Source organism: Daucus carota, chromosome 2, assembly GCF_001625215.2.
Source record: "Daucus carota subsp. sativus chromosome 2, DH1 v3.0, whole genome shotgun sequence".
Lineage (NCBI taxonomy): Eukaryota > Viridiplantae > Streptophyta > Magnoliopsida > Apiales > Apiaceae > Daucus > Daucus carota.
Genome location: NC_030382.2, coordinates 46,030,218 through 46,170,641, shown reverse-complemented (window position 1 = coordinate 46,170,641; position 140,424 = coordinate 46,030,218). Strand labels below are relative to the sequence as shown.

General features: G+C 34.2%; 18 protein-coding genes, 2 long non-coding RNA genes and 1 other non-coding gene across 36 annotated transcripts in view; 10 read left to right on the top strand and 11 right to left on the bottom strand.

Moving 5' to 3' along the window:
• LOC108209821 (uncharacterized) overlaps window positions 1-3,642 on the top strand; it is a 10,746-nt gene extending 7,104 nt beyond the window's left edge. The window contains exons 7-10 of the mRNA XM_017380954.2: window positions 824-931; window positions 2,148-2,297; window positions 2,829-2,996; window positions 3,212-3,642. Of these exons, the coding sequence (XP_017236443.1) occupies window positions 824-931; window positions 2,148-2,297; window positions 2,829-2,996; window positions 3,212-3,445 (660 nt within the window). The 3' untranslated portion in view covers window positions 3,446-3,642. The remainder of the gene's footprint in view (window positions 1-823; window positions 932-2,147; window positions 2,298-2,828; window positions 2,997-3,211) is intronic.
• Window positions 3,643-4,627: 985 nt separating this feature from the next.
• Window positions 4,628-5,599, bottom strand: LOC108208910 (uncharacterized). Its single transcript, XM_017379522.2, has one exon. It carries the CDS (start codon window positions 5,461-5,463, stop codon window positions 4,873-4,875), a length of 591 nt encoding a protein of 196 aa, XP_017235011.1. The 5' UTR covers window positions 5,464-5,599; the 3' UTR covers window positions 4,628-4,872.
• A 1,873-nt stretch (window positions 5,600-7,472) lies between these two features.
• On the bottom strand, window positions 7,473-13,309 carry LOC108208909 (protein LATE ELONGATED HYPOCOTYL). 9 transcript variants are annotated; one of them, XM_017379512.2, is made up of 8 exons: window positions 13,121-13,309; window positions 12,959-13,034; window positions 12,672-12,787; window positions 12,341-12,452; window positions 11,971-12,032; window positions 9,701-9,928; window positions 8,173-9,540; window positions 7,473-8,082 (listed from the first exon to the last, which is right to left on the bottom strand). In XM_017379512.2, exons 3-8 carry the CDS (start codon window positions 12,717-12,719, stop codon window positions 7,684-7,686), a joined length of 2,217 nt encoding a protein of 738 aa, XP_017235001.1. In that variant the 5' UTR covers window positions 12,720-12,787; window positions 12,959-13,034; window positions 13,121-13,309; the 3' UTR covers window positions 7,473-7,683. The 9 variants fall into 9 exon arrangements, with proteins under 9 accessions (XP_017235001.1, XP_017235005.1, XP_063943886.1 ...); XM_017379516.1 differs by having other exon boundaries at window positions 12,903-13,034; window positions 13,121-13,299; XM_064087816.1 differs by having other exon boundaries at window positions 12,903-13,034; window positions 13,117-13,275.
• A 2,279-nt stretch (window positions 13,310-15,588) lies between these two features.
• On the bottom strand, window positions 15,589-23,898 carry LOC108209806 (28 kDa ribonucleoprotein, chloroplastic). 2 transcript variants are annotated; one of them, XM_017380926.2, is made up of 5 exons: window positions 23,364-23,897; window positions 23,143-23,244; window positions 22,736-23,041; window positions 22,549-22,651; window positions 15,589-16,268 (listed from the first exon to the last, which is right to left on the bottom strand). In XM_017380926.2, the coding sequence occupies exons 1-4, from the start codon at window positions 23,775-23,777 to the stop codon at window positions 22,589-22,591; spliced, it is 885 nt and encodes a 294-aa protein (XP_017236415.1). In that variant the 5' UTR covers window positions 23,778-23,897; the 3' UTR covers window positions 15,589-16,268; window positions 22,549-22,588. The 2 variants fall into 2 exon arrangements, with proteins under 2 accessions (XP_017236415.1, XP_017236416.1); XM_017380927.2 differs by having other exon boundaries at window positions 16,124-16,262; window positions 23,364-23,898.
• A 2,824-nt stretch (window positions 23,899-26,722) lies between these two features.
• Window positions 26,723-31,298, top strand: LOC108210061 (GRF1-interacting factor 2). Of its 2 annotated transcripts, XM_017381309.2 has the most exons (5): window positions 26,723-26,819; window positions 27,022-27,114; window positions 29,638-29,714; window positions 30,502-30,586; window positions 30,677-31,298. In XM_017381309.2, the coding sequence occupies exons 2-5, from the start codon at window positions 27,031-27,033 to the stop codon at window positions 31,118-31,120; spliced, it is 690 nt and encodes a 229-aa protein (XP_017236798.1). In that variant the 5' UTR covers window positions 26,723-26,819; window positions 27,022-27,030; the 3' UTR covers window positions 31,121-31,298. The 2 variants fall into 2 exon arrangements, with proteins under 2 accessions (XP_017236798.1, XP_063943885.1); XM_064087815.1 differs by lacking the exon at window positions 26,723-26,819 and having other exon boundaries at window positions 26,826-27,114.
• A 2,564-nt stretch (window positions 31,299-33,862) lies between these two features.
• LOC108206908 (transcription factor MYC2) lies at window positions 33,863-35,666 on the bottom strand. The gene has a single exon (XM_017377338.2). It carries the CDS (start codon window positions 35,553-35,555, stop codon window positions 34,149-34,151), a length of 1,407 nt encoding a protein of 468 aa, XP_017232827.2. The 5' UTR covers window positions 35,556-35,666; the 3' UTR covers window positions 33,863-34,148.
• A 3,328-nt stretch (window positions 35,667-38,994) lies between these two features.
• On the bottom strand, window positions 38,995-40,648 carry LOC108207649 (transcription factor MYC2). Its single transcript, XM_017378082.2, has one exon. It carries the CDS (start codon window positions 40,598-40,600, stop codon window positions 39,170-39,172), a length of 1,431 nt encoding a protein of 476 aa, XP_017233571.1. The 5' UTR covers window positions 40,601-40,648; the 3' UTR covers window positions 38,995-39,169.
• A 16,379-nt stretch (window positions 40,649-57,027) lies between these two features.
• Window positions 57,028-58,614, bottom strand: LOC108206306 (ubiquitin-ribosomal protein eL40 fusion protein). Its single transcript, XM_017376559.2, has 5 exons — window positions 58,437-58,614; window positions 58,262-58,348; window positions 58,042-58,144; window positions 57,346-57,412; window positions 57,028-57,243 (listed from the first exon to the last, which is right to left on the bottom strand). Exons 1-5 carry the CDS (start codon window positions 58,537-58,539, stop codon window positions 57,217-57,219), a joined length of 387 nt encoding a protein of 128 aa, XP_017232048.1. The 5' UTR covers window positions 58,540-58,614; the 3' UTR covers window positions 57,028-57,216.
• Window positions 58,615-59,892: 1,278 nt separating this feature from the next.
• LOC108206115 (cytochrome b5) lies at window positions 59,893-61,474 on the bottom strand. Of its 2 annotated transcripts, none has more exons than XM_017376306.2 (4): window positions 61,303-61,474; window positions 61,068-61,179; window positions 60,416-60,482; window positions 59,893-60,283 (listed from the first exon to the last, which is right to left on the bottom strand). In XM_017376306.2, the coding sequence occupies exons 2-4, from the start codon at window positions 61,158-61,160 to the stop codon at window positions 60,030-60,032; spliced, it is 414 nt and encodes a 137-aa protein (XP_017231795.1). In that variant the 5' UTR covers window positions 61,161-61,179; window positions 61,303-61,474; the 3' UTR covers window positions 59,893-60,029. The 2 variants fall into 2 exon arrangements, with proteins under 2 accessions (XP_017231795.1, XP_017231796.1); XM_017376307.2 differs by having other exon boundaries at window positions 61,068-61,184; window positions 61,303-61,441.
• A 2,503-nt stretch (window positions 61,475-63,977) lies between these two features.
• Window positions 63,978-66,707, bottom strand: LOC108206987 (protein TILLER ANGLE CONTROL 1). The gene is made up of 5 exons (XM_017377444.2): window positions 66,367-66,707; window positions 66,201-66,237; window positions 65,365-66,062; window positions 65,039-65,164; window positions 63,978-64,207 (listed from the first exon to the last, which is right to left on the bottom strand). The coding sequence occupies exons 1-4, from the start codon at window positions 66,370-66,372 to the stop codon at window positions 65,048-65,050; spliced, it is 858 nt and encodes a 285-aa protein (XP_017232933.1). The 5' UTR covers window positions 66,373-66,707; the 3' UTR covers window positions 63,978-64,207; window positions 65,039-65,047.
• Window positions 66,708-74,513: 7,806 nt separating this feature from the next.
• LOC108208487 (uncharacterized) lies at window positions 74,514-76,517 on the bottom strand. Of its 2 annotated transcripts, XR_010288486.1 has the most exons (3): window positions 75,875-76,517; window positions 74,825-75,340; window positions 74,514-74,748 (listed from the first exon to the last, which is right to left on the bottom strand). It is a non-coding gene; the product is annotated as an uncharacterized LOC108208487 (long non-coding RNA). The 2 variants fall into 2 exon arrangements; XR_001804314.2 differs by lacking the exon at window positions 75,875-76,517 and having other exon boundaries at window positions 74,825-75,837.
• A 7,836-nt stretch (window positions 76,518-84,353) lies between these two features.
• Window positions 84,354-86,283, top strand: LOC108205580 (AAA-ATPase At2g46620). The gene has a single exon (XM_017375529.2). The coding sequence runs from the start codon at window positions 84,646-84,648 to the stop codon at window positions 86,065-86,067; it is 1,422 nt and encodes a 473-aa protein (XP_017231018.1). The 5' UTR covers window positions 84,354-84,645; the 3' UTR covers window positions 86,068-86,283.
• Window positions 86,284-89,564: 3,281 nt separating this feature from the next.
• On the top strand, window positions 89,565-93,400 carry LOC108209660 (serine/arginine-rich splicing factor RS31). The gene is made up of 6 exons (XM_017380693.2): window positions 89,565-89,689; window positions 89,807-89,940; window positions 92,011-92,123; window positions 92,263-92,492; window positions 92,605-92,952; window positions 93,122-93,400. The coding sequence occupies exons 2-6, from the start codon at window positions 89,832-89,834 to the stop codon at window positions 93,141-93,143; spliced, it is 822 nt and encodes a 273-aa protein (XP_017236182.1). The 5' UTR covers window positions 89,565-89,689; window positions 89,807-89,831; the 3' UTR covers window positions 93,144-93,400.
• Window positions 93,401-94,200: 800 nt separating this feature from the next.
• Window positions 94,201-94,274, top strand: TRNAV-AAC (transfer RNA valine (anticodon AAC)). The gene has a single exon. It is a non-coding gene; the product is annotated as a tRNA-Val (tRNA).
• On the top strand, window positions 94,274-101,037 carry LOC108209637 (bifunctional fucokinase/fucose pyrophosphorylase). 3 transcript variants are annotated; one of them, XM_017380646.2, is made up of 7 exons: window positions 94,274-94,697; window positions 95,399-95,672; window positions 96,273-96,637; window positions 97,163-97,289; window positions 97,550-98,560; window positions 99,600-100,330; window positions 100,445-101,037. In XM_017380646.2, exons 1-7 carry the CDS (start codon window positions 94,368-94,370, stop codon window positions 100,841-100,843), a joined length of 3,237 nt encoding a protein of 1,078 aa, XP_017236135.1. In that variant the 5' UTR covers window positions 94,274-94,367; the 3' UTR covers window positions 100,844-101,037. The 3 variants fall into 3 exon arrangements, with proteins under 3 accessions (XP_017236135.1, XP_017236136.2, XP_063943884.1); XM_017380647.2 differs by lacking the exons at window positions 94,274-94,697; window positions 95,399-95,672 and adding an exon at window positions 95,752-95,851; XM_064087814.1 differs by lacking the exons at window positions 94,274-94,697; window positions 95,399-95,672 and adding an exon at window positions 95,889-96,034.
• A 2,644-nt stretch (window positions 101,038-103,681) lies between these two features.
• Window positions 103,682-107,546, top strand: LOC108208018 (uncharacterized). Its single transcript, XM_017378485.2, has 5 exons — window positions 103,682-103,763; window positions 105,114-105,165; window positions 106,305-106,424; window positions 106,548-106,638; window positions 107,131-107,546. Exons 3-5 carry the CDS (start codon window positions 106,311-106,313, stop codon window positions 107,259-107,261), a joined length of 336 nt encoding a protein of 111 aa, XP_017233974.1. The 5' UTR covers window positions 103,682-103,763; window positions 105,114-105,165; window positions 106,305-106,310; the 3' UTR covers window positions 107,262-107,546.
• A 1,919-nt stretch (window positions 107,547-109,465) lies between these two features.
• LOC108206905 (sm-like protein LSM8) lies at window positions 109,466-112,175 on the top strand. The gene is made up of 6 exons (XM_017377335.2): window positions 109,466-109,690; window positions 110,362-110,436; window positions 110,703-110,743; window positions 110,820-110,894; window positions 111,812-111,864; window positions 111,967-112,175. The coding sequence occupies exons 2-6, from the start codon at window positions 110,400-110,402 to the stop codon at window positions 112,055-112,057; spliced, it is 297 nt and encodes a 98-aa protein (XP_017232824.1). The 5' UTR covers window positions 109,466-109,690; window positions 110,362-110,399; the 3' UTR covers window positions 112,058-112,175.
• A 3,512-nt stretch (window positions 112,176-115,687) lies between these two features.
• LOC108206564 (dof zinc finger protein DOF4.6) lies at window positions 115,688-117,339 on the bottom strand. The gene is made up of 2 exons (XM_017376903.2): window positions 117,124-117,339; window positions 115,688-116,767 (listed from the first exon to the last, which is right to left on the bottom strand). Exons 1-2 carry the CDS (start codon window positions 117,148-117,150, stop codon window positions 116,006-116,008), a joined length of 789 nt encoding a protein of 262 aa, XP_017232392.1. The 5' UTR covers window positions 117,151-117,339; the 3' UTR covers window positions 115,688-116,005.
• A 6,105-nt stretch (window positions 117,340-123,444) lies between these two features.
• On the top strand, window positions 123,445-128,353 carry LOC108210067 (pyridoxine/pyridoxamine 5'-phosphate oxidase 2). 2 transcript variants are annotated; one of them, XM_017381317.2, is made up of 7 exons: window positions 123,445-123,595; window positions 123,721-123,770; window positions 123,866-123,923; window positions 127,187-127,219; window positions 127,321-127,416; window positions 127,722-127,889; window positions 127,974-128,353. In XM_017381317.2, exons 1-7 carry the CDS (start codon window positions 123,503-123,505, stop codon window positions 128,073-128,075), a joined length of 600 nt encoding a protein of 199 aa, XP_017236806.1. In that variant the 5' UTR covers window positions 123,445-123,502; the 3' UTR covers window positions 128,076-128,353. The 2 variants fall into 2 exon arrangements, with proteins under 2 accessions (XP_017236806.1, XP_063943883.1); XM_064087813.1 differs by having other exon boundaries at window positions 127,701-127,889.
• A 5,058-nt stretch (window positions 128,354-133,411) lies between these two features.
• On the bottom strand, window positions 133,412-134,950 carry LOC135150768 (uncharacterized). The gene is made up of 2 exons (XR_010289019.1): window positions 133,833-134,950; window positions 133,412-133,555 (listed from the first exon to the last, which is right to left on the bottom strand). It is a non-coding gene; the product is annotated as an uncharacterized LOC135150768 (long non-coding RNA).
• Window positions 134,951-135,268: 318 nt separating this feature from the next.
• Window positions 135,269-137,271, top strand: LOC108209791 (aspartyl protease family protein 2). Its single transcript, XM_017380900.2, has one exon. It carries the CDS (start codon window positions 135,559-135,561, stop codon window positions 137,026-137,028), a length of 1,470 nt encoding a protein of 489 aa, XP_017236389.1. The 5' UTR covers window positions 135,269-135,558; the 3' UTR covers window positions 137,029-137,271.
• The last annotated feature ends 3,153 nt before the right edge of the window (window positions 137,272-140,424 follow it).

Here is a 140,424-nt window from a genome sequence, read left to right as displayed (position 1 = left end):
CAGTTGTCCTCTTCATTCTTTAACTTTGGCTCAGATTTGTATTATATGTTTTAAGGAAAAATAAGAAGCTGTGTTGCTGAACTGGAACAAGCCAGTTCAAATAATAATTTCTGAGACATTGTACAAGATGGTCAACATTGTAATATGCTATTAAAGTAATATTTGCAGCCATCACAGAAGAATTTAACCTTCTCTTGGACAAGCTTGCATATTTCCTGAAACTGTGGAATGATCAAATGCAAGATTGCCCTTTCCAAATAGAATATCAAAATTCTAAATTGCTACGCTTAGAGTTTAGATATTTTAAAATAATTTCTTCCTTCTATTATTTTCCCTCTGTTTTTCCAAATGTTAAACTAATTATTTTATTCACAAAAAGAAATTTTTTAAAATAATAATTCTGACTATGTGGTCAGAGTTCTGACAAGTGTGTGCCAAAAAGTCAAATGTCAATTAATTAAAAACAGAGGGAGTACGTAGCATAAATAAACAATAATATGGGTTTTGGGGGGGGGGGGGGGGGGGGGGGGGGGGGGACGTCTAGTGCTTATTTAACCATGTACCTCTCTACTCTTGACTTAATATACGTCTGTTGCAATCATGAATTCCTGCGGGTAAATTAATTATGCTTCTTGAGATCATAAGGAATGTAATAGTTTTTATACGATGAGGTTAAAATTATAAGATAAGTATGGCTGGTAGGAAATGAATTTAAGCATCTTGCTGTACTATTTGGCTTGGAAAGTATTTGTCTGGTTTCACTTATGAGCTCTCTCATGCTCTTCAAAAGTTTTGAATTTGATAACAGGTGCTCATTTTTTAGGAAGCAAGCATGGCCATACCATTATTCTCACCTGTTATTGTTCCGATGGCACAAAATTTTGGACCTTTTCTGTCTCAGATTGCTTCATCTTCCACGTTCCGTCTTGGGGTGAGATTTTTTACTTCTAAAATAGTACCTAAATATTTCTTTGGGGGTAATGATGCACTCTTCTTTTTACTGCTTATTGCATGTCTTATGTTATATAAAAGAGCAGAATTGCCTGAGCATGATCATAAGCCTTTGTCTTTCTGGTCAGATATTAGTCTTTATTAATATTAATATTGAGACTTGAAATAAGGAATAATATAAATAGTCCTTTCTCATTCGGTATCTGCCCTTTTTGAGGATGCAACAGTTGACCTTTTGCGATTAGTTTAATTGAAAAGAAGATGCAGCAGTTGACCTTTTACTCCTAGTTTAATTAATGTGCTTGAACTCCATCATTGCATATTCCAGGGGAATTGGGGAACTCATATCTCGCCCTGTTTGGCAATTAGCGGTTAGCAGTTGTTAGCAGATTGAATTAGCTGTTTTTACTACCTGATTGAAGTATCTATTTTGATTAGCTGATCAAATCAGCTGTTTTGTAATTGAAAAAGCTCTTCAACTAGCTTTTCTAAAATTAGCTTTTTGAGTCCAAACCGCTATTTTAATTCGCCAAGTTCCATGCACTCATATTAGATGATTCACATGGTCTAACCTTTAATATGGCCCAAACCTCTAATTTCTTCTCAAACCTTTGACTTCCAAACAGGGCCATGATAATATATATTGCCCAAACCTCTAATTTTTTCTCAAACCTTTGACTTCCAAACAGGGCCATAATAATAGTAGATGATTCACATGGTCAAACCTCTAACTTCTAAAGAGGGCCATAATGTGTTGACTGTTCTCTGGTAACACCCCAAAGGCCCATCTAATGCATAGTGGTCATTCAACTACCCACCATAGGCTGAAATTTGCAAGCTAGTTTGGTACATCAAGTTGTAGTCTTCTGCTTGTTAAGGCCTCCACTTTACCAACCTAATCAATTTGGGATGTTACTTCATGTATCTGAAACCCCGAAGCAGCGTGGAAGTGGCAATGATGTTAACATATCTATCTTGGGTTTTTTTTTGAGCCAACTGCTTGAGCTATGTGGAGTAAAAAAGAAACAACTATTTTAGTAGGATATAGCATTAGGCTGGATCCACAGATATTATTCCCTGTTGGTTATAGTAACCTATTTTTAGCCAATCCTCTTGCATCATATTTGTTAATTTAAGTGGTAATCGGTCGGTCAAGAGGAACTTGTGGACACTAAATTGACAAGTGAATTGTGCAGGCAGAGATGACTCTAAAGCAACTCCAGAATCTTAGCCCTCCGATTGTGAAGCAAGCTCTTCCTCTATTTGAGCAACTTCCTTCGTTGTACATGGAGTTGGTCAATGGGAGGGACAATTTTATCCCAAAACCAGAAGAAACTCAAAGACTGGTACACTAAATCTCTATTTAAGACAAAGTTATGCTCCAGGTTACTTCATGTATTGCATGATTTTACAGTACATATCAACCCATAATTCTTACATGTTGTGCACGAGGTCTATGGTTGCTATCTTTTTAAAATGACTTCATCAGAATTATCTTTTCCAAGGTATTATTACAAAAGAAACAAATAAAATTATAAAAACAAAGTATAGAAGCGTACCATTGCACGTACTATAAATAGTGATGAGCACAAGATTTTCAAAGAGATGGCTTGTGCTATTCTCTCAAGGACCAAAGCATTGTCACTAGACCCACAAATGAAGTTGAACCGGCTTCTGCTACACGATATAGGATCGGTGGTAACAGCCTTCTTTCGATGCAAGGCAGAGCAAGAGAAGCTAGAATTTGGGTAGTAGTCTTTATAACTGTTATAAGTAACAGTTAGACCTCTGTAACCTGTTCTTGGTACATGCTTCTAACCTCACATAGTTTATTACTAAATTAATTTCTTCAAATTTATTTGTGTGTCAATTTTCAGATAAAATCATATTACGGCATATCCAGAAATCTTTTAATACGATTCAAGGATGATACAATCGATGAAACACCAGCCTTAGCACAGGTTCTCGGCTCAGGTTCAATCAGCTCAATGCTTGATATGTCAATTCGATTATTACCTGGGGATCACGTCCTTCCTTTACAGCAGGTTTGTGCTAACGACACTTAGAATGAACAAACTATTGGTTTTTATATACCTAATTATTATGTTTATATTTCATTGATTAGTATTACTGTATAATCTATTTATCATATCCACTTTTTTATGTTGTTGATGGCAGCCAATGAGTAATAAATTACTTTAGAATTTTAGCATTTCGAAATAACTTGGCAATGCAACTCAAGTTACTTAACTTGTTACAGGCTCTTCCAGATGTTCCCCCAACAATGGTAGATGCAGTAAACAGAGGAGGAGAATTCTTGGCAAATTTGACTGCAGGAACACCGTGGGAGCCAGCTACTAAAGATGTAGCGAACGCACTTGGTGTAGAGTCAACTATACTTCGTGCAGGAATTTCAAAGGATCTGGATATGCTTGTAGATGTGATCATATCTTGGATCAACTTCAATATGGGTAAAAAACAATTAAGTGACTGAGATACTGGATATCATGAGTTCAAATAAAGCAGTTGAATGTATATATCTCTGACAGTTTACAGTTCTCTACTCTTATACGTACAAAAGTGTATACTGGAAGTCTTCTACTAACTATCAATTAGAAAGAAGAATTAGATATTTGTAACATTTGTTTGGACAGTTAATAGTAAAATTTGCTCTATATTATTGTCTTGATAGATCTTTCGATTTTTCCTTTATCACATTTGTAAAGGTGGATATACGTTGTAAATAGTACTCTAATATTTTAGTATCGTATTTCAAACTGATTTATTCGCTCTGATTGGTTTTCTGTTCCGGAAATCAACTTAGGTTGCATAGATGCCTGTGTGATTTATTAGACTCGGGATTTACCTTTACATACGAACTATACGTTTTGTTATATGTTCTAGTTACTTTTTTCTTCGTTTTGTTATTTGTTCTAGTTACTTTTTTCTTTTTGGTGTTTTACATATTCTTATATTTTACTTTTCTTATCTTTTGTGGTGCTTCACTGCTTTTTCAAGGGCTAACAATGACCTCATAGTATCCGAGGATCCTAACTAGGTAGGAGTATGATTTACCCTTACAGGGATTACCATTTTTTTTTATGCAAGGACATGGTGTCGGTGTTATCTGGACTCGGCTGAAAGCGGATACATGTCCGAGTATTGGATTCGACAATATTTTGAAATTTTTACATGTATTTGTCTAAGATAAATGCCGGAGCGTTCATATTCATGTACGAGTGTGAAGTGTCTGACATGGATACTCAAGACAAAATGAAGAGTACGGGTAACGTAGCATGGTACTCTCTCCGTCCCACAATATATGTCTCTTTTGGAAGAAATTTTTGTCTCATAATACTTGTCCATTTTTAGTTTTCAATGCAAATATATTGATATTATTCCAAAATTACCCTTCTTAAAAGTTGTATAACAATTAAAAATGGTTGAATAAGAGTCTACATTCATATATTTATTAGGGGTACAAATGAGAAATTTTTATCTAATTAATATTTTCTTAATATGCGTACTTTTTTCAAAAGAGACATGTATTATGAGACGGAGGGAGTACTGATTAGTGCTGGTAATAATCTACACCTGACTTGTACCAGGTAAAATATTGAAATTCTGAACAACCAAGATACAGGAGAGCGAGATATTGTCATTGAAGAAACAAAACTGACAGTACAGTCTACAGATTGATCGTAGCTGCTTAGAACATAAAATATATAAATAAATGTAATTATTAACACACTAATTTACTTGTAGTTGCAGAAAATAGAAAAAGAATGAATAGTGACCTTGATCCAATTGATCTACCACCCTTTCAACAGGCAACAAAAGAGGAACCAGTAGGACTAGAAACCACATATGAATCAAACAAGTAAACAAATCTTATGTGTGCTTATTGGATCAAACATATAGCTACCTTCCTCCTCCAGATGGGTAGGGAAGGGAGGAGAAGGATGATGATTTTTTGTTCTTCCCTCCAGAACTAATGCTGTCATACTTGTAGGTCTGAGGAAGGGTGAGGTTGGACGAGGAGCGGAGGGACAGGATCTTATCGAATTCAGATCGGAGCTTGTAGAAGAGGTGCAGCCAGCTACCCTTGTTGTGGGAGCCGAGGAAGGATGTTTCTTCGTCGTTCATCTCAAGATCCTGCGCGAAGGCTGGCTTTCTTGACAGGATCCAGGACCAGCTCAAATCCCACCATTTCCTGATGGAGCTCCCTGCATGCTCCAACCCCTTGGAGGATCTAGACTTCATGGTATTGAACGATCCCCCAGGGATCGACGAAGATATGGAATCCTGCAGCTTGTTGAGGGATATTGCAGAAAGCCTCCTCCGGATCCCTTTTGGTCCTTGATCAATACTATCATTGGTACCATCAGGCCCTGCACCGACAGCAGCACTACTGATCTTTTTATTGCCATTAGTCGAGACCGGGAGCTGGTTTCGGGTGGCTAGAGATGAAGGCAGGAAAGTAGTCCCAGCCTTCTGCAACATAGAGCTCATAATTCTTGTATTGTTACTTTTTCCCTTGTTAATGTTTCTTAAAATTCTGCAGAGCAAGTGCTAGAACAGAGCAAAATGAAGACAAGAATGAACCAAATTTGAGGCCTAAGAGAGGGAGAGAGGTGAGATGTAGAATTTTGATAGCTGTGAAAGAAAGTGACAGAGAATTGAGACAGGAAAGTAGAGTGTATCCGTCTATGCGGTTGGTCAAATAAATTGGAGTTGTGTTAAAGAATATAAGCACCATTACAGCTTGGCCTTAGCTGCTTAGCTGTTCCATTTTAACAGGTTGGCCAATGGATGCCTAGCTGTACATTTGTATGCTGTGCTTGCTTCCTTTGAGACTGTCGGCTGGGCTGTAGTTTATTTTGGAAATATTGTCGGTTCTTACAATTAAAAACAAAAACGAAAACAATTTCAGGCTGTAAGTTTGGGGCGGCTTTATGACATAGGTAACGGTTTTCTACCAAAGTTCGGAGCTTACAAAAGACCGAGACGGTTCTTGGACCCGGTCTTAATCTTCTTTTGGGTTTTTCTTTCTTGTTAAATCTACTTTAAAATTACCTGACAAAAAAAATTCTTACTTTAAAATTACTTTATCGAGGTACTACTTTAAATGAAATTATCCTGTGCATGAAGATATAGTATATTTTATTTACCATATATGATTTTCGAAATACACAAACAAAGCGAAAAAAAATTTGCGCTCTAGCTGCAAGCCTGCAACTGCAAGTATGTTGAATCTTGAAATTATGAGTTCGATATGACAATTGACAAGTATTTATGAGGAAAATTTTGTTTTTATATATACCTCCAAGGAGCCCAACTCTATACATATATATATTAAAAAAATATTTATTATCTATTTGAAATATGGATGAACTTTTTTTTATTTTTAGTATTGTGACAAGTTTTCTTAGTATTTGTTTTATTCTTTTCATATTAGTATTTTTAGTATTATGAGCACTTTAGTAAATTTTTTTAATTCTTTTTCATATTAATTTTTCTTAACATGTACAACCCCAATTTTGGAAGTAAACCCCCCACTAAATAATAATTAATAATCAATTAATTATTATTAGATAATATATCAGTAATTCTTCCTCCCTATATTTTTAGACTTTGATAAAATTAATCACTTAACATAGATATCAGAGTTTGCTCAACCTGTAACACTAGCTTAAGTCATATTTTGTTATTATATATCAGAGTTTGCTCAACCTGTAACACTAGCTTCAAGTCATATTTTGTTACTATATATATCTTCATTTCATATTTGAACGATGTAAGTTTTAGTTTTTTGATCAAAAGTAAAATTATCTAATAAGATACATCCATTAATAAAAAAATGAATTAAACAAATACTCCCTCTGTCCCTCTCATTTCCCTCTCATTTCCCTCTCATTTCTTTACATTACTATAAATAGTAAATTTTTCTCATCATTACACCCACTATCTTCCCCTACTATCTCATATTTAACACTAAAAACTACTATTACACCCACTACTTTCCTCAACTATCTCAAATCTATTATTAAATATTGATAGGTCACACCACTTTACCCATTTTTCATCTAACTTTACTCATTTTTCATACATTGTCTTGGTCTCCGTGTCCCCCTCCAATGTAAACAATTGAGGAGAACGGAGGGAGTATATTTAACTAATTGCTCACTTATTTTAATTTTAACGGGTCTTTAATCTCATAATGCACTGTTGTTATTTGCAGTTTGAAGATGCAATACAGGAGTTTCTCTTCCAAACAAGAAGTCGGATGCTTAAAAGTATAGGAATTTCTCTTCCACACAAGAAGTTGTTTGGTTGAGACGAGGAAATTATCAACATTTGAAAAGCTGAAATTAATCACTCGCCCTCAAATTTTTAGGGTACATTTTCTGCATCACAATCAATAACTTTCTGTGGGAACATGTACTCGTTGCGTACCAAGCAAGTCCCAAAATAACCAAAGATAATGTCAATTTTCCGCCAGAGACTTATGGACGAACAAGTAACCACAACAAAGGAACACTTCATTTCCTTTACAAGTTCTTAGATTTTCTCAAAAGTCTCCAGGTGCTTTTCCGAAGAGAGCACGTAATATACATTTAAAAATATTTAGAAGATACCTACACAACAGAGTCTCATGAGTAATATAACTATGATATTTAAACCATTATGACAAAGTCTCTTAAAATCATTAAATGCTTGTGTAGCCAACTACTAAAGGGAAGCACCTCCTTCCAATCGCATTTTTTTAGGAGCTTTACCTTCTTCTAGATTGATGGTAGATGCTGCTGCTACCCTACTTTCCTTGGCCTCCACTGAACACCGTTTGTAAGGTTTAAACCCTGTTCGGCGGGCTTTGAACTTCAAACATCCAAGTCCCGTGCTCAGAGTTCCCTCTCCCTCATTGCTTCCACCTGTCAAGGAAACATTATGCTCCACAAATTCATTACTCCCACATGCTTTGCTGTTGATATCAATTTGTAATCTTTCATTTTCTTCCTTGTATAAGTGTTGTTTATCCTCCCCAATACTGTACTTTTGATGACAATAAGGAGATGCAAAGCTTTGTGGCAATACTTCTCGAGAGAATAATGCTTGAAAGGCCAGTCGCCCCTGAAACAAGAGTGACAGGAATTTCAAAAAACGAATAAAAAAACAAAATTGAATTTTCAATGACAATAAACGTAAATAATGTTCTGTTACCCCTTCCGAGACTTCCTTCCAGGATTCATTCAGATTGCTACAAATCCTACCACGACGATTAGTAGAGTCACTAATTTGGAGACTTAAATCAGGTTCATTTGCTTCTTCCTTGTCATGCTTCTCCAAAGCATCTGTCTCTACTTCACTACTAGAGGCAGTATTAGAGCCACATGAAGATCGGTCCACCAGCTTTTGATCCTTCGTTTTGCTTAAATCTTGAGCTTTGGTGACTGCCTCAGCTTGCTCAGGGTCAACATTACTCAACTTAATATTCAGCTTTTCACTTTCACCTTCTGCAGACTCAGATGATGACAGAGGTGGAGACTTTACAGCTGTTTGATGATCTAGCAAAGTTTCAGAACACTTTGGCTCTAGCTGTTGATCCTTCAAGGAAAGATCAGCTGGGTTTTCTCCGCTTTTATCATTGCTTACTCTAGCTTCATTATTCTCCATTGTTGTTGTAATTGTGGGGGCAGCACTGCAGGTAGCGTTAAAGGAAGTGCACAATGGAAGTAGGCCTTGGGATGCCCACCAAGCAGTAGCGGCTGACACAGTAGCAGCAGCAAGGGCTTCCATACTAGGCCCTGTATTCTCCATCTTGCCCACGTGAGGATCTGCAGAAGGGTCAACATTAGCAACAGGCCAAAATCTAGCTGCAAAGCTTGCTGCAGCATGGGCAGCTGGGTTTTCTAGTAGAGCAGATGCGACCAGACTAGTAAAAGTAGCGGGGATCGGGAGCAATGAGTGACAATCACTTTGAGGATTTTGTACTGGGGTAAAAGGAGAATGGAATGGAGGAAAATGATGAACTGAAGATCGTGAAGCATTATTCTCATGTTCAGTTGTTAAGGCCGGGGCTACGTTGCCATATAAACTGGCACCAGTTTGAGCAATTTCAAGGCTTCCATTCACAATGTGCACAGGTACATGTCTAGGGTAATGTGCAGCAGCTTGCATATCATATGATGACAAGATACCATAATTCACAGGAGGCTTCAGTTCATTTACTTTTTGTGTTTGCAACAATTTATCATGTGTAGGATGATAGTTTCCTAATTTCGCAGTCTCAGAAGGGGGAAGATCTCCAACCAACTGCTTGGTATCATGTTCTTTGTCATTTCGGCCACCACTCGCTTTAAGGGTAAGATAAGATTCATGTGATGCATCTTGGTTAACTACCTCTTTAAAATTGGGAACAAACTCCTTAAAATTGCAATGATTAGTCGATGTTGTCTTTGAAACGGTACTTTTATTTTCTGAACACAAAGGGCCAGAAAGAGCTTCCTGGGAGAAAGAAAATGCTTCAGCACAATCAACTCCGTTTTGATTTTTCTTTACGATTTCAAGCTGCTGATTAGCACTTTGTTTCTAAGGTGAAAAAGAAACACAAGTTAGATAAACTGGACACAACAAATAGTGACAACCATAGATCATATTTGACTTTGAAGAATGCATTACATAGAAATCAGTATAACTTAAGACACAAAAAAGCACTTGTAAAAGCTTTCATGCATAAAGAAATGTGCACCTCAAGAGTTTGTTTTTTTTCCAAGTCCAGTACATGTGCAGCAGAAGATTGAGAAAAATCTGATATCAAATGGTTCCCATCTTTTGTTCCAGCTTGTAAGCTCAAAGATCCAACACTGGTTTTTCGAGGGTAAGGATTGCTTGGTTTTCTTTTAGGACGTGGAGGAGGTATTTCAATGTCAATAGCCTGTCCAGTCGAAGGTCCTCTAACAAGAGCCTCCTTCTCCAGCTAAACCAAAAGAAACAGAAAAAGTAACAATGTTAGTTCAACATATCAAATTAATTAAACTTTTGAGGTGCACACTGAACCTACACCATAATACAGACATCATGACCAATGCATAGATTTTTTTAATACTAAATAGTGTTGTTGAAAATGCTAATATAGATTGAGGGTAACATACAACTAATTTTTGGGATTAACAAAGTACAAGAGATGTCATTCATATATCAACTTAAAATAGCAGTACAATTGGAAAGTAGATCAATCATCCTTCACTCCCCAGTAGCAAGGCATATCATTACTTTTCAACCCCCCACAAAAAAAAACCTTTGTATTACCAATTCCCTTGATGATCCCATTAGACATCTTAAAAAAAGAATATTATCTCTTTAAGAACCATAGTCTTTGGGGACAATATGCCAAAAGTCTGAAAAAAGAACAATGAATTGTATCTAATACAACGACCATCCTAAAGAGAGGGATGTAGCTCACCCAGATTTATAACGTGCTAGAACAAAAGCACTTATCATCTTTATCTTGTTTGTCAGATATAGTTCCCAAAACATAGCATTATTGCCTTCAATTCAAATTTTCTTAGTCCAAGTTAATCATATAGCCTTTGGTTTGAACATTGAGTTTTCTTTCTCTAGGTTAAGCAGAGTTGAACCATACAAACCAAACTGAACGAACAAATCCAATGTATCCCATTCATAAGTAGAGACCTCACTTCCAGAAATTGCAAACCATACTCCTATTCTCAGAAGTTGCGCTTTCAAGAGAACTCCAGTCTTTCGATAAAAATTATGGAAGTTTTTAATTTGAACTTTTTAAAAATTACAAATATTCTGGAAAAAAATAAATTAGACAGGGAGTTGACACCTGAGCTTTTTAAAAATTAGGTTACCTGGTCGAATAAAATTAAGATCAGGAAGAGGTTTATTTCTCAATCTATTGGATTTGTTGGTATTATAGGTGGGCTTCATCTAAAAAGAATGGAATAGGCCTTTGAACCAGGACTTTTTAGTATATACTGCTAAAATAAGTTAAAAAATCTTGTCGGAAGCTAATATGTAGTATTCATTCACAGATTATATATGAATTCGGTTGTTTGCTGGGCCAGGTTAAATAATCAACATATAAACTTTTAAGGGAAATAAAAATGTTACATTATACATATTTAATAAATAAAGATCCTACTTACTATTTAAAGATTTTTTAGGTAAAATATGTAGTTTTTTCAAGGAAAAGATAAAATTAGTAACATAGGATCCCATGAAACATGTATAACGTATTACTACTTTTTCTAAATAGAAATGTTTTATATTTAATGATCGAATCATCATTATTCTTTAAATGTAAATTTTTTTAGAGGAAATCGCCAATTAATTTTTTAACATATATATTTAAATCCATAAGGTAGTGGATAACAAGATATACACTTTGGTTAGCATATCCTATAAGAGGAGGTAGAAGAATCGCCATTGAGGAATACTGCTAAATTTCTACAATCAGTTCCTGGAAATTAAACTATTAACGGATAGGACATCTCGCCCCATTCATTATGCTTGTGATTCATTATCGTTCTTTTTTCTTCTAAAAATTCCAATGCCTTTGACGTTGTGTTTTTCTTGATTTACTTTTGTCAATTTATCCAGACAACTAACTCTTTATTAAAGGACAATAGTATAATAATGTGAGATGGCAACAGTTCAGATTGTAAGACAGTAACTTAGCAAAAACAAAAAACAAACCGTAAGACTGTAAGAGGGAAATTATTGGTACAAAGGTTAAATTGAAAATTATCAACTTGTACAAGCATACTGACAGTCCTATTTACAGGCATATGCCAGAACTTAATATACAGGCATATGTTAAAACTAGTACATAATAAGTATATGTCTATACAGGGCAACATGCAGCAGGCAAAACTGAAATAGAAGCTAAAATAACTAGAGAAAGATACCAATGTCGGCATGTGGAAAGAGGGGTAAAAACTGTGAAGACATAATCTATTAAGACAAGAATAAGATGAGAAGGTACCGATTGACCTTTGTAAAGAATTTCTGTGCATGACTTCTGATCTGCACCGCAGTCTTGGTTCCTATATGTTCTGTGCACCACAAGACAATAAAGAAAAGAAAAAAGAAGATCTAGAATAGGTCTCCTATTCAGGGGGAATTTTTTTGGTAAGACAGAAATAAATATCTGATTTGTTCAGTTCAGCTGAAAACACAGAAGTATATATTTCAGATACGTTTAGGAAACAATCAGATCTTTAAGTTTCTGAATTACTGATTATCCTGAATTGGGAGTTGACCTAGTGTAGTTTTAATTGATATGATACCTTCAATTATGATAGTGGAAAACAGAGGATAAGAGGAAACAAATAACAAGTAAAAGAGGTACTAAGGGTGATACCTTCTATACGCTGCCAGGCACGACCATAAAGCTTTAAAGCTTCGAGAAACCTATTGTGTTCATCCTCAGTCCATCGCTCGCGTTGCTTGGTAATTGTGTAAGGCTTCCTTGTCTAGACATGTAACAAGGTAGTGATAGTAAATTTAGAAGTGGTAGAGCAAGTGTATAGGAATCCCAAGCATTGCAGCCTAGTGGATACTCCTCTTCTCTTTATAACAAGAGGTCCGGGTTCAGGTTCGACTATCAGACGATACATATATGTGCCAGTATTATTATTGTAATTGACCAAACCAAAATAAAAACACAATACATATAGAGTTATCAAAGCGACCTTAGTATGCAAGAGGTGTTCTTCTCCGGAAGAGTAATTAGGGTCCATGTAGGGCGACAACGAGGGCGAAAAAAGCAATCCGAAACCGAAAGTAGTAGCCTTCTCTCATTTACTAACTAATCACAGAGAAAGGCAAAAAAAACAAGAACAAGTAACTAAAACTTAGCAACAAGTCCAAAACACAACAAAGGCTTAATCGCTATTCGATCCTCGTTATTTAATCAAAATTACACTATAACACAGAAGGGGATGCATATGAATTGTGGAAATAAATTGCGGAAATAAACCAGAAATCCATCTGGTTCGAACTAGCTATTCCAGAATTCATCCATCATATCCCCGTAGTCTTCGAATCACCAAAACCTACACACATAAACACGATTGGATCAAATCAAAAACACATATACATATACATACAGATATACTTACAGAGAGATGAGCGAACCTACGTGGACAGAGAGTTGGTGGATCTGGTAGTGATATGTGATCCGAAAAATCGAAGGACTAGAGATAGAATGATTTTAATAAGAGTGAAGAGAAGGAAGAAGAAGATGAAGACATAGGTGGAAGAAAAGGAGTGCTCATTTCTCAGCCACTATAATTTGTGAGACTGTTTCTCGAATATTTTTAATTAAATTTGTTGCGAAATGCAGGAGATAATAATATGAGGCTACAATGGAGCAAGATGGAACGAGGTGCTGTGGTGCTGACAAGTGTCGGTATTGTAGTGGTGGTGAGTTAAAAGAACCCACCCCTGCTTGCACTTTTCCTTTTCTTTTAACACCACACTTATCCACCACTAGTATTTTATTACACGTAGAGTATATACTTACATGTTTAGTTGGACCAGCTTTCAGCAAATCTCGTCCACAAACTCGCTTATGCAACCGGTGACCGGTTGGTCCCTGTGGCGTTACCGGATGCGGGGCCCTTTTTGATTTCGTTTTATATTTTGTTCTTTCTTCTCTTATCTTGGTATTATGGCTTTTTTTTAGGTGATTATTATATAGGAATAAATGGTATTAAATAGATTTAGGGTGTATTTGATTCAGATATTAAAAAAAATTATTCATGAAATCTGAGAATATTCAATTGGAATTGTCTAAAATCTATTAAAATCTTGAGATATTTAATTGAGATATTAAATTATTCTATAAAATCTGGTGGTATTCAATTAGAATTTCAAATTATGCTTAAATATCCGATGACATTCAATTGAGATTGTTTAAAATTTATTAAACTCTGATAAGGGTCAATTATCTAGATGGTCACTGAAGTGGGCTTAATGTATCAAATTGGTCACTGAACTCAAAACGGTATCAAGATGGTCACTTTAGTGGCCATAAATATCAAACAGGTACCTTGAAATATAAGTTCAAGTAGTAAAAATATTATTTATAAAGTTTTACACATTATTTTTGAATGTTACCAAAACCAAGTAAAAGGTTATGACTTCTAATATTTATGATAATATATTTAGATTTTATCAAGTTAATTTATTATTTATTTTTAATTAAAACAAAGAAAGTAACTATATAATAAAATATAAATAATAAATAAACTTGATAAAATATAAATATATTATCATAAATATTAGAAGTCATAACTTTTTACTTGGTTTTGGTAACATTCAAAAATAATGTGTAAAACTTTATAAATAATATTTTATACTACTTTAACTCATATTTCAAGGTACTTATTTGATATTTATTGTGATTTTAGTGACCATCTTGATATCATTTTGAGTTCAGTGACCAACTTGATAATTAACCCACTCTGATAATATTTGATGGATTTTTTTGAATTTTAAAAAATGATTGATTTTGTGGAATTGCTTAATGTATCTTAAGTTTCTTGAAATCTCACCAAAATTTATGAGATTTTGAATCATTGTACTTAAATTCCAAAAAATCTATATCAACTCTGGAACATTTTATCAAGAATCCGCACAAAATCAAAATCACATTAAATCCATATAAATCCATAAATTTAAAACAATTCATTGAAATCCAAAGGGTTAATTATCAAGTTGGTCACTGAAGTGGGCTTAATGTATCAAGTTGGTCACTGAACTCAAAACGGTATCAAGATGGTCACTGAAGTGGTCATAAATATCAAACAAGTACCTTGAAATATGAGTTCAAGCACTAAAAATATTATTTATAAAGTTTTACACATTATTTTTGAATGTTACCAAAACCAAGTAAAAGGTTATGACTTCTAATATTTATGACAAAAAATTTAGATTTTATCAAGTTTATTTATTATTTATATTTTATTATATAGTTATTTCTTTGTTTTAATTAAAAATAAATAATAAATAAATTTGATAAAATCTAAATTTTATGTCATAAATATTAGAAATCATAACATTTTACTTGGTTTTGGTAACATTTAAAAATAATATGTAAAACTTTATAAATAATATTTTTAGTGCTTGAACTCATATTTCAAGGTACTTGTTTGATATTTATGACCACTTCAGTGACCATCTTGATACCGTTTTGAGTTCAGTGACCAACTTGATACATTAAGCCCACTTCAGTGACCAACTTGATAATTAACCCGAAATCCAAATCAAATCGAATACATCCCTCGACAGTATTCAGCAAAAATACAGACAGTAACAACTCCTTTGGTGGGAAAGATTTGCAATGAAATAAAATTCATTTAAGAAGAATTTAAATGGTTGATATTTTGACGAGGCTAACTAATTAATAATATAACTAAAGAATGTTTAGAATTAGATAAAATATGATAAACTTTAGCCAAATGCAAATTTATTTGTCAGAAATTTTTATCTATAATTAATCCTCACAATCGAAAGTTTAATAAATAATTAAAACGACATTTAGTAACAGTATTCACTATAATATAAAAATTTATTTGATTTTATTGTTTACCATATAAGAAAATATTTATTCGTAAAATACCTTTGAGCCACAGTAAGTATGTTGTTTCAACGGTATAATAAATCAAAAGTTTAATCAGTAATTGAGCTGCAATTTGAACCATCTCAAGCAGACTCCACAAACAGTACTCAGTCAACTGGTACCAAGTAATCCGTGTGTCCTCGCCTGTTAGTCTTATCAAAGACTTTTCTATGCTCACTTTCCTATCGCTCTCACACTCGAGGGTCTGGAACTTCCTTCAGGCTTCAAGGCGGCTTTGATCTATGTTAAGAAGACATTGTTACTGCTGATACGAGTCCTTAGGGTGCTGCTCAATGCTAAACTAAAGTTTATCCTGACAATGTGTCCACTGTCCAGTACTAAAAAAGCAAAAATCTTGGGGAAAAATAAAATAATATCTAGGCTTGAGGTGCACATACAACCTATCTGAGTAGCAAACACAATACTAATATTTAGGCTTGAAGGTGCACGCATGACCAACATGAGTCGGTCATTTGTTGTCAATCAACCTAGGCCGGTCCTTGCTTGAATATGCTGACTTACTTGAGTGCAAAGCCACTTTGCATTACCATTTTCCCCCAGTCCATGCATTCTTCTAGAGCACCCCACTTCAAGGAATTTTTTACTTATCTCATACTGATCTTGTGCCCAGGGTGCACTGCCTCCTATATGCATTCACCTGATACTATGAAAATGGATTCCAATCATATGATTAGCGCAATTTAATTAATCAACATGGCTCCTTAGAGCAAGTCCAGTGCATAGGTATAATTGGTGCCTTGGCTAAAACATAATATTATATTTCTACAATGATTAACTCAGTCCATAGATACGATTAGGTGGTGATGCAAATTCAAAGAAATCTGGAAAAGTACATGAAAGAAGGAAGAAGGTTCCAGAAGCTTATCAAGTGGATATCCAGATTCATTTCATCTTTAACTGTATAGAGTCTAGAAGAGTTAAAAGGTCCCTGGAATTAATTAAAATTTAAATATTATCCAGCTAGAATCTTGCTAAAGGACCTATAATTATAATATTTCTAATCGGATTTTTTTGAGGCAGATTTGAATTATTTAAGTTATATATACATATATTACTTTTTTCTTGGGTGTGAGACCTAAGCAATATAATGTAAAGCCTAGCTTATCCTCTGTAAATCATAACCAGTTCAATACAGAGAAGGGCAGAAGTATGAAACATGCACTGGGTGTTCATTTTGAGGCCGGCTTATGGATTTTAAACGAGATCAGTGTTGGTTTAAAAGCCTTAATATATTAAATCAGCGGATTAAAGATATTGGTGAAAGAGCTAAGTATATTTCAATGAGCAAGGTTATGCTTTTGCCAAAATGAAATTAGTTAATCTTGTGGAATGGTGTCAGAAGTGGACATAAGGCTCTTCAGTGCCCCACTAGAAATTATTTACATATAGGAGTGGAGAAAGAAGAGCAAAAAGAATAATAAAGTGGCTTGACATGAAAATGGTCTTGGAGCATGGTTTTTCAAGATCGGAGAAGGACAATTATATTTCAAACACTTGTATATTGTAAAAACTAGTTACTTAAGCTAGTTATCGATAGTGGAAGCTCTACGAATATGATTTTAGTCTTGGTCGTGGAGCAGCGATTAATATTTTCTACAATTCCACACTCCAGCACTATCATATTGCGTGAATCGCTAATATATCTATACATCTATTCCAGTAAGTAAACATTGCCTACTTCCAAGAACTTGTGGTCGTAATGAAGATTCTATTCAATGTGATGTTGTACCCATGAATGTAACATACATAATTACATGGATGGCCAAAGTGGTTTGATTATGATAGATATCATTGTGGCAAGAGACCACCTATCAATTTTTTTGAAAAGGTAATAGTATCACACTTTATGCTAAAAGTTCTAAGAATTGAAGATTAAGAAATTTAAGGGGATCAATTAAAAAACTGCAAAGAAGTTGATCAACTCAAATTCTTCGGTTGATTATCCAAGTCACCCTTATAAGCAAGCTGAGAGAGTCCTACGGTTGCTAAGAAAGAAGCAGTTTCAGAGCAATGAAACTAGAGTTATTTAATGTATGGTAATTAAGTCTGTAAATCAAAATGAAGATTCAACAGCCAAAAAGTTACCAAAGGAAGATCTTACTATATTTCACAAATGCAATGACCCTTCAAAATCTGTTGCTACATTCTCGTCCCTCCTTCAGCTTGGTCTGTATGGGGTAAACGGAGCGAAATCCGGAAAGGAAAATAAGGAGAAAATAAAGGAATGACCCTGATTATTTTTCTTGTTTGTTTGATTGGAAAAGGAATAAAAAAATGTAGTGATTAATTTATTCTTCTTTACAACCTTAATCATTATATATACGATCAGTGTTGTGAAAAGCGCATTAAGCGGGCGATTAAGCGCCCGCTTAAGCGGAAGCGGGATAAAAACGCTCCGATTAGAGCTAAATCGGATTATTAAACGTTTTGGGAGATTAAGCGGGTCAAAACCCGCTTAAGCGGTTTTTGACCGATTAAGCAGCTATACTAAAAACATAGAATATATTTACAAGGACAGCGTGTGAGTATGGAGGAGTCGTCGTTGGAGCCGGAGATGAGGTAAGCGAGACAGGGAAGGGGGAGGGGTTGGATTCGATGAAGACGGAGGAAGAAGAGAGAGATGGGGTGGAGAGATAGAAAGAGAGAGGGAGGGGAAGAAGAGGAGGAGAGAGATGCGGCAATCAAGAGGATGGATAGAGAGAGAAGAGGGGCGAGAGCTAAGGGGAAGATCCATTTGTTTTCTTGTGTGTGGGTGGCGTAGGTGCTTATAGAAGCTGCGGAGCTTATTCATCCCACTACTCAGTAATCCCCCTCAGCTAACTCTCTGTGTATATAGGTGTAAGTATAGGTAGTTGAAGATGAGAGAACATTCGTTTTATTATTACTTATTAATCTTTATTACAAGGCAGTACAGTGGTAGTATATGTCAGTAAATTTTATAACATACAAATGTATTTTTAATGAAAAATCAATATTTGATATAAATATTTATTTATTTATAGTCCGACTAATTGTCCGCTAGAAGGTAATCTCACCGCCTAGGTCCGATTTGTGCTTTTCACAACACTGTATACGATATATACAGGGGCGTAACCAGGATATTAATTTAGGGGGGTCGAAAAATAGTTTTATAGAAAAATATATAATAAATGAAACTTTAATCATAAATTCAGTTATAATCAATTTGTTTGTATTTCTATTTTATTTATTATATTTGTACATTCTATTTAGTTTCAACTTGTTTTGCTATTTATCACAAAAAAAAAAAAAAAAACTTGTTTTGCTAAATATTAAAAGATAAATATAATATTTCATAAATGTATCTACTTTTTTTATATCATATAAATATAATGGGGTCAAAAAAAAAATAGTGGAGTCAAAAGTAGAAACTTTAAAATCTATATAATACATATATGAAGATATTTAGGGGTTCAGTGGGTGCAACCGACCCCCACCCATTAACGTAGCTACTCCCCTGGATATATATACACGCAATATATATATATATATATATATATGTACACACACATTATATATATATATATAGAGAGAGTAAACGACAAAGTGGTGGCTGAAGTTTGTCAAATTTTACAGAATGGTGGCTGGACTTTGAAAACTACGGAATGATGGCCGGAGTTCACCTCCGCCTTTTAAAAAGGTGGCGGCCATGAAGCTCCGTTAATTTCCTCCGTTAACTCCATTAAAATTATTTAAAAGAAAGGGTATTGAAGGAAAATCACCCCAAAACCCTCCAAAAATTGTGTCTCCTCTCTCCTTCTCCCTTGTATTACCTTCTCTCTAGCATCACCGTTACACAGCTGCAATCTTTCGTAAGCGTCAAAATCAAAACTTGCCAAACACCCACCCAAAATCACAAACATCCAGTAATCTCAGCTCAGTTTCAAGCATACCCACTAACCCAATTTCAAAAATTCCTCCCCGCAAATCACCTCAAACCAGCTCCGAGCATTTCGCCGGGTGGTTCGCGAGTGAGGTCTATTTCTTTGAGCATATCTCCTCCAGGAAGTTTAAGTCCTAAACACTTTTCAACAACCAAATCACCTGAATTGACTCCGCTTCAAATGTAGGATCCGAGTGATTTATCATCACAAGCTTCTGAATTATCATCCGTAGACAGGGTGACTAGCATTTTACATCGACGAACTAGCATTTTACATCCACGACACCTTGGTTTTAGAGCTACATCTTGACCAGCTTCTTCGTCGCTCGAAAGATAAATTAGTGAAAGTCAGGCTTCATCACCAACAACATCTCATGTATCTTCACCGGCATCATATGAGTGGGGGATTCTTGAGTGAGGATGTTTCGAAAGTAGAGAGTTTTGGATTTGGGGATAATCAGTTGATTTGGGGATAATCTGAGAGTTTTTACCTAAAACCCGCATTTACCCTTCTTTTTTTTAGATATTTTTTTTAAGTTAACGGGGGAAATTAACGGAGCTTAACAGCCGCCACCTTTTTAAAAGGCGGAAGTGAACTCGAGCCACAATTCCGTAGTTTTCAAAGTCCAGCCACCATTCTGTAAAATTTGACAAACTTCAGCCACCACTTTGTTATTTACTCTTTATATATATCATTATATATATAGAGAGAGAGGGTTACTCCAGTGAGAACTTCTTAAAATGAGAACCATGAGAACTTCCTTAATTTATCATATTTTGACAAATCTAAACATCAAACTAGTGGGTACCCAATATAAAAAATGTATATAAAACTAGTCTCTTCCTAGCTAGTCAAAAAAAAAATTTCAAAAAAAAAGTCCACTGCCACGTCATCAGTGATTTTTTTATTTTTTATTTATTTATTTATTTTTGGCTAGCTAGGTGGAGACCTTAATGATATACATTTTTTGTGAAGGTGCCACTGGCGGGGCCCTTCAAATGAATGAGATTTTGATAAATTAAAAAAGTTCTCACGGTTCTCATTTTAAGAAAGTTCTCATTTGAGCAATTGCCTATATATATATATATATAGAGAGAGAGAGAGAGAGAGAAAAGTTCTATGAAGACCGTTGTTTCATCGAAGAAACAGTGGTCTTCATAGAACATGTTATATAAAAATCACTAGAATTTCATTAAAAATCATAAAAATTAAGTAAAACATGTTTTGTAACTTGCAAAACATGTTTTGCAACTTGCGTTACAAAACATGTTTTGCAGAACAATACGTTTTGCTTGCTTGCAAAACTTACGTAATTTTTAAGATATTTGATGAAATATTGGTCTTTCTATTATACATTTTACAAGATAATATATTTTGTAATGTTTTCATCGCAGAACATACATAGTCTCCAATAAAATAGTGGTCTCCATAGAACTTAACACACACACACACTCTCTCTACACATAAATATACATATATACAAACACACACACAGTGTTGAGATGGCAATATCACCATCTTTGGGTGATAATGCGTCTTACGGGAGCGGGAGCGGGAGCGGGAGCGGGAGCGGGAGCGGGAGCGGGAGCGGGAGGGGGAGCGGGAGGGGGAGGGGGGGATGATATAAATTTGAGAGTGATACCAAGTAGAAGGCAGGAGCGAACACTGAAACTTCATATGTACGTCATATTATATTATAATTCATATTTTCAAACAAAAATTTTTTAATTCATATTTGGTCTGCATTATATGGAGTAAGGGCGATAACTAATGCCACCAAACAATAAAAAAAACTGCATTCATTCCATCAAATGAAGCAATAGTACTGTATTCCACTAGCTAGAAATGTGCACCTCATTAGAAAATTATAATTTAACATACAAACATGAACTATGTCATTTGTATATTATGTCTTCCAGCTAGTGAACTTGAACAAGTAACTTAAATACAAAGTAAAGTTAATCCAATTCATGTAATGAACAAGAAGGTAAATTAATAAATAAATCTTGCAGGAGCCTTCATAATTCACATTAAAAGAGGTGTACAGCTGCATTCAATGGAGAATCTGTTTCTCCACTCCAAGCAGTTTGCTTTTCAAGTGTTCTTAGTCCCAGTATTTCACGTTAACTTGTATTTTCTCAGGTTCTAAAAGCAATAATATGGAGTTGTATTTCTCCTCAGACCACTATCAAACTCATACCAGCTGCGGCTCCCTTTAGTCTTATTTTACAGAAGGCAAAGATCCATTAATTTTTTTGGGATATTTTCAATGGCAACATTCTATTATTGGCTTTTCGCATGTGGTACCATTTCATATTTTTGACTTACTCATGGTTAACCTAAATTTTTGACTTTGTTACTCTTGTACTCTTGCAGTTGGCCAGAGACAGAAATTGGTTAACTATCATTATATACTTTAGAGTTTAAAACAAAGATTGGGATATCCTTTTGACATTCTTTATCTCTTGAAGCAACAAACAATTTAACATATTCATCTTCTCATGTCTTATCTTCATTCTCTTCTCTCTAATCGTGCCTTTTTTCGCTATGTTCATCTCTTCATTTGTAATCAAGAGTATTCTCAATAATACCATCTAGAAAACCCACGCAAATGGAAAATGGTATCACTGGAAAAATCCAAAATTACAAAGGTACCACTAGTAATTTCCTTTTTTGCTATTTAAGATCCTTCATTTTAAATTCCTATAGTACATTTAATTATGGTTGACTGCAAATTTTCTTACTAACGTACAAGTTCAAGGTTCTGCATGGTAGCACTCGTGGTAAATGTGTTATTGTCCAGTGTGATACTTGTGAAATGCAATAGTACAAACAACACATGAATACAGACAAATAACGAACTTTGAGTTTTGGGAAGTTTTTAATGACAGGATAGTTTAAGTTTTATATACGATTATATTCAGACAATTGTAAATAAATAAATAAGACTACGGGATTAGAGAGAATAAGTATAATACAAAATTAAAGTTGCATAGTAGTTGGTGTCATGCACATATATACCTTTGCTTTCCTAGTGTTTGTCCATGAAAATGTTTTAACATCAAGCTTCCAAGCCTGATTTATGTTTTACTTCCCTAAGTACTATATTCCTCCCACGGAAGTCCTGCCACAGAGATGAGTGAAAAAAAGTTAGTATTGAAAGAGAGAGTGAGAGGTTAACATTACAGGTGAGGTGAAGTCACTGAACTGTTTTATTCAAAGCCATAGCAGCCTCAAGTTCATCAGGTGAGGAAAATGATACAAAACCATAAACACGGCTTTTTCCAGATTTACGATCTCGCATCACTCTTGCACTAACCACGGTACCAAACTGGCAAAAAAGATTTCTCAATTCCTCCGGCTTAACAGACCATGTGAGATTCCCAGCATATAATTTATAAGGGCTTTCAAAAACCATGTCTGTTTTAGGCGTCGAGTTCAATGCATCAACATTCCTCCTTCCCGTCTCTACATCAACTGCAAACATAACGCGAAGTTCACGTCCACCGACATCCTGCAAAATGAGGGAGTGGAAGGAGGCTAATCAATTAAAACAATCATACAAAGTAGAGTAAGAGGGATACCGAACGTAAATAAAAATGTTAGAGGACATACAGAGCCGTCTAGAGTGGAAATTGCATATTTCGCTTCATGAATTGAGCTCATAGTAACATAACCACAGCCACGGCTTAGGCCAGTTTGGGGATCCCTTGTGACCTTCAAATTGAATACATATATGATTAAAATAGGTTAAGTTTATCGATTACGAGGCGCGAAAGAGGGCAAAGCAAGCAAGCAATTAAACAAAAGTAAGTAAATATAATTAGGGGGAGTACCTCAACAGATTGAACCGTGCCGAAAGGATTAAAGAGTTGATGAAGGTTCGAAATATCGAAAGCAGATGGAAGATTACAAACATATAATTGGCAAGGTACTGGTTGTCTGCTTTGCTGCTTATGCTCCACCTCAGCCTCAAACTCGGTATCCGACTCAGTCTCAGACTCGGTGTCGTGTTGAAAACGTTGAGCGTCCATAACGAGGGCTAGTGCAAGCGGGGACTCGGTAGCCTTACTGCTACTCTTGTTGTGGTGGTGGAGATTGGGGCTATAAATTCCATTGGGTTTATAATAGTGAACAGCACGAGGCGCGAGATAACGGTTGCTGCTGATTGTGAAAATTGAAGGGGGTTGTTTATTGAGAATTAGTGGATAACAAGGAGGAGAAAAGCAATAAGATTGTGTTGCAGCCATTATTACCCTCGGTTTGTCGCTCACTGGCCACGCTCAAAACCTAAACTACTGTATCTTCTTCTTTCTTGCTTACAGTCCGTTGCAGGGCTGCCCATGGTAAAAACCGACCCACTCCACCCGGACCCTTGTTTAACTTTAGACCGACTAACTCGGATCTATCAAACCCGAAATATGATTTGGTTATTTTGGTTATGCTTGACCAGTGTCGTAAAAAATGAAAATCGGATTTAATCGGTGAAGTCACGAAATAAGGATTAATTAGGGATTAATATTAATTGGGAATTAATTGAATTGATCGGAGATTAATCGGATTGATCGGTGATTAATCGGAGATTTAATTAGTTCGGCGAGTTACGGAACATGAATTAATCGTGATTAATCAGCGACTTTTAGAACAGAGTGTTTGACTAAAACTGAAATAACTTGTTTAAGTTATGGTTTAAGTTATTTTGAGTTTAATTAAATTGGGGCCTTCTGAGCGAGGAACTTGTTAAAATGATAATCTAGGAACTCTTTTTAAAAACACGTGGGTGGTAGCGGTTGCACTTGGGAGTTATGTTCTGTATTATGATAGAGTTACTATTATGTGTTCTGTACATGATTATACCCCAAACACAAATATATTTTAGAATAGAATTAATATATATATATATGTTCTGTAAACAAAATATTATAATATGTGTCCTGTAAATTAGTTACTGCCATATTCACACATATAAATAATATTTATAAAAATTCTACTTTTTTTTATGTTTTGATATTATTATAATTCTTGTAATATTTTTTATATTTTTAAAATATATTTTTATGAGTTTGAAGTTGTGTTCTATAATTTTGATAGGAATATTTTACATATATTCGGTATTTTATCTGTAAAATTTTATGGCATATATTGTATTTTCAGTTAAAAAATTCTATGCATGTCCTGTATTTTTTATATTCTTAAATATATATTATTAGATGCATGTTCTGTAAATTTGTCAAATATTCATCATTTTATGTAACATGTTTCATAAATTTTAATATACTTGGTTTTATTACGTTAATATATTTTTATTTGTGTAAATATTATTATTTTTTTAATTTTTCTCACATGTTCTGTATTTTAGATGTTATATATTTAAGTTTTTATTGTGTGTTCTGTGATTTATAATATATTTTATATTTTATGTATTGTAAGCTTTTTATATAAAGAACATAATGTTCTGTACTTTAGGTGTTATATGAAATTATTGTAAGTTTTTTATATACAGAACATATTGTTCTCTAATGTAAACATTAATTTTTATAAAAACAGATCACAAAAAGTATAATTTCAAAATAAGAGATGAAAAATATTAATAATTATGAATAGAAAATCAAAATTTGAAAATAAGTTTAGGCACGTGGCTAGGTATTTTAGGTTTACAGGTACATGAGGAGAGCGGTTGCATATTGTATGGCTGAGATGCAAAGTTACCTAGTTACCCGGACGAGGGAGTTCCTCGTTGAACTATCCCCTAATTAAATTTTTACACAAATGATACAAAAAAATGCTTGCAACTTATAAAGTCAAAAAATCGATTTTTAATCCCGCCAAACACCACCATATTTTATACATTTGCTTTTGAAGCATTCGAGTGAATGTGTTTTGAAAATAAGGGGGTGTATTGGATTGAGGTTTTAAAGTCATTTTTTCATTCATGAGATCTGAAGATATTTGATTGAGATTGTTTGAAATCCATTAAAATCTTGAGATATTCAATTGTGATTTTAAATTATATTACAAAATAAGGTTGTATTCAATTAGGATTTTAAATCATGCTTTAAAATCCGATGATATTCAATTGTGATTGTTTAAAATCCATTAAAATCTGATGGTATTCAAATATTGATGGATTTTTTTGGATTTCATAGAATGATGGATTTTGTAAGTTTTTTTTGAAATCCCACTAAAATCTTTTGGAGCATTGTGCTTAAATCTTATCAACTCTGCGACATTTTATCAAGAATCCGCACAAAATTAAAATCACATACACTAAAAACAATCCATTAAAATCTCAATCGAATATACTCCCGTAAGATTTGCATCTGTAACCAGATATCGCGGTGCAATTTTGTCGGTTTAAAATTTTATAAAATCTTCATATATTTGCATATTGCATAGACGGAAGAAAAATAATTATTTCTTTTTATAAAAAAATGAATTATCAGGACGCAAAGTCTAGGGATGGCAGAAAAAACCGATCCGAATGGATACCCGACCGTTTCGACCCGAATGGATCTTACCGAACCCGATATTTTGGATTTGGATTTGGATTTGGATTTGATTTTTAGACCCGAACGAGTTTGGATTTGGATTTGGATACTAGGTATTCCGTATCGAAACCCGACCCGAAATCCGAATCCGATCCAAACCCGATCCAAATCCGAAACCCGAAAAAAAATCCAAATATATGTATATGTATATGTATTACTAATATACTTTTTTCAATTTTAAATCTACTAAATTGTGTTTATATATATTTAGGTAGAGTGTGAATGTGTATATTCTTGGGTTATATTGACTTTTTTTGTTTAACTAATGAGTTACTTTAAAATTTCATACTCCATATAGTGATGATTTGTGTTTAGAAATTATTACATACGGTTCAAGATTTTATTAATGTGTAATGCTTTATTATTAAAGTAGTTTAGTTTTAAATATAATGAAATTTAAGGGTGAAAAAATCGAAAATAATATTTTTACAATACTATATAAATTTCGGAATTCAGGTTTTGGATAAACCCGAATAAACCCGAACCCGATCCGAAACCCGTGGATTTGGATTTGGATTTGATATGTGAAACCCGATTGGATTTGGATTTGGATTTGGATTTTAAAAATAATTTGGATTTGGATTTGGATATCTCAAATATCCGAACCGATCCAACCCGTTGCCATCCCTAACGCAAACCATCAATTGGTTGCGGGCCAGAGTCCAATAAATAAGCAACCCTAAGTTGAATTTTATTGTTTGCCGGTACGACGACGCAGCAGCTGCACTATTACAATATCCTCAAGTTAGTTCACACCTTAACAGCTTGAAAATAGATAGTGGGTTTTGGTTGGTCTTGTCCTAACATCAAGAACCTCTCCCACCTCCATACTACAACTATAATAATCTCCTCTTTTTGTAAAATAAATATATAAATAATTACTGATTCTCTTATCTTCTTGAATTGAAAAGGCCCCAATTTTCATCACTCTCTCTTTGTAAATTAGGGCAAAAATATGCAGCAACAGCAGCAGCAACAACCACCGCCGATGATGCCTTCATTTCCCCAATCAAATATTACTACTGAACAGATCCAGAAGGTTGTATTCTTCACTTTGCTCCTTTGATTTCTTGTTGTGTCAATATATACATGAATTTATTAATCTTAGATTTTAGTCCTTTGTTTGATTATGCGAACTGGTACATAGCTAACGTGTTAGATATAGCTTGTTATTTAGTATAGTACTTGTAATAGAATTGTTATTATGCACATGTTTAGTAACCAGAGAAGGAAGCACTTGGGTTCTAGGTGCCTTTGAGACTTGCTTTTGCTGCACATACCTGCAGATTGCTTATTGTTAGACTGTTAGTCTAGATCTTTGTTGTTTTCTCGATGAGCCAGTTCCTTATACTTTATACTTTGTCGGATAGCGGGGACCCGATAGTTTACCGAGTGAAAACATCTTGGTGTAATTTAGGAATATTTTAACATTAACCGACTGTTGTGGACTTTTTTCTTTTCAATAAAGGATTGATCCTCGTGCTGTATTCGTCAGGTCAGTGGGTCACAGTGATACACTGGTAAAGCTTGATAGTTGATCAAAATAATGAAATAGTTAACGAAGGCAACATAGAAATTTGATACAAGAAGTTAAAGGTCAGGAGAATAATGAAAGCGGGAACAATTTAATAAAATGAAAGGATTGCAAATTATATATGAAAAGGTTTGTGAATGAAATAAGGAGTTTATAGGGATGGGCATTAATACCTAGATAGACGATGTTAAGCTCTAGTTTAAATTTATATGAATAAGATGAAAATGACGGAATGGAGATTATAAATTAAAGTTGTGTTTCACTTGGATGGTATGGAAATTTATGCATAAAACTTGTGCTTCAACTGGACAGAGTGAAAATTATGAGTGAAAGTTGTGTTTCACTTGATGGAACAGAATGAGGTGAGTATAAATGGTATTGAAACCAATTATTCGAGAGGTATTGACAAGTATTTATGTCATCCTCTATTAAACTCTTTGAGTTTAAAGTATGACTCGTTCATTCTTAAAATGCATGGAATCAACTGCTTCTACCATTTTAGTTTGATAATATTTTTTTGTTAGAACTATGCATCTGTTTATCATATTCGACTTTCACCCCCCACATTATTCTCTTACACCTTTTTTGTTCTTACTAAAATTTGATCCCATCCTCCTCTCATTGCAATCCTTTCAAGTAAACATAACATAAGTCATAAGAGCAAGTCCAACAATGTCTTACTAGATGGCTTATAAGTTAAAAATATAATAGAATATAGTGTCCTAGTGATATTAGACATGATTTATGTATTTTATCTCCAACAATATGCCTCATAATTGTGCCTTATGATTAATATAATGTTTTATTTGAATTATAATTGGAGGAAAGGGAAGAGATGAGAGAAAAGATACGTGTAAGGAGGGAGGTAAAGAAATTATTTATTGATAGAAGTGAAATAAGGCATGCCTAGTGATGCCTTAAGAATGAGACACTTGGTGGATGTCCTAGTGTTTTAAGGCACCACTAGGACATTGTTGGAGCATTCATTTGTATAAGATGCCTTAAATTCCAGTTTAGGACATTTTTTTAGGGCACTCTTGGACATGCTCTAAGGATTAGAGATTTAGCGGTAATACTAATCTCTTCAGACCTTTCCATCCAACCAGACAGGCAGACAGAGTATTACGCTAATTTCGAGGAAGATCAAAGCACTCTGTGGTCTTTACTATATTTGCGAGGACCAGGCTTATGAAACCCCTTTTCTGTTTGTCTAATCAGCCCATCTTTGTTATACAAAAATCACTGATTCCTTAAAATTGGTACTTAATGAATCCTGTGGATCATGGACACATTTGACTATTTGAGGGAGATTAAACAAACATAACCCTAATGCATGTAGGTAAGTAGTACTCCCTCAGTTCCACCACTTTTACCATCTAATCTAACGAAGGACTGGCTTTCATCTCTTTTCAATCAAGTTGACCTTTTAGGTTCAATATTTAAACAGTTTCAACTTTCAAGTCAATCCCCATGACAATGGACTAATTTTTCCAGTCTGACTATATATATTTTCAAAATAAATAGTAAAATGTTAAAAATAATGCACCCCGTGCATTATATTGATATATTACTTTAATGCCCTATTGAGAAGCAAAAAACACAGTCTTCCCAGGGCACTTCTGACTGTCAAACTTCTTTACTCACAAACAGGGCCACTTGTGATAGAAGAGCAGATATTATGTATAATCTATGCACAAGTATGCTCTGAATTCTGAAATGCGAGTAGATGAATTGCTTTGTAGAGAGCACATAAGAAAATTATGTATAGCCATATGTTGACCTGCAAAAATGCATTCACTAGTCTAGGCATTAATTTTTTTTTATGCTCTTGTTTATCTCCCTATCACAATGTGCCAACTACATGTTAGTGTATTGGTATTTCATTTTCCTTTGTAATATGTGCTTGGTCACAATTGATGGAGCAGCGGTATGTTTACGATTTACCTTTCGTCTATTTGAACTGAAAGCACTATTATTGAGCTGTAGCAAAATTTACTGATATGCAACTTTTTTTTATGCATCATGCAGTACCTTGACGACAATAAGAAATTAATTTTGGCAATTATGGACAATCAGAATCTCGGAAAACTTGTTGACTGTGCTCAGTAAGCTGCATATTTTCTCTTCACTGTATCCCCCCACCCCACCCCGCGTGCATTCTTTGTGTTGGTTAAGCTTGTTATTACAAGGGTCATTTATATATGTTCCATACTTCCATGATCCATCTAACTCTGATTCACGACATAGCAATAATAAAGTAAAATATATTGATTTATTTTATCAATTGCTTACTGGATCAATCTGTGGCTTGTAACAAGCTTATTGAATACTGATATCACTCAAATATTTAGGTCTGTAAACAAGGAACACCCACTGTAAATCCAACTCTAAATTCTAATAGATACAAGTCTGTGACTGTGAGTAGTAAATACATAGTACTGTATGTTGTTTATCTTTATTTTGAATTTTAATAAAAACGAGAGTTTTTGGGATGCATTACTGTTGGGTGTTGTTTTGTTAGAGCTCTGAGTGAGGAGAAACTTGAACTTAGGTTTCCTCATTTGTTGTTTTAGTTGAACTTTTCTCGTTTTTGTTCTTTGAATTCGAACTGGTTGCTTCGGTATGAGTGGCTGTCGTAATTTTGCTTTGTTTACGCCTGTTAATGCGGCTTCTATTTTGAAGATTGACATATGATGTTCTAACTTAATTTTCGTATGTATCTGCTATTGCTGGGCTCGTGACTCGTCATGTCGAACGAGTATAGATTGTCATTTTTAGTTGGGAATTCTTAAACATATATTGTTATGGTTTATTGAACCTTGTACATGACTTGAATTTCAGTGTTTGATTGCATTTAATTCCTATGCTCATAAATATTTTGATCTGATATAGTTACCAGGCTCTGCTCCAAAAAAATCTGATGTATTTAGCTGCAATTGCCGATGCGCAGCCACAAGGACCAATGATTCCATCTCAGGTTAATATGAAGGATGAACACATTGCATTTGTTAATAGCTGTTAATAGCTGTTGTAGAGTTTATGCTGACTTGTCTATTGGCATGTGCAGATGGCTCCACATCCTATGATGCAGCCAGGAGGGTTTTACATGCAACAACCTCAAGCAGCAGCTGCAGTGCCGCAGCAACAGCAGCAGCCTGTTTTGACTCCAAAGGGACCTTTACAGTTTAATACCCCACATTCGATGCAGGATTTGCAGCAGCAGAAGATACTTCAACACCATGTACAGGGAGGACTCCCAGGGCCAAGTGGAGGACTCCCAGGGCCAAGTGGTACAAGATCAGTAGCGCCCAACAACAGTACAAATCCGATCCACATGGAGGCCAGCCGTGGAGGCGGGGATGGGGGTTTGTTGACAGAAGCTAAAACTCCGAGCAAGGCACGTGGAGGTGGAAGTAAGCAAGATGCCAATGAGGGGTCACGTGTCCCCAGCGCAAGTGGCGCTAGAAGCTCAGCTACTGGAAAAGGCAGTGGAGATGCAGAAGCCAAATGATCTATATACCATGTTTCGGGATGTGGCTGTTGATAGTAGGCCTCTCACCTTAGAACTAGTGTTCATCTGGTTTTTACTAAACTTGGATGTGATAGTTTATTTCAGGTTGGTTTTATTGAGAACAGGTAGCTTGTGTTGTGGTTAGTACTAATACATCAGCTTAAGAGTTTGCTTTCTATGTAGCCCACTTCTTTAAACGGGGGAAATGTTCAAGTCGAGTTTGGTTTTAATGGATAAAAAATGTAGTACAAACCACCTAACTTTGTCATGCATTTATCTCGTAAAAAAGGTAATTTAGTTAATTCTCTCGTTAACGTTTTAAATAACACTGTTTATTTTAAATGAACACCTTTTATTAACATCAAATGAAATTTGATGCCTGATGGGAGTAATGAGATTCTAATTTGTAGAAGATAACATCTTGTTTTTGTGTTTGTTCCCATGTCTAAGGATTGTCTTGTTTTAGCTAGTACTTCATTTACATATTTGTAAATATAAGGTTGCTAGTTTGTTATGTTTGATTTTGTGTTTTTTTTGTCTCGCTGTATCTGTGAGTTATGTTATTTTCTCACTGTTTGTGTGAGTATGGTGTTTGATTTAGTAATAAAAGTTGTTAGAGGATTGGATTCTCAGTCGTTGATTATGACGGAAGTGAAAGTGACGAAACATGTGTATATATTATATTCAACAAATCACCTATCTCCAAGAAGAATGGATTAATCAGTGATTATTTTTGTATTTTGTTTGTTCGACGTGACTGTATATATAAATGTCGTATGTGTTTTTATTATTGAATTAACTCATTTATAAAAAAAAAAGAACTTTGATCATGTATTTGTATAGAAAAGAATTTGTATGCGGCACAGCTAAGATGAGTAGGTAATTAGAAATAACAATCTCTTAATAGTATATAATATAGGTTTTTGGAATATTTCTGCCGTTCCTCCAATTAAGTGTTCAATTTATTTAATAGAAAAACTCATTGTTTATGAATATATTTTGTGTATATTGAATTAGCCTCGGCAAGCCAACTTGTTGGAATGAGAAATAACTTTTCCATGCAATAATAATGTGTTCATAGTTAGTGGTAGAAATTACATCAGTCAGTAAACACTTTATGAAAGCAATATATAAAATATTATTAAATATGTATAAATGAAAACGTGACATAAAACTATGAATTACCCATCGAGGGTGACAGCAGAAGTAGCGTAAAATAGACTCCACTTGATATTAAAAAATGAATAGATGTGACAATAAATAAATTGGGAAGCATATTGAGACAGGAGGGGTAGTGGAGCGGGGTGGCAATATGACACGACCCGAAACCCGACACGAACCCGACCCAACCCGAAACCCGATTTACTGAGACAGAAACCCGAAAGTGACCCGAAAATCACCCGACAGACCCGAAATGGACCCGAAATGACCCGAAACTAGAATTTCATTTGTAATAACTTCAATTTTTGGTTTTATTCAATTTTAAGTGATTTTAGGTTGACCCGAAATCGACCCGATTGCTGACACGAACACGACCCGTTACCCGAAATTGCCACCCCTTTGCAGCCGAGAGTAAATTGCAAGTGTGCCTCCTTTTGACTCCACAAATTCTCTGAATAAAATCAAATCGTACGGACCTTTGGAAAATAACATAGATTACTCCAAGTAGGCTGAGTAGAATGTGACTGGTTGGGTCGCCTCACCCACGTGTTTATTAATTATTACTACGCTCTCTCTATCGTTGGCTGGACCCTGACCCGGACCCGGAGCAGGACCAGGACCAGTCCTTTACTGTTTTAACAGTAAATGCTAACGCTGGATGACTTTTACGTATATGGCTCTGGTATGGCCAATTCTTGGACAGAAGAGTGAGTCCATTACTAGATAATTGATTATAATAAATAACATCATATTGAAAAGTGCTTTTTTATTTTAAAATAAAACTCATATCGACTATTAGATATATATAAATAATAATTTGAAAAATTATAAGTGAATAAATATAAAGCAAATATACGTAAGTGTAAATTTGAAAATCACACAATCCGAACTCGGCCTGAAATATTCTGATTCATAATATTTTGAATGTCGGATTTTGTCACCTTTAGAATATATTATTTGTTTCTCTTTGATTCCAATCATATATGATGATGAATCGAGAAAGATGCATCAGTGCATATATGAATCATATTTGGTACTCCCCCGTCCCGTTTAATTCTATACACTTTCTTCTTTTGGATGTCACATTTAATTCAACTACATTTTCAAATCTATCAATTATATATTGATAAAAACCCCATTCACCCACTACTTTCAACTACTTTTTCAAATTTATCAATTATATATTAATTATATATTGATGAGACCCACCACTTTACCTACTTTTCCTTGAGTACCAAGTACGGCTATATGCGTATTTTCATCCAAGTTTATAATCCTTCCAGAGTTGAGTTTTTCTATATTTGATTTCAAATGAGGACAATAGCACCAAAAAAGTGACTTGCTCTGGCCAATGAGCTCCACCTGTTAACATTCAACAACGTTGTAGTTACGGTGTCAGTTAAGTTGAAAACAATCGATATTCGAACGTGCTGAATATAAAAGATAAGCGTCTTGTGGACTTCGTTGGAGAATAAAGTGATCAAAATGGGTCATATCCATTGAATTGACTACAATCAGAAACGTATCCAAAGAATGGAGGATGGAGGATCCTTCTGGTACTGATAATCGAAGAGACATATGTATATAGTATATATGTACAAACAGAATACATAATATGTTGGCGCGGATGCGAGATTAAAAGTACAACATTGTTACATGAAATACGAAAGTAATTACAGAATATTTGAAGTTTGATGCGTACAGATAAAATATTTTACGAGTAGATAACCCCAGTTCTAAAATTAAGACACACACGCTGCATGAATAGTTGAATACATAAACCGGAAGCAACATCTGTAGAATTATTACACTTAAGGATATGATGAAGTAGCTAGCCAGCTGCTGCTGCTCTTAATCACGTAATTAGCTAGATGTTTGGTGGTTGGGTTGAAAGCGAAGAGACAATGGCTTCTCTGAGTGCATCTTCAGATCGCAAACACCCCTCCGAGGGCACTTTGATCACAACATCAATGAGCATCAACTGATCAAAGCTAGACATGCTCGCATGGTTTACTTCTAGTTCCAGCTCCCTCAATGCATCCATCAGTTTTGCACCCGGATAGTTATTGTTTTTGCATCGTACCCGGATCATCGCGTCTGTGCCTACCAATTTAACCTCCACTTCATCATCATCAGTACTCATTGTAGTCGCTTCATCAACATCGCTCACAGCACTTGTGCTTGTGCTACAAGCATTAAGTTGAGGAGGAGGAGGAGGAGGAGGAGGAGAATTCTTGTGGGACTCTAAATCCTCCAATTTTGTTTTGAGGTCATTTATGTAGCTAACTGCGTCCCCAAGAAGGGACGCCTTGTCCATCTTCGACACGTTCGGTACCACCGCTCTCAGGGCGTAGAATTTGCTGTTAAGCTTCTCCCTTCGCTGCCTCTCGGCCTCCACGTGGTTTATCGGTCTGTCCTTCCCCACGCTCGGCTTTCTTCCTCTTTTCTTCCCAACTTTCTGAATTTTCACAATATTGTCATTCCTGTTTGTGTTTGCAAAGCTTATAATCTCGATCTTCGGAGTCTGAAGCTTCTCAGGATGATTATCAAGCTTTTTGACATTATTAGTGTACACGTCTAGTAACAGACCTTTGTCCTGCGGCTGCTCTTGTACAAGGCCTGGCGTTGTAGATATCGCAATCAGTGACTTGATTTTCTCCACCAGGATCAGGTCTTGATTGATGCGAGAACTAGAGCCCATCTCAACCACCCCATGAGCAGTCGGAAAACAAATCATAGTACGGACGCCGTGGATCAGAGCTTCCCGTGCTCTTTCGCACTCGCAACTCCCCAGTTCCTGGTAGCCATCAAGCCAGACATAATTCCCAGAAGTGAAAGCCTTGGCAGCAGCTCCTCCTGCAGAAATACTACGGGAAATTGAGTTAAGGTAAAACCATTCAGGGTCATTACCGTCTACATCACTGCTCTCCATGTCGAAAAGCGCACAAAATTCTCGGCTGTCTGATCTCTTTCCCTGCACCACCTTCTTATCACCAACTGTACCATTAGCCGCAGATGAAGAAGATCTGAATTGACCGTCGGCCCATGTCAAGACAAGATCAGAAGAAGTAGAAGGTGGTACAGTATCAAGTGAGCGCCAGAAAATGACATAGCACCAACAAGGATGCGATTCAAGAAGATGTTTCAGTTCAAGGTGATGAGAGGAAGGGGTGGAGGAGAAGGTTGGATAATAATAATGGCCATTTTCCACTTCTAGTTCCAGCATTGATGATGATGAAGATGAGGACACTAACAAGTTCTGATGATCTTCCATTTTTACAAATAGGTTGCTATGTTATCATTATGTTGCCTCTATTCTTCCTTTATCACATATAAATCTGATGGTGAGATGGAACTTTTTTTTCTTGTCATATACGTTGAGATAGATCTAGCAAGGAATATATACACACTCACACTCGTTACAACCATTTTTTTGACTTAAAATATGTTTTCGGATTAATATTCTACCATATTACATTCATTTATCATAATAAATATTTGTTGCTATCTGACAACTATTTCACATAATAAGCAAATATTATTAGGATGTGTGTATTACACTAAAAAGTAAAATATAATAACAGTATGTATCATTGCTTATATCAAAAATATTCCATGGCTTTGTAATAATAACGAAATTATATGAATTGTTTGTGTAAAAATTTTAACTTGTATGTTGATGAAATGATTTTAGACATTTAGTAATGTCCGATTTTATCCAAATCATAATTTCAACATTAGGCACCTATATCCCAAAGGTTAACAACATTGCTTTCATAATTATTTCTCTAATTTTTATTATTTAGATAAGAATTGGAATAATATCTTGTCATGGAAACACGTGTATAAAGAAATACGTGCATAAGCTTAAACCACATGAAAAGGGCAAGTATCTACTACTGTATCTAATGTTGACCCGAGCCCGAGGATACAATAATCATGAATGCTGCTGTTTACTATGGGTTTGCGGAATGAAAAATGCTTGATGCACATGATTATATATAAAAGTTTGTATATAATGATATGTAGTAGGTTTTAATTAAAATGACTTCATATATTAACAGCAATCATTTTAATTAAAATATTCCACATTAATTATCAATTTATCATTTTATTATGTACAAATTTTACGTACACAATTATGTGCAGCTAGCACTACTCTTTCTAAATATATTATCTGGATTCATTTCATTGGCAGTCTAAGTTAAAGCACGTGTTGTTCTCTTTTCCCCAATTTATTTTACTCCGTCGATGTCTTTAGAATTTGTAGTGGCACGGTGCTCTCATTTAGGCTATTTATTCTAACCACAGTTAAAATTTCAGTTATACTGAAAGAATTTATATGATGTGTTTGAATCTGTTTAGAAATTTCAACATCATAAACTTTAAATATATAGAAAAAAAAGGAAGATCCAATTATTTAAATCAAAATATATAAAAAATTTACCAGTCGGCAGTCGATTGATCGGTGTTTAGCTCTGTTTACGTGTTATTTATAATATATTTTAGCAGTTCATTTTGAATATAACTAACACATTTAAACCTCGCCATATAAATTTCTCTTGACCTAATTATTTAACAATTTTTTGACGAATTTAATTGTTCAAAATTTATTTAGACATATCCAACGAAAATATATTGACCCTGGTATTATTCTAAAAAGATTTTGAAATATACAAAATTAAGTGGCATATAAAAAAAAGAAAAAGAAAAAGCAAAGGAACAAAGGGAGTATGTTTTGGGGAAAGGTGGCATAAAAAAAGTCGACGAAATGACAGCAGCAGTACCGTAATTAGACTCCACCTTATTTAAAATAAATAAATGTGAGAAATACTTGAGAAAGTTAGTGGAGCACCAGCAGCAGAGCAATTCGAGTGTCCGCCTATTCGTTCAAAACTTTATTAAAAATAAATAAATTGTACGAACCTTGGAAAGCAATACTCCTAGTCTCCATTCTCCAACTGTATACAAGCAGAGGAGACAGGAGAGCAGTAGAATATGAGTGATTGGTTGGCTAGCTACCTTCCTCAGTCCTCACCCACGTTTTATTACTAGTACAGGTTTACAACCTGCAAGCATACCCCTCTCCTCTCTCCATCGTTAGTTGGTCCTGGGCTTAACAATGGTGCTCAAAAATTAAATGCCAACCGTTGCTGACATCTACATCTGTGGTTCTACAATCACGAAGAAAAATTCCGACCTAGCCAATTTGTGTATATAGCCAAAGTGCTCCGGTATGATTATGAATGTGTCCCGATGTCTCATTCTATGTGATTCCCTACTAAACAGAAATGAGACTGTGGATGTTCAGAAGGTATGATCATGTGGTTATAACTAGACCATCTCCAATTTTTCAATATTCTTATCTAAAATGTAATAACAAATCATATTATAATTAGAATGTTCACTTCTACCCGACATAATTTTTTTTCTAATAATGTAGCTAATCCATTAACGTTTGTTATTTTTGGCCAAGCTCTAAATACATGTAACAAGATTTCACGTGATCTATTATATATTAAAATGACACGGTCTATTTATAATAACTTAAAATAATGATAATATATTATTTTTAAAATATAGTTAGTACCATTCATGTACAATTTCTTAGAGCATCTCCTACCCTTGAACCCCCTTAGCTAAAAGGTGAGTCGACATACTATAAATAAATAATTTTAGTCAATAGCTCGAAAAACACATACTCCAACCTGTTGTCTATAATTTTAGTCAACCTCCTATGGATGGCTAAATTTGTCGAACCTCTACAGTTCTTAAAGAAATCTGTAGAAAGATTGCAAATCATTTATTACCATATTGAACTGATATATTCTATTTTAACAATATAAAATGTTAATAACATACTATTTTTAAATTATAGCCAACCAATATAGCCATACTATTAAAGCGAGATGTCTTAGAGGTTCAGCAAATTTTACATAATGTCTTACAGGTTCCCTCCGTTGGAGATGCTCTTACATCTTAAATAAATTTTACACAATGTCTTACATGTATAATTTAATCAACATTATTGGAGATAATATAATAATTTTAAATAAATACTATAAATTGATAATTTATTCTTTTTAAGACATCTAATTATAGAATTAATGATTTATGTAAAATTGGATATAAATTGGGACGGAGAGAGTTTCTCAAATTACGACGGAGTCAAGTTCTATACTGTATCTTTTTGCATATAAGAAATGCGTAAAATATATTCTTTTAAAGAGCTCAAGTTATAAAACTTGATCGTTTAGATTCGAAGCAAATTGCTGTTATTAGGATTTTAATTGGCGAAAGTTGAAATAGTCCAGCAGAAGTTGATCCAATTAACTATGACCGGAAACCGTGGAGGATAAAATGATCTTTGTGACAGGAACGGTGATTGATAATCAAGATGAAATTAATGGAGATTCATAACCGATAGACTTGTGGATATATATTGTACACAGACGCAGTATATACACTAATACTGATGAAAGGAGAAAATGTGAAGGTGTGGATGAAGAAGACTTGAAACCTAGATGAAAATGAACGTTTGTCATTTACAAAGATGACTCTGGTTCAGCCAGTAGTATTGATCCAAAAAGTTGGAGATTCTTGTATGAAAAACATGAATGAATATGAAGTTGAATTTTAGAAATGTGATGTTTTTAGTTAGTGTTTACAGTCTAAAATCCCTAATTAATTCTAATATTACAACACATGTTCCATGTATTCATAAACTGGAATTCACATCTATATTAGCATTTACAAGTACTTGGCTCGACAATTACGGTATCGTCGGAACACTGGCTACTACTTTGCGGACTAACGAAGTTATGTCAAATATTGATTACAAGATCCCGATAGTCGGCTAATACGGCTGCACTTAATGAAGTAATTTGGCTAGGTGCTGGTTGAAAATGAAGAAAGAATGGCTCGTCTGAGTGCATCTTCGGTTTGCAGACAGCCCCTGGAGGGAACTTTAATCACAACATCAATGAGCATCAAGTGGTCAAAGCTAGACATGCTGGCGTGGTTTACTTGCAGTTCCAGCTGCCTCAATGCATCCATCAGTTTTGCACCCGGATGATTAGTGTTTTTGCATCGTACCCGGATCATCGCGTCTGTGCCTACCAATCTAACCTCCACTTCATCATCATCAGTACTGATTGCAGTTGCTTCTTCAAAGTCACTCACAGTACCGGTGCTTGTGCTACTAGCATTGAGATGCTGCGGAGGAGGCGGAGGAGGAGGATGATTCTTCGGGGACATCAAGACTTGGGATTCTAGTTCCTCCACTTTTGTTCTGAGATTATTTATGTAGCTAACTGCGTCCCCAAGAAGGGACGCCTTGTCCATTTTCGACACGTGTGGTACCACCGCCCTGAGCGCATAAAATTTGCTGTTAAGCTTCTCCCTTCGCTGCCTCTCGGCCTCCACGTGGTTGATCGGTCTGTCCTTCCCAACGCTCGGCTTTCTTCCTCTTTTCTTTCCAACTTTCTGAATTTTCGCAGTGTCATTCCTGTCGTTTGTGTTGGCAAAGTTCACAATCTCGAACTTTGGAAATTTCTCAACATCATAATCATCAAACTCTTTGACATTCTTGCACATGTCTCGGAACAGGCCTTTGTCCTGCTGCTCTTGCACAGATCCTAGTCTTGCAGATCTCTCAAGCTCCCCAGTACTAATAGATGATGAAGATGAACCAATCAGTGACTTGATTTTCTCCACCAGGACCAAGTCGTGGTTGATGCGAACACTAGAGCCCATCTCAACCACCCCATGAGCAGTCGGAAAACAAATCATAGTGCGGATGCCGTGGATCAAAGCTTCTCGTGCTCTTTCGCACTCGAATCTCCCCAGTTCCTGGTAGCCATCAAGCCAGACATAATTCCCAGATATAAAAGCCTTGGCAGCAGCTCCTCCTGCAGGAAGACTACGGGAAATAGAGTTAAGGTAAAACCATTCTGGGTCATTACCGTCTACATCACTGCTCTCCATGTCGAAAAGCGCATACAATTCTCGGCTATCTGATCTCTTTCCCTGCACCACCTTCTTATCATCAGCTGCAGATGATGAAGATCTGAAATGACCGTCGGCCCATGTCAAGACAAGCTCAGAAGAAGAAGAAGGTGGTACAGTGTTAAGTGAGCGCCAGAAAATGACATAGCACCAACAAGGATGGGTTTCAAGAAGATGTTTCAGTTCAAGGTGATGAGAGGAGGAAGGAGTGGAGGAGAAGGTTGGATAATAATAATGTCCATTTTCTACATCTAGTTCCAGCATTGATGAAGATGAAGATGAGGATACTAGCAAGTTTTGATGATCTTCCATCACTGTATGTGTTTTGATTTTGTTCTTAAGTGTGATGATGATGAGATAGATCTAGCGGGGAATATATATACACACACGTTATAATCACATTTTCATTTGCCCGAATATTATATATTATAGGGTACCCCTCACTTTAAAAAAATGACTAAATCAACATTATTCTATTTTGCAGTGAAGTGGACATATATGCCATATGCGTTTCAACCCTGCACGATATTTTTAATTTTTTTACTAGAGTATTAGTATATGTCAAATACGTATATAACGTAATAATCTCGGTAAATGATTTACATTTGCAAGATGCACATCGTCATGACTCATGATGCGTAATTTAAAATAAACTGAATTCAAATTTTAACACATACGCCTCGAGACTGTATTAGATGACGTGTAATATCCTTACAAATTAGGAGGTGTTCATGCGTGCTTAAAAACCTGGCTTATGAATGTATAAGTTATAAACACTTATTTGAATCGTTTGTGAAAAAGTTCAAAAATACTTATAAGAAGTTGAGAATACTACCTTTTGTTTTATGACTTATACTTTTTTTGCTAAGAATTTTAATCACTTATAAGTCTTGCTTCTAAATTCTAATTCAGTTTTTTAGTTTAAACAAGAACCACTATTTTAAACTCACCCAAACAGCCTCTTATTATATTAAAATATACTAATAATTATGCTTCTCTTGTCCGAGTCCGATCCATTCTTTTACTATTTTTTTTTACTGTTACACATATTTTAATCTGTGTGTAAAATATAGTTTTATAACTTATTTTAAAATTTTATTTTATCATAAAGTTTAAATATTATCTACAGAAAAAAAATTAAAATAATTTATAAAATTATATTTTATTGGAGATTTAACATACATGTCAAATCATTTACCTCTAATATAAATAATTTGGATTAGATATGAGTGAAAGAGTATACTATTAAATTATTTTCTAATGAATAATATTATATATATTTAAGCCCTTATATTAACTGATATAATGATTTTGAAACTCACCGTAATTTCCTGTGAATGAAACAGAGCCACAGAGGTTGTTTTTACTCCTAGTATAAGACCAGTAGTATAGAGTACTTTACAATAACCAAACTAGCTATGAGTGCTGATTGAATTTACTCATGGCCTAGCAATACAAACACTGGACTCCTGCTAATTCAATTCTTTGACGATGTTATTAAAGCACGTGTTATTCTCTCTTCCACATTGTTTTATACCGCCCAATATCTTCCAATAGGGGAGAGCATGGGCCGGTTCGGTTCGGTTTCGGGATAAAACCGGAACCGCAACCATATATCTTCGGTTTTTAAAATCGAAAACCGCAATCGCCGGTTCGGATTCGGATTCGGTTTCGGTTTAAAAACCCCGGTTCGGTTATAATCGGTTCGGTTTCGGTTACAAAACCGGCAAATATAATAATGAAAAATAATATACATATGAGACAAATTGATACGCGTAATTTAGACATAATAATTAATATATCATTAAAATTTAACAAAAATTATAGTATTTTATTTAATATTTAAATTTCTAACTTCTAAGCGAGGGAATCAAAAGATTACAGTAGGCAGTGTGCAGCAGCACTAGAAAGCATCAGGAGGATAGTGCTCCAATAATTAAAAGACATACTAGAGCTGAAAAATAAATAAATTAAAAGCTTGAGTTTGATGAAGCTATTTAAAAACTTTCAGAGGAAAAAGAGAACGAGTGAGTGTTCACTGCTCTGCTTGATGTTATGTCAAGAACAGGGGTGTATATGTACAGTAATAACTCACAGGGAATATCATTATCTATGTAAAAATGTAAAAGCCTTAGGAAGTTACGTGGAGATTCTGGACACTTTACTTTGTAGTTTTTGTATATTATGTGAACTTATAAATTCGAATAGCTTTCTTAATTTTAAATACGATATACATTATATATTAATGTATATATTTATTAGTAATATATATATAATATTTATTATTTAATTATTATTTTAATAATCGGTTCGGTTCGGTTTTTATCGGTTCGGTTGGAAGGTATAACCGGAACCCAACCATTTAAATCGGTTCGGTTTTTAATTTATCGGTTTCGGTTTCGGATCGGTTCTCTCCGGTTTTTCCCGGTTTCGGTTCGGTTTCGGTTTCAAATCGATTTTTTGCTCAGCCCTATATCTCGAGTTAGGAGCTTATTTAAGAGCTTATTGGAGATGCTCTTACTACGTTTATAAAATAACAATTCCCTTACAAAAGGAAATGAGTTAAATAATATGTGTGTCTCCAAAAGCAATGAATCAATGATAAGTATTACTGTCTATGTAACTCAATTTTTAATATAAATTATAAGTCAATGCAAATCAAATAATGTGAAATATCAATCAATACAAGCAACTGCTTGTTTGTTGAGATCACTAGCAAATATGTTTTAAAAAAGTTAATTACTGTAGTCTATCCAAGTGCTTAGTTTTTCTAAAAGAAAATTTTATTAAGTAAAATGAGTGTTTAAAAAATGTCTGATTTATCGAAAATTTTTGATTAATCCTTAAAACAATATGTTATCGGTTCATTGAAGACCCTCCAATTTGCTAAAAATCTTTTATTTATCATAAAATCTTTGTCCATAAATTCCTGAATTTTTTTAAATCATCAAGTCACTTAGTTGTGATTAACTAATTCTTGATTTCTACGATCATTAATAAAATTACTCCCTCTGGTCCTTTTTATAAGGCACTTGGACTTTTTGCACACAATTCCATATGCTTTGACCACCCACTTAAAATTATTTTTTTAAAAATTTTCTTTTTCTGAATAAAAATATATGTCTCATATTTTAATTCAGAAAAAGAAATTTTTTTTAAAAAATATTTTAAATAGGTGGTCAAAGCACATAGAGTTGAGTGCAAAAAGTCTAAGTGACTTATAAAAAGGATCAGAGGGAGTAATAAGAAAGGAGTTGTGAACAATAAAAGCTGATTCTTAGGCACAAGGAGATGATAAATGCTGGGGGACTAGGGGTGTTCATAACTAGATCAGTCTGATTAAACCGACCCAACTTGTTTCTATTTTAGCAGACCTAATTTGATGAGTATTGTTTAAAGTGAATTTTGAATGAGTTAAATATAAAAAAAAAATAATTAAATGGACAGGGTTAGGTTTTGATAATTTTAACCCAATCAAACCCGACATATATTGTGCATAAATAAATCATACTACTAGGTGGAAGTAAGCAAAGTAGATAATAAATAAACTTGATAAAATCTAAATATATTATCATAAATAGAAGTCATAATCTTTTAGTTGGTTGTGGTAATTGTTATAATATGATCCTGATAAGCCCTCTTCCTAACACCTTGAGGTTTTAGAGTAACTGGTTCCTTGACAGTAATATTTGAAAATAATTTACAAAACTCTATAAATCGTATTTTTAATGCTTGAACTCATATTTCGAGGTACTTGTTTGATATTTACGATGACTTTAGTGACTATATTGATACCGTTTTCAGTTTAGTGACTAAGTTGATACATTAAGCCCACCCATTGATCAACCAGATAATTAACCTTATTCCAAAATCGGTGATTCCATGTAGCCTGTTTAAAGGAATATAATGAGATTATATTTTTTTAATTTCTTAAAATGTGCTAATGAATTCACAAAACCTAGTTCGTTCTATAGGAGATGAGAAATGCTGAAATCTTATTTTTTTTTTAATTTTTTTTAGGCAAAAGGACTGATCAAACACGTGTAATAAACTATCTGCCTAATTTTGCTTTTAAAAAAACTTATATGCCTAATTCTAAATAGTTTAAAGTATGTGTAAAATTAAAATAAGATTACCGAGCGCACATGTCAAAACATCTTTGTCATTCAATTATTAAAGAAAAGGGAAAATAGATTTTTTTGCCACCCAACTTATTATTTGTTTAGAAACCTACCACTGAACTATAATTTTTTTGTTTTTTGTCACTAATGTTAGGTTCGGACTTTTTTTTGTCACTAACGTTAGGTTCGGATTTAATTATTAACACTATGTTATTTTTTTAGTATTATTAAAATATAGTGTTAGTCTGCAATATAATGGCGATCTGATATGTGTCTATATCTGTATGTAATGTCCTAGGTAGTTTATCTTGGAGGACGAGAGTTGGACACGCATTTTGAGACTCCAAAAAATTTCAAAAATATTTTATTTTATTTTTTCTGAATAAAATTTAATGTTGGTTTTTTCTCCCTTAAAAAAATGTTGGATTTTTTTTGTCACTAACGTTATGTTTTGATTTGATCATTAACAATATGTTATTTTTTTAGCATTATAAAAATATAATGGTAGTCTGCAATATTATGGTCATATGATATGTGTCTATAACATTATATACAGTCATCTATATGTCCTTTAGCTAGTTTATCTTGAAGTACGAGAGTTTAACCGACATTTTAAGAACCTAAAAAATTTAGTTTTATGAATTATTTTATGACTCCACAAAAATATAGTATCATTTGACTTTATAGTTCTTTACCACTACTTGTCACGTATTTTAAGGTTCCCACTTTTTATAAATATAGTTCCATAAGTTAATTTTAAGATTTCCTTTCTGAGTAAAAAAATCCGTACTCTCGTCCTCTAAGATAAACTACCTAGGACACATATGGAGTACTACATATAAAAATATAGACACAGATTACTATTATATTGCAAACTACTTAAAAATAGATTTCCGAAAAATATCGTTTAGATGTTCGGAAAATTTAAATAAAAGTCTGATTTTAATTAAATATAATAAAATTTCCCAAAATGCCCCTTCAAAAGTTAACGGTAACGGCAGAAGATAACAGAAAGGGTGCAAACTGTCTACGGGTTAAAAGTAAGGGGCTGCATAGTGTTTATTCCAAAACTATTAGGTGCAATGCGCAACATGCTGAAATCAAAAGGGTGCCAAATGCAATTAAATCTAAAAAGAATAACATAGTGTTAATAATCAAATCCGAATCTAATGTTAGTGACAAAAAAAAATCCGAACCTAACATTAGTGGCAAAAAAAGAAAAAATTATAGTTCAGTGGTAGGTTTCTAAACAAATAATAAGTTGGGTGGCAAAAAAATCTATTTTCCCTAAAGAAAACAATCTTTGCCATTTTCATTTTTCCGGAAAATCTATATTGTCAATTTACTGCTCCACCTTTTACTCGTGCTACAAAGATTTAGAAAGAGCAGGTAAATTCTTCTGGAAGCATAAAAAGGTAAGTGATGTCTCTGTTTAACTTTAATATAATAAAGGATCTATAAATTTATCATAGTCAATTTCAACCTCGTTTATTTGTCTCATCTTGATATCAAGACAAACATATCAATTATTTTTATCTTTTTTCGACTCGATCATTCTTATAAATACCGTATGATTATTATTTATTGAATTATCTCATTTCCTTCAAAAAAAATATATATAATCAATCCATTTTTATATGATATTTTAATTTAAATCCGGACCATTTGCAACATTTTATTCGGCCGCAAGTTTCATTGACGGCCGTTGGAGCAAATTTAATTGATGGTGGTTGTAGTTGGTTTCTTTGTACTGACACATTGATCACTGCTTGTAGTTGCTTTCAGATACATAGATTATTGCTTCTAGTATGCTGCTGCTACCTGCAACACATTTGACATCCCATTTTCTGTATCATGCATTTGATCACATAATTTTCCTATGTAAAAGTGTCTTGCCGTACAACATATAAAACCCGTTTGAATAATATAAAAAGTAAATCTAATTTAAAAGCGAAATATTGGTAGTACATAATTTTTAAACTAATTATTTTATTTTTCGAATTTTAAATAAAAATTAAGTCAATTTTAAACAAATAATCAATTAAATTCGTTTTTGTTATACTATTTTCAAGGACTCATAAATCACTAAACTCAAAATGATACCCTTGTCAAATTAAATAGATTCAACATCACCCGCTCAGTGATTACGTAGTTTCGAAACATATATGAATATTGCTGCTTTCTCTATTTGTATTTTAAACTATTTTTTCTTTTAACTTTTACAATCAAATTTTAAGAATATAAAAATAATAAATATATACACTATTTTAAAATGTGTAATTAATATTTTCAAATTTATGTGTGAGACATTTTTATCTTTTAATTAAAGTTGAATCAATTAAATTATAAGGAGGTCAAAATTAAATAAGTACTTTGAAAATGACGAAGCCACGAATAAAATTTTGTAAACTGATGTTAATAGTCCATGGAGCGGGGCGATCCTGCACTGGGCTGAGTTTATGTCTCGGCCTGCCTGAAACTTGAATTAAGTCCAATAACTTAGATGACTGATTTCGGCCTTTATTTCCACGAAAGTTAATAAATTTCTTGTACCAGGGCCTCCATTGTTAATTTGCAATTCTGATTTACCTTCAATTTTATTTACGTCTGCCACTGCCCTGAACATCCTTTTTATATTCTTTTAAAAATCTAAATTTTAGTGTAACTATTATATAAATTATTTAATAGAAAAGAATCCGGAATATCTTTAGATTATATCAATAAAGTCAAACTTATGTTAATAATTTGTTCAAAAATTTTCTTACCTGGCGGATTTGACCACATTCTCCCTTATAAAATGCGAATCAATCATGCAATGACTTTTAGTAAAAACAATAACATCACGCCCATCCTTGAATTATATATATTATTTCTTTTTACATGTTTTTAAGATTTTTATAATGTAACAACTCGGATCAAATCCCAAGTCTTTTCTGAAAATCGAGTCAAGCCTGAATTTCGAATCAAAAAAAAAGCCAAAATATACAGGTTCAATTACAACAACTTGGATAATCCACGCGCCCACCACAGCCCCAAAAGATCATGATTTGTCGGTGCAATGGTAGTAATACTTATACTTATAAATTCAACTAAAGTCGCCACACTTCTCGATATGGGAATGGGTGTTACATATAAAGTACACTTCAGAATAAATATTTGATGTTTAAACAAAAAAAATTAGAAAAATATTATGAAATTATATTTTATAGGAGTTTCGAAATTCTTGTAAATAGTGATCGTGTACATCCTCATGCGACGACAGGAGTAATATTTAGGGGTCTCGAAATCACGATACACTAAAATTTCTATAAATTGACAAATCAGAATAAATAAATTTTATTAATTTATCGAGATTATTAATGAATCGAATTAAATATGTATTGACGCTATTATGCTAAGTCTAAGAGCATCTCCAGCAGAGTCCTAACCCGTTTCCTAAATATATAATAAAATATGTATCTTTTAAGGGATTACTACATTTTAGTGAATAGGAACTCCAACAATATTCCCTATTTACATTCTCTATTATTATTATTATTATTATTATATTATATTCAACTTGTAATAAGAGAAAGAAAGGAAGGAAAGAGTGGGAAAAAGGAAAAAAGTGAATATTTTATTCCTCAAAATAGTATGAGGAATGGCTTCACAATCCTTAAAAATGAGGAATGAAGGGGGCATCCTAACTTTTTAAGGAATTGCTAGTACTCTGCTAGTCTGCTGGAGCTGTGTTTTGTGTCATATTCCTTATAATAATAGCTTAGGACACCATATAGTTAAACTGCTAAACATGCTCTAAGAATATGAAATTTGTATACTATATTAACCATTTTCTAGTGTTTAATGTTCAAGCAAGTAAAAATATACTCTTTCCATCCCAAATTAGATGAGCTCGTTGACTTCGGGCACGCACTTTAAAGTCCATTGACCGCATAGCTACATTACTTATTTTTGAAATTTTATTTTTCCAAATAAAAATTTAAATATGAAATTTTCATTTACAAAAGAAAAATTAAAAAAACAAATTTCGAAACTATACGGTCAATGCACCTTAAGTTACGTGCCCAAAGTCAACTAGCTCATCTAATTTGGGATGGAGGGAGTACAAATCATCCTCCTAAAAGAAAATATTCAAAAATTGATGCGGACCTGCACTAAATTATATTATATAATGCATATTGTATATATAAGATATCCATACCTTATTAATATTTGAATTTGAATAGTTTGAAACTTGAATGTTGCAAGTTGATATGTTACCATTCATGTTTTTTTTTTATTTATAAATATTAGTATGATTTAAGCTACTGAGTTTTTAGCAATCTATGAACTCATTTGAAATGTTGAATACTTCATATTTATAAAATTTTAAATATTTCAATATGATTCATTATTGTGATTATTAAACACATATATTTTATTAATTTCATAAATATATATGAATCTAGAGTACCTGTAAAGTCATTCTTTGAAAATAATATAATATACCGCTCCACTAAACTTACTATTTATTTTTGTTTTATTAATTCTTATTTTATATTTACTCTTTATTTAATTTTGTTATTATTTAAAAGAAAAGACTTTAAATATTTAAATAGCCGCTAGAAATCCATTAAAGCACCTCTTAATTTATAAGATATTTTGACCCGTTCGACTATAACTAAAACAAATTTGAAATCCTCTTTAAAACATATGATGATTATTTGAAATTCTTATAAGAATATATTTTTACTAAAAAATGCATACTAATTTAAACAAAATTAAATATTAAAATACATATGTATAATAAAATAATTTTCAGTACGAACACAAGGCAAAGGCAAGCAAGAAGAATGTTTAAATTATGAATTCAACTCGATTATTTAAGAATGGAAAATTAAAATAAAACTATAAAAAAGAAATACTTAAATCAATTATACACTCAACACCAAAATAACTTGTAGTAATAGATTTAATAAACTAAAATATGGTTGGAGGTACATTGTCTATATTACTATACACCCAGCTAACAAGGAAGAAAGCAAAAAATAAGAGCAACTAGCAAGTGGGAGTACTATAAACACATAAAAATGTGTGAACATATGAACAAGCTAGTGAGCAGAGTGAGTTAACACAACACTGGAGGTAGATAAACATCAAAGCAATCAAGCACAGTACCACCACTGCCACACATTGAGTAAGTTGGACAGTCAACCAAACCACAAAGTAAAGTCTATACTGAACAATTCAGTCAGTAGCTATTGTATATCTGGACTTCGGAGAGAGACCTCCAGCTTGGTCTACTTAAAAACCCTATTTTTTTAAAAGAAAAGTTTTTGGTATGTGTGTTTCAGCAGCGTCTATGTTATTGTATACCTGCTCACACAGTCACACAAACAACCACTTGGGGAGAGAGAGGGGGGAGTGAGTCAGGGAGAGGGAGGGGGAGAGAGAGAGAGGGAGAGGGAGGGCTAGAGAGAGAGAGAGAGAGAGAGGGAGGGAGAGGGAGAGGGATAGAGAGAAAGAGAAAGAGATAGAGATAGAGATAGATAGAGAGAGAGAGAGAGAGAGAGATCACTACTGATTAAAGAGCTGGAGTTGAGAGATCCATGTTAGATAGAAATTTGCAACCCAGATCTGTAGATGCAGGCTAGGAATCTTAATACTGTTGTACGCACATAAACATATATATAATTATATATCTGGAGAGAGAGGAGGGAGACAGACAGAGAGAGAGAGCAGGAGTTAAGGATGATGAATTAGCATGAACACAATCTTTAAGCAACGAATTAAAAGATGCAAATTATAGGTATAAGTAGCAAGTACATTGTTAAATCTAGCAAAAAGATGCTTCTTCGCTGCATTCATTCACTGACACCAAAAATAAAAGACAGAGAAACTTATAATGATAAGCTAATGATGTTGCTGAGGAAAATAAAGGGGATCTAAAAAAGTATGCAATGTAATGATGATACTTTATCAAACTATAAAAAGAAAAACAATTAACTGGGGTTGCTCATAACTCACAGAACACAACACAGATAAGGTCAAAATTCTTCATCATGACACCAATCTGCAAACTAGTATTTCAACCATACTAACAAACAACCTATATATTCAGTAAAATAAGAACAACCATCATAAGGATCTATGAAGAACACAATAAAATCATAATAAAAACAATGAAAATAAGTACATATCTACTCAAAGAGCTTAACTGTAATTGTAGATGGATGGAGAAAAAGCCGTGATGGATGGAGGAAGGAAGTGATTGGGGGGAATGAAGCCTGGTCCGACAACGCTTAATTCAAGATCAAACACGGATCGTTCTCTCAGATCTGTGTGTTTGGTGTTATGTTTGTACATGTGTTTTTAGATCCAAACAGCAGCAGATCTGAAGAGATAAATTGTGTATGAACATGAGAAAATGAAACTAAGAGTCCTCGAGCCAGACAACAGTCCCCGCAACGAAATCCCCCAAGAGAGTCGGCTTAGTTTCAGAGAGAGGAGGCGAAATAATAGAGAATGAGTAGAGGGAGGTTGGGTTTGTGTAAATGAGGGGATGGCCAGGAACAGCGGGGGATTAATAGAAGATAACAATGAGATAGCAGGGCCAAGACAAAACAGTGGAAGCCCAACATGGTATTCAACTACTGTACACAAACCAACAAATACCGCTCCCTCACTTTATTAGGGTGTTGTCATCACATTTTTCTCTGAAACGGTAAACCAATATATATTTAATTATTTAAATATTAATAATTATTTTAGATGAAAACGTAAATAAATAATAGTGAGATTAGAATTTTATGAATTTATAGATCGGGCCATAGTTATTATATGGCTGTTTGGGTAGACTTAAAAACAAATGACTTTTTGTTTAAAGTAAAAAAATGGATTAGAAGTGAGAAGCAAATAAGTTAATAAAGTGTTTGGAGAAGAAGTAGAAACTCTGAGAGAAAAAACAACGTTCTCAACTTCTTAAAAATGTTTTTACTTATTTACACAAACAAATCAACAAAAATAAAAGCTAGAAGCAGCTTATGCTTTTCTTAAACAAACGTGCGCTATATCTGAATTACCATATCGCTAAACACAAGAGGACCGGTTCGTTAATAATTATATTTTAAACTTTGTTCTAGTATAATAATATTTCTAATACAAATAATTAAATTATCATAAATTAGAAATAATTATGTATTCTTCATAAGTAAAACTAAGAACCCGGGTTTAGTTCAAACTCCTGGGTCTCTCTGAAACCTGCATGAGGCTCATTCACAACTTATTATACTCCCCCTCCGTACCTTTGATTTCTATACACTTTCCTTTTCGGGATGTCCCATTCAATTCTATATATTTCAAAATTTTCTCAAAATAGTAAATTTTTATAATATAAAAATCTCACCCACCACTAACTTCATCTACTTTTTCAAATCTATCACTTAAATATTTGTGGGTCCCACCACTTTACCTACTTTTTTTTCTCTTTCCCATTACTTTACATTACTTTATACTACATTTTTTTTAATCTCCGTGTCCAATACAAACATATATATCTCAGAAGTAGGGAGGGAGTATGAGGCTTGTTCGGGTCTTGAGAAGAATCTGGTTGTCTGGAGTGGATTGAGTTGAAAAGAGAGTTCTCGGATGGGTGATATTATATTAAAGAACAGAGGGATAATGTCATGTAAGGGGCAATTATTGTCATATAAGAATAATTTTCTTGGTTTTAATTTAGTAATTTTTATTTGAGCACTAGCATGTTTGTATGTATATATATAACAATCAATTTTTGATGAAATATTATTTAAATATGAGAAGTTTAAGACAAATTTTATATACGTTCTTGATGTGATATTCAGAAACTAACAAGTGGCGGTTGTTTTTTGGTATGAGTACTTAACTTTTATTTTTAGAACCAAAAATATTCTTAGTGTAATTCATAAAAAACATTAAGAACAAGTTGTTTATTTGAAATGAGTAAAATGGGGTTATGTGGGTTTGCCTTACATTGAAGTCATTTTTTATTAATGAATTAATCTCATTAGTGATCTAATTATAATTAACATGAAATAAATAAATCAGAAACTGAGTTAAACTCTGATCTACTGATTCAGTTAAAATTTAATGGCTCAAAAAATAATATTGACTAACAAAGTTTGGAAAAGTATTTTGTGGCTCGATTCCTTGATTTAAACAAGTGGACACAAACTTTATGACATAGCAAACGCATAAATTTGAGCATCAACATGCTTTGAAGGTGTCCGGAACGGACCTTTCTAATAAAATTTTAAGCTTATGGCAGCAATTGAAAAACTCCTCAAATCTTGGGAAGAGTTTGTTTGCTCCCTGAAATATATAAAGGAGAGATCATGTGATCTGTGCATACAAGTTCAAACAAGGATATATGATGCTTGATGAACATAGGAGTTTAAAGATGAATGTAATGATTGTTGTATATATAGAAAAGAAAGTTTGTCTTTAAAACGAAAAATACTACGCCTAAAATTGACCAGAATAAATATTGTGCTTGGACTTGAAAGACGTTTTCTTGCGGTATTCATTCATTGACAAGAAAAGATAAAAAACAAATATATAATGATAAGCTAATGATGTTGATGAAGAAACAAAGAGCATGTAGAAAAGTAATGTAAAATGTAATGATGATACTTTATGAAACTATAAAAAGAAAAAACAAAACAACTCGGCTTTGCTCATACTTACAGAACACACAAACGATGGTCAAAATCTTTCTATCATAACACCAATCAGCAAACTTATAAGTTAACCATACTAATTTAACCCTAGCAATATGAGTCTACTATCGTACTTATTCTCAAATAATTAGTAGGATCTACAAAGAACAACATATTCAATAAAAGAAAAACATAATAAAAACAAACAAATATATATAAATATGTGGACTGGATTACTGATTTGAAGAGGCAGTAAGCAATTGGGGGGAATAAAGACTGATCCGACAAAGCTTAATTCAATATCAAAGATCTTTCGTTCAAATCTGTATATTTGGTGTTGTGTTTGTACATGTGTTTTTAGATCCATACAATAGCATATCTAAAGACATGTGTGTATGAAATTTATGATTTGTGAATGCGAGAAATGAATCAAAAGTCCTCGAGCCAGACAACATTCCCCGCAAACAAATACTCTATAAATAAGTATAAGATGAGAGGCCAAAACAAAACAGGGACAAGCCCAACAAGATATTCAAATTCACATACTATATCAACAAACAAATTCTCGCTATTCACTCAAAAAACATATTGATATTTTTAAATCGACCATTTGTTACAAATATAAATGTTCCTTCATCCAAGTTTAAATATTTATCATTGATATTTTTACAATGTTTTAAGATGTTCGCACAAAAGAAAAATGGTAATAGAAGTGTTTAGTTTAATATATTATCCATAAACAAAAATTTCAAAAAACTATATACACAGTTGAATATAATTTTTGTTGAATGTCTAAAGGTTTAGAACTCATATTTCAAACGGATACCGGGAAGGGGTTTGAGTAATTAAACTTAATTCTGTTATTATATTTATTGTTTATATAATAACATATACGCGACTTTGAAATATATAAAATATCAATTATATCATATTCTAAATTAATTAAAATATTAACTCGGACATATTAATTTCTAACATTCATAATCTCAAATAATCTCATATATTTTTAATATTATTTCTCGTCAATTTTTTTTGAAAATCTAAATTCATTTGATTCTCTTCATCTTTTGACGATCAATTTACATATCATATTCGCTGCATTTTGATGCGATTTTGGAAATATATTTTTGATATATGGACATGTTAGATTCGAATTTGACTCTTCGCATTTCATTTAACTCAAATTTTGAACAAGTGTGATTTTATTTATACAAATTAATTATCAATTAAATACAAATATATTTGTGTAACTAAGAAAATCATTCAACTAACTGTTATATAAAATCAAAAATAATAAAATCTCATTTGAATTTCAGTAATCATACGAGTTTTCAAGTTGGAAAATGTTTATACTTCACAATTGTTTTCAATAATTTTTTTTCAAATTTTAGTTGACAATATTTGATTAGTACTAATCATATTAATAATAAATTGATACTTCTATGCGCACAAATTATCAATTAAAATTAGCCGATTATTTATTATATAATTTGGGGGTGTGGGGGGCGGGGTTTGATACAAGATTTGGAATATTTAACTGTATTTTTCAAATTTGTAAAAACCACAGTAGTTCACATCATCCACTAATATATTTATGAATTAATAAGTAATATTAAACATATTTCCGTCTGTCAACAATATATATTTCTCAAGAGATAATTCAACAATTTTAAATAACTATATTTTTAAAACAATATAAACTAATAATACATCTCATTTAAATATTTTTATTGTAGACTGACTTAACATAATATCTAAAATATATTTTTAGAATTTCATAAGGTAATAATTTTTTCTTGAATGTGTGTGATCTAGGATCGTACTAAGTGGCAAGATGGGCCATGCTAGAATGTTATGGGGTATATAATTGACTTCCTAGTGTTTTTTTCTATTTTAATAAGTTTATTATTAAAATATTTAAAATTATTCTATAATTTCTTAAAATAACAAAGTTCTATTAATAAAAGAATTTTTTTTGGAGCGCCTATTATATTTTCTAAACTCATAATCTCATATGATGAGGGTGTAAATTTGCAACAAAAAACTTGGGCCGGAGGAGAATCAATCCTGCCTCTGCTTTGTACTCGGCAAGGAAACCAAGAAAATGAAATTTGTCAGCCAAACTTTAAACTTTTCAACTCTTTGTTTTGTTGTTTTCCTATCTTTCTCATTTATTAAAATGAATTGAAAAGTAGAGTGGAATGAATGCGCACGGAAATAGAGGTCCTCGTTGTACGCGTCCAGTTACAGACTATGGCCTGGAATCTGTATACGACGACCGACACCTACCTTCTCACTTCATCCCACTTTAAACTGTCCACCTTTGACTTACTTCACCCTAATTACTATACTACCGTCTACCTCTACCAACATCACTTACAAAAGTGAACAAATAATGCGCTCAATCATGTCAAAATCATGTGAAACTGCTCAAGTGGCTCAAATTCAATGATATTTTATGGATTATAATAAAATACGGGTTGATTATAAATTGAATTTCTACAGCTCCTAATAATAATTTCATTTCTCCAAAATTTGTGAATGTATATTTTTCTTGACCGGTTCATGTAAATCAGTAGAATTTTTTTTTAATAAACTGAGAATGCTAATTTTTTCTCTTAAAATTTCTACATTGTTAATTTATTTACTTTTCATTTATAATTTATTTTTCTATTTTAATCAAGAAATCACTTTTTTAAATTTATCAAACCGGTCACTGTATGTTACAAAAGTTTTATGATCACGGATGATCACTCAAAGAGCTCTCGATATTTCAACACCTAAAAACTAAATTGTACCTACATAAAAAATAGTCATACATTGTTATTTTCTCCAAAGTTTATACGAGTTTGGTTTTTCACTTTTTCCAAATTTAATCAAAACTGGTTCGTAGAGTGGACTTAGATTCGAGAATCAAGAGCTGCTAACACATCGACTGGGAATCGAGAGCAGCTAACATATAGTCTGGAAATCGCGAGCGGTGTAACATACATCGACCGTGAATCTTCCAGTACCCATTCTTAAATTCCTCCCGACGTCATTCAATATTATCATTAAATTTCTCCCATTTAATAGTTGTTTGTTAAAAAAATTATTTATTTCAAATTATTTACTTCTATGTCACTTTGCACGATGATATTAATAATAGGAACCAACTAATTGTTGTAGAATATTGTATTTCAGTTATAAAATGTTCAAAGTATTCTTGTAAATCATAATTAATTATACTAATATTTGAAGTAATATATAAAATAACAATATATGTAATAACAATTTTTGCATTGCAGCAAACCAACCACTTCTAAAACAGAACTATTTTTTGCTAATTCACCGAACTCCATCCCCAACTGTCGTACTACTCTGAATAATCACCGCAACATCACCATAGTAGAAGCCCTCACCCCCGTCCTCCAAACCTCACTCAAGCTCGATAACAACACAAAACATATATGCATATATGCACAAACAGCCTACAATCCACACAACATTGGAGGACTACTTCCGATTGCCTCCCCCAAATTGCCGCCAAAAATCAGACCCTTGCCCTAATCAAGCACCGCCACTGCCTACTCTATTTTCTTTCTTTCTTTTCTAAAACGGGTGAACCAGTAGGTGGAAAGAGGTATGAAAAGACTGAAATACAATCAACATTTTAACATTGAAAGCAGTTTTTTAAGCAAGTTAATGGAAGGAGTGCATGTTGCTTTTGAGAAGTAAACAAATGGCTGCGATTTGAGTTTTCCATAGTATTGGTACAATACCATTTTTGAACGAAAGTTAGGGAGTGAGCATTGCAATTACCTCTAAAATATATCAGTCAAAGCTGAATTTAATAATATAATACCTAATTTTAATAGCCAACCTCCCATGGTGCATATTTATACCAGTTTTAAATTTGTATAAAAAATAAAGCACACAACTCAATACAGCGGTGAGGCTTAAATTAAGAAAATATCTTAAATATCACGAAACCAACTGAAATGTAACAAAATAAAATCCATCAACATTATGCTAATTCAATGTTTTAGAAAGCATCAACAGTTATGCTCCTCAAGACAAAATGCTTAGTTTCTAATAAAAAACAAAAGGTGCAGATAGACGCCAGCTGCAACTTACACAAACTTGAAAACATCTACTTGATCTTCTTCTTTGGCCTCAGCTGCAATCAAATTCACCAAATATATAAATACAGAACAAATGGTCACAAACTACATATTACAAATCCTGTAAGTGCAAAAATGAAAAGATAAAAACAATGAACCTGGTTGCTGTGGCCGCACTTCTTCTTCCTGCAGTTGACAGCACGGGGATGCAGGCGGGCATAACATCTAAAACAACTAAAGTTAAAATACAAGAATAATAAACATAAATTGCACATATAACTACAGCAAAGACACTGGCAGCAACTACATAAAACTCATTTGATCATGCAGGATACTACAAATAATTAAAACTCAATGTTTTAAGGTAAAATAAACTAAAAGTTTACAAAAGCAACAACCACATATTTCGATCTGTGCCCAGTTTCAGCTCACTTGTGCCGTTCTCTTGTTTAATTACAAAAACAACGTACATGTTATAAGCAAAAAGTTTTAAACATGTAACATCAAGTAAACATTTATAACATTGAATGAATTCACTTCTAAACTATCATGGAGCATATCCCCAAACACTTACAAATGTTTATCGTTTCTCTCATGCCTTGATCAATAATTTAACTACCCAACTCAATCCACTAAATAACATTACATTCTCCAACTGATTCAAAGTAGCAAACACTGTGCAATTAAACTAAACAGAAGTCCCCATTCCTCCCAGCAACATACACAATCATTACTAAAAACCCCACAGTTTATTTAGCTCTGTTTACACTTAACACAGAAGAAAAATGTCTATTCAATTAAGTCCTACATCATGACAACAAGATTAAAATGTACGAGGGAGTGCGGGAGCTTACTTGCGGCAAATCATCTTTTCCTGGTTATACTTCCTAGCCAAAGCCATCAAAGAAGGCTCAATTATACCACCACGAAGCCTCAGAACCAAATGAAGCGTCGACTCTGTTTTATTTCAACAAAAATTAAGTCTTTTCAATTTCTACCATCACTTTTCATTGCCCTATAAACACACATACATAAAACAAAACAAAATTAAAAAAAAAGGAAAATATCGGAGACCTTTCTGGATGTTGTAATCGGCGAGAGTCCGGCCATCTTCAAGCTGCTTTCCGGCGAAGATCAATCGCTGCTGGTCCGGTGGGATTCCTACACAAATCAACCACTAATTTATCAATTCAAACAAACCAAAATACTGCTGAGATAGATTTGTATGTATATGTGTATGTATGTGTACCTTCCTTGTCTTGAATCTTGGCCTTGACATTATCGATAGTATCACTGGATTCAACCTCGAGGGTGATTGTCTTCCCGGTTAGGGTTTTCACGAAGATCTGCATTTTCGCCCTCTTTTCTTAACAAACAGCCGCTCTGCTCAAACGCTTAATTTTATACTTGCCTATTAGGGTTTTATTCTATTGGGCTGAACCTCCATCAAGCCCAGTTTTTAAAGCCCCGTCGTTATTTGTTTATCAGGAAGCCCAGAGTTATTAAATTATTGTTTTATATCTGATAATGCCTAATAAATATGAAAGATAATTACAATAATATATAACATATTAAATTAATAATAAATATATATTAATTATTTTGTTGTAGAAATTTGATCCATATGAAGATTATAATATTTTGGGAACGATAAGTAAAACTATATCCAGACGAAAGTATATTCTTGTTATAATTGATCGTTGAAATTTAATATTTTCAAATATTTGAGTTAAACTCGTAAAATACTCTCTTCATTATAAAATAATTACTTTAAATTTTTACACATATTTGAGATGCAAAAAAAATGTGTTCTATTTCAATTTTTTTGTAAATATAAATAAATAATTTTTTATTAAAAAATGAAAAATAATATTATTTTAGAATGAAAAAAATAATAAAAATCGATTTATATTCGTGAGGTCAAACATAAGTTAAAGTAAAACTCAATCCAAACCTATTGACCTTTGTTGATATCCTGACATGTTGTTTATTTCATTTTTGAAAAATAATTATATATTTCATTTTTTTTTTTGAAAACTGATGATTTTTATGTATATATTAAATTCTTAAATACTTAATACTAAAACTTATTTTTAAATATAAATTTTTATGGATAAGCTAACTATAAGTCTATAATTCCGCCATATTGTCTGCTCGCTTGAAATGCTAAGCTTGTCTGTTTTGAACCTAATTGGGACATACATCTCTAAAAAATCTTCGTACAGATATTCCCCTAATTGAACTGATTTTAGTGGCTCAGTCCAGCTCGAAATTTAGTGCTTCATGAAATTCAAGGAAGGACCTTTTAGGTTAGTTTGAAGAATCGAAGTTCGAACTAGCCCCATCAAACTGCAGAACAAACTTTTTAGGGAATTTGAACCTAACAACACTCTTACTCAACTACCTTAAAGGTCCAGAACCAGATTCAATGTCATTAAATACTTTAGTCACACTCTTCAGGCCAGTTAAATTGCATACTCATGGATACTTATCTAATGTGATTGATTACTTTGTTCATTAATGTGGTTTTTCATAAACATATGCACTACAAAACACTGCATCAATTCAAATATACAGATTCTGTGATAAACCCTTGTTTTATTCTCTAAAACAACATTCTGAATTTCCGGTAATATAATTATAGCAAAGCAAAACAATCTGCAGGGACCAACAGCTAAAAATTCTTGTCAATGTAACTAACATGATAGTCACCATAAGAAGCTTGAGATGGCTACTTATTAAAAACAATAACATGGCACATGGTACAAGTTGTATACGACAACAACCAAGTATCTCTGTTCATAAATGCAGTACAGGAGATCTTCGTCTATCTCTCCCTTGATTAATTTTCTCTGGAATAATGATAGAGGGCATAGGCTATTCCAACTATCAAAAGGGGCACCAAGAATTGGAAGACTTCTAATGATTTTGGAGCAGATTTTCGCTTTTGTGCTGAACCATCTGCGGCAGTTTGATTGTACTGGTGCTTCCCTGGAAGAGTGGAGGTATCAACGTTGCCAATGTGGTAACTCTTTAACATGCCTACCGCTTCCTCGCTGTGGTTTACATCATCGAAATCATCTGTTGCATCTTTTGCTGAACAATTGCACATAAATATGAATGATATTTGAGAATGCATCAAGATTTTATATATATTGCCCGAAAGAAGTAATACAGTTAGCAGTACATATGCTTTGAAATCTGTAAACTGAGTCCTGAAGAACTTACCAGTTGCCATTAACAAAATTTCATCACCACCGGGGTGATCGTCAAGAAATGGTGTCACATCATACACCTAAGACATAACTAAGGCACATAAGTAAACAATAGTGTAGGGTGCTTTAATAAACCTACCCTAATTATAGTCCTTTTACAAGGTTTTGGTAGGTTTGTTAACCAATCATGAAATACTAATTTGGGCATTTGTACTGTATTTCACTACTGACTAAAGCGTCTTTTAGACATAAGTGATAAGACCGCAAATAAGTGTTTCCAATCTAGAAAAATTCATAACGTCCATGTAGTCTTACAAATCTAATTTTTTATCATTAGTTTAGGTGAAACATCAAAACATCCAATTAAAAACCATTGCAATTGATAGACTAATATAGATTTGATAAAAATAAAGGATGATATGCAAAAGAACAGCATCATCTAAGGACAGATTCTTCGATACAGGTATGGAAGGATGGGGTAATAAGTTTGTGTACAAGTCAAACGTGCAAAGATGAATGTCCAGATGGTTAAATTTTCTAGTATCTGATTCTACCCAATCAAATTCAAAAGATAATTCAAGTAAAAGGCTGCATCTTTAAAACTATTCACACACACACACACACATAACAGATTTAGCAAAACAAGTGAATAGAGTGGAGCAGACCTTGCCAGAGATGATAATCCAGCAATCAAATTTCTTGTTGTGCTTAGAAATCTCCTCAAAGCTCAGAAGTTGGTCTTCAGCAGCACCGCCCATATTTCACCAACAACACACACTTCACTTGCACAATCAAACACTCAAATGTTAGATGCAAACTAGTACTAACAGAATTGAAAACCACAACAACAAAACCAATAACAATAAATTGTAGTGAAACTTGAAATTAAAAGCAGCCAACCTGTAAGGAGTATATGAGTGAATGAGGAGGTGAAAAAAGTAGTTGGGGAAGTTGGGGTTTCTCTCTCAGAACAGAGAACTCAAATAAAGAATCAAAGTCCCACCTTTTCTGACCACTGCCTTACACAAGCTTTGTGCTGTTATATACTGCAATAGTGTAACTAAATAGTCTTGGATTCATGGGTCAAATTTGGACAGCCAAGTAGCCAACCATCTCCTGGTAGGCTGCCTGCCCGTTCTTTTTTATTTTTTTATTGCGAAATATTCTTCTTCCTCTTTTTCGATTCCTCCGTCAGGGAAGAAATTCCAAACATTTTTAGAAAAATATAAAACAATTAGCCTGATTTAAATAAGTTTTTATGAAGTATAAACACGTTTCGGATCTGTCTGTCATTTCTACTCTGTAGCCAAAATATGTGAAGATAATGGATCGCCAGCGACATCTAATTATGTTTTGTTTTTTTGTTGGGGACATCTATTTTGAAAAGAAAGCGAACTATGCAGGTTTGATGTAACCTTTTACGAAAATAAAGATTTATTTTAATAAAATAATAATATATATATTATAGTTATAATTAAATATTTAATGAGTGTTTAATATATTTTATTTATATAAATAAGTTATTTATTTTCTGAAAAGGTACGTATTTTACGTACTTTTTCCTAAAAATAGGTGATTTATTTTTAAAAAAATAATATAAGCTAAAAAATAAGTAAAATATATATATTTACATTCTTTTTCTAAAATAATAATTGTTATTATTTGGATATAAGAAATAAGTAAATCAATATACTTATATAAAAGAGAAGCGAGGGGCGTGTAGGTGGCGCCTCTCACATCGCTTCGTTTGGTACCGTTCTTCAGCAACGATAAGTGAAGGCTGTTTATATAGTATTAAAAAAATAAAGGTTGTTGCAAGTAAAGGTAGTTATAGATCGCTATGTGGGAGTCAACAAATTGAAACTAGGGAAAAGAATATAGTCGTGATATGATATTAATGGATGATATCAATAAATTAACTATTAGTGATGTATGTTTGTTGGTTATATTTTTATAATATTTTTTTTGTTCATCGGACATGTTTGTTGTTAATTTTTATATGATTTACTTTGTATGGTGGAGAAGCGAGGGGCGTGTAGGTGGCACCCCTCACATCGCTCCGTTCTATTTTTCTAATTTTCTGGAATTTTTGGATGAAAAATATCAAAAACTAGAATTATCTTTTTTAATTTCGGGTATATTAGAAGCAAGTTTCAGAATCTGATTTTGTTTCGAATTATTTATGAAATATAGTAGCTTGAAAGTTTTATTCTGATTTTATTTCAGATTATTTTATTATGGAAAAGAGTAGCACACAAGTCTGTCCGTAAGGTTTTGGATCATCTAAAACACAACCTCCTCTCTCTCAATACTAAAACCTCACGGATTTAAGTTAGATGTTTTTGTGCACAATCAATCCAAAAAAATTGGCGAAAGGTGACAATGTAAGAACATGATTATTTTTCATAATTACTTTTTAAAAAAACACAAATAAAATTAAGATTTGTCGTGCTTTAAATTGTTAATTACCTGTATAAATTTATTTTCATTTTTTCACCATGAATTATAGTCCAATTTTGCAATTTTATATATTAGTATTGGTATTACATCAAAAATTTTATAATATAAAATTTATTTTATCCTATAAATATTAATTTTGAAACGTTAATATAATTTTTATAGACAGCCACAAAAATATTTCATTCTACAAATATTAATATTGAATCATTAATATAATTTTTATAGGACGCCGCCACGCGACTTCTCAACTAGTTATAAGCTAAATGCGGTCCAGACTCCAGCTAGTCGGATATTTGTGAATTTGGTAAGTTTGCCGTTTTTCGAACACTATTGACAATTCGATATTTAACAATTCTTTTTTTTTTTTTTAAAAGTCGAACACATATAAAAATTCTGAAATCTTTGTAACTTTGGTTTTATGCGGAGAAAATTAATTCACAAGCGTTTTTCTTTGGCTCATTTGGGACTTGGGAGTATCACAGAATGGTTCTCATTTTTCGTTATGCAAGTTTGAGTCAGGTGAGCGTGTTGTTTTTATATTCCCCTGGCTCTCTTGGTGCTGTTTCAGGTGTGGCAATGGATCCATCTCTCATTTTATCCAGACTTGCAATAACTTAAACTCACAAAGATACAGTTATTTCTCGCTACTAATTTATACAAACTAAAATTACATAGGATAAAGCCCAAATTATGCAAGTCCCCTGTAGACATCGCCAACATTTTTAATAATAGTCCAAGATCTAAACTCCGGTTAATGCCCTACTCTTGAGGTTGTGGAATCAGATCCCTCTCTAACAATGTTATATTATAAGAGACTGTGGTGGGCATTTTTTACTTTGTAGGTTCTTACTCATGTATCAATTAGTGGTGTTGCTTACTTGCTTGTAGATGGCTCGTCATGTTCAGTTCATGATGGAAGATGATTCATGTCGCTAAATTTTTATGTCAGATATTGTAAAGCTTGTATGGGATGGACGATGGGACGGATCGGAAAATTTATGCTTGTGGGGGGAAAAATAAATTTAGCATGCAGATGGTAGGATTTCAAAGAAGGTAATGCAAAATGTGGGTGAAATATACTTATTCATTGGGCTACCAAAGTTTTCGTTTATCTTTAGAAGGAATAAAGCTCTGGTTTCAACACCCGATTGTTTGTAAAATTATAGATGCAGTATGCACATCTATAGAACTCAGTGAGGGCAAGTAGCCGATGCCCCCATTATATAAACATTTATTAACATACATTGACACAATTTAAAATAACAAATACATCAGATTAGGAATCTAAAGAAAGATGAAAGGTCGATGACTGGTGCCGATCGCTGCGAGGTGCAGGCAACTAAATCTGATAAAAGAAAGAAAAGACAATGCAACATCAATATCATTTCATCATACAAGTTCTGCAAATAAGTTATGTTACATTACTACAATATCATCTAGATTCAGTTATGGATTAGTATCATTTTCTTGTTGATATAATTCTATTCGCCTCGTGGTTGGCATCACACTGTGATGGAGAACGACAAGAGAATAATCAGTGCTTCCCTCACCTTCTCCACCAACCATTAGCAAATATATCAACACAAAACATCTCCATTTCTCTGACTTTTGGATTGGCTTTTTCCCTTTATATTTTAGTGCCTCCTTTATTAACCTACCACATGTTAAAAATCTTTCGCGTGATTATGACCAGCTAGACCAATATTAACACACGCACCCACACACACAAATTTTTAAAACAAAACTAGCATATGGTAGATATTTATATTGTGTTTGATTGGGGTGAATGAATTTGGAAGGAAATGAATCAAATTCGAACTATGTTATGGCCGGTTGTTTATAGATTTCATTTCTTCCTACATTGCATTCCTTATACCTTTTACCAGAGATCACGCCTCCAATATATTAGGGGATGCTCCATTCCTTTCTCTACTCAATTTCTTCTCAAATCTCATCATAACAGTTTTGCACTCACTTATTTTTTCAAAACTTCCCTCCCAACTCTATTACTTCCATTTATTTTTGGTCATGCCCATTCCATTCTCCCACACCAAACGCAGCACAAGGGAAAATTTTACATTTGAGTTTAGTTAAATTTATCGAAGAGATGAACTGTCGAACTGATGCAACTGAGTGCATATGTAGATGTGTATCAACAAAAATTGAACTTTTATACCTTGCGAGTCTAAAGAAGTGAAACCCGTTCATCGGCTCCATTTTCACAGCCAGGCTTCATCTGATTTGCTTTCTTTTCATTTTTGCCTTCCGGATGGATCTTCCTCTTCAGTATCTTGGTCATCAGCTGTATAAACAAGTGTACATTATTGTTTGGCATTAACTGATTAAATAAATCATGATGATCATGGAATGTGTACGTGCGCATAAATCCTAGTCTTGTTTCATGGCCTATCGTTTTGTATATCTCAAAAAGTTATGCAAACTACATCAGTGTTGATAGAGATTTTTTGCAGCTATCTAAGTGGCATATATAATTTTACTCACACGGTTAATTTTTTTGATCGGACGTGAAGAATGTGAGTCCTCTTTGGGCCGAGAAATTGGCGTCTTGGCAGCAGGTGATATGGCAGCCTCCTGAGCTTTCTTGATCATTGGACAATCATGATCTTCTGTCCGGATCATGACCACTTTAGCATTATTATCATGTATATGAGGCGGCGTATGAGGCTTTGCACCACCGAACTCCTCACAATCAACTGCAAACAAATCCGCAAGTGTAACTCTCTCTCCTTCAACTTGTCTCTTCCTTTCAGTTCCCAAATTGTCATAATTTGAGTTATCAGCAGCAACATGATCATCAATAGTAATGTCGGGTTCCTGATCATGAATGTTAAACAGTGGCAAGCTGTTGTTCAGGTTATCACCTCCACTAGAATTATTAAATCCATGTATTGCTGCATGCTGAATCAAAGGGTCCTGATCTCCATTTCCTTCCTCAATGCATTTTTCGACAGAAGCATCCTGTTCATATTCTTCCTGATTGTCTTCAATTTCATCCTGCTCATTTTTGAGTGACTGAATTTCATTTAGTTGATCAAAATGTTTGAGGGGATCAAAACCTAAGGTACCAATAGTGAGAATTCCGTGTCTCCAACTAGCAATGGCATCTGCAAGAGCAACATGTTGATCGTCTACCATGTCACTTTCAGCCTTCTTCTTTAGTTGTCCATTACTCCATCCATCTGCAATCATTCAAACGAATATACTAATTATGCGCAAACAATAGTTTTCTATGTTCATCACCTTTGTGGCTCTGTCATAAATTTGAAAAGAAAAAGGAGATGTACGGAAACAATTAATATACAATATTCACGTGGTACCTTTGTTATGTAATTTACAGTGCACCCAATTGAAGATCTGTTAAGTAAGCAACAATGACAAATTAGCAAATTAATCATAGATTGATTAAGAAACAAACTGTCAAATAAATGAATGGAAATGAAGCAAAAACGTAAGAGAATTAGCCAAGCAGGTTTAAGTACATGCCTTCATTATTTCTTGCTATAGTGATTAGTGAAAAAATGGAGGTAGAAATGCTTTGTAATGGTACAGGGGGCTAAAGCAATATATGAAACACGGAGACTTCTTTCCAGACTTATATATAGTAGTAGAACGACAATCAATATAGGTCCCCCAGAGGCCAGAGTCCCAGACCTGGACTCATTATTGTGTGTGCATCAGATACTATTAGTGATCATGACTTGATTAAAGATTAAATAATGTGACCTTTTGCTTGACTCGAGTCACTACATAAATGTGGATTGCCCTGCAAAATAGCAATAGAGCTTTTCCATATGATAATTACTTAATTAGCTGAAGTATTTAGAAAGTGTTATGCAGAATCTGGCTGTTAAAGCAGTTATATGATCTTCTAGCATGCATTAATCCATATAGTGGTCTGCTAAATTGTGTTAGTGGGTACACAACAGTAAAATGGAAGAGTTTGTTGGTATTATGGGAATAGTTTCTGGAACAAATTAACAATATAGTAATCTGAAGTTGTGCAAGTATGACGACAGGCCAACATCATATAGGCATCTTAAGCTGACACGTAGAAGGGTTCTGTTCATGTTCTGAGCACGGGCAACACAGTATATCTCCTCCTTGCTATATCAATTGATATTTCAGGCATTATGTAGTATAGATTACTGAGAGTTTAATTAGTTCAACAAGATATGGGATGAGTTAAACAAGTGCAGGCAGGCGTCTGAAGTATCAGAAAATAACAATCTTAGTCGGATCATCATTAATATTACCCCCTCTCTAATAAATTTCTTAGACAGCAGAGTTTTATGGATTCTCATAATGGGCCATTTACGCACTATCTATTATGCAAGGACATGCGCACATGATATATAATACTTTACACACGAATGATTAAGTTTATGTTCCTACATATATTTGCATTGGATTCTCTTCTATTACTATTTATACTTTGATCAACTATCTATGGACCTTTGCAGAGTGTGGTGTTATATGATCATCAGGTAGGCCTTTGCCATCTCTGGTCCCTCTTGATCACAACCTAGCATTTTGCCCCACTTTAAAGAATTCTGTCTATGGCTGTTGTATTAAAGGTAGTAGCATCTTTTATCTTCTTCAGTGGTTGGAATGCTTTAGCAAAAAGTAATTAATTAGCTGCAGACATATCATCCAGCAAACTCTGCATCCAATCACAGATATCAAATATCAAGAAACTCAAAGGGTCGCGACAAATTTACAAATATTAAAGCACAAATGCTGATATTGTACGAACATTATTGTCATTTGAAAAAGCTTCTAATTATATTGGACTATTGGAGGAACAGTTGGCATGTTCCGCAACATTTATACACATTACTGTCTTTCTAACCAAGGCTATAACAACAATATATGCACTCGCGCAGAGTGGAGGAGGAGGTATATCATATATCACTACTAGAAAAAGTAGAATAGACATCGCCTCTTAGACATCGGTTGCTCTTTCCGCCGATGTAAAAGGTGTTTCCCACATCGGTTTTTAACGACCGATGTCTTTTGTTGATATAAACATCGGTTGCTTATATTTGTGTGATCTTTCCATCCAGTTGGAGGGTACTCTTTCTCGGTACATAATACATTAAGGACGATCTACTCACAGAGCAATCGATCCTTTGACACGGTGTTTTACAGATGTTCAACTTTTGTTATGATTGTTATAACATAACATACGATCTCACATTGACAATAATGATAAATATTTTGCTTTCTGATTTTTTTCTTTAGCGGCCATAGTGATTAAGTACTTCTGCCGCAGCCAAAACAATTTTCTGCATCCTTTGAACAGCTAAAATTCTGCTATACAACAGGTAGTCTTGTATAATCAGATAGCAGATAAGATCATCGAGTCATTAACATTTTTGACCCACCACAGAGTTCTTCTGTTTGAACTGTGATACGCCATATACCCCATCTTGTTGTGCATGTCAATATAATTATCATTACAGTATAATGTAGCTGTTATTTAGTAGTTGTATATAGCTGCTATTTACTAGCTGTAAATCAGTGATTTGTGCAGTTGTATTAGGCTTGACTTAGGCTAATAATTGGGGATTCTGTAGGCTGATTTCCAGGCAGATATAGTGAGATCTGCTTGCTGATTTTTAGCGCTAATTAGCTCTGCTGTACCTATAAATACAGGAGCTTGTTTGTATAACAAATCATCGGAGAAATATAAGCTTTTTCTCATATCTTTGTCATGGTATCAGAGCTGGTTATTTGAAAATCTGCTCTTGTACTTCTTGTCCACCTTAATAATCAGTGTTTTTTTTTAGTCATCTTTCTTGGAATTCATCTCTTGGTTCTTGTTTTTTTTCGAATCATGTCATTGGAGCAATCTAACAACTTTCTTGTTCGTTTTAATGGGAAGAACTACTCTGCTTGGTCTTTCCAATTTGAGATTCTTGTCAAGGGAAAAGAATTATGGGGCTTTGTTGATGGAACGGAATCTGCACCTGACTCCAAAGAAAAGGAGAAACTTGCGAAATGGAAGGTGAAGGATGCTCAGATAATGTCTTGGATTCTCGGGAGCATGGAACCGTCTATGATTCTCAATCTCAGGCCTTACAAGTCTTCTAAAGATATGTGGGGTTACTTGAAGAAAGTTTACAATCAAAGCAACGCCGCCCGACGTTTTCAATTAGAGCTTGAGTTGGGACAACTAAGTCAGGGAAGCATGACAATTCAAGAGTTTTATTCTTCTTTTGAGAATTTGTGGAATGAATACACTGATATTGTGTATGAGAGTGTTTCTGCTGAAGGACTAGTTGCTGTCCAAAGTGTACACGAGACGAGCAAACGTGATCAGTTTTTAATGAAATTGCGGGGAGATTTTGAACCAGTCAGGTCCAACCTCATGAATAGAAATCCAGTTCCTTCAATCGATACTTGCATAGGTGAGCTTTTTCGAGAAGAACAACGGCTCATGACACAAACTTTCATCGATCAGAAATCACAGAATTCTTCTCCAATTCCTGTTGCATATGTTGCCCAAGGAAAGCATAGAGGTGGAAGAGATATGAGTAATATCCAATGCTACAGTTGCAAAGGATTTGGACATGTTGCTACTAATTGCACTAAAAAATTCTGCAATTATTGCAAGAAAGCTGGGCATACTATTAAAGATTGTCCAATCCGGCCTCCGAAGAAATCTGAGACTGCTTACAATGTCTCAGTTGGATCCTCAAATGCTCCGAACTTTGGTCAGTCCTCTGTTACTCCTGAAATGATCCAGCAGATGATAGTTAATGCATTTTCAACTTTAGGAATTTCAGGTAACAAAAATTCTGCCCATAAGCCTTGGTATTTTGATTCCGCTGCTTCAAATCACATGACTAGCACAACAGTACCCCTAAATAATGTTCAAAAGTATAAAGGGGATCTTCATATTCAAACTGCTGATGGTAACTCTTTACCTATTACTGCTGTTGGTGATATTTCAACCTCTCTGAATACAGTTTTTGTGTCCCCAAAGTTGTCTACTAATCTTATATCTGTTGGCCAGTTAGTTGATAACAATTGCACCGTTCAATTTTCAAATTCTGGTTGTTTTGTGCAGGATCAAGTGTCAGGGAAGATGATCGCGAAGGGGCCTAAAGTGGGACGTCTCTTTCCTTTACTCCCATCACCTTCTCTAGTGTCAAATTATGTCTCTTGTAATGCCGTTGATTGTAATAATCAAGTGTGGCATAAGCGGTTAGGACATCCAAATTCTCATGTTCTTAGTATTTTACTTAAATCTGGTTTGCTTGGGAATAAAGTTTCGAATTCTTCAAATACAGACAATATTCATTGTGCATCTTGCAAACTTGGTAAAAGCAAAACACTTCCTTTTCCATCACGTAAATCTCACACCACCAAAGCTTTTGAACTTGTGCATACAGATGTATGGGGTATTTCACCAGTGGTATCTCATCAACATTACAAGTATTTTGTAACTTTTATAGACGATTTCTCTCGTTATACTTGGGTATATTTCCTTCGATATAAAAGCGAGGTCTTTAAAGCATTTCAAACTTTCCATGCTTTAATCGAGACACAATTTTCTGCAAAAATCAGAATTTTGCAATCTGATTCGGGTGGTGAATATACATCAAATGAATTTCAATCTTTCCTTCAAAATCATGGAATCATATCACAACGATCTTGTCCATCAACTCCACAACAAAATGGTGTGGCCGAGAGAAAGAATCGTCATCTTCTTGATGTCGTTCGAACTCTCCTCATCGAGTCTTGTGTTCCATCTCATTTTTGGTGTGAAGCCCTGTCTACTGCTGTTTATTTGATAAACAGATTACCATCTCCCACCTTAAACAATGAATCTCCCTACCTCCGTTTATATGAAGATGCACCAGATTATTCTGATCTTCATATTTTCGGATGTGTTTGTTTTGTTCTTCTTCAGCCACATGAAAGGAACAAACTTACTGCACAATCTGTCAAGTGTGCTTTTTTAGGATACGGTGGTACCCAAAAAGGTTTTCTTTGCTATGATCCTAATACTCGTCGTATTCGTGTGTCTAGAAATGTAATTTTCTTTGAAAATCAGTCATTTTTTTGCACACAAATGACTTCACAACTCCCATCGATAGCTATATTGCCTCATTTTCCCGAGTCATCAGCCCCATCACAAAGATTTAAACCAGGTCATGTTTATCATAGACGCACATCTCCCACTATGGCTCCTGCGACTCTTTCGGACGCACCTGATCCTGTTCTACCGAGTTCCAATGATCCACCTCCTGTTCGGAGAAGCTCTAGAAATTCAAAACCTCCCGACAGGTATGGTTATACAAATCCAGTAGCCATGTCCACTACTTTATCTCCCATCTCTATTCCCACTTGTTATAAACAGGCTATGGAACATGAGTGTTGGCAACAAGCAATGGAAACAGAACTTCAAGCTCTTGCAGAAAATCATACTTGGGACGTTGTTTCCTTGCCTCCAAATGTTAAGCCAATTGGTAGCAAGTGGGTTTATAGTATGAAACTCAAGTCTGATGGCTCATTAGATCGATACAAAGCTCGGCTGGTTGCACTTGGCAATAAACAAGAATATGGTATCAACTATGAAGAGACATTTGCACCAGTTGCTAAAATGACCACTGTAAGAACCATTCTTGCTGTTGCTTCCTCTAAATCTTGGCCTTTACATCAGATGGATGTCAAAAATGCTTTTTTGAATGGGGATCTTAAAGAAGAAATTTACATGAAACTTCCACATGGCATGGCATGGATAGCTCCAAATAAAGTTTGCAGGTTAAGGCGCACTTTGTATGGGTTGAGGCAGTCTCCTAGAGAATGGTTTGATAAGTTTCGCCATACTCTCATCAACTTCTCTTTTACACAAAGCCAATATGATTCATCTCTCTTCTTTCATAAGACACAAGAAGGTATGGTCTTTCTTCTGGTCTATGTCGATGATATAATCATCACAGGCAGTGACACTGTGCTCATATCAAAACTCAAGAATATGTTGCATAGTACATTTCAAATGAAGGATCTTGGGGATCTTAAGTATTTTTTGGGTCTAGAAGTTCATTCTCGAGATCAAGGTATATTCTTAAATCAGCATAAATATGTCAGAGATCTTATTGAGTTGGCTGGTTTAAAGGAGGCTACTGCTGTTGATACACCAATGGAAGTGAATGTTAAATATCGAAAAGATGAAGGGGAGCTTTTGCCTAATCCTTATTTATATAGACAATTGGTTGGTAGCCTCATCTATCTAACAATTACTAGGCCTGATATCTCATATGCTGTCCATATAGTTAGCAGATTTATGCAATCACCTCGGCATCTTCATCTTGTTGCAGTGAAGCGTATTATTCGATATTTAATTGGGTCACCTACGCGTGGTCTATTCTTTCCAAAAAATTCTGATCTTCATTTGACAGCATATAGTGATGCTGATTGGGCTGGATGTCCGGATACTAGAAGATCTACAACTGGATGGTGTACTTTTCTTGGAGATGCATTGATCTCTTGGAAGTGTAAAAAGCAAGATCATGTCTCAAAATCTTCCACGGAGGCTGAATATAGAGCCATGTCTGCAGCTTGTGCTGAAATTGTTTGGTTACGTGGCCTTCTTTCCGAGCTTGGAGCTTCTCAAATTAATCCTACTCCACTCCATGCTGATAACAAAAGTGCCATTCAGATAGCTTCCAATCCAGTATTTCATGAACGAACAAAACACATCGAAGTTGATTGTCATTATATCAGAGATGCATTTACTCGTGGTGTTATTGAACTTCCTCATGTTAGTACTAATCTTCAAACAGCTGATGTGTTTACAAAAGCTTTGACACGTCAACGGCACAAGTTTCTTAATGGCAAATTGATGCTACTAGATTTACCAGCATCAATTTGAGGGGGGGTGTCAATATAATTATCATTACAGTATAATGTAGCTGTTATTTAGTAGTTGTATATAGCTGCTATTTACTAGCTGTAAATCAGTGATTTGTGCAGTTGTATTAGGCTTGACTTAGGCTAATAATTGGGGATTCTGTAGGCTGATTTCCAGGCAGATATAGTGAGATCTGCTTGCTGATTTTTAGCGCTAATTAGCTCTGCTGTACCTATAAATACAGGAGCTTGTTTGTATAACAAATCATCGGAGAAATATAAGCTTTTTCTCATATCTTTGTCAGTGCATCCTCTTGAAACATCTACCACTCTACTACTTTATATTTCTTTAATCCTGCCCCAGGTCATGTGCACTTGCACTGTCCCCCGCCAAAAAAAAAAAAGAAAAAGAAAATACTTGAGTTATCTTACCTTTTGTTGCGGCATTTTGTACCAATGGCAACTGACTAATAGTTCTAGCAGAATCTTGCCTTTGTCGTGTGATAGATTTTATGGAAGGTGAATGACTGAAACCTGAATGCATTTTCTGCATTAAAACCGTTGAATCAAGTACATTATCGTATCTGGTAGTAAACTATCTGAATACAATATAAAGCACCTAGGTCATTAGTGTAAGAGCATGTCCAAGGGTGATTTCTAAATTTGTTAGCTATAATGATTATGTAAATTAATAATACAAGTTTTTTGCTAACAGGAGAGAAAAACACTCCAATGGGGTTATGTATAATTATGTCAAGCTAAAATTATACATAATAGCTTTCCTGGTTCAACAAATCTATTGAATCAAACATGATTATCTATATTTTTTTTGCTAAAGGGTGATGGTTGGAGAGTATTTATTTTTACATATCATCTAAAAGTGCCACTTAGATGACACATGGGATGACACGTAGATATTTTACCTAACAGCTCTCAACTCTTGGAGATGCTCTAATAAGTTAAAAACATGTAAAAAGCGGGAATCGACTAAATCGGTGAAAACACGGAACAAAGATTTATCAGAGATTAATTAGATTGATTGGAGATTAATTGAACAATCAATGATTTAATCAACTTGACGAGATACGGAACATGGATTAATCGAGTCGCCAATTTTTAGAACAGTGATTAAAAGTAAGCCAATCTATATCATACGGGTCCTTTAAGGTTACAACTGACAAGTTAGAACTTCTGTTTAATTTACTGATAAAGATTAAGCCAGGGATCCTGGGAGAACAGGAAAAACAGCGAGTATTATTGGAAGAATGTCTGAACCATTTTTATTATATATTCTGCTAAAAATGATGTTTACAAGACACAAGTAACATTACTGTTTAGAACATGATAATACTAGCAAAGCCTTGCATTTCAGTAAAAAAAGTCTTATGTACAATGTGCTATATCAGTTAAATTTAACTTACATTCTTTAAGCTGATTTCGTTGCAGAATTATAATCATTGCAGGGAATATATCCCTATGTATTATGAACACATAACTACGATTCTTGGACTCTTAACCCTTATATATAATGATTAGGAATATTGATTGATCAGATACAGCCTACATGCTACAGGTCTGTACTGAGGTTACGAAATAGAGTATGAAAAAACACATCTTATTGGTTTATTAATTGATAAAACATTTTTTTATACAGATGGTTCTTCCTCCTTTATGCCTGTGCAAGTATACGTGGACTGGTGGAGGTATTATACTGATACTTCTCTTATAAATAATTCAAATAATCACGCAGTAAATTTGCAGTCAATCTGTTTTATGAAACTTCAGGAAAAGATGGAATTAATATTGAGAAAAGGTCGGTCCAACATACTCAGAAAGAAAGACAGAAACTGCGAGTCTTGAACTTCTATACCATAGACTCCTACCAGTATGAGCAATTTTCATGACTGCCAATGTTGAGTTTACATTTCTCAGTCACCACACTGATGACAGCCTTGTGTGCATGGCAATGCATCTTCAGTGAAATATCTGATTCATTATAATAACCTGCAAAGATCACAAGCAAAGTAAAATAACACAATTTGTAACCTAAAATAGTAACATGAAAATGAAGAAAGCTCACTCTTAAAATACTGATGATTAAGGCCACAAGTGGTTCTAAGAACTTCCAGAACTGTATCAAGTCCTGTGGTGATCTACCATATAAGAGCTGAATATTTTGTTGAATTAATACCAAGTGAAGACTTCTAGGTGCTTCCTCCCATAGGCGCGGGCACTTGTGCACACGGCACTGTTATCACTCAGCATAAGCCAACTAAAATAGGACGGACACATAAAACTGCAGACCATCACAAAAATAAAAGTAAAGAATGACATTTTTTAGCTGCATAAAAAGCCTGCAAAGGGTTAATTATGAGTTACTAGGCAAGGAAATTGGAAATCTGGCGTTTAACAGGTTACTTGTAAAGGGAAGTCATGGTTTACTTTTCCCTGCAACGAGATGAGGGCCTAAGAAGAGCTCTCCTGTCCATAACCAGATGTTAACGCCTCCACCCATTGAAATCTCCGGATGCAAGAAGAATTGAACCAGCATTGAAGTGTTCGTCCCTGTAAAAGCCTGAAGTGATACCTTGTGCTCCTGGTTTAACAAAAGCAAATGGTTCACAGCCACACTGGTATTAACAAAAACTTGGGGACAGTTTGTGTACAGACAAGTGCTAAAAGGTTTTGTTGGCTTTGGAAATTGCACCGCAGTGGAAAACTAGGCCAAATAACACATCCGTATCATCAAGTATCACACAGTGAATTACAAATTTCCTTCTGTACAAGGCAATACAAGTAAGTTGAAGTAGAAAAAAATATTATTTTGTTTTCAAATGTCCAAGAAAATTGCAGTCTTTTAACAATCTTGGTATCTGCATTTTGGCCAGTACTGCTCATCCAGAATTCACAAAAGCTACATATATTAACGATTGTGCTTGGCAGATTATTGAATTGTTAAAGTTTGCCCAGTTAATAAAAAACAAATTAATATACTTTTGGCACTTTCGAATCAAGAGACAGCAGAATTTTTATTTTATCTTTGAATAAGATTGCCTGCTTCGTTACTATAAAATAATAATAATAACAATAATAAACAAATAGATGAAAAAATGGAAGAAGAAAACGTCACAGGGTAGGCTCTCCTCAGTTAGCTGCTGCATTTTGGATTTGATAGGAAAGGTGTAAGGGTCAATGCAGGGGTAGCATCAGGTGCAACTAACTACGGCTTAGCTACCTACTTGAGCTCACAAATCTCATCAAGAATAGTCAAAATTCAATGGGGTGAATCAAAGCAAAAGAGATCTGGTATAACAAATGGGGTGAATTAAAGCAGAAGATCCTCCTTTCAGTAATTTAAGTTCCCCACCAACAGCCAAAGCATCCAGTCTCATCAAAAGTATGCAAATTCTTTTTAATGTGTATTTATATGACAAGGAATATAGGGAAATCATAAAATGTTGCGGGAATCAGAATGCAGAGAGCACGCCAATTTGGAAATGAGAAGATTGATGGGTTTTAAGGGAATATATTAGCATCAACGTTTTTCTTTTGCATTATTTAAAAAGATGATGGTTCTTTTGCGGCTTAAGAATAATAACACTAGGAATAGATTCTCAAAGGATGTTTCATTCTTATTGACTTCAGCTGCCTAGTAGGTTGACGATCCAGAATACACATGTATCAGAATGTATCCAAGTACAGATAGAGAGTAAAAGTGTAAATTCTGAATTGTCATGGATCGCATCCTTAAGGCCAGGTCCATCCCTTCTACCACAGCTTTTACAATTTACAAGACAGATGGAACACAGAATTAAGAGAATCATGAGCGAGCTGGCCGCGCAGGTCTAAAATCTAAATATCATATTCTAACTACAAGTGGCGAGCGAGATTTAGTTCAACAACTATGTGTCTGAAAGAGTTTAATTCTTGGTGATCGATGTGTGTACTATTGCAAACTGCAATAACTTGGATTATCCTTCCAAATTGGATGCTTAACAATTTTTTGCCTGCTAAATGAAAAGCGTCATGAGGTTTTTTTTGAAATAAAAATTCTCAGAGCCTAACATGTTGAAATATAGCATAAGATCCGTTTGCGATTTTCCTGATATCAGAGTTTAGGTCTGACAGACAATTAATTTTGGATAAAATTTAGTATTTTTATAATTAAATTCGAGTTATTCACAAGTAGTTTGAATGGCTCACCCTCTTGATTGCAATTTGTGCAAGTAGTAACCCCACATTCACTTGAAATCTCTATCCAGCAAAAGAACAAACTTTTGATGCTCAACTTTGCCATCAAGGATTGGGATAGATGGACACTGGTACACCTTACAAACATTCGGAACCACGAAAGTCCATCGCAAACTGTCTCTCTCGTATGCACATGTGGCAGATAAATAAACCGCGACGTGTGTGATTAATTTAATTTCAGGCGCACATAATACCAAATTTACACTGCATAAGTCTGTGTGTGTGCATAACCTTGATGATCAGGAACCATCGCTCTTGATTCTCGATGATAAGTTTGATTAGGACGCGAAAGAGGAACGAATGATCCCAGCATTTTCGTTTTTATATTATTTATGACACTAATAGGCAAGCACTGCACGCACCTGTAAATGTGTGTCCCAGATGTGTATGCTCTGCTAACCGCCCAATCTTGGATATATCATGCTATTTCATAGACGTATCTACACTCCTCATGTCCGGTATAAGCATATAAAATTCATGACGGAACCGAGGACGGGAGCTGGAGAGGCCGTTCGAGAAATTTATTTAGTCTCGAGTGATCTTCAAAAATTAATAAATAATATAGTTTAAATTTTAATCAATATGAATGAATAATATATGTTGCGCATATATGCACGTTGTAATGCAGAAACAATTTGCTGCACGCTGAAATGAGATACTGAGGTAGTGAGGTGTCATTGACAATTCTGGGGACGAAAAGTATTTCATATCTGATTCGCAAACAAAAAAGGAATCTGCATTATGTAAGAATCCTCGAATATAAAAGCCGATGGAACACCAAATTACGTAGTTCATTCACATGCATTGTACAATTACTATAAAGAACAAAACAACTCCTCCGAGAATAACATCAGATTCCGCAGAAATGCGGTGCTATGAGCCTATGATGCCAACACTTACTCTAGTATATATTCCATTTTTGTTACTATTGTTTTTTATGATAAGCAGAGATTAATATTTATATTCTCGGAAAATCTACCATAATGGCAGATGGGCGCCATTTTTGTTACTATTTGACTACTTGTTAAGTGCCAGGTGTGCTGGAAATGGGTTCAGCTGGACTATGATATATTCGGATCCTATGGCTGACAAGTACTTATTACCGGAGAAAATATATGAAATTTTATATTTTTTTCAATATAAATATTTATTTATTTTATCAAATAACAAATATAAAATATTTTTTAATATTTATATACGAAATATATATATTTGACGAAAATAAAAAAATCTTGAAATATTCAAAGAATCATGTAACACTCATATTGTATTAAAAGAACAGTGTTCTTAAAATCTAAATATTTTGGGAGGAACCTCTGACACGATCATATCATGTTCGAATAAGTATAATTAAAATTCCTCTTTATTTATTTGTCTGTAATTTTACTTATGGAAATTAAAATATTTTTTGACAAGAAAAAATTAAAATCTTACTCGTAATATTATTATAATGATTAATTGATTATTTAAGTACGTCCGAGAGCATCCAAGAAATTCAAGAATTTCTTAATTAATCTCTAATCTAAAAGTAGCTCTAAACAATTTAGTGCCCGCATGTTTGTTGTGCGGGTGTCAACCGAAGTCCAACATCGGATGAAAAGAATTTGTCTTGATTCTAAACAGCTAAACTACTTTATAAATACGGTCTTTCTAATGTGTGCCCAAGGGCACACAATAATCACTAAATTTTATAAAAATGGCCTACTCTGATTGGTGCAGTTGATGTGAATGCGGGGGGCCATTATCATTTATTAAATGTGGAGTTAATGTGTGTTGAGCGATCCAATAAGTGATATCAAAACTGATGGTTAAGAAGTTGATCTTGGAGTTTTGGAATGCACCGTGTGATGTTGAGGTTCTTTAAAAATTGTGATGGTAGGTCTTGGACGACTTGTGTCGAAAATCTTCCGACTAATGTGGTCAGGGGGCATGTCCAAAACTTGTGATAATAGGTCTTCGACGACTTGTGTCGAAAATCTTCTCGACTAAAGTGGAATGACGGTATAAGAATTACAAGATTGATGATAAGCGGTATAAGCATGATTTTTGGGTTAGGAGAGATAGGTGGTATAAGTGTTATAAAATTGGTGATTCTTGGATTAAGGTGAGATTGTTGAGCGGGTGTCAACTGAAATCCCACATCGAAAATTCAAATTTCACATCATAAAGATAAATTCATAAAAAAGACAGATATACAACTCCATTAGTACGAGACTTTTTGGAAGAAGCCCAAAATCAAATCCAATATCATATTAATACTGAGTTAATGGGAGTGGCAGAGCCCGACATATCGAATGATTTTTTTTTATATCAACAACTTCATTTTTGTTTATAAATGTTTTGTGAGTTTTTTTATATATTCACAGTTCTATTCGATGGACGAGTAAAATAATTATGTATTTGTTTCTTAGTTTTCTTAGCTAAATGATTGGAATGAGTATCTTACTCGTCCAATGATAAAACGTATTAAAATTATATCCGTTCAATAGTTAAAAATGCTAAAATTATAATAAATTTTAACGGATGAATCCGCAACCGGAAAACCGTTTGTTATACAGAAGGTGCCTATTATACACGTTTCAGAGAGCCAGACCCAAGTTTCCAGAAATGCATTTCGATTTTGATAACGTCATGGGATCTAATGATAGACTAGTTTTCAACCGACCCTCCTATTCCTCTATTTTGTTAGAAAATTTATTTGCAATTTATATAAATATCGGAAGAGCCCAATTTTAAATAAAAAAATTAAAAATACACTTTTCATATATAAATAAATCCCAATTCACAAACAAGCCGTCATAGTAATTAATTTGTATTCCACGAATTCTGTAACTAAAATTATAAAATATCATTTTAAATAGTATCATAATAAAATAGTTAAAGAAAAGGTGGATTTAAACATGATAAATGGAGTATAATTGGGACCTTTTTCTATTATTTTAAAGTTTTAAAAGGATAGATAACTTTACTCTGTGCTTCGTTTGGATCCATTTATAACTCGTTTTACTGTTTACATAAATTTACGTGTTTTGAAAAACAAAATTTTATTTGAAAGAAAGAGTATTTATTTAAAATGATTATTGAAAAATGATATCCTCATTTGTAAAAGAATTTTTTTACCAGTTTTTATATTTTTTTCCTATTTAAATGACAAAAAATATATTCTTATAAGATAAATTTTAGTTAAAAATATAAAAGCACATTTCTACAAAATACTTGTCAAAATTAAGATGTATTTCACCGCATAAACTAAGCATAAATTTGAAATTGTATAAATTTTGGCAAGCTCTGAAACACACATTTCGCATAAACAGAATAGGCATGAGTGAAATGAAAACTGAAAAGAAGTAGGGTAAGGATTTTTTTTTTTTTTTTTTTTACAGAAGTAGGGTAAGCATTGTGGTTTGTTTAAATGTTTTTTTTAAAATTTTTTGGCACCTTAGCTATGTCCAACAATACTGCGAACCGCATGGGCTCCTAGGCGCCTAATCATGAGTAGACAGCAACAGTGTACTAAGCAATTACGCGTAATAAACGCGTTTTTATGTCGGTCACACTAATTTTGTTCCTATCATCTTGTTCTAATCACAATTAACCGCACCATTCATTCTTAATCAGAGGAGTAATAATAACTTTTGGTACTTCTGCCTGTTGCAAAGAAAGTATTTTGTAAGTGACGACGGCCTTTATTAAATCGATTTATCTTTTTTCTTTTTTTTTTGATAGATATTAAATCGATTTTACAAATAGTCACAAATAACGATCTTTTTTAGTTGGGTAAGAGATTTTTATTGATATTTCAATATTCACAAAAATCATAACTAATTAAAAATCTGTGATGTTATTTTTGTGCGGTTATGAGCATACTATAATTCCTTATTAAATTTAGCAAATCTGAATTTACACCTTTAATAATTATTAAATATTATTTAATGTAGAATGAAAAATTAATATTATATATAATACATTAATACATCTTAAAATACCTATAAAAATCAAAAATAATATGCGCTTATAAAACAGAATATACTAAGTTGATCTGCAGACGACAGTTAACAGAAAGAAAATTATGCAAAAAATCTATAAAAACTTGCCATCTCTAGAACGGGCAAAAATACCGCACCAGTGGGCGTAATTGCCTTTTGGTGGGGAGCTAGAGAGCAGAGAGAGAAAAAGAGCTGGCTTAAATATGCATAAACAATTCACTAACACAGTTCCCTCATTGAGTGGGTGGGCGTTTAAGTGCTTGTTTGGTTGCATCCGGGAATTAAATTCCTATGAGAAGTAGTAATTTCCTGGTAATTAAAATATATAAGAAGTGAAAAAAATTGTTTGGTTGTTACAATGGAATTTAAAATCATGGGAATTTCCAATGATCAAGGGTGGGGTGGGTTAATTACTTCCTACAAATCATGGGTATTCATACTTCCATAGAAATTGCTCTTTCCTTACTTTTGTCAACCAAACAACTTCATCTATAATTACTTCCTAGGAAGTTGAAATTCCTGGGTATTGAAAAGGCAACCAAACGAGCACTAAGTGTTGTCTTTTAAGCGTCTAAAAAGATCATTTCAGTTATTAAAAGGACAAAACAAGTGGTAATTCTGTACGTAAACGTCACTACATTAAAGTAGCTATATTAAAAATCTGTCATCTTATACTCCTTTTTATTTAAATATGTCAAAATTCGGGAATGAAGGTCGATGTGGAGTTGTGGACCAAGGTGTTAGGCGCGTTTGCTTTTTGTTTATTTGAGCTAGGTTCACATGATTGTTGGTGCTAAGAGTATCTCTAATAGTAGAAAATTTATAGCCAAAAAAATGAATTAGTATGTTAAAAATAAAAAATATAAATAGTTTATAAAATTATTATATTTCAATGATATTCTCCTCTTCTTTATAATTTTAATCAAATTCTCGTGAATGACTATATTAGTCGAACCACAACGAATTCATGATAAATACCACGCATCAATTATAACAACTTGAAAATAATGATAACATATTATATTTAAAATATAGCTAATGAATATAACGAGTCCTATCAAAATTAAATGTGTTACGAGATCGGCAAATTTTACATAATGTACTACAAGTGCAATTTAGTCGATCAGTACTGTGATCCCGTTAGAGATTCTCTAATGCCCCAAAGAGTGCCAATATAAAAAGAAAGTTATAAAATCATATAATTGTTTATTTATTTTTTATTTAAGGATAATTCAAAAAAGCTAGCTAAGTTTTAATGGTGAAATTTGTAACTATTCTATGCAAAATTGGAAAATAATTTTTAGAGGTGAGCATTCGTTCAGTTTGGTTCAAAACCGAACTGAACCGAATCGACCGAAAAACGAAATTTCAATTTTTCGTGCCCCGAACCGGAACTAAATTCTATTATGAACCAAAATAATTTGGTTCGGACCGATCCGGACCAAAAGAACTGAATTTCAATATATATATATATATAGAGTCATGCTCCACTACAAACCTCCTTATTCTACAAACTAAAAACCCAGCTGCAATATCACTAAAACATAAACACGAAATCACTAAATCTTTCAACAATCCCACTTCCACCTCCATCATCTCAAGCTCAACCTCCACTTCCGGCAACTCCAATCCGTCGTCCCCTGCTGCCTTCTCCACGTCCGTCGTCCCTCCAGTGCGCCTCCTCCACCTCCGGCGTCCCTCGTCCCTCTAGTTCGCCTCCACCACCAACATCCACTTCACCTCCACCATCCCATCCACCTTCTCCTCCTGCACCACACCACATGCCTCACCTCCTGCACCTCCGTCGTCTTCACCTCCACCAGCATCAGAATCGAGTACAAGAACAGATCCATTGATTTTCACCAATTCCTGGAAATTTTCGCCAATTTTGCAACACAAAATCACTAAATTCTCAAGAGAATATCACTAATTTCTAAAGCGCATATCACTAATTCGTACAGCAGGAATCATCGATTTCTGTAAATATATCAACAAGTATATCGAAGCTTTAACAACGTTATATTCCATGATTTAGAGTCTATTCGTTCACGATATTGGGAGAGTGAGAGATAGTCGAAAAAAGATCACTGAAGCGGAAGGGAAATGACAGAGGTTGTGATGGGAAAGAGCGGATGGCGGGTTGTGATGATGGAGAGACGGCGAGGATCGTGGGGAGAGGGAGGAACAGAGCTGGTGAAGATGACAGTGAGGTGGGTGGTAGCGTTTACCTAGGTGTGATGCAGACATGGAGGAGAGGAAAGATCGGACAGATCTGGGGTTGCTATACTGGGTTATTAGTGTGGGTGGGTGCTTTTAGTAATTTAGGGAGTTTCAATAGTGGTTTTTAGTTTTTATTTTAAGATTGGTTTGTATTTGATCATGAGCCTATATATATATATATATCATGACTTATTCGAAAATAATATCATAGCAAAAGAATATCATTAAAAGTATTTTAAAGTAAAATATATTATACTTGAACTGATAATATCCATTCAAATTGTATAATATCAAATATTAATCATGTGATACTGAGGATTAAAACCCCCAATAAATGTAAGAGATTATAATAAACGTAATGCATGCACTATAATCTAATTGTATTGAATTATTTACAATTATAGTGTCAAATTCGAGAATGCCCCAATCAACATCTTTTTATTCCTTTTTTTCAAAAAAAAGAAGAACATCTTTTTATCCTTGTGTTTCTTGTTTTATAGCACACATATATTTCGTGCTATACTGTTTGTGAATTGTGAGTGCTTTCGTTGCTTTTTTCTTTCCGAAGAAATCCAAATAAATTAAAATAGAAAATCGTCACGTCTCCCCTAAATTTAGTTGGCCTAAAAAGTTGAAATACATGACTGTCACCACAGGCACAGGCCCGTCAACACACTACACACATACCAGTAATTTCTTTTAAAAAAAATATGATTGATAGTTTCAAATTTTAATTTGATTTTGATATTTTGAAAAAAATAATTTTTAATTTTTTTTTCAAATATATCAAAAACTAAAAAAAAAGCAGTTTTTATTTATGATATTTGAGAAAAAGACTGATTTATCAAAAATATCTTCTGTTTTTTATATACACTTTTTTCCAAAAATATGATGATAGTTTCAAATTCTGATTTGGTTTTGGTATTTTGAAAAAGGAAGTTTCTGAAATTTCCTTCTAATATATCCGAAACTAAAAAAGATAATTTGTATTTTTGATATTTTTCAATCCAAAAATTTTAGAAAATTAAAAAAATAAAAAAGACCTCCTGAGACCTGAGAGGCGCCACATAAACGACCCATGCTTCTCAGTATATTGATTTAAAAACCAAATAAAATAAGATTGGATTTTGCAAAATTACAAAGGATAAAATAATAATAATTCTGAAGATCAAATATCAAATATTATGATGGGCCCCAGAAACTTCACCCCTCTGGAAAGTTGTTGTAGATGACGGAGAATTAGTATTACAGAGAAACATCGCCCCCAACTTCCATATATAACCCCTAATATACATACACATCTTTGTATCTATCTCTCTCCCGACTCATCTCTCCCTCGCTAAACCTCCTTCCTCATCTCTCTCAATATCTCTCTTTACACACACATACAGATATGATATTTGATACAAAACATAACAATCTTTGATTTTTGCCTCTCTGCCTGATGATTTCTTTTACGTTGTTCGCGTTGATTATTGTCGCTATATTTATACTGTTACGCTTGTTTTTGATTCGAACCGCGTTGATTTCTATTGTAAACAAATGTTTACATTGTATTGAAGATGCAGTCCACGTGTACCAGTTCTTCAAAGTACCGGAATTTAATGAAAATCACCAGGAGAATCAATTTTACCGGAAGGTGTTGACGTACGTGAACTCGTTGTCGTCGATTGAAGACTCTGATTTCACGAATTTGTTCTCCGGGAGCAAATCGAATGATATTATACTCTGTTTGGATGATAATCAGGTTGTTTTCGATACGTTTCTCGGGGCGAGAGTTTCCTGGAAGAATGAAATTGACTCGATAAGTCGAAAGAGGACTTTTGTGCTGAAGATTAAGAAGAAGGATAAGCGGAGGGTTTTGCAGTCGTATCTACAGCATATTCATACGGTTTCTGATGAGATTGATCAAAGGTGGAGGGAAATTAGGCTTTTCATTAATACGGAGTTGAATCAACGGTGGAGATCTGTTCCGTTGGCTCATCCGGTTACGATTGATACTATGGTGATGGATTTGGATCTGAAGAACAGGATTAAGTCGGATGTGGAGGCGTTTCTGAAGTCAAAACAGTATTATCATCGGTTAGGTAGGGTTTGGAAGCGGAGTTATCTGCTTTACGGACCTTCTGGTACTGGAAAATCTAGTTTTGTTGTTGCGATGGCAAAATTATTGAATTATGATGTGTATGATATTGATCTGTCCAAGGTTTCGGATGATTCGGATCTGAAATTGCTTCTGCTGCAAACGAGACCAAAGTCGCTGATTGTAGTTGAGGATTTGGATCGATTTTTAAGTGACAGTTCGGCAGAATCATCGGTTAGCTTATCAGGCGTGTTGAATTTCATGGACGGAATTGTGAATTCTTGTACAGGCGATGAGAAGGTTATGGTGTTTACTATGAATTGTAAGGATTTGATTGATCCGGTGGTGCTGAGGCCGGGAAGAGTTGATGTTCATATTTATTTTCCGCTTTGTAATTTTAATGCGTTTAAGACGCTAGCTAACAGTTATTTGGGAGTGAAAGATCATAAGTTGTTTCCTCATGTGGAGGAGATATTTGAGACAGGTGCAACGATGAGTCCAGCAGAGATAGCGGAGTTAATGGTGATGAACCGGAGCTCACCTAGCAGGGCTTTGAAGTCAGTGATCACTGCTTTACAAATTAGCGGAGATGCAAGGGCGGGTAAATCAGGGCAGAGGCTAAGCGAAAGCAAGTCTATAGATGAAGGCAGTATGTTGAGTTGGAAGGATGTCAGTTCTCCAGCAATAAAGGAAGTTCGCAAGTTGTACAATGTGTTGAGGTTGAAAAAATCTGGACCTTCAGATCATCAGCTTCATCATAATTTAAGTTTAACTGAACGGTGATCAGATATAGGCATCAGATTGTTTGGTATATAGAATTGAGCTTTTGCTCAATTTTGGCTTGTCAATTATTCTTTTGTGATTGATATAAAATTGTAGATTCTCAAACAAAATATGCTTGTAAATGACGATAATGATGACATGAACAGATAGGTTATTTACATACACAGAGATGAATTACTTCCCCTTGTTGATGAATGAAGAATTAGTTCTGTGTTATTGACTTATTTCCTATTTCTATTATGTTGTTCTTAGGACAGTTCAGCAGTCTGCAGAACTACCTTGTAACTTCTTGTTCCGTATACAAGTCCATAACAGAACAAGTATCGCGTTATACTCCTACACTGTCTCAAGTGGAATTGTGATGCACACACTTCTTGTTTTGTAAACTATCTCGGTTCATTCGATAAATTTAAGGATTTTATGTACATATATACATAAATTGGTATTGTTAGGCTCAACACATGATTATGAATCAAATACGGGTTGACGAATTAAGCTTGAGTCCAGAAATTAATGAGTGTTGTTTTTGCTGGAACGGGAAAAACTCAGGATTGCAGTTGTTGATTAAGCTCGAGTCTAGAAATTAATGAGTGTTGTTTTTGCTGGAACGGGAAAAACTGAGGATCGCAGTTGTTAGAAAGAAGACGGTGCTGCAATGATTGTAGTGTGTGTACTTTAGGAAGACAGATTCAAAAGAAAATTCGGGCCACCAAGCTTTTATACCGGCTTTACAGAGTTTGGTATACTGCAACTTGATGATGAAACTTCAAAATCTGGGTGGCACCTAACACATTATATTATTTGTAAACGTAACATATTGAGTGAATACCAAGACTGCCTAACTCAAATTAACTCGTCATGTTATAAGCTTGCCTGTGGTTCCAGTTTCATGCTTTGTCCATTATTACCCATGTCATCCTCCATTTCATCTTAAAGTTAACCCAACTTTATATTATCCCCAATTGGATTCATATAAATATTATCCCCAATTGGATTCATATAATGACTATGACTTCAACCGAGAATGATGACTAAATTATTTTCTATCACTTGTTATTTTTATTATTATCTTGTATCGGAAAGTTAAACCAAATTAGTAGTATACTGCAGCGGATATTGCAGAAATCTGCACCACAGCTTGCTCTGCTACTGCCAAAAACAATGGGAGTAAAAAACAAAAAACTAATACTTGCCGTTGATAGTGGTGCAGTTGAAAGATTGTAACTTTGTGAGAAGGGTCACTATTGGTGTGCCGGAGAGTGCTTGATTTTGTATAAACATATAGGTGGCGATCAATACATGGATGCTCTTCTTGTCAGTACACTTATACACCCCCCTACCATGCATGAACAAGGCCTTTCATGCCTTAAAACTTTGTCAACCTGCTCCTGATGCTTTTCTTTCTTGTCAGTACTATGTCAAAACTCGCGCCAACAAATCTGTTAACAATCTTTTATTATTGCCTGCCGTCTCAGACGTAATAACACCTTTCAATATAGCCAATTATTTATAGCTAACACCGTTGGAAATGGTCTGAGTAATCAAATGTATTGCCGTTCTCACACAACTTTCAAGAATCAGTGTTTGGAGCCAGGGACGGACAGGACATTGCAATAAAATGAGCAGATCAAAAGGAGGTGAATCAAATAGACTACAAACTCACAAGTCTACAAAAGGACATCTTATTGCTGCAATTGCGAACATAATTTTTGACCCCCAACATTCTGAGATAGAGAAATGATTACATGTAACCACAAACAAATACTCACTGGTGATTTTATCATGATAATTAATTTCAGAGTAAATAACTAATGGAATAAATTATAAACATATGTACGTCTTACCCTTCCAGATCATCTTTGACAAACATGTAGGCTAATACAGTTACAAAGTATATTTTTTTTATTTAACGAAAAAGGTAACTTCTTGACAGTGTGTTTTTTTATAAAATTTTCTTTGATACTTACGTCACTTTAGAAGAGCAGGAGAAATATTTGTTTTTGAAAATTCTGGAAATTTTGTCAAGACCATTTGAGCACACTTACATCTCCGACTTCTGAAAATACACCTAAAAAATAAGGGTGTTGCTAAATGCAGTAAAAATTTGCTTTGTGCAGTAACGAGTAATTACTTCTGCACCCTTCTCACTATTAAATGGTTCACGATCCGATAAGTCTCTGTATTGAATGTTTCTTGCTAAATCAGGAGGGCCAGTAATCTTGAACTAACCTGAACACAAATGCTATAAACTTTGCTGAGTTTCTTGGGATTATCTTACGATCAAATACATATATTTTTACAAAACAATTCAAAATATTCCTACACAAAACAATTTAACAAATTCCTAAACAGAAGTATGCATAATCATATATGTTTAATTAAAATTATATTATATAATAACATAAATAAAACTTAAGTAAGATAATCGTTAAAACTATATTATAATTATAATAGATAATAATATAATAACATCGAAGTAATCTTAAAAATTTTTAAAATTATATTTCATAATGTTATAAATATTCATACCTATTTTTTTTTTTTTGCTAAGTAAATATTCATACCTATTTAACACACGGGAACATAAAATGATATCATGTTTCTAATATTATAATTTGAAAACAAAAAATAATATCAAAAAAATAAAATAAAAATAAAATCAATGAATTTGACCGATCAAATTTTAAGAAGAAGAAAAAATTCAATGTATAGAAATAATTTATATATTTAAATTTTGCATATTATAGAATAATAGAAGAGTAATATGATATTTTTAGCAGGTATTTTAAATAACATAATAAAATACTCCTGCCGTCCCAATTGTATACATAATTTTTTGATACGTTTTTTAAGACTTCCTTAATATATATTCTCTCTGTTTTGAAATATAGGTCGCTTCACTTTTTAGCACACACTTCTAAATCTTTTGATCGCATAGGAAAAATTATTATTTTTTTAAAAAAAATTTAATTATAATAATGATCATAGATTTTTATTCAAATTTTTTTTAAAAATAATGATTACTATGGGGTCAAGAGACTTAGAAGTGTGTGCCAAAAAATCAAACGACTTATATTTCAAAACCAAAAGAATATATTTTTATTTTTCCAAATAAAAATTTGATATTTAAACTTTTATTTAAAAAATTAAAATTTTTTAATCTGAATCATATGAATGGGAGCCGTAAAACAGAGGAATGAATATACTCCACGTACTGATGACAGTCAGCACAAAAAATAAGAATACATTAATTATAGTTAACTCTGTACAGAAAACAAGATAGGGATATGTATGTAATTTGCGATCACTGCATAAAGCAAATTATCACTGCATTTAGCAATCATGAAAAATAAATACAAATGAGCATGAGGCAAAGCAGCCCAATGGGCCACTAGCCCAAACAAAACTAAACTTAAGTTTAGATTTATTTAATCTTTTAAAAGGCCCAAACGAGTGAAATCCTACCGAGGATCAATTTCGAATCGTGTAGAACCTCGAGGGACTTAAGTGTAATTATCCCCCTTGTTTTAGGGCTTACAATCATCCTATCATCATATATAAAAAGCCATCAAAAGCAGGGAGGGTCAGAACTTGTCACTTCGATTTCAAGGGCACAACAAAGGTATGATTCCCCTCTTGAATCTATTTTTATTTCTGTATGTTTATAAAATCATGTGCATATTTGTTTGTTTTTGTTTATATTCTGTGGTTGATTTTGGATTTAAATTTGAATATGAAGGGGATTGTTTTGAATTGGGGAAAACATGAGTAGGCCTGTTTTCTGCGGAAATTTCGAGTACGAAACTCGCCAATCGGACCTGGAGCGTTTGTTTTCCAAGTACGGGAGGGTCGAGCGCGTCGACATGAAATCTGGTATCTTTGTTTTATCCCTCTTTATTGAATTCTAGGGCTTTTAATTATTTTACAGCAACTGTTTTTGTTATTTATTTTGTATAAACGAATGCCGAGATATGTCCTGTGTCTAATTTCTATGCGGCATCGTGGATGGAATTGTATGTGTTTAGTATCTATTCCTCGGATATTAGGGTTCTTGTATTCGCCTGTGATAAAATTGGTTGAGTTTTATGGATATGGACATTGTGGGATATAGGGATGTTATGAACTTGAGAATTGTGGGGAATGTGGTATCTGCTATATGATTCTGCAAGTTGAATTTTTCTTAAGTGACTGTGGTAATGTTAAAAGATATAGAATCTTCTTAGGAGATAGTCTATTGATGAACATGAATGTTTTGGGGAAAGAGAGCAAGTGATTTCTGAAAAGTTCCTGTACTGCAGGAGAAGCATAGTAACTATGTTCGCTGTGGTCTGCTATTTCTGTGTACTGACTTGAAGAATGGTCTGTACATGTATAGAAAGGAATATATATATTTGTGGTTAATACTCTTGCTATTGGATTTATAAAGAAATTTAAACATATTTTCGTGCTGTTCCCTTTTTACATTTGTTTTTATTAAGTATATAAATAGCTGAATCAAGAAACAGTTAAATTGGAAATTTTTATTGAATCATATCATTTGCTCTGCTTCTCTTTTAATAGCGCAAATCGGATGATATAATAATGAGCTCATATACTTTACCTTTCTGATATTAAATAGGCATTGTTTGGTGTAACAATATGTAATAATTTTATCAGTAGTTTGGTATCTTCGAGATTGCAACTTTATAATTGATGTTGGACACTAAACAAATAATAATCAGTCTCTGCATATACTCTGCTATTAGGACTGATCACCAGAGTAATGTTAGTTGGCTAAGGTCTCGACTATGACCATTATTACCTTGTTTTCTTTCCTCACTAGTTATTGTGTTTAGACCTTGAGGTTACCTTTGTTTCTTGAATAGCTTGCTTCTTATATTTTCTAGCTGCACATGTCAGAACACCCCCCCCCCCCCCCCCCTCTCTCATACACACGCTTTTTGTGATTGGTGTTAACTAAATCATTCGGACTTTATTGAGAGCATGTATGGGAATGAGGTTGTAATATAGATATAACTTTTTCTCTTTTCTTTTTTTTAGCTTTATTTATTCACACAGCAAAGCCATATTTTTTTTTTATTAGCAGTGACCTTTTAAAGTATAAGGCTTGCAAGAGAAGCTTTTAACACAAATATTTTCATTTGCACTGTGGTATTATGGGAGAATAGACTCGTCTTGTACTAATTTATGCTTTGTTGCAAAGCTAAGGTATAAACTGTACAATATTAGACATGAGCGTTTCTGCTGATTTTCTATGTATGTATACTGGTGGGAATTAACATGTTGGCAGCCAAAGTTTTAAAATTTCCTTGGAGGAGAACTCCGTTTTAAGTATTTCTTTTGACGCAGGAACATCTACTAAGGGAAATGATCCTTTACCATGGCTTGCCAACATTTTGCCTGTCTGCTCTCCTTCCTAATCACAGATAGATTCATTCATTTACTCGATCATCTCTATCTTACTTAGCACTCTGCCCCAAAGTTGCATAACAAGAATAGTCATGGTGGATACATCAATTCTTCATGCCATGCCTTTAACCTATGATTATAAAGCATTCTGAATTCAATCATGCCTTTCCACTGCATCTGATGCCTTTCCACTGCATCTGATCATAAGGAGATTGATGATTCATTTCATGCAATGCCTTCCATTACTGAATTCGTGCTGTGAAAATGGTGAAGCATACTTGACAATGACACCACTAGACTTGATTTCTTGGATTTAAATGTCCCAACCTGTCACCTTTTAGTTCACCATGCAACAACGGCTCTACATCCTAGTGTTCATCAGTTCACATATTTGCAGGTTTTGTATACTTATGTAGTTCTTATGAGGGAAAGAATCTTAAAAGTGGCTGAAAGTATTCCACCTAACGAAGCGATCATGCTGCCAAGTTTAGTTATTAGTTTTTATCATGATATCTTACTTTGGTTCTGTTTCAGGCTACGCATTTGTTTACTTTGAAGATGAGCGTGATGCTAGAGACGCCATCCGTGCTCTTGACCATTATCCATTTGGATATGACAGGCGCAAGTTGTCAGTGGAGTGGGCTAAGGTTTCTAAAAGCTTGTGCTATCTCTGTTTTTATATGTTTTATAATGCTCTAATTTGTTTATACAAGGCTGGTGTAAAATAGAAAGTCTCGCCGTACTTCGAAAAGAAGTTGAATCATAAGTTCCTTTTTAATGTATCAGGGCGAACGTGGCAGGCACCGTGATGGCTCTAAATCTGTAGCTAATCAGAGGCCAACTAAAACATTGTTTGTCATAAACTTTGATCCTATACGCACAAGGGTCCAGGATGTTGAGAGACACTTTGATGTTTATGGGAAAGTTCTCAATGTTAGAATTCGACGCAACTTTGCATTTGTGCAGTTTGAAACACAAGAGGAAGCCACAAAAGCTTTACAGTGTACCCACATGAGGTATGTAAATGTACACGGGCATGGGCACGTGCTCTTTTTAAGACGCACACACCCACATCATATCAGTTGTACATTAAAGTGACCTAACAAGCTTGTTTTCTTCATTATTCAGTAAGATACTGGATAGGGTGGTATCTGTTGAATATGCATTGAGGGATGATGGTGAAAGAGGAGACAGATATGATAGTCCTAAAAGAAACTATGGGAGGCATGCAGATAGTCCTTACAGGAGGTCACCAAGTCCAGTGGGGCGCAGAGGTCGTCCGAGTCCCGATTATGGCCGTCGTGCAAGTCCTGATTATGGCCGTCGTGCAAGTCCCGATTATGGCCGTCGTGTAAGTCCCGATTATGGCCATCGTGTAAGTCCTGATTATGGCCGTCCTCGTAGTCCAGCATATGACAAGTACCGCGGTCCATCTTATGATAGACACAGGAGCCCTGAATATGAAAAATTTCGCAGGTAAATATTGCAGATACAATATTCCTAGAAGAAAGTCTTTCTTTTGAATGCCAACTTACGATTTTCTTTTCCTCTCTCTTTACTTAGTTGGTAATGTTTCTTCTTTCTTGCTTGTGGTTGTCTTTGAAATTCTTAATTTAATAATATATTCTTTTTGTTTGTGGAACAGCCGATCTCCTGTCAGGAGGTAGATGAGTGAAAAGACATCCAGTTCTAGGGGACATTGGGCAAGCAATATGTGCTGTCTGCTAGCCGTTTGATAGTCAATTATTATTGTGTAGGGAAAGAAAAGCTGTACTATCGTTTTTTACTTTTGTGGTTTTTATTAGATCTTTATCAAGTTGTTGAAATGATGTGAAGTGGCTAGACTTGTGCTCATGCATGTTAAAAACTACCATCCATGAATGACTTTCAACTAAGTATGAAGTTTGAGAACAGTTGTGTTTTATGTGGATGAGTGTGTTAAGTTTTAAAGTCTGAGATCCAACGGTTGAGTGTTCATCTGGGTTTTTTTAGCTTGGTGTTCAGCAGCTTCGCATATGTTGATCCAGCAATGGCGAATCTACCCCCTTTTATAGTGCTTGTGTCTTCTCGTAGATTGTATCAAATCAGACAGCAAGTAGTCTTGAGTTCCGGCCGTAGAATGAAACACATTATTCACCTAATAGGATGTTGCAAACTGCGCAGGACGGAATACTTGAAGAGGGTGTGATTGTAATAGCTTTGCCAGTTGGTGCAGGCAAGTAATTCCGATTGAGGGTGGTTGACTTGTATTACGTTTTTCAGCTCTTTTTGTGTTTCTGGAATTGGAATTATATTACAGATAAGGAGTGTTGCCGTGTTGGAATCGATGATATTCACTGTGCTCCCAAGTCCCAAGTTTGTTCAGTGAAGAAGAGGATTTACTTGGGGGTGCGAACAGATGAGTAAGGCTTGAGTCGAGCTTTAACTTTTTCCTAAACCAAGGCGAATCGATATGAGTTTTCTAATCAAATAAAAAATAATGTTCACGATCATATAAGAAACAATCCAAACACATGTTTGTTCACAAAAATTTGAGTCGATCGGATAAGGGGTGTCCAATTCATATATTCTTTTTACTCGATTCCAATCCTTAAAATAATAATCTTACGATTTACATTTCTATTCAATTCTAAGCATCTAACTGTGCAATCTATTATTATTTAAAAAAACGCGTATGCCAGTTCACAATTATAGTATACTATACCTTTGGCATTTCTTCACAACGGTTTCGTGGTGTAGTTGGTTATCACGTCTGTCTAACACACAGACGGTCCCCGGTTCGAGCCCGGGCGAAGCCATCATTATTTTTTTACGTTTCTTCAATTAAACAATGTCGGTGATAACTGATAAGTAGTGATCGCTTCCGTTTCTTTTTGGCTCCTGTCACAAAAATGGAGGATAAGAAGAAATGGGGCAAGAGAAACGAGAAAGCAGAGCTGAGCGAAATACTAAGAAAGTCATGGTTTCATCTGAGATTATCAGTGAGGCATCCATCTAGGGTTCCCACTTGGGATGCAATCATTCTCACTGCAGCTAGCCCTCAACAAGCTCAGCTCTATGAGTGGCAGCTCGCCCGCGCTAAGCGTCTTGCTCGTATTGCTCCTTCTACTCTCACTCTTGTTGTTCCTGATCCTCATGCTTGTCGGATCGGCTCCGGTGCCGCCACTCTCAATGCCATTCTTGCCCTTGCTCGTCATTACCAACTCAATTCCGATTCCAATGTACCAATTCCAAACCCCCCTTTTTCGATATTTGTTTCCAATGATAATTACTCGAATTGTACTTACTGAATTGTAATGACACTATTTTCGGGTAGTATTGTAGTTCAGAGTCAGCCCTTTTGGAGAACTAGTATGGATGACTTTTGGTTATTTTTAACGGATTTTGGGCACACACTAACAATGACTTTGTAATTAGTTGGCGAAAATTTATTGGATCTAATCCACTAATTATGAAGGCATGCACAAAAATCTCTATCAAACTAAAAAATAGTTGTTAGAGTGAGCCTATGGGAGACACTAGAAAATCCTATTTTTAATTGCACAACCCTTTCATGTTGATCTGTAATTTGAATATAAAAGTCGTAATTTGCTACCTCGCGGTTTGTTTGTGATGATATGATATTGATCTGCCGAGGAATCTTCTCCTACCCAAATTTGAAATGTAGTACCTTTTAGCTATGCCATGAATTCTCATGAGATGCAAGGGAAGGCTAATTATGACTATATAGTTAAATGTCTTTATAAAGAAACATTATGGACTTCTTGCTATGTATCTTAAAGTTTCATGTATGCTTACTTGCCTATGCTCTTCAGCATGTGATCAATTTATTTCCCACCTAGGTATTTCTCTTGCGCAAATCTAGAAGTTTAGGTCTCTTTCTTATTTTGCTTATTTTTGAACATGTTTTCATTGTATGCAGCTAAATGATAAAAATTCTTTAGGAGCTTCTTCCCTCCATGAGACGTCCAATAACGAAGTTTCCTCGCTGATGGTTAACTTCCTGGCTAAAAAGCACATTCTATTGCTTCATGCTGGCGGTGACTCGAAAAGGGTCCCATGGGCAAACCCGATGGGGAAAGCTTTCTTACCACTACCATATTTAGCAGCAGATGACCCGGATGGGTCAGTTCCCCTTCTTTTCGACCATATACTTGCAATATCTTCATGTGCAAGGCAAGCTTTCAAAAATCAAGGTTAAACTATATATCATCTCGCTAACACTTTAATATCTGGATTTTTTGTCACGTTGAAAATTTGATTCTTGTTCCTCAGAAACTTTAGATAAGTACTATCCCAGACAAGTTCATTTTCACTAAAGCAAGTCAGACATGTAGCTATCGAGTTGTCACAGAGACATCCCTAACAAACTCAGGCAGGTGTTCTTTTTTAGATGCAGCATTAATAGTTGTGCAGAACACTTGCCTTATTAGTGATGCCAATTATTTGTTTGATATGATTTTAAAAATTTAAGAGTTGCAGATCATAAAATTTGTAGATAAGACAAAGCAAGTTTATCCTAGAGAATCTGATTAGCTGTGTTCTACTGAAATTGTGAGTAAGTATCGATACATAGATTGCACATTAATACGATATTAGTTTCAAGATTTTAAAGTTATTGTTTGAAATGGCTCAGCATAATATACCGCTAAACTTAGTTGTTTTGGTTACTTTCATATTAACTTCCCAGTTACTTTTTAACACAAAAATAATAATAATAATAATAATAATAATAATAATAATAATAATAATTGTATTTTAACATTATTAACATTGTTTTGAACACATATTTGCAGGTGGAATATTAATTATGACTGGTGATGTTCTTCCAGTTTTTGATGCATTCACCATGGTTCTTCCAGACGATACTTCCTGCATTATTACTGTTCCGATAACTCTTGACATTGCTTCCAACCATGGTGTAATTGTGGCATCCAAAACTGGGACTTTCAGTGAAAGCTATTCCGTGTGCCTAGTTGAAAATTTACTTCAGAAACCTAGCGTCGAGGAACTTGTGAAGAATCAAGCAATTCTTAGTGATGGTAGAACATTGCTTGACACAGGAATAATAGCAGTTAGAGGTAAAGCATGGGCAGATCTTGTTTTAATTGCATGTTCTAGCCAACCTATGATTACCGAGCTTCTGAAGACCAGACAAGAGGCAAGCATTTATTGACAGATTAAGCCAAATCATACTCTTTGATACCCCATTATGTGGTATTATAATTTTGCTTGTGCTTGCTACAAAGCTGCTTCACTATATCGTTGATTATGCTTTTATATGTTTTTAGAAGTATTGCTATTCAACTGTGATGTTCATTGAGCAACTGCGAGTATTCGAAGAACCTTTTCTTGAGATAATGTAATAAGCTTTGTACCTTATAAGTTTAATTGTTGCATCCGATTGGCATAATGATTTCATGAACTACCGCCCACCAGAGATGCACATTATAATTCTTTTTACCTGTCTGTTTATACTAATGATTTATCCTATCTTATATGATTCACTGCAATATATGGCGTAGTAAGTTTCCCCTTTCTACTTCTGCAAATTTTATATCTCTATGCTGTTCTTTCTTTTATTACCATTAGTGATCCCTTTGTAACAATTTACAAGCATATCGCTCAAATCTAAATGTGTATGTTCTTGCAATTTTGATGTTTCTCATTTAATTATATTGCACAGATGAGCTTGTATGAGGATATAGTAGCATCTTGGGTACCAGCAAAGCATGCATGGCTAAAGCAACGCCCCTTGGGTGAAGATCTTGTTACTGGATTAGGGAACCACAAGATGTTCAGCTATTGTGCTTGTATGTAGTTGTCATATGATGTTGTTAATGTTAGTGGTACCATTAATTAACATGTTATCTACCTAAAACTCATACACGTGCATACCGCTAAAAGTTATGGATATATGATAATACTTTAATCCTACTTCTCAGATGATATATCATTCTTACATTTTAGCAAAACTCGTACACATGCATACTGCAAAAAGTTATGATTCTGATAATGGATTGTCAAATATATGCCCTCTAATTATATGATAATACTTTATCCTACTTCTCAGATGATTTATCGTTCTTGCATTTCGGAACTTCAAGTGAAGTCTTGGATCATCTTAGCGGGATTGGTGCAGGACTTGTTGGCCGTAGGCACTTGTGTTCTATTCCAGCAACAACAATATCAGACATAGCTGCATCTGCTGTTATTATATCTAGCAAGATTGCAGCTGGTGTTTCAGTCGGAGAAGATTCTCTTATATATGATTCTTCGATCTCTGGTGGTATACAGATTGGTTCGTTATCTATAGTTGTCGGCGTTAATGTCCCTGGAGTAGATGGTAGGTTCCACAATGATACATTCAGATTCATGCTTCCAGACCGCCACTGTCTGTGGGAGGTTCCTTTGCTTGAAGCTGGAAGGGTCATCGTGTACTGTGGCCTCCATGATAACCCCAAAATTTCACTTGCAAAAGATGGAACCTTTTGCGGGAAACCATGGAAGAAAGTATTAGATGATTTAAATATCAATGAAATAGACCTTTGGAATTCAGTAGGAACCCAGGAAAAATGCTTGTGGAATGCAAAAATATTTCCTATTCTCCCTTATATCGAGATGCTAAGTGTTGCTATGTGGCTGATGGGTTTAAGTGATAGAAACAATGATACCTTATTTGCACTATGGAAAGTTTCAACCCGTGTTAGTTTGGAAGAGTTGCATTGTTCAATCGATTTTTCACGAATGTGCAGAGGTTCCACAAATCATCAAGCTGATATTGCAACTGAAATTGTTAAAGCTTGCCTTAGCTATGGCATAGTTGGGCGGAATCTGTCTCAATTGTGTGAAGATATTCTTCAGAAGGAAGCCTCTGGAGTCAATATATGCAAAGAATTTCTCAACATGTGCCCTAATCTCCAGGCACAAAATCCGGCGATCCTTCCCAAAAGCAGAGCATACCAGGTACAGGTTGATCTTCTCCGAGCCTGTGGCAATGAATCAGTGGCGACCGAAGTGGAGCACAAAGTTTGGGCTGCAGTTTCTGACGAAACTGCTTCAGCAGTACGATATGGCTTTAAAGGTAAACATATATTTTGCAATCAGTTGTGAGATTATGAAAGTTTAAATTTGTCAATTTCAACACTTCGAACCCAAACCATTATTTCTTTTTTAACACAGCTGTGAATTATGTGTTTTGCACAGCGAGCTATCTGTTTTTGTAGTTGTCTATTAAGCTCTACGGAATCCATGACTCCAAGCCGTGTGTGGTTGGTATATTGTGCACAACAAAATTTACCCCGACTCTTCACTTCCCTCGAGTATCCGTGTTGGATACTCGACCTCGGATATGGGTGTGGACACCATGACAGTTATATTAAGACAAAAGCATGTAAAATTTTCAAAATATTGCCGAGTCCAACACTCGGACACATATCCATATTGGAAACTTTTGGTCGAGTCCTGGTAACATAGAAAATACTTATTCCATCATGGCTTATGAAGGTGGATAGGCCTCTCTCTTGAAAATTAACATTTATTAACATTGCCTCCATGCTAGGCCCTATTAGCAGTCTCTGCCTTGACAATACTTTAAAATGTATCTCCTTGCCCAATTATATCTACAATGTTTTTAACTTATTCCAAATGGGCCGACGGAGGCCAATTCAACCAAAATTTGTGCACTTTTCGCGAGGTTAATCATATGTTACGGAGTAGAATCATCTTGTTCCTCTCATTTGAACATGTGAAACCACTTAACAGCTAACTCTACACATGGACAAATTCCCTGCGTATTGGCTTGCACATGTGCTAAGTTGTCCAAAACACTTAGTTCAATGATAATTTTATTACATCAAGAAATTTTCTGTTTAAAAAGTTAATAAAGAACATACTTTAGGCTCCATAGTATAGTCATATTAAAGACTAAAACTGGATAATATTAATAAATGCTATCAAGTTTCAGTTTAGCTATATTAATTATTTTTTTCTATGCTATTATATTGGTGTCTTAAATGCTAACTTTTTCCCTCTCAAAACATGCAACATGGCAACACCCACGAAGTTAACTAACACTGTGTACTTGATCATTATATTCTAACAATTTCTTCTCTGTTTAGCAGAAGATTTTCTGGAAACATCCACTAAAAATCTTGGGATAGCATATCATGAAAACAACTTAACGGGCTGTCTAAGTGAATTCTTTACAAAAAAGGTGAAGGTAGAATTACCTGTCCGCGTAGACTTTGTTGGTGGTTGGAGTGATACCCCACCCTGGAGCTTAGAGCGTGCTGGTTGCGTCCTGAACATGGCAATAACTCTGGAAGGTTCTCTCCCTATTGGTACTATCATAGAAACAACAAAGACAACTGGAATATTGATTAGTGATGAAGACTTAGATCAAGTATTTGTTGAAGATTTTACTTCTATCAAGACTCCTTTTGAAATTAATGATCCATTTCGGCTAGTTAAATCGGCATTGCTGGTTACGGGCATTATCCATGACAAGATCTTGCTTTCAGTGGGCTTGAAGATTAAGACATGGGCTAATGTCCCTCGTGGTAGCGGTTTAGGGACTTCCAGTATATTAGCTGCAGCTGTCGTGAAAGGGCTTCTTCAAATAACTGACGGGGATGAAAGTAATGACAATGTTGCTAGACTTGTTTTGGTTTTGGAACAGCTAATGGGGACAGGAGGTGGATGGCAAGATCAAATTGGAGGCTTATACCCTGGCATAAAATTTAGCACTAGTTTCCCTGGAATACCGTTACGGTTGCAGGTCACTCCCCTATCAGCTTCTCCTCAGCTTATTAAAGAGTTGCAGCAACGTCTTCTAGTGGTATTTACCGGACAAGTGAGTACATTTTTTTTAGATTACTAGACTCAGTTAGATTTTTATTTACTAGTAACTCTCAAGTTCTACAGCAATTTTGTTAACTTTTTAGCATATTTCTGACATTTTGTTTAGGTTCGACTTGCACACCATGTCTTACAAAAGGTTGTGACTCGCTATCTCCGCCGTGATAACCTTCTTGTGTCCAGCATCAAGCGCCTTGCGGAGCTGGCAAAGATCGGGAGGGATTCCTTGATGAACTGCAACATAGATGAGATAGGAAATATAATGTTGGAGGCTTGGAGGTTGCATCAGGAACTTGATCCTTTCTGCAGCAATGAATTTGTTGACAAGCTTTTTGCATTTGCTGATCAATACTGTTCTGGTTACAAGCTTGTTGGTGCTGGGGGAGGGGGTTTTGCATTATTGCTAGGAAAAGATGCTGCAAGTGCCAAGGAAATGAGACTTGTACTTGAAGAAAATCCAGAATTTGACGTAAGATTCTACAATTGGAACATCTTTTTGCTGAACTAGGAGAAAGCTTCATCCTCAGACGAGGGTGATCTATGACTAAATTCACATTTCATTAAATCACTGAATGTACACTTCTGTCTTGGTTTTCTTGTATATTTTTCTATATCATTGTAGAATTGTACGAGCCTACTATAGTTGTCGCAAACTCAATAAAGTTCACAATTTACTAAACTACAATGAGATATTTCCATCAATACTGTTTATTAGTATCGGAAATGTATGGAACTTAAACAATTTGGCTAATGACCTGGCGGAGAATGTTCACAAGAGAAATTATTCATCTGTGGGCTGATTTGCAGAGTGAGTTGTTTGACAATTGCAGGTCAAAGTTAAGCATTTGCAGCAGATCAAGAGGGGAAAAGATGAAGATCCTTGTAGAGTACAGCGACCAAACCAGGTAATCACAGGCATACTTTTACAGTAATTTTTTTCTCACTGATAAGAAAATCCTTTTTCTATTTCTCTCTGTGTGCTTTGTCGGGTATATTCAAGGGAATTGCAATGCTGGCGAGTTTAGTGATAGGTATTACTTGATGTTTCTCTTTTAGTCTATATTGTGCGAATATGGGGTACAGATCTTGTTTGGTGACTAATCTACGTGTGGAATAGAAAGCTGTTTGCTTGTTTTAGTTGATTTCTTCTATTTGGGTAAATATTGAATCACCATATTCTCAAGTCAACTTCAAGGGTGCGGGAGCCTTGTTCACTGTGTACACCCATAATTTTATTTAAGAAAATGAATATGAGAAAACTCAGGTGGTTCATATGCTGCATGTATTGATTACACTATTTTTGTGGCAATTTCGAGCCCCTTCCAATTAGAGTAACTTGAGTCAATATCAATTATATTCTCCTTGACATTATGCCCCTCCAAAAATCAAGTTATATCACACTGATGTTCCTCCATAATTTTATCATACATGGAAAATGATGTAAAGTCTGTTTGTGACAGCAAAATAACTCAATCATTATTATCCCTGGAGGCACAAACTCTTATATTTTATTTGCACAAGCTATGATAATGGTGCTATAAATTCTGTTAGATAATGAAAATAAACAATTAGTCACTCAGCTTATTGCTTAATATATTTCGATTAATCACATATTGGGTACATCTTGTGCATGACATAATTGAAATTTCCCACTGGCAAATTCATGCTTTCTGGTGTCAAGGAATACATAATGTCAATTACACTTGTTACGCAATCGGCTGATGTATTTCAGAACTACCGTTGCTGGCTAAACCAAATTTCTGTGTGATCTTCAGTTCTGCAGCATATTCATTAACTATGAAATTCTGTTGTTGTCGAAGGATGAATATCAAGAATGGGGTACTGTAACGTGTTTGATCATTTCTACTTTGAAGCCATTATCTGAAGCTTGAAGTTTGTGTATAACTTGCTTGACTAGGGGAAGCTTTAACGCATTTTAATTTTCTTGTTGCAGCAATATTTAACTCTCTGATTGATATATGTATGCTTGATGATTTCGTCATTTTTTCTCACCAATATTGCCAAATGACAATTCTTTATACTACCAGTAAGAACTTGGCATAATGAATCTATCTTTAAAATTCTTCAGGGTCTCTGGTGCCTGTAACAATGAAGATAACTGCAAGTAAAGATCGTTTCTCCCAGAAATGTTGTCTTGTATTTATCTGTCCAAGGCCAAGTGTTGCTAAGCTACTTTCTCAGGTGTATTTGGATCAGGTTCTAGTGGAGACATCGCCCCCATTTGATAATCTATCGAATAGTGTCTCAGATGGGAGACCTCCACAAAAGTTGAAATGAAATCATGTGGGAAGAACACGATAAAAGCACTCCGTTGGGCCGACACCGATAAAGTTACGATAGCGAATGGGATTAGATACTCTAGTAGTCCTAACCGTAAACGATGGATGTTAGGCGTTGTATGATCCGTGTAATGATATAGCTAACGAGTTTATTATCCCGCCTGGGGCGTACGTTCACAAGAATGAAACTCAAATGAATTGACAGGAGCCCGCACAAACGATGGAGCGTGTGGTTTAATCCGATGCAAAGCGAAGAATCTTATTAGGCTTCGACATGCAAATCGTCTTGAAAGAGAGGGATGCCTTTGGGAATACGCATAGGTGGTGTATGTCAGCTCTTGCCATAAAATGTTGAGTTAAGCCCACAACCAGCGCATCCTCGTGCTTAAAGTCTCACAAAGTCTCACAACGAACGAGTTAGTTTTTTATTTTCACATTTGAAAAGTAGTAGATTCAACTTTTTTGATTAAATTATTTTGATTTTTAGAATCTGAGTTGTATACAATCACTTAAGAAAATAATTTATTTATTATATTATTGTTATTTTAAAACTCAATAAAATATGAACATAAAAAAAACCCTATACAAACTTGTATATTAAAAATTATCTTAGAGGTTACAGTTTTGATTTTATATAAATTTTTAAAATTTAATGTCCCACATCAATATAGACGATCGAATGAAATTGAAATATTGGAAATGATATGTATCGTTATTATTGTATTTGTAGTAATTTCTTTTTCTAATATATGAACTACTTATAATGCATATTACTCAAATAATTAATTTCTATTTTATATTTATCATTTTAAATTTAAATTATTATTTAAAATATATACAAACATGCTCTTAATCGATAATATTTTATGAAGAAACGGATATGACTTTAACTAATTCTGTCAATTTGTTTTGATTATGACAATCCGTTAACATAATAAAAAAAATCCAAACACATGATAATAGATTATGAATTAAAAATAACAAATATAAAACTTAATAGTATAATATATACAGTTAATCGTTGATCATAATTGAATATCTTTAAAACAGAAATTGATTAGTTTAATTAAATAAAAAACATAACGAGGGCTGAATGGTTGCAAAACCTTAATTGAAACACTATATAAAATAGACTTAATTGCATTTCGTGTGCTTAAAGTATTTTATAATTGCACGATGATGTCTAAATTAATATTTTGGCCATTTGAATGGCTAATTATTCTTTATTTAGCCAGACGGGTGGCTATGCAGGAACACCGTTAGAAATTTAACAGAGCGTTAACAGACTTGGGGGCAAAAATGTAAATGACAACACTTATATACATTCATTTCTTTCTCTCTCTGCGTCTCTATAGAGAGAGGAGAGGCAGAGCTTGATATAAGAGAGATTGTAATGGTTGCTGCTACTTGTTCCAGGAGTGCAATGCTTTATTTGCTTCAATGCTTGCAGTTTCTTCCATGAGTGCAATGTTTTTGTCTGCTTCCCACCCTTCCATTTTGCTTCCTTTTCTTTTCTACCCGCAGGAGAAGATAGACTCTTTGCTCCAAATTCATTTTTGACTCTTATTCATGCAATATGTTAAAAACTCACCATTTTGTTTGGTTTCTGATAACTACACATTATATCTGTTTGCTATCTATTATCTTTGAATAATTATGAATTCATCTGATAACTACACATTATATCAGTTTTCTGCCATCTCTATAACCAATATGTCAAAAAAAGAGGAAAAGTTTGTTTTGAAGTAAGCTTGATTGCACCTATTGAGAATGCTTTCGAATGAGGTGAAAATGTGATTGACAAGGATGGTGTAAGTTGGTGCATGAGATAAATTGTTGGTCACTAGGTCCTACAATGCATGTACTAGCAATGTTGCAGAAACCCTTGCTTCGGTAGCTAGCGAAGACGGTGCAGAAGAAAAGCTGTGAAATCATTGAGTTCTTGAGAATCAGATGATACCGGAGATTGGTTTGTCGGGTAATGAAGCAACTGATGCACATTTTTTAGATGATATGGATACTTCAGATGGAAGTGGCGAGACTGCCACAAGAACATGGCTGATTGAGGGTGTTTGTGATATTGATGAAAGCACTCAAACTTCTATAAATTTGGTATCCACCGTTGAGCATTATCACATTATGGAATAGTTGCAGGTGTTACAGAAGCTATTGATAGCAAGGGTCTTAATTCTGATGGAGATGTCAAATTTGGAGATCACAATTTTTTGATAACTGGGAGTGGGGAAATATTAGCCGAGAATGTTGACTGCAGAAGAGAGAGAGCTAAAGGTTTGAGCCTTTGGCCCCATGCCTGTTAAAGTCCCGTTAAGTTTTTAACAGAACTCATGCGTAGCCACTCATCTGGCTAAATAAAAAACAATTAGCCATTCAAATGGCTATAATAATAATTTAGACATAACCGTGCAATTATAAAATACTTTAGACACACAAAATGCAATTTAGTCTATAAAATATAAATAGCTGCCGGAGCTCCGGCTATTCCTTCCCTTTTCTCTTGGACGCCAACTCGGTATGTATGCTTCTTGCTTCTTTAATCAATTCGTTTTGTGCCTTTTTTACCCCCTAATTACACATCCTATACTTACAAATAGTCGTATCGATTTTATTGCTTTTATTTTGCACTTGAAGCCCTGAATTCACTACTACGTGTTAATAGCTGCCGCTGATCTTATAGAATTGGGTTTAGTAGCTCAGCATGATGCTAAATGTATTTGTTTGTAAATTACAACTATTCTATGCTTATAATTTGTTATATGCAGTTTATTGTTCTGATTTCGCGCCTAAATTGGGTACTACATGTCGATATCGTGTAGAAAGAGGTTTAGTAGCTTAGAGTGATGCTGAACTTGTTATGAGTGAATGTAATTATCTGTTTACGAACTTCTCACCAGGGAAATTATCGTCTTGGGTTCTTGGCTTCTGCCCATTTCAGACTAGTTGTATACCTGTTTATTTACTGAGAGCTGGAAAGTAAATTCTTTTCTATTGATCTCTGTTGTGACAAGTTAGTTATATCTATCTTGATTCAACTAATAATCATTTGAGACCTGACTGGCATCATTTTGTATTGTTTTTAAACCATCGTGATTCGTAGTATCCTCTCCTGGATACTTCTTTATTCATAGTACCCTCTCCCTGATGATTCTAGATCATACATTGCCTGGGTAATTTCTTGATCAAAGTATTATACTATCGGGTTCTTCTGAAATTACAGTTATGCTGTGGCCCAGTTTTTTGGTTTAAAATTGTCCTTTGTAGTGACCTGTAATATTATAACACAGAGTAATTTAATTACATGAAGCACTAAGGTCGGTCGAGCAACATCTGAATTTGGAGAAGCTATATGTGCTAATCATTACTTTGTTTTCTTATATATTTTTCTTTGGAGATGATAGTGTGTTGCAGAACTTGTTTTAGCAAAAGAATGATCATGGTGTGAAATCTATAATATGGTTTGTCAAAATATTGACTCCTTGTATATATGTACTTACTATGCAATAGAGAATCAAGTATATCATAATGCTTTACTAATTCAACAAGAATAGTAAAATACAACATTAAGATTCTTAAATAGAACATTGTTTATGCAGTGTCATATTTTTCAATAAAAGGGCTCACATTCTAAATTTTCTCTTAACTATATTTCAGTGTAAAATGGAATTCTGCCCTACCTGTGGAATGTTAGCGCAATATGAGTTGCCCAATATGAGCCAGCCTGGTAGATTTTTTTGTCCACAGTGTCCCTATGTCTGTAACATCGAGCCCAAGGTATTTTTATTCGCTTAGTCTACCTATATATATTCCCTTTTATTTATTTTTATGTTTGCATGTTTTATTCTTCTGTGCCCTCATATTTATCCAAGATTTTGTGTGTGTGTGTGTGGTTTACAGGTTAAAATAAAGAAGAAATATGAGTTAGTTACTAAACAGATTGACCCTGTCATTGAAAATGATGACTTCAAGAATGCAGCTACAACGGAAGGTGATTTTATGCCTCTTTATTTTGCTATATCATGTATATCCTTAAAGTTTGGATCTTCATCTTATTTGCTCCAACATGTTTTAGTAAAAATATATTGTCATTTTTCTTTAAGATTCTATAAACCTACACACATATATTTAATTCAATGCCTATATGTTTTAATGGGACTGGAAAGTTTTGCATGTTTTGACTGTAGGTTTAGTTACAAATAGGAAGTGGGAATTTTGTTTTGGCACCAATCTAGCCATTCTTTTATACTATTAAGGTTGCAAATAAATTTTTTACTTTTGACCCTTCTAAACTTTACATTCATCAGAACAATGTTTACAAATTCAGTGCTCTTTGTATGAAGAAAGATTTGGAGAATATAGGTCTTCTAAAGAAAATTTTGGGCGGGTGTAATTGTGTGCGACTTCAATATATTTATACGTTTTTTCTCTATTCTACCTTGTAAATCTTTTTACTAATAATATTGTGGACTTCCTTTTGCAGCTAAGTGCCCACAATGCGGTTATGGCAAGGCAGCTTTCCAGCAATTCCAGACCAGGTCTGCTGATGAGCCTATGACAACATTTTATTGGTGTATGAATGAGGTTTGTCGAGCACGCTGGCGTGAGGATTGAAGAGGGCCTTGCATGAGCACTGATTGCAAGGGTTTCATGTTAAGATGTGCCTTTCACCTAGGTGCTTCAGTTTTGGGCTTTTCTTTGCCTTCTCCCAAATTTTGGGCACATGTGCTGTGACATTCTCATTTAAGGGTCTGTTTGGGAGTGCTGTTAAAAATTGCTGTGCTGTGAGAAAAAGTGCTGGTAAAATAAGTGCTGTTGTAGAAATCAGATAACTGTTTGGTAATTTTTTGATATACTTATTTTGAGTTATAATATTAAAAACAATAATGTTTTTGGTGATGTTTTATAATGAAATCTATAACAGCATTCTGCAAAAGCTGAAAAGCAGCTTTTTCCAAAAGCATGGGAGGACCTGCTTTTTCTAACAGCAGCTTTTCAGCTAAAAGCTGCTGTTAAAAAAAGCTGCTTTTCGATTTACCAAACAGTTTTTCACATGCTTTTCAGCAAAAAGCTGCTGTTGCTGTCTGCAACAGCAACCCCAAACAGTACCTAAGTACACATAATTATTTTTATCTGTCTGCCGATACTAATATAGTTTCTCCCTTTATAAGTTTTTCAATATATAGTCTACTAGGAATATGGTCATTATTTTATAGGAACTAGTTCCATTAGTAACTTTGTCAAAAAAGAACTTCACTAATATTTTTTGAACCTGTTGGACCATAGTGATTCTACAGATTATATGTATATGTGATGCACCCTAGGTGCCTTGTACGTTTTTGAAATTATTGAGAAACTATAGCCGCATTGGTAAAGAATAAACGGCGTCATCTTAGTAAATTAATGAAATTTTCGGCTACTCGCATAGTAACAACTTTCTTGTCACCAGTGCCAAGTTCAGCACAAATCTAATTATTTATTTTCAAATTAATTATGATTTTTCTTTATTATATATTTCCTCGCTCCATAGTGGTGGGATGAGCATAAAAAATTAAGTTGACAATGTTTATGTTATTATAGTGGTGGGATCAGCATAAAAAATTAAGTTAACAATGTTTATGTTATTATAGAATGTAGATGTAAAAGAAAGTAGCGTCCCTCCGATCTTTTTTTTGAGTTGCGTAGATTTTTTGCACATAATTCTATGTGCTTTGACTATCTATTTAAAAATATTTTTTCTAAATTTTTTTTTGAATTAAAATATGAGACATACATTTTATTTTAAAAAAATTAAAAAATAATAATTTTAAGTAGGTGGTCAAAAGCATGTAGAATTGTGTGCAAAATGTCTAAATGACTTATAAAACGGAATATTAAAAATTATTATTTTTTGAATGTATAAAAATGATGGTACATTCAAAACGGAAACTGTAAACTGTATAGATATGAAAAGGACGAGAGAGTATCCACTTTTTTATTCCAAATGATATAATCCTATCTACTCTAATCCTTAAATATTATTTAATTAATTTTACTTTTTCAAGAATTAGGGATAAGCGCAGAACTAAACATATTTTATAATTTAGTGGATATGATAAATTGAACTAATAAGTCGACGATGGACTTTTCAAATAAATAAATCTAAAATGTATATAATAAATAAAATACTTAAATACTTTTATTTGGAAAAATAAATCTGTGAAACAGATTTTAATCCATAGACTCATGTGATAATAGATTATTTATATTTTGAATTCAACTGAGAATCGATTATTTATATGTTTTGAATCTAGTCGGGAATAATAATGTAAAGTACATATAATTATATGTGTATGTTTTTTTAACGATGTAAGATTTTTAAATTGATCAATTACTTTCAGCAACAAAAAATTGTAAGTCATGATAAAATATAAAATAATTACATATATAAGAGCTATTATTATAAAAGACAAAAATAGAAAATAAAGATATCATATAACGTATATGATATGTAAATTGATTGTCGGAATATGAAGAAAAATACGATAAAATTATATTGTTTTAAATAAAATTTATCAATTGACAGAAAAAAATCAAATTTAAAACAAAGAGACCATGAATTATGTGATTTCATGCCATGACGAAATTTTATTGTATGATGTTTAGAAGTCACTGGATTAGACTCAGCTGAAACTGTTATATTAGTTTCTAATTTTTATTTTAATTCAAGAGAACTCAAATGTCTAAAATATCAAAGAACACATCCATTTACGGTAGTAATATATTCTGATATAACGATCGTCAAAATTATATATGAGTAAAAAATCTGAGATACGCATGGGTTTGTAACATCATATCGACCAAATCAATAACAACATATTTTCATATTAAAATAATTATTTTTGGAATTCTCTGTATTTAGAATTTTTAAAAAGGTTATTTTTTGCTTCCGGGCCTGTAAATTTGATAAAATGTTTCAAATTAGGGTTTCTTCTTTCGTTTTACAAAACTAAAGAGGCATTTGGGGATTAGGGATTAGAAGTCTGAAGCTATTGTAAGCGAAGGTAAGCCGAGTTCAATTTCTTAGTTTTTCCTTGCATAATTCTCCATGTAATTGAAGTTAATTCAATAAGTTCAGTGACTGCTGCTTTTTTTTTTGCGTGTGTGTATATATATGTTTATTCTTGTGGTTGGTTGCTGTCGGCGTGGGTTGGGTAGCGGCTGAGACGCCGGCGGTTTACAGAGTTGATGATGGAGGTGTTACAGTGGTGTGTGTGTGTAAACAGCGGAGGTTGTTGCCTCTATATGTTATATGTGCTATCTATTTAAGTCGTGTTTGGTTGGGGTGAATGGAATGGAACGGAATGTGGTAGAGACTGCATCTATATGCTTAAGTATGTACCGAGGTTAGCTGGGATGTAATGGGCATGTGTAGCCTTATTGGATAAGATTGTGTGTTAATGGATTCTCTCTTTATTGTTCTTGGGCTCATGACTTTATCACTGAGCTTGAAAGGGTTGATATGACATCATCCAACTGAATATCTGATTTTATATATTTTCGTTTGATTGCTGTTAGAATTAATCTCTTTGTTGTCTTCCATATAGCATTATTACTAGATTATTTTTACTTATTGTGACAATTTGTCAGTGCTATGAATACTTGATATTATTGACTTATCAGAAGATTCAGAACTATCTTTCTATGTTTTTTTATGTTTATTTTATCTCTGAAGGCTGAAGAAATCTTTTGAGTTGTGGTGATCTTTACAAAATGTCGGCTGGGGCTGGACTTGAAAATCTTGTAGATCGTAAGTATCTTATGTTTATTCTTAATATATTATTTTCGCGCTCCCTTTAAGAACTTTGTTTCAATAGCACGCGCTTGCATGAACTTGGATTATGTTGCATTTGATGATAAATACTCGCTGTGACGTCATGAGAATATGGTATATCCTCATAGCATTTCTAATTTTTGTTTGCCAGAAGAAACTAATTTGCCACAAATAAAGTCCAATTATCCCTATGCAGTATTTACTAGTCTGGTGCCATCAATATTTCAATTTTCTTTTTGCAGAAATCATTTCTGTGATAACAAATGATGGGCGCAATATACTGGTGAGTATCTTCTTGTTTAGAATTTTATAACTTTGGTTGGTTCTATTTACTAAATGTCAGCATCATTTCTTTTCAGGGAATTTTAAAAGGTTTTGATCAGGCTACAAATATTATTCTCGATGAATCTCATGAACGTGTGTATTCCACAAAGGTATGAATTTATTTATGCAGATATATTGTTTCACTTCGATAGTTCTTTTACAATCGTGATTCGCGAGTTTGCATAGTTGATACTTCTTGAGATAATTTGGCATGCTATCAATATGGATAAGTCAGCATGCTTTCAGTATGTGAATTTTTGGGTTTTTTTAAAAATGCGAGTTTCTTCGATAGTTGCTCATACAATTAGTTTGGTTTCTTGCCAATGTTGTGCTATAGGTTGTGCAAAATATAGAACAAAAGATAGTGGAGCATAATTGCCACCTCATTAAAATTGAACATAGCGGGGAACTTGGTGTAAAGCTAGGTAGAAAAATAAATCTGTGTTTTAATTGAGTGGAGTCCGTGGAGGGTTGGTTAAATCTGGAACAAGATATAGAACCAACCATTGGAGACATGGTGCTATTTTAGCACCAAAAATCACTTTTTGGTGTTAAAGTTATAGCAATAGCTCCATCTATTCTAGCACGACCATTGGAGTGGCTGACATTGGATTCTGAAAGTTGATGATGCTGCTTGGAAACATATATAAAAACAAGATGGCAGAAAGTGAGTTGAGGCCTTCTTTTGTAAACATTTTTTCCACGTATTGTTTTGGAGGAGGTTTGCTAAGGAATGCATCAGAAAATTTATCCCTTTATATTTCAGGGTTACTCTGTCTCGATTGGCTATGTGAATCAATCTTCTTGGTTTTGGAAATGGGACAGCTGATAAGTTAGATGTGTGAATAACTTATTTTAAAATAGTTAACGTTTTAGGTCAATATATGAAAGACAACACTTATAGGAGGTCTACACATCTGGCTATTTCTTCCTTCTTTGATTAGATTCCATAAGTTACAATCAATTGTTTTTAAATATATCTGGAAAACTTTGCCTTTAAGCTGTAGTCTCTTTTTATGATTTACAGGAAGGTGTGCAGCAACTTGTCCTAGGTCTGTACATCATCAGGGGGGATAACATGTATGGTTACTCAATTTGGTTCATGATTTTGGCTGATATGTCCATTGGCCTGCATATACCAAATTTATGTTATTATATTGTTGTTTGTCGTCTCATTTGCAGAAGCATCGTTGGCGAGGTAGATGAAGAGCTGGACGCAAGCTTGGATCTTTCGAAACTGAGAGCTCATCCCCTGAAGCCTGTTATACACTAGTTTGTTTAAATTAAATGAGTCGCTGTCCAAGTTGAATGTTGTACGAAAAATTTGTTCTTGGATTAAAAAATAGAATCTATTAATTGCCATAATCAAAATTTTGAGATTCAGATTTTAATTGTCATCTTATTAGAGCAACTCCAATGCAATGCTATACTTGGTTCTATTGCTATATTATAGCATCAAAAGTAAAAAAACTCAACTCCAAAGGGGTGCTATATTTGGATGCATCCATGCATAGATGCATCCTTGGTTCTATATTTGAAACCAAGGATGGATCCATCCATGTTCCCACATCCTTGGTTCTATATTTTATTTATAGAAGTTAGGTAAAAGTTAATGAGTTGGTTAAATTTGAAACTAGTTATAGAACTTAGCATTGGAGTGCAAGTTTTATTTTAGCACCAAATAACACTTTTTGATGCTATATTATAGCAATAGCAATAGATATATAGCATCTAGCATTGGACTTGCTCTTACAAAGTAAATATTCAGATTGTTATATAAAGTATCCATATCTCTTGCTAGCATTAAGGTATTGAGTTTCTTTTCAGTTGGTCAATTACAGAAATTTGTGTACTCACCCCCTTGATCTCCAGTGTGTTTCATCCTTCAGTTTATTGTTATTACAGTAATACTATATTACTATATATGTATCATATATATTTTTTCAACTTTATCACATTATTCAGATTCAAAAGGGTATGGAAGTGGCTATGTACTCACCCCAAAAAACCTAAATGTGGTTTACCTTGTAGATGCAAGTACCGATGTTGTTTGTCTTTGCATTGCCATGTTTGAATTTAAGTCTGTTCTTTTGTCGTGTGTAATTGTGTTGCTATGGTAAAGCTCACAGTTGTCCTATGTATATGATGGAAAGTGGTCGTTTGTCTTTGCATTGCCATGTTTGAACTTAAGTCTGTTCTTTTGTCTTGTGTAATTGTGTTGCTATGGTAAAGCTCACATTTGTCCTATTTATATGATGGAAAGTGGTCGAACGTAGTTAGCAGATGTTTTCTTCTTGCCACACACATACTCTATTGAATATAAATCTCCATCATCTAGGTTTTAAATCTATTTCTACACAGATATCAATTTGCTTTTTACTCATCACACATTTTGGTTATAAATATGTTTGTTTGTGTTAATCAAAAATAATTGTTTTGAAATTCATCTCAGGGTGATTTTCAAATTTCAAATGCAAGCTTGACACCTATCCTTCACAAAAAATCATAGTTCTACAACTATATCTTGCGAGTTCTCAGTAAGTCACTTTGTGGTATGTTTGACACACTTGTTGAGAATTCTAATTCATTAAAACTTTTGTAGAGGTAATTTCATGATAATTTTATGTTAGATACACTTGTTGATCTATATAAACTCTATAGAAGTAATTTCATAATAATGTTATTGAATTTGTTACAATTGAGTTTAGCTGGCAATAGATATTTGAGTTTGTGGTATACTGTAAAATTTTTATTTGAGTTTGTGGTAGGCCAGAACACTTGTTGACAACTTGGCTGCAGAATGTCCTATAAATTTGTTTTTGACTCTCCACGGTTACTAAATTTAAATTTTATGATGCGTTTGGTTAGGATGGATGCAATGCGTAAAAGTTAGAAGAAAAAAATAGTCTTAGAATGGAAGAAATAAAAAATTACTGAGTAGATGCAAATTTCTATGATGAGATTTGGATAGAAATTTTTTTATATGAATTTCTACTATTGTTTGAGCTCTGTTCAAGGACTATATGAATGGAATAATGGAATAAATATACCGTTTGAACTAGAAATTATTATATATAATTAAAATTATGAAAAAGTGTTGCATATTAATATTTTTTATAAATATATTAAATCTAATATAAAAATACAACATGGATGGAGCGGATGTTCGGTGATCACATGCACCACCATGTTCTTAATGGAGAAAGACTAGTATTTAGTTATTTACTAGGTAGTTAGCCGTAGTTTTTATTTGGTGTATATATAAACTCATATATACATACGAAGACGTTTGTAAATTGTACATATACACCGAGTCAAGTGCGGCGACTTACCTCGTGTAGAAACATAGCTGTCAACTTTATTTAGTTGCGGGAGTCGCACGAGAATAGTGATCATTTGAAATTACACAAATTAATAATACAGAAATTCACGCAATTCAGCTTTTAAATATGAAACGTAGCGAAACGTAAGTTCCTTGTAAAACATTCCAGGAAGCGGCCCTCATGATGAAATATACAGATAGATGCATGACGACTCGGTGGATATCTAGAAACATACTACTAGTGATTAGGTGAGTCATTAGTTGGGGCAGGTGAATAGGTACCACTGTTTTTTCAATTCGACAATTTTGATCACGACTCGCTACGAACGATTGTTTCGTAAAAAATTAATCTGATTCTATGTTATCTTGAAAAACGAGCCTACCACAATCAAATATATTTCCAACATCTCAAGTATTTTCAGTAATAAAGTTATAATTCCTTAGACTAAAACAAGTTTGTATATAGTTCAGGAAAAGATATCTCCCGAATGTTGTTGAGTGATCGAAAGGGACCGGTAGAATGTAGTTGTTGAGTAGAGTAATCCATAGTTTTTACGTTCTTTGTCACAGTAAATAAATAGTAGTAATGAATATGTGACATAGTTAAACTGATCCAAGTTGTAAAGTTTATGAAGTACATGTGTAGGGACTATACGCATGTGTGTGTGGTGTCCGCCTTCACTTTAGCTCGTTCCATCATATCATCGTTCTTCACTTTGCAAAAGTGCTTTAATGGCTCGGGGAATCTCTCTTTAACTCGTTCCATAATTTAGTTATCCAAACTAATTCATGCCCTTTTTCACGATAAACAACAGGAGTTTCAACGGTTGTAAGATCTATTGGTATTGAAGAAAACCGATCACAATTAATCCTTTTACGATTGCTCGACAATAATCGGATTGTTTTAGATTATTCTAGTCGAATTTTTTATTATTTTTTTATAATTGGCTTCAGTTTTGGTTCAGGTGTACATAACACATGGACGATGACAGAATTAATTCTTTTATGAAGAGATTCAGATGTATATAACACGTTGGACGATGAAAACCGATCAGAAGTAGTTTTTTGACGAGGACAACGATCATTCTGATTATAATTTATTTCCCCAACTACAATTGCTTCAGACTGGCTTTAGTTTCGATCCATATATATATATACTATGTGGATGGGACCAGACGACATGACAGGGTCTATTTCAGCCGTGTTGTGAAGTGTTGTAAATCCAACGTCGTCACCTGACTAGCTCATTGAAAACTAACCAAGTTTCGAATATTTTTTTGTGACCAATACCGATCCTAAAATTTTTCTGACCGCGGTGATGAATCAGGCAGTCTGACGATTAATTGGTATTTAAGCATTTTAACGACATACTATCAGCAATTAGCCACACGTATGCCATTCCATTTTTTCTACCAAATCATGAGATATGAACGAAACCAAATACTATACACTGCATTCTCATGTTTCGCAGCAGAAAACTTCCTGTTGAATCGAATTAACATTTACTAAATAAAAATTAATCAAACCCTTATCAAGTAAGGATATATTGTTCAATGTTCATAAACATGTGCCTGTAGAATATTTCATTAATAAAACTGTGCAAATATATTGAAACAAAGTAACACAAAGTCTCCAACTTTATACTCTGATCAGAACAAAAGAGTGGTAATCTTAAACCGATCAAAGCCGGGTATACATGAGTGTGGAACCTAAATTCACCATGCATGCTATCTAATATATATGGTTTCAGAAACAACTTCCTTGAAAATACAAATCCGAATTAACACATCCTATACGATCAAATGTTAGTTCTATATATAAGAATATATCACTCCAAACAAACAACCAAAATAATCAAATAAATTAATTATTATTAAGCAGCACCCAGTATTTAATTAATTACCATGATCCCCCGCTCGGCATTCCATTCCAGTACACGCCTGGATTCCCCTCCACCTTATTATCTTCACTATCAACTCCATTTGCGCTTGTATGATGCTTCGACGATGCTCCTCCGAATGGGAAATTCAATCTTTGTTCACCTGCACCACTCATATTAATATTCTCCTGATTGTTAGCACCAAACCCTAGTTGCGGCTTATTGAATTCCTGGAACTGAAACCCCGACGAGTACTGCATCATCATACCCGGGTTTTGCACAACCGGCATAAAAGTATGCGAAAACCCGGTACTATTGAGCTTGAGAAGCTCCATGGCGGATAACGAGGCTGAAGTGGACGGGGATGAGGTGGAATACGAGGAATTCAAGTTGAGCTGAATGATGTTATTGTTAATGTCTTTGTTGTTCAACCGAGAGGCTTCGAGGGTGTTATAGTCTTGTGAGAAAGCCAGGTTGAGATTACTAGGGTTTTGGAACGAGAAGTGTGAGGAGAGATGATCATCTTGAGATCCAGTAGGCTTTGTGACCAGGGAATTGGATCTCTTGTTCTTTCTTGATCCTCCTCCCACAGGGACGTTCCTGAGGGAGCCTCCTCTAGTCCAGTACCTCCTGCAAGCCTTGCAAAAGTGTCTTGGTTGTGTGAGGCTGTAGTTGTTGAAGTAACAAAACTTGGTGTTGGTGGAGTGACATCTTGGACAGTTCAAGGGAGCTTCGTCTTTCTGTGGCTTCACCTTTTTCTGGTCACTTGGTGGAGCTCCTTCCTGCAATTCATTTCACAAATTTCTCAACAAGAATTCAACCATCCAGTACAACAAACTGAGTTATTTACGACGGAAATTAAGCCTTAAATTTGTCGTAAGAATTCAACCATCTATCCAAAACTAGCTAGTATAGGAAAAAAAGGCAAAGAATAACTTTGAGTACTAGTCCTTTATGGTTTGTAATTATAGACTTGATCAGATAACAAAAAAGGCATGGAATTAAAGAAAAAGTGCAGTGCTTTATATTCATGTAAAAAGAACAAACACCCTAAACTTGATAAACAAAAAAGTATATAAAAACAAGCTGGCTAGGGTTTGGAAAAAAAGGGGAGATTGATGAAGACACAAAAACAAACCTGAGGCCATTGATCAGCAGTATCCATGAAGAAACCAAGAAGTAGAAAAAGTAGTTGGGGATAGCTAGCCAGGTGACACAACACACTTTAATTTTCTCCAGATGAAAGAGAATTTTGAAGGCTCCTTTTGGTTTGTCTAGCCAAGTAAGATAATTAGCTTTACTGGAGAATGTTTTATTGGAGCTGTTTGCGTGTTGGGCTGCTGCTTCTGCTTGTGCTGCTTTTTACTTTTATGACTTGATTAATGATGGAAGAAAACACGAAGAAAGGAGGAGCAGCAAATGTGTTTGTTTTGACTTTACTTGCTGCTATCATCATTTCATTTCGCTGGATCTTGTGTCTCATTATTTTCGCATGGTTCATTTAACCTATTATTATTACATTTATATTTATTTAAATAATTATAAAGTGTGGGTGGAAATGTGATGTGTGGTCAGTTGAGTAGTGGGTTTCTCTTTTTTGACCCTTTTCATGGGGGAGAGTCTTGATTCTTGTTGTTTTCTTGTCACACTCCTTTATCTGTTATTATCATCTTCTTTATTTTGCTTGCTCGCTTTATTAGACTCATCCACCTTCTATTTTACTCACCGTTTTTCCGTGTACATAATTTTTTCTGCGTTACACGGGACCTCGTCGTCATCTCATTTTATAAATTATCCGTGATCGTTAACTCGTTTTTGTGAAAGGTGGATGACCGGACAAATTAGAATTTTACTACAATATTGAAAATAATGACACAACATGTCTCGAAAGTGTGGATTTTGTTTAATTAGTGAAAAAGAGAGATAATTTGTAGCTACCGCTGAGAGAGAGAGGTCTGTGATTGGGCCACTCTCATTCCTCCAAACCCCCTTGTTCATACATGCGGCCAACCTCGTTGATTCTTTAGTGCAGTGTACATCAACATAAACTAAATCTTAGTGTATCTATTGTATATATGCCACACTTTGATATTTTGGAATTTCGGTCGGCTGGTCAAAATTTCAAATATTTCAGTTGCCGTATTGTATAACAGTGTTTGTCCAAGTTTTCTTGTATATTAATCTTGCAATATGTGGTTTAACTTGACAAAAAAATTGTATTTAAATTTTGAAAAGTTATATATATATATAGGCTCATGATCAAATAGAAACCACTCTTAAAATAAAAACTAAAAACCAATACAAGTTAGTGATATTCTAAATACAATTTAGTGATATTCTCTTTAGGATTTAGTGATCTGTATTGCAGAAATTAGTGAAAATTTGTAGAAACTGCCCAGAATCTTCAAATATGTTCCAGATCTGCTCGGAAACTTTAGAACTGTTCACGTTTTCGATTCAGATGGTGGTGACATTGGTGGAGATGGAGCAAAGATGATTGTAGCGAAAGTCTGGGCGGCTTGAAGTAGGGGGTTCGAGCGTTGCCGGAATAGTGGCGGTTCCGCCGCGTTTTAAAGGTGAGCCGAGGTGGATAAAGAAGTATGAACGGGGCTGAAGGAGGTTGAAGCAGTGACGAAGATGAGGCTGGTGAAGATGGAGGTGGAGATTGTGTTGTTAGAAAAATAATGGAGGTGGAGATGAAGTGGTGGTTATGGAGGGGGCGGGCGGCATAGAGGTGGTGGTGGTTATGGAGGAGGCGCCGACGGACGTGGTGGCAGTGGCGGATGTGGAGGTGGGGTTGGTGAAGATGGAGGTGGAGATGGGGTTGTTTAAGAATTTAGTGATATTTTTTTTTTTTTTTTTTGTAAAATCTACGTACACGTAGATGAATTGTATCGAAATACAATAAACCGCATCAGAGATTTCTTTCTTTCAAGAAAGTTTATCATCTAACCGAAAGTCATGTAAGCATAACTCCGGACGCTTAGACAATAAAGCTTAAATGAATAAGTAAAGAAAACCCATAAGTCCAGTAGCTTCCAGAGTATCCTGAAAAAACAAATCAAACAAAACAAAAATCACACACATATAAATTTAATTAAAGTAAAATAGAAAATCTAATAAAAAGCAAAACAAAATATATATATATATATATATATATATATTAAAAATAGATAGAAAATAAAATAATATAGAAATATTAATTAATTTCTAACCAAAGGAAAATCCTTTGGTTAGACACATAAAATTAATTTTTTTTGGCGCAATAAAATTAAAATTTAAGTGAGGAGTAAAAGATAAAATATAATTAAATAAAATGATCATCAAAATGGTCAATAAGACATTAAAAGTGGCATCCATAATTGGAACAAAAAGCCATAAAAGGCACGATAAAGCCATTAAAGGCACAATAAAGTCATTGATGACACCCATAAATGGTTTTTAAATTTTGAATCTTTGAAAAATAATAAAAGTAATCAATTTTCAAATTTGGATGGTAATTGATTATGACTTAAGAAAAGTTGACCAATCTCCATAATATACAGGCAACACATTTAAGGAGCATTAAAACACATTTAAGACATATAAATCCAAAACCAATTTCAAATTTAAATTTATCAATTTAAGATAAATCATTTGTATATAAACGGTCAATTAATTATTCAAATTAAAGCATAATTTACTCAAATTAAAACACCAAAATTCAAGTTAATGCATGTAGTGGAAAGTCAAATTCCATAGATAAACAAATTTAAAAAGGAGTCAACTAGCCATTCAAAAATAACTAATTTTAAGATCTGCAATTACTACCATTAAAACCAAATAATATTCAAAATTACAAAGCTAAAACTAGAATCACGGAATAAAATTAGTCAGTCAGGCTAATCTAATATTGCAACACGCACTAATTAAGTCACCAGTGCACCAGCTCCACCGTCACCATCCAAGAACCGCAAACAATTATCATGAACACTAGCGAAAAACTAAAAATCGAACATGAAGATACAAAACACCAAACGTAACTGATCCTATATATAATAAAAGATCGACAATATCTATCCAATCTTTTCAAATTCGGACAAAAATAGATAGAAAAAGATTAAAATTGGATTCGAAAACAACTCATACAATAATAAATTTAAGCACACAATTATACCTAATCATGAAATATGAATCATCTCACAATAATATATACAGTAAAACAAAAACCAATCACATAATCATAATCATGTAGGTTTATGTTTTGAAAAGATCACACCTGTTTTTTTTAAAAAGTATTTCCGAAGATCTCCCAGGCAAGTTGCTGATGAAGGAGGTGTTGACACCCTAGATGGCGTTGCGACTACAGGAGAGGGCTTGGGTGAAAGGGGAGTTTTTAACACTCCTGGGCAACCGTGGAGAGATCTTATCCCCGGAGACTTGGAAAGTGAATCAAAGTTGACTTAGTACCGTACTGCCGGCGTCGACGGAGCGGTTGAGGAGAGCAGAAGCCAAGCGGCGACTGAAATTTGACTCAATTAAATAGTCTGATAATTGGAATATGATTGAAGGTGAATCTGGAAATTTGACTCAATTACAATCTTATAGTATATCCTAATACTATGATTCAATATTCCCCTCTTTTGAATCTCAGAATTTAGTGATATTTGCTTTAGGTTTTAGTGATATTCCAGCTTGGTTTTTAGTTTCTATTATAAAGAGGTTTCTATTGGAGCAAGACTCTATATATATGTGTGTTCGTGTGTGATAATTAATTTAGGACATGTCCTAAATCATAATTTAGGGTATTTGATTAAATAGGTTGATCCAACAATGTCCCAGTGATGCCTTATATCACTGGAATAACCTTCTCAAGCCCTATTTTCAGGCACATCTTTCCTTATCCTATTCTATATTTTATTATAAATTCTCATGAATTCTCTCTTTGTCTCTCTTCTTTTATATTATACTTTAATGATGAAAGAGAGTCTTTAATAATAAAATATTAAACATATTGTAAGATAAGACACATTGTTGGAGTTCAGGTTTGTAATATAGGTCCTGGATTACTAATACATGATATTTTATATTATATTTAGAATTTGAATTAGAACACTCTTGGACATGCAACTTAGGGCTCCAAATGAGTTGATACGCTCGATAACCGCTCGGTGTTCGGTTCGAAAAAAACTCGATTCGAGCTCGGTTCGATTCATAAACGAGTCGATCTTGAGCACAATTGTAAGATTCGTTTTATAAACGAGCTGAACTTGAGTACAGCAGAGTTCGACTCGATAGTTTGCAAACAAGTTCGAATTATGAGTTCGTGAACTTGGCTCGTGAGCGTAGTTCGTGTACTAGCTCGTGAACATGGTTTATTATGAATTTATGATTTCTTAGAGCATAAATTAAAATATTGTTAGAATTTTAATTTAATTTTTTTAATTAAATTAAATAAGAAACAAACTCATAAATAAATTTATGAGCATAAGCTAGATTGTGAACAAAATTAATGAGTGGTTGGTGAGAAAAAATTCGTGAGACAGGTTTGTGAGCGTAAGTTAATGAGTGGTTTATGAGCAAAAGCTCGTGAGACATGTTCGTTAGCGGTTCGCGAGCCGTTCGTGAACAGAGTTATTTCTTAATAGATCCTCAAACAATATTTTTGGCTCGATCCAAGCTCAAGCTCGAGTTCGAGTTGACTAATTTTTTTAACAAACGATACACGATTACTCTAGAGTTCAGTTCGGCTCGGCTCGACTCATTTACACCCGTCGATGCAAGGAGAAAGGTGTCCTATTAATAATCTTGCAGAGCTTGTCCTAGCATTGTTCGATCAACGTTAGAACATCTTATAAGTTTGGGCTTACTCTCAGACGAGCGTCTAAATCACCTTCATTCTGAACAGCCCTGCAACTAATGACTCAGCAGATATATAATGACGATAAGAGATGAATTTATAATCAATCCCATACAAAAAAAATTCAACTCAGAAGATAATTTAACGTAAACATAATAAAATATCAAACAGAAAATAATTATACTGTTTCGACATTCATAACTACCAACTCTCGGAAGCGTGATCAAATCCAACTCCTTGCTCCGAAGCATATTTTAGATGAATCGGTTTATGTTAGAGACTTAGAGTACATGAAGGTGCTCGAAGAACACTCATGATGTTTTTCAGGTATCTTTAAAATAAATAACTAATAAAACAATAAATAAAATCGAGATTGTGTTAAAACACTTAAATATGCTTTAAGAATATTCACAATATTTTTCATATATTTTTAGTACAACTGATACCAAAAATATAATCAATCCCGACCGATATTAACCATCTCCCGCATCGAATAAAATTAAAATATCATTTTAATTACAATCAACGATGACTACCTCCAATATGAAGGAAGTGAAAATTTGAAAAAGGATCAGGTCATTATTGACTTTTAATACTAAGATATTTATTAGACATTAATGTCTAATCATTAATATACATTAAATTGCTTCATAATTAAAATTCCAATACATATATGTATAATATATTTATATTCATGATTTAATAATAAATAAAAAACATCCAATCTTATAAAAAGCAAAAATCAAAAAATCGACGATTAATCATAATGATGAATACATTATTCAGAATTAATTTTATTTTATATATGTAAAAATAATAAATATATATACTAATTTTTTTAAATTTTAAATTCCCCCACAAATTTTGTAATTTCAACCAATTAATCCAATTTTTTCCCAATTAGTCATCGATTTTAACCGAATTTTGCCAAATTCTTTTATATATCTAATACAACAATAATGAGCACTTAGCAAAAAAAAAAAAGAGAGAGTAATTTTAGGTGGATAATAATTTAATTATATGATAAAATTTTAAATAGTGTATATTTTTTGTATTTATAATTTAATAAATATCAATATAGTGAGGATATGTTTACATATAGAAATCAATATAATATGACTTAAAATACAAATAAATTTAAATTTTTTTAATAATATAAATAATCTCAATTTAAAAAAGATGAACAAAAAGATATAACATATATTAAAAAATAATTTAAAGCAACCCGTGCTTGCACGGGTTAAGAAGACATCAATATAATATGACTTAAAATACAAATATATTTAAATTATTTTAATCATATAAATAATCTCAATTTAAAAAAGATGAAAAAAAAATATAAAATATATTAAAAAATAATTTAAATCAATCCATGCTTTGCACGGGATAAGAAGCTAGTTCAAATGGATCAAGAAAGCAGTTAGAAAATTATTTCACCTGAATCAAGACAGCAGTTAGACTCTCCCGCGGGAGGCTCAATCCAATTTCACTTCCCCTATAAAACTTATATGTATCCATTTTTAGAGCAAAAATAAAAACTCAAATAATTAAGTTCTTATTATTTCTAAATTTTAGGCTTAAATAGTTTCTTTATGTATAAAATATAATTTCTGCACATATTTTTTCCCCCAATAATATATATATATGCAATAAAACAAAGAGAGATTGCAAGAGTGAAATGGGTACAACCGCGATAGCGCCATGGAAGCAGCTTCTCTTGAATGCTATGCAATCCAATTCTCACCTCAAACACTCTTCCTACTTTCAGCTCGTACGTATTTCTCATTCTTTCACACACACACACGCACTAAAGCCCCTTTAAAGATTGCATTTTGAAGCTCAATTTTCTCGATTCTTTTCTTAATTATTTTTATCTGATTTGATTTGGGTATTTAGGCAACTATTGGAATTAATGGAAGACCCGCTAATCGCACTGTTGTTTTCAGGTTTTTAATCATCTTTTATGTTAATAATATGAAATGCTTTGAAGTTTATGATGGTTCCATATATTTAGTTTTTTTTAATAATTTTGATTGACCAGAGGATTCCAAGATAACACTAATAAGATTCAAATCAACACTGATTCTCGAACTCATAAGGTTTGTTTCTTTTGTGTTTGTTTTTATACCTTGTGTAGAGATTGATAAATTAACAAATTGAAGTTGAATAGCTCTTTGTTCATTTGGGTGTAATACTAATGTCTTAACTTATTTGCCTGTAATTTATATTGATTAAAGTATGACTCGCTGAATCTTAGCAAGTAGCAATTATATCAGATAACTGCTCCATGATCCCAACAAATGGAACAGCTTATTCTTTTCGGTTAGGTTAGATCAAACATAATTCAGACAAAGGGCATCTTGCTACTTAAGTAAGCTAGGCGGCCTTGCTCGCATTAGTATGGACGACGGTCATCAAGGTCCTTGTTTCGTCTACATCCTCTCCCTTATGAACCCCTAATATTAATATAATCCCTTCAGTTTTTGTCAAACTTAACTATTCAACACTGGTGACTCAATTAAACCAGATGCAACTGAGAGGGGGAGGGAGGGAGGGAGAGTTTGTGTGTATTAATCAGGGTTTGTTACAAGAGTCTATATATACAAGTAAACTGGCGGGAACACGGTTATGTAAACTAGTACTCTTAAAGTATCACCTTCTGCAGATTGATATGTAAAACCCCATGTATACTAAATCTCATTCAATCTCTGTTGATTAGTTTCAATAGTTGGATGCAGATACCTCATTTATCCATATACGTTTGTGAGCACGTTTAGCTGGACCTTTCTTAGACCGCTCATGAGTCTTGTGTGATGATCACTGTGACGCCCCCAGATCCGCATCCCGCAGATCTGGCTCGTCACTAAGCATCTGGCTCAAAACAACACTTGCATTACATAATAATATCTTACAACAAAACTCTCGCCCCACAAGTCCAGGGTCGATCGTCTTACAATATTACTTTAAAGTCTAACCTGATTACATATTGGCAAGTCTGATTACAGACTATAATAACTATTGATAATACTACCAAGCGGCGTAATCTAGCAGCTTCAGTTTGGATGGTGCGCCTTCTCCTTTCCCTTGCCAGTACCCGTTTCCGGGCGGTTCTCCTTAGTCGTGCCATACTCACTTTTTACTGCTTAATATAATATAAAGTAGATGCAAGAATGAGTAATCACATTGCTCAGCAAGTCCACATAGCACTTAACAACAAATAGCAGGATAAGCGAGTAAAACATCGAAGGCATCTCAAAACAAAGCAATGAAGCAGATAACGCCAATCAACAGAACAATTTCAAAATAAGAAAATGCTAGTCTTCCACCTCTCGGTAACACTACATGGTCCGATCATAACCATTTCGTGCTTCCCGTCCTCCTGTGTAATCTTTGCAGTCTGATCGTCACTGCACAAGATACACCTCACACTCTCATCTTGCTAGCACAAGGGTTAACATTTGTAACCCTAGACTATCCACACACAGCAGATAGTCAAGAAATTCTCATCTCTCCCCCTTCATCTTACCACCATCGTCATCGGTTTCCGGCGGTGCTCACCGGCGCCGCCTGTTTCCCCTCCCCTTTCACTCTTCCTCTCATCAGTTTCCTCTCTCTTGTGCTATGTTACAGCGACGATGCCGTCTTTGGCACCCATGCCGTCCACCCAAATCACCGCCTCTCCATCGTCTCTCCACCGTCTCCGACCAAAGTCCCCCCCCCCTCGCTTGTTATCACCGCGCGTGGCTCCGTCGGCAGTTTCGACGTGAGCCCCGCCTACTCATCACCACCGGTTTTGCTCATATAATCCAACCCACAACAATCCCCAAGTTCCAACCTATACCAATAATCAAACAAATAAGTTCCAGAAATTTTATAAATATATAGCCCTAATTGTAGTCTCCAAGAATTGCGAAAGAATAGTTTATGATACCAAAAGAGATATGAGAAAACTAGGTGCTTATTAGTAGTATAATAGACATATATGAGTTGGTAAAGCAGGGTCATACAGGCCATATAAATATTCAACATATACTAGTCAATTTATGGTGATAAGAAAGGTGAGAGATTTGAGTTGTATTTGTTTACCTTAATATACTACTCTGATTGCTGCTTCCTTCTTTAACCTTCTCCTTGCTTTTATCTTTTTTACTAAGTTTTGTGATAATGGAAACTTGGCTTACTATTCGGGTTTTTATACTAGTAGCTTAATTAATTTTTTATTGCTTTGATTTGCGTGTCTTTCTTGGGCAGTACTTAAAAACCTTGGGTAGTACTCATGTACTACTTGGGCACTACGTACAATTTGAGACTCATATTAGTACAAAATTAATGCCATGCTTGGTTCGTGTATTTCGGTTATCCTCGTATCGTTTTTATTATTTTTCGGATAATTTCCGAGACTAAAATAAAATATATATTTAAATTATCGAATAAAATATTCATATATATATATATATATATATATATATATATATATTATTAATTATTATAATTTTTCTGGATCAATTTCTAAATTAATAAAAATATAAAGATAAAACAATTATCTCATCCAAAACATAATATTGGCTCCTAAGCCAGTAACTAAATAAATACTCGGGGCTGCATCTATTTTTCGTACAACAAAATTCTAAATACCTGGCCCGCACAATTTAACGCTACGTGTTTTCTAAAATCCGTTCTCAACTACGATATATCAATATTTTATAAAATTTATTAAATCAGAGGATAATAATGTAGCTCTTTTTGCTAAATAAATAATTAAGCTAGCCCTCTATATTTTTCGTACTAATAAATATAATATTGAAAATTTCCGAATCTACTAATTATATTCGTATAAACGAATATTCTAATATTTTCATACTCCTGTAAATTAAATCACCGGGCCACACCAAGTATTATTTCTCTATATGGGAATTTAAGCAGTCGTACTAATCCGTGCCATAATTTGAATAAATCTATCTCGACCTAGAAAATATTTCTGGCAGGTAAATTAGTTAAATTACATAATTTCACGCTTACGTACTTGTAAATTTTTCGGGTGTTACAATCACAACTTTTGTTATGTGTTTACACGTGCATGTTGTTTCACAAGATTGTTTTGATTAGATCCATTGTTTAGGGTTTTGATTTTTTTAATCCCAGGTTGCTCTTTTTGGGGTTTTTCTTTTGTTGAGTCTTCCTTTTATATTTTATTCCATTTAGTAAGCCACAGTAAACGTCACATAATCACATAGATTATAATGCATTTGTGTTTTATGTGATTTAACTGAAAATGACATTGTTCCATTTTTAAACTTGTGATCGGCTTAAGTAGTTGCAAGTTTTCAGTTACTTGTTTGACAGATAACTCTCCAAATTTCAGATTGAAGACCTAAAGCAATGTCCATTTGGTGAGGTGAATTACTACATCATACTTATTTATGTATAACTTTTATATTCCACAGATATAATATACTTGTTCATATGATTCAATTTGGTGATTTGTAAGGGTTTTAGGTATGTTGGTACTTTACTGACTCTTGGGAGCAGTTTCGAATAAATTGCGTAGTTGATGTCATTGATGGATCTAATCCGGACCCCATAAAACTTCAGGTGTGCAAAGTTCCCCTACCCTGATCCTTTTGTGTGCATCATGGAGTTGAGAGAGCTGCCTTCGAAGTTTAAATTTGTAATATAAAGAATATGAAATGAACTGGCTTGATGGATTGTTCTTTTCTATTGTCAAAATTAGATTTTTAAAGTTTTTTGGTAAGACTTTTCTACCAATATATGAACAAGAGACTACTTTTACTCATTTAATCATCGCTTTTTTGCTGTAGTACTTGATCATAGAATTCTACCTGAGCTTTCCTATCACCACATGTATGTTTTCATAGTTCTGCGAAAATGCATTGCAGCAAAGAGAGAAAGCATGGTTTGCAAGTTCTCCAAGGTCAAGGTTGCAGTATGTGGGTCCATATCCTGGTCTTCCCTCTATAAGTGAACAGTCTTCCGAGGAGTCCTCTTTGGATGATTCTACAGGTCCGGTTGATGCATTTTGTTTACTAGTTCTAAATCCTGAGCAGGTATGATATCTTCTTGGCTCTTATCTGTTATATTATTAATCTTATTTCCTTACATACAGACTATATTATACTTTTCACAAACAGGTGGATTACCTAAATTTGAAAGAAAATAAGAGGGTAAACTTTACAGCCAGACAAAGCAATGAAAGTGAAAAGCTTTGGAACTCAGAAAGAATCAACCCGTGAATTTTATTTTTGTAATTATGAGATTCAAGGTGGCAGATTTACAAATCTAAACCATTCTAGTAATTAATTGGTGAATGATTCTTTGATTACATGAAAGAATGGAAAGGAGTTTATCTTTCCAGGATCATGTAAATGTCAGATATGTTTATAGTAATGACATTGACACAAAACATTTCTATTGAGATGATAGTGTGTATTTATATGTAGTAGAAACAAGTATATTGTGTAGTGAATTACGAGGAGATTGAGATGCTATCATGCTACTTTGTAATTTTTGCTTTTTTGTGCTTTGAAGTCTGGAGTGACATTCGAATGCTGTCTGCCTTTACTTTAAGCAGTCTGGGATCAGTGGTTCCGTGCTTGCTTTCTCTAATAGTTAGATAGACCATCTTTGGACTTTGGACGATACAATATTATTTAGTGTAAAATAACACAATCGACAGTCAAATTTAACTCTTTACAATCGTTACACTGAAAACAACTATTCTCATGCTGTCTCCAGTGTATCTGATAAGAAGAAACCTATTCTGCTTCTTCTCTCTAACAATGGAAATGAAAACTGAAAACTGATTGTATTGCATGAGCTCATGGAGCTGAAATATACAAGCAATGAAACTAACAGAATGTTACTAACTAACTAACTTGACAGCTGAATCAGACTATTTTCAATATTTACATATCAGTTTAATACCCTCTCAAGCTTGGGCCACTAAGAAGGATCAAAATGCAGGCCAAGCTTGAGACTGAGGATAATACCCCCTTAAAGCTTGGACCATTAAGGAGGATCAGAATGCAGGCGAAACTTGAGACCGAGGAATTTGTGATGAGTAGCATCCCATGGTTTATTTGATATAAAATTTATATCAAATAAAAAATTATAATCTAATTCTAATTAATATAAGAATTGATTTTTGTATTAAATAATTATTTTTATTTTACACCTAAATATAATTGATTATAATAAATTAGAACGCGAGTATTGTATTATATTTTCGCACGATGTGATAGCAAGTCACTAACTACTACGGTTGTGTTTGGTTGGGGTGAATGATTCCGGAAGGAATTGAATAAAAAATGAACTATCTTATGGATGCTTTTTAAGAAATTTCATTTCATCCTCCATTCCATTCCCTACATCATATGCTAGATATCATCCCTTCCATTTGAGATGGAATGCTCCATTCTCTCTCATCCTCAATTTCTTCTCAAATCTCATCATAGCAATTTTGCACTCCTTCAAATTTTTTCAAAACTTTCTTACTATCTCTATTAGTTTCAAATATTTTTTACTCATTCCATTCCCTTCTCCCCAACCAAACACAAGATACGTGCTATATTCCTGGAGCTGAATTGACGCCTTCGTGATATTGTATGCTTTCATGGACCCGCTAGTTTATTTCATTGGCCCAAATATGGTCAGAATTTCGCCATCCAAGAACCACTCTATTTTGGACTATAATGACAGTTGGGCCAAAGACATATGGCTCGGTTCTGTCACCATTTCTCTTTTACAAGCATATTTATAAAAAAATATATAAATATGATCAGTATTCAGTCCTCTGTTTTAAATTAGTCACTGATTAATTCTTGTTCCGTAGTTTATCGAACTGATTAAATCTCCGATTAATCCTTGTTTCGTAGTTTACCGAACTGATTAAATCTCCGATTAATCCTTGTTCCGTGAATTCACCTAACAAATAATATAGTATAATTTATACAACAAAATTCTAAAGATATATAGCAAAATTTCAAATTATCTATTATCGAAGATGAATTATATATTTTATTTATAATAAATTCAAATAATAATAATAATATATAATTTTAATATATAATCAATCTCACTGAAAATAATAAGCTCAATTCTTAATTTCAATTAATAATAAATAAAAAATTTGGTAGCGTTTAAAAGATTTAGTTGTTTTAATTCTCAATTCTTTCGGTTCGACTTGTTTACTCACCTCTGCTACTCTCCTTCCCGAGCACGCCTTCAAGACGAGGACAAGACGTTTAAGAATTCTGGTCCCAAACAATTCGGTCATGTCGGATTTGAAACAATTTTGTCCCACAAAAGTCCAATCTTGACCTGAATCTAGGACCCTCGACCCTGTGTGTTTTATAAAACCCGAATGGATTGCCAGAAGAATTTAAATCTCTAATCAATATACTTATATAAAGGAGAAGCGAGGGGCGTGTAGGTGGCGCCTCTCACATCGCTCCGTTCTATTTTTTCTAATTTTCTGGAATTTTTGGATAAAAAAATATCAAAAATTAGAATTACCTTTTTTAGTTTCGGGTATATTAGAAGCAAGTTTCTGAATCTGATTTTGTTTCAGATTATTTATGGAATATAGTAGCTTGAAAGTTTTAATTTGATTTTGTTTCAATTATTTAATTATGGGAAAGAGTAGCACACAAGTCTCCCTCCACCTATAAATACCCCTGTAGATTGTAGGTACCTCTATAGCTTGAAAGTTTTAATTTGATTTTGTTTCAATTATTTAATTATGGGAAAGAGTAGCACACAAGTCTCCCTGCACCTATAAATACCCCAGTAGATTGTAGGTACCTCTATAGATTGTAGGGTTTTGGATCATCTAAACATGGCGCCTCTCACATCGCTCCGTTCTATTTTTTCTAATTTTCTGGAATTTTTGGATATTTTCGGGTTAAAAGGCGTTTTGGTCACTTAACTGACCACGAATTTTCACTTGGGTCATCAAACTCAAAAAGTTTTTAGTCAAATAATTATACTAACAAAAACTTTCAATCAAGTCACTGGCCGTTAGTAACGTTAACTTTTGGACGGAAAAATGTGCTGGCTGCTCACGTGACCAACAGAAACTTCATAGTAAATTACTTGAAAATCTGAAGCACAAAACCCAGAAATAAATACACAGATGATCTAATCACAACAAAACAAACTATCCAAAATCTCAACAAATCACACAAATTTCGCGTATTCAGAGTTTCTTGTATATGAAAGGCTTATAAACGAGAGGCAAGACGGGCAGAAGCCCGGAGTTCCCGCGAAACACTTCACTCATCAGAGTATAAAGAACGGCGACGGAGGAGATGATCATAGTTAAGATCATTTGAGTGGCGAGAATTTCGTAGATCTTGCGAATGAAGTCTCAAGGAAGTTGATTCTCGTCATGACTCAGACCTGGGTACAGAGTTGATGAGTTTGATTCGATGTCTACATCTTCCTTGCAGGTTGTATGTATAATTTAGGGGTGGAGTTTCTGAATTAGATTTAATTTGGAGGTTGAATTGAGGGTTTTAAATTAGGGTAAATATGTGGGTTTGTGTTGGATCGAGTCAGTATTGGATCGGGTTTAAAGATTAGCGGGTTAAGAAACTGATGTGTCACATGATGTGGCACTTTAAACGGCAGACCGTTTAAAGTCAAACCTATTTAACGGCCATGAAAATTTCTGCGTGTTTAGTGATTCGTGTGAAATATTTACGCTGTTAGGTGATCTGAATGAAAACTTTTTGAGTTTGATGATCCAAGTGAAAATTCGTAGTCAGTTAAGTGACCAAAACGCCTATTAACCCGATAAAAAAATATCAAAAATTAGAATTACCTTTTTTAGTTTCGGGTATATTAGAAGCAAGTTTCTGAATCTGATTTTGTTTCAGATTATTTATGGAATATAGTAGCTTGAAAGTTTTAATTTGATTTTGTTTCAATTATTTAATTATGGGAAAGAGTAGCACACAAGTCTCCCTGCACCTATAAATACCCCTGTAGATTGTAGGTACCTCTATAGCTTGAAAGTTTTAATTTGATTTTGTTTCAATTATTTAATTATGGGAAAGAGTAGCACACAAGTCTCCCTGCACCTATAAATACCCCAGTAGATTGTAGGTACCTCTATAGATTGTAGGGTTTTGGATCATCTAAACATGGCGCCTCTCACATCGCTCCGTTCTATTTTTTCTAATTTTCTGGAATTTTTGGATAAAAAAATATCAAAAATTAGAATTACCTTTTTTAGTTTCGGGTATATTAGAAGCAAGTTTCTGAATCTGATTTTGTTTCAGATTATTTATGGAATATAGTAGCTTGAAAGTTTTAATTTGATTTTGTTTCAATTATTTAATTATGGGAAAGAGTAGCACACAAGTCTCCCTGCACCTATAAATACCCCTGTAGATTGTAGGTACCTCTATAGCTTGAAAGTTTTAATTTGATTTTGTTTCAATTATTTAATTATGGGAAAGAGTAGCACACAAGTCTCCCTGCACCTATAAATACCCCAGTAGATTGTAGGTACCTCTATAGATTGTAGGGTTTTGGATCATCTAAACATAACTTCTTCTCTTTCAATACCACAACCCTACCTCTCTCTGGTGATAGTTCTCTTGCTTGCTCGATTTCTAATAAAGGTGGTTACAAGTAAAGGTAGTTATATACCGCTATGTTGGAGTCGACAAATCCAAACACGAGAAAAGAATATAGTCTTGACATAATATTGATGGATGATATCAATAAATTAATTGTTAGTGATATATGTTTGTTGGGTATTATTTTATAATATTTGTTTTGTTTTTCGGACATGTTTGTTGTTGTTAATTTTTATATGATTTACTTTGTATACATGAAAAAAATTATTCATGCATTATCTGTTTGCTCCGTTCAAGCAATTTTTAAGTTAATGCTATTTATACAGTATTAAGATATAAAGGTGCTTACAAGCAAGGGTAGTTATAGACCGTTATCTCACGGATTTAAGTTACATGTTTTTGTGCACAATCAATCCAAAAAAAATTGGAGTAAGGTGACAATGTAACAACATGATTACTTTTCAATAAAAAACACAAATAAAACTAAGATTCGTTGTGTTTTAAATTGTTAATTACGTGTATAAATTTATTTTCATTTTTTCACCATGAATTATAGTCCAATTTTGCAATTTTATATATTAGTATTGGAATTACATCAAGATTTTTATAATATAAAAATTATTTTATCATACAAATATTAATTTTAAAACATTAATATAATTTTTATTGACATCCATAAAATTATTTTTATAAGCCGCCGCAACGCGCGGCTTCTCAACTAGTTAATATAATATGTTAATATATTTATATATTATTGTTATACTTGATCTAGACGAAAATACTTAGTTAAAAGTTTAATTTCTTTCATTTTAATTATATATAATTATTTATTACTATCTGAGTACCTTGGTAATATCTATCGTAATAGATTAAAATTAATGAGTTTCATTGAAAAAGTGAAAAACAGTCTGTCCACTTTTGTTTTTATAAAGTTTGACCTAACATATTTTTTTTTTTTTTTTTTTTGAAAATGAGAATAAATCTCAACGAGAATCGGCAATTCACCGTGATAATTCTTTCATTCAAGAAAGCTTATTATCTAACCGTCGGACATGCAAGATGACCGGGGAAATTTAGACAATAAAACTTTAATGTCCGAAAAGAAAACCGGCCTTCTTCCAAGAATCCTGAAAATAAAACAAGAGAAACAAAAAAATATAAGTCGATATATTTAACAGATTACATCAAAATATTCCCACAATCATGATAACTCATGATTGAGACAATTAAGCTCTTAATTAAGGCATAATAATAAAATATTAATATCCTTAATTAAGACACAATTAACGCCCTCAAATAAGGCCCAATTAACGCCCTCAATAAATAGGCCCAATTTACACCCTCAATAATTGAGGCACAATTTACGCCCTCAATAAAGACGCATAATTAACGAGGCACAATTACCGCCTTCAATTAAGGCACAATTAGCGCACATTCCTTTCTGAAACCGTCGTCACCGCCACCATCTGCCACCACCGCTATGCTATCGATCAAGTTGATCAAGTTGTCTCGTCGTATGCGAAGCGAACAACGAAGCGTATCACATGTAACATGAAAAATCGCCAAAAACACCAAAAACCAAACAAAACACATGGATTAAACAAACAAACAAACAAGATTAAAATCAACACCTCTCGCAATTCCACTCAAAATCATGAGAAAAAGAAAGAATATTGTAAATAATTGTAATAGAAGGGCATACCATATCATATTGTTCACGTAAGAAATATCAAAAATCAAGAAGAGACATACCCATGAACAGATGAGATCAGTGAATTCCGCTGACACAAGAGTTCAGTTCACAGGTTTTATAAGAACGAATGTACAAAGAGAGCCTGGAGATTTGATTTGACTTGTTTAGCGATTTTGAGAGAGCTGGAGACGTGAGAGTCCATTTTGTGCCTGAGGTTCTTCACGGCTTGTGCGTTGTTCTCTCATCCAGGACGTTATAAGATGAAGTTTAAGTCTCAGCAGCTTCAACGATCATCCCACACTCTTTAAACCCCCAAAGTCAAACTTTCAAAAGACCCCAGAAACCAAACACCAAAAAGATCAAATCTCACCCGAAAAACCAAGATAAGCAACACAATCAGCCAAGAAAGCCCACTTCAAATCTCCAAGAAACTTCAAAAATCAAGAACCTAGCAGCTAATACACACAAAGAGAAAACATAAAAGTAGCTATTCTAATATGGCTAGTCGACCTAACATATTTTGAGTCTACTCCACTTTATCTTTAAGGACCCAGCCCAATCCATCAGCTCGAAGTTAAAAGGCCAGGACCCATTTCGTTTTGAATTCAAATCGAACCAGACAATTTCTGGTCATCCGTACAACGGGCTAGTTACAAACACTTGGATATCAAATACGGAGAGTGGGCAAGTGTGAAATCAGCATTACAAAACGTGGTAAAGTCAAGTCGCAGTAATGTAATGTTGGTCCTTTGTTTAGATTTGCAGCTGATTTTTAGCACTCCATAGCTTTACAGCTAAATCCCAACCCACGACACAAGCATATCTCATTTTACAATTCAACTTTAAATTATCCCGAGTATCATAAACATGAAATACGTGCCCAGGCTTGGTTTCCTTCAAGTAAGATATCTTTGTATATTACTTGTGCAAACCACCCAAGTATATTTATATCTTGAGCATACAAAATTTTTCAAGATAGATCAACAAAATATTTTAAAAAAATTAATAAAATATTTTAAAATATTATATGACATTATGGATAGTATAAAGTTTATAATTAAAAATAAAACAATTAGGCACATTCAACGTATCAATAAACTTATCACATCCGCAAATTAAGGAAGGCACACATTCCTTTCACTTATCAGACCGTTTTCTTTTTTAACTCCCAGAGGACGAAACTATATTATAGCATTGCTTAAAAACTGAAGAAATTTAATTTCTTCTTTTGAGAAAGAAAATAAAATTATTAATCATGTTGCTGTAAAAGGGGAGAAAAGCGAAAATAGCAGTGAAAAAGAAAAAAAAAAACTCCATTATTACAGAACCGCCTTTAAGATATTCACTGTCTTCCTCACTCTGCAAACTCACCCTCCATTATTTATACTCCCAACACCTTCCTCTCCCCCTCTGTCCTTTTATCTCATAGATCTAAGCATGGCCGGAATCTCAAATATCTCGCCGTTGATCTTCTCTTTCATCTTGCTATCTCTCTCGGCATTATCTCTCTCCAAATCTCTCCCGTACCAAACCTTCATTCCCCAATCTCTACCTTCACTACACCCTCTCACTTGGGACCAACAGTCCGATGCTCTAACTCATCTCGCCGCCGATGAACTCACTGTGGCCGGAGAGGAAACGGAGAACACTCTGTCTCTTCAGTTGCACCACCTCGATTACTTGAATCTCGACCAGGCTAATGCCAGTTCCGACGCGCTTTTTATCAACCGTCTCACGCGCGACGCAGGGAGAGTGGAGGCACTCAGTAGTGTTGCTGCTGTGAAAACGAATTCTACACGCACGCGCCACCGTGGGAAATCTGTGAGTGATTTTAGCAGTTCGATAATTTCTGGACTCGCGCATGGAAGTGGAGAGTACTTCACGCGCATCGGGGTGGGGACTCCAGCGAGATATTCGTACATGGTTCTTGATACGGGAAGCGACGTCGTGTGGATCCAGTGCTCTCCGTGTAGAAAATGTTACACGCAGTCCGACCCGGTTTTCGACCCAACTAAATCATCCACGTTCGGTGGGGTCGCCTGTGGGTCCCCGCTCTGCAAGAGGCTCGACTCCCCAGGTTGTAATTCGGGTAAAAAATGCTTATATCAGGTTTCTTATGGAGATGGATCTTTTACCGTGGGTGAATTTTCAACTGAAACGATGACGTTTAGGAGAAATAGAGTGAAAAATATAGCTTTAGGTTGTGGCCATGATAATGAAGGTTTGTTTGTTGGAGCCGCCGGTTTGCTCGGCTTGGGCCGGGGCCGGCTTTCATTTCCTTCACAAGCCGGTCCTCGTTTCGGCCGCGCTTTTTCATACTGTTTAGTCGACCGGTCGGCTTCGTCTAAGCCGTCGTCCATCATTTTTGGCAGCTCGGCTATTTCTCGAAAAGCCGTTTTTACTCCGTTAATCAGTAACCCTAAGCTCGACACATTTTACTACATTGGGCTTACCGGAATTAGTGTTGGTGGTGCCCCAGTCCGCGGCGTCTCGGCGTCGCTTTTCAAAATCGACGCCGCGGGCAATGGGGGAGTAATTATTGATTCGGGTACCTCCGTGACCCGGCTGACCCGACCCGCGTATATAGCAATGAGGAATGCATTTCGGGTCGGGGCCAGGAATTTGAAGCGGGCGCCGGCTTTTTCACTGTTCGACACGTGCTTCGATCTGTCGGGTGTGTCGGAAGTGAAAGTTCCGACAGTGTTGTTTCACTTCAAGGGAGCTAACGTGGGATTACCGGCTTCAAATTATCTGATCCCAGTGGATAGTAAGGGTACTTTTTGCTTTGCATTTGCCGGTACTTCAAACGGGTTGTCCATAATTGGAAATATCCAGCAACAAGGTTTCCGGGTGGTGTATGATTTGGGTAGGTCTCGGGTCGGGTTTGCTAGAGATGGTTGTGCATGAATTTGATTCTTCGGTTGTCATGGTTTTTTACCTTGGATTCTTGTTGTTGTTGTAATAGTCTCATGGTGTCCTAATTTATAGTAGTAAAAGTAGTAGATTATGATGCTTAAAGGCTGAAACACGGGTAAAATGATGAGCATGCATCGCAGGCCTATCTTTTTCTCGTTTATTATCTACTCTATTTCTGTAAAGAGTTGTATTGTACCTCGGCGATGAAGGAACTTGTTACCAGTATTTTCTTTAGTTTCTGTAACAAGTATTTTCTTTAGTTTCTGTAGTGTGAATTATCACACTAACATAATTCATACTCCCTCCGTCCCATTTTAATTGACACTTATTCCTTTTTGGGACGTCCCAAAAAGAATGAACCTATTAAACTTACTATTTTTGAACACTACTTTTCACTATTACACCCACTACTTTCTTCCACTATCTCTATTCTATAATAATATAAACACTATTACACCCACTACTTTCCTACCCTATCTCAAATCTATTATTAAAATTTTGATGGGTCCCACCACTTTACCAACTTTTCAACCTTTTTACCACATTTTTCTTAATCTCCGTGAAAGTCAAAGCAGTTCAATCTTTTCAGGACGGAGGGAGTAATACATAGTTGGTGATGCTCTAGAGATGAGTAAAACGATGTGCCAATTTTAATTGGCTTCAATTATTTTAAATTCTGGTAAAAAGTGGTCAGATATTATGCATTTGAAGCAGTGTTGTAAAAAGCGGGAATCAGATTTAATTAGTGAAGTTACAGAACAAAGATTAATCGGGGATTAATTGAATTGATCGGGGAATTGATCGGGGATTAATCGGATTGATCGGTGATTAATCGGAGATTTAATCAGTTCTGCGAGTTACGGAATATGGATTAATCGGTGATTAATCGTGATTAATCACTGATTTTTAGAACAGAGATTTGAAGTCGATATATGGGGCAACTGAACGTGATGAAATGGCATTGGCAAACATAATCATATGCTTCACTGGGAAATATCATTGAAAGTAAGTAGAAAACAAATAGGGAAGGAAAAATAAAAGTGGGAACATGTGGATGATAATGTTTTATGTCCGGACACTGTCTTCACTTTGTGTGAATGGTGAGTAGAAAAATAAGTTGACGGAAAAAAGAAAGTGGAGATGGGGATCCCACGTAACATGGGAGCATAGCTGTATGAAGCATGGACGATGTTAATGTTTTCCTAACTCGTTCGTTATTAATCTTTTCCACCTCTCCTCTCCGTCAATCCAGTTCAACTTAAAGTGTATGATAATGTAATGTAATGAGTAAAGTTAATTGATCCACTCTCCATCCATGAATCCTGATGTGTGTATTGTGCTGCTAGCCTCTCTAGTTTATTGTTTTATGACTATGATATGATTTAAACAAAACAAAGACATGCAATGCTATTATTTGTTTCTATGAGTTTATGGGAATATCAATGCCTATTTAATCACCCATACACATGAGAGGGAAGCTGTGGTAGAACTCGGCTCTGTTTTTTTACTGAAATGAGTAAAATAATTGAGCTTCTGGTCACTTATGTTGCGTCTAATGAACTCGGCATTCAGATAAGCACTACACTAGGGAACTACATACAAAACTATATGAACAAAACGAGAAGAGAGCTCTATACAAATCAAGGAACTCCACCTAGAGTATCATAGTTTTAGAGCATCACCAACAAGCTCCTTACTACACTCCTAAGTCATTTTTGTAGGGAGAATGTGTTCAAATGTCACTCCAACAATCTCCTAAGTCTTCCTCAAATTGTTAGGAGCTTCAAAATCCTCCTCATACTTAAGATTCTCTCTCCTCTCCTCATTTCATTCTTTATTAATATATCGGTTTTTCGAGCACGGTTGGATAGCTCAGTGGTAAAGAGCTTATCCTCTGTCGTCCCAGGTCCTGGGTTCGACCCTGGCTCACCCCGAGAGTTTCGTAGAACAGATACTCATTTGTAAGGCTATAAGCCATATTTGTCAAAAAAAAAATATATCGGTTTTTCTAGTGTGTGCCCATGGGCACATGCTAAGCGCGGAATTTTAGAAGCTTGAGAGATTTTGATTAGCCCTCATATATTAATAATGGTGGACCCCCCTCAAATACAACAACCACACCAATCAAAATCTCCCAAACATATCAAATTCCGCGCTTAATGTGCGCCCACACACTAGACAAACCCTTAATATATACTCCCTCCGTCTCTAAATACTTTTCTTGTTTGTACTTTTCACGTTTGCCAACACATATTTTTGATCGTTAATATCTTTCATTTCGTAATAGCATTAAATATAAAAACTTCACCGTATTAAAATACTCGTGAATACGAATCTAATAAGATCACTCATGACTATATTTAGTTTTATAGATTAGATGTAAATTAGTAATTTATCTCATGTTATGAACAGTACCGACATCACAAACAGGAAAAGAAAAAAGAAACGGAGGGGGTATCAAACTTGGCCACTTCTCACTACTATCACATTTATAAGAGACATGGATAAGGAGATTGTTGGAGAAGAATAATATGAAAGTGTCCTAAATAGTTAGGATTCAATAATTTATATTATTTTTGAGGAGGATGTTAGGAGATTTTTGAGGAGGCAGTACCCTAGTCTCCTACTCTCCTGTATGAAGTTTTTCGGCTATGACCCTAGACCTGGCAATTTCGTACACGACACGATTGAACGACACGAATTTTTCGTGTTTGCGTTTACATTTTAAGTACACGACACGAAAAATACACAAACACGAAAGTACACGACTTAATTTCATGTCAGTTTTGGGTTTACTCATCGGGTACACGACACGACACGAGGTACACGACATAATTAATTAATTATAATAATTAATAATAATATGATTTATCCTATATAGTTTAATTGTAATAGTAGTTTTTATAAATAACATAGATATAATATCAAATAATATATAAAACTTAATTAAATATCAATTTTTAAAATATTAAAATGTAATTTAATATTTTATTTTTTCCATTTCGTGTACTTTTCGTGTACATTTTGTGTCGTGTACTTTCCGTGTATATTTCATTCGTGTACATTTCGTGTACTTTTCGTGTTCAATTCGTATTGTGTATTTCCAAAACACACAAAAAATTCGTGTACTTCGTGTCGTGTTATTTCGTTTTTTTTTTCGTGTCGTGTTCGTGTTTGGATTTCAGGTACACGAATTCATTTCGTGTCGTGTTCGACACGAATTGCCAAGTCTACATGACCCTGTTTATATTACATTTCTACTATATTTTGTTGTTTTAGGCAATACTTCCGTCTGCAGTATTAAGGTTTTCAGCCTACCATTATAATGGCATTTTTACAATTTTTCATTAATGAGACAAAATCTCAAAACTGCTGGGACAGCCGGAA

Excerpts from the sequence above, each read along its gene's own strand:
- LOC108206115 (XM_017376306.2), bottom strand. The coding sequence starts at position 61,160 with ATGGGCGGTGCTGCTGAAGACCAACTTCTGAGCTTTGAGGAGATTTCT. Across the intron at positions 60,483-61,067 it reads GGATTATCATCTCTGGCAAG|GTGTATGATGTGACACCATT; the intron begins GTCTGCTCCACT and ends GTTATGTCTTAG. Across the intron at positions 60,284-60,415 it reads AATTTTGTTAATGGCAACTG|CAAAAGATGCAACAGATGAT; the intron begins GTAAGTTCTTCA and ends GCAATTGTTCAG.
- LOC108208910 (XM_017379522.2), bottom strand. The coding sequence starts at position 5,463 with ATGAGCTCTATGTTGCAGAAGGCTGGGACTACTTTCCTGCCTTCATCT.
- LOC108206908 (XM_017377338.2), bottom strand. The coding sequence starts at position 35,555 with ATGGAAGATCATCAGAACTTGTTAGTGTCCTCATCTTCATCATCATCA.
- LOC108210061 (XM_017381309.2), top strand. The coding sequence starts at position 27,031 with ATGCAGCAACAGCAGCAGCAACAACCACCGCCGATGATGCCTTCATTT. Across the intron at positions 27,115-29,637 it reads CTACTGAACAGATCCAGAAG|TACCTTGACGACAATAAGAA; the intron begins GTTGTATTCTTC and ends TGCATCATGCAG. Across the intron at positions 30,587-30,676 it reads GACCAATGATTCCATCTCAG|ATGGCTCCACATCCTATGAT; the intron begins GTTAATATGAAG and ends TGGCATGTGCAG.
- LOC108209806 (XM_017380927.2), bottom strand. The coding sequence starts at position 23,777 with ATGGCTGCAACACAATCTTATTGCTTTTCTCCTCCTTGTTATCCACTA. Across the intron at positions 23,245-23,363 it reads GCACGGTTCAATCTGTTGAG|GTCACAAGGGATCCCCAAAC; the intron begins GTACTCCCCCTA and ends TTCAATTTGAAG. Across the intron at positions 22,652-22,735 it reads CTATGGCTTTGAATAAAACA|GACTTCCGTGGGAGGAATAT; the intron begins GTTCAGTGACTT and ends TCTCTGTGGCAG.
- LOC108207649 (XM_017378082.2), bottom strand. The coding sequence starts at position 40,600 with ATGGAAGATCATCAAAACTTGCTAGTATCCTCATCTTCATCTTCATCA.
- LOC108209660 (XM_017380693.2), top strand. The coding sequence starts at position 89,832 with ATGAGTAGGCCTGTTTTCTGCGGAAATTTCGAGTACGAAACTCGCCAA. Across the intron at positions 92,124-92,262 it reads TGTCAGTGGAGTGGGCTAAG|GGCGAACGTGGCAGGCACCG; the intron begins GTTTCTAAAAGC and ends TTAATGTATCAG. Across the intron at positions 92,493-92,604 it reads TTACAGTGTACCCACATGAG|TAAGATACTGGATAGGGTGG; the intron begins GTATGTAAATGT and ends TTCATTATTCAG.
- LOC108209637 (XM_017380646.2), top strand. The coding sequence starts at position 94,368 with ATGGAGGATAAGAAGAAATGGGGCAAGAGAAACGAGAAAGCAGAGCTG. Across the intron at positions 94,698-95,398 it reads AACTCAATTCCGATTCCAAT|CTAAATGATAAAAATTCTTT; the intron begins GTACCAATTCCA and ends CATTGTATGCAG. Across the intron at positions 96,638-97,162 it reads TTCTGAAGACCAGACAAGAG|ATGAGCTTGTATGAGGATAT; the intron begins GCAAGCATTTAT and ends TATATTGCACAG.
- LOC108205580 (XM_017375529.2), top strand. The coding sequence starts at position 84,646 with ATGATTTCTTTTACGTTGTTCGCGTTGATTATTGTCGCTATATTTATA.
- LOC108206564 (XM_017376903.2), bottom strand. The coding sequence starts at position 117,150 with ATGGATACTGCTGATCAATGGCCTCAG. Across the intron at positions 116,768-117,123 it reads CTGCTGATCAATGGCCTCAG|GAAGGAGCTCCACCAAGTGA; the intron begins GTTTGTTTTTGT and ends AATGAATTGCAG.
- LOC108206987 (XM_017377444.2), bottom strand. Across the intron at positions 66,063-66,200 it reads CTGTAAATTACATAACAAAG|ATGGATGGAGTAATGGACAA; the intron begins GTACCACGTGAA and ends GAATGATTGCAG. Across the intron at positions 65,165-65,364 it reads CGATCAAAAAAATTAACCGT|CTGATGACCAAGATACTGAA; the intron begins GTGAGTAAAATT and ends TTGTTTATACAG.
- LOC108206306 (XM_017376559.2), bottom strand. The coding sequence starts at position 58,539 with ATGCAGATCTTCGTGAAAACCCTAACCGGGAAGACAATCACCCTCGAG. Across the intron at positions 57,413-58,041 it reads GAAAAGATGATTTGCCGCAA|ATGTTATGCCCGCCTGCATC; the intron begins GTAAGCTCCCGC and ends TAGTTGTTTTAG. Across the intron at positions 57,244-57,345 it reads AGTGCGGCCACAGCAACCAG|CTGAGGCCAAAGAAGAAGAT; the intron begins GTTCATTGTTTT and ends ATTTGATTGCAG.
- LOC108209791 (XM_017380900.2), top strand. The coding sequence starts at position 135,559 with ATGGCCGGAATCTCAAATATCTCGCCGTTGATCTTCTCTTTCATCTTG.
- LOC108208018 (XM_017378485.2), top strand. The coding sequence starts at position 106,311 with ATGGAATTCTGCCCTACCTGTGGAATGTTAGCGCAATATGAGTTGCCC. Across the intron at positions 106,425-106,547 it reads TCTGTAACATCGAGCCCAAG|GTTAAAATAAAGAAGAAATA; the intron begins GTATTTTTATTC and ends TGTGGTTTACAG. Across the intron at positions 106,639-107,130 it reads GAATGCAGCTACAACGGAAG|CTAAGTGCCCACAATGCGGT; the intron begins GTGATTTTATGC and ends TTCCTTTTGCAG.
- LOC108208909 (XM_017379512.2), bottom strand. The coding sequence starts at position 12,719 with ATGGACCCTAATTACTCTTCCGGAGAAGAACACCTCTTGCATACTAAG. Across the intron at positions 9,929-11,970 it reads CACAGAAATTCTTTACAAAG|CTGGAGAAGGAGGCTCTTGT; the intron begins GTCAATCGGTAC and ends CTTTTGGTTTAG. Across the intron at positions 9,541-9,700 it reads AAAAAAAACAAACTCTTGAG|AAACAAAGTGCTAATCAGCA; the intron begins GTGCACATTTCT and ends TTTTCACCTTAG.
- LOC108206905 (XM_017377335.2), top strand. The coding sequence starts at position 110,400 with ATGTCGGCTGGGGCTGGACTTGAAAATCTTGTAGATC. Across the intron at positions 110,437-110,702 it reads ACTTGAAAATCTTGTAGATC|AAATCATTTCTGTGATAACA; the intron begins GTAAGTATCTTA and ends TTCTTTTTGCAG. Across the intron at positions 111,865-111,966 it reads ATCATCAGGGGGGATAACAT|AAGCATCGTTGGCGAGGTAG; the intron begins GTATGGTTACTC and ends TCTCATTTGCAG.
- LOC108210067 (XM_064087813.1), top strand. The coding sequence starts at position 123,503 with ATGGGTACAACCGCGATAGCGCCATGGAAGCAGCTTCTCTTGAATGCT. Across the intron at positions 123,771-123,865 it reads AATCGCACTGTTGTTTTCAG|AGGATTCCAAGATAACACTA; the intron begins GTTTTTAATCAT and ends TTGATTGACCAG. Across the intron at positions 127,417-127,700 it reads CGGACCCCATAAAACTTCAG|TTCTGCGAAAATGCATTGCA; the intron begins GTGTGCAAAGTT and ends ATGTTTTCATAG.